Source organism: Phaenicophaeus curvirostris, chromosome 5 (genome assembly GCF_032191515.1).
Source record: "Phaenicophaeus curvirostris isolate KB17595 chromosome 5, BPBGC_Pcur_1.0, whole genome shotgun sequence".
In the NCBI taxonomy this organism is placed as follows: domain Eukaryota; kingdom Metazoa; phylum Chordata; class Aves; order Cuculiformes; family Cuculidae; genus Phaenicophaeus; species Phaenicophaeus curvirostris.
Window position 1 is genome coordinate 45,623,764 of NC_091396.1, and position 107,374 is coordinate 45,731,137.

The 107,374-nt window shown below is 43.1% G+C and overlaps 2 protein-coding genes across 2 annotated transcripts; both read right to left on the bottom strand.

Moving 5' to 3' along the window:
* Positions 1–1,278: 1,278 nt before the first annotated feature.
* ISM2 (isthmin 2) lies at positions 1,279–21,331 on the bottom strand. Its single transcript, XM_069858522.1, has 6 exons — positions 21,194–21,331; positions 6,875–7,135; positions 6,028–6,379; positions 5,076–5,216; positions 4,062–4,139; positions 1,279–3,566 (listed from the first exon to the last, which is right to left on the bottom strand). Exons 1-6 carry the CDS (start codon positions 21,329–21,331, stop codon positions 3,049–3,051), a joined length of 1,488 nt encoding a protein of 495 aa, XP_069714623.1. The 3' UTR covers positions 1,279–3,048.
* Positions 21,332–23,814: 2,483 nt separating this feature from the next.
* Positions 23,815–103,712, bottom strand: SPTLC2 (serine palmitoyltransferase long chain base subunit 2). The gene is made up of 12 exons (XM_069858596.1): positions 103,540–103,712; positions 91,714–91,908; positions 80,167–80,321; positions 79,010–79,158; positions 78,558–78,682; positions 73,804–73,897; positions 71,168–71,273; positions 70,106–70,325; positions 68,186–68,312; positions 35,788–35,923; positions 33,495–33,624; positions 23,815–28,690 (listed from the first exon to the last, which is right to left on the bottom strand). Exons 1-12 carry the CDS (start codon positions 103,651–103,653, stop codon positions 28,571–28,573), a joined length of 1,671 nt encoding a protein of 556 aa, XP_069714697.1. The 5' UTR covers positions 103,654–103,712; the 3' UTR covers positions 23,815–28,570.
* Positions 103,713–107,374: the final 3,662 nt, after the last annotated feature.

Below are 107,374 nucleotides of genomic sequence, written 5' to 3' on the forward strand. Positions count from 1 at the left end.
CTGGAAAGCTCTGCAAATCCCCTTGCTATCATTAGCTGTTGGCTCTGGAGGTGGTTTGCCAAACCAGTTCTCCAGCTAGGATGATGCTGGGTTTTATTTTTCACCCACTCCCATGCTCAGCACCTGCTTAAAGCAGCGTGCTGGTCTATGGTTGGCCAGTACCCAGCTCTGGCCAGGCTAAGCATGGAATAAAACCTGGGGTCATGGCTGAGGCACAGGAAAAGCATTTGTTTCCCAGCACTGACACTGAAAGTCTTCTCAGGAGGTTTCCTATACATACCCCATGGCAGTGGGCTCTGGATGGTCTCTGTTAGCTGTGATTCTTGCAGACAGAGACCAAATGCAAATACTAAAGGAAGGAAGCAAAGCCACCAGGGTCTCTGCAGTACAGCTGGGGGTGGGGACCCCAAAACATGTAGCATTCAAGGTAGCGTGAGCCCTCTCAACCAAAACAAATAGCAACATAGGCTTCAGTCCCAAATGAATGACCCCAGCAACACATACACATATAAAGTGCTTTATTGCAGCATCAGAATAAAGAATTCTTCTCTATGAAATTTTGTAGGAATAAAAAACTTTTTATATATATTATATGTAAAATCCAATAAAATTTAGGAGTGGAAGCTTAGAGATTCAACACTTAAATAGCAGTGGGCTGGGCAGAATCTTTGATGGGCTATAGATGCTTGCTAAATGTCCACTTTTCTCATGGTGCCCTGCAAAGCATTACAGTGTCTAAGGTGCTGGTGTAAGGAACTTCCTTGTTCTGCTTCTTGTTTCTCGTGCTCCAGTTCATGCCTACATTGTTCAAACCATAGAAACAGCAAACAGCCACTCAACTTTCAACCAGCTTTTCAGGGCAGGGGCCGGAACTGGATGCAAGAAATTTTTCTACTTGCCCTTGAATGAAAACTCCATTTAGTAGGTAAACTAGTTTCCTTTTTTGGGGTTAGACTGGTTGACATAGCCAGTATAAAGAGGAAAAGGGTGCAAATCCTGGGTAACAGTCCTTATTACAAGAACACTTCCTCAGAGAGAAGCCAGTCTTACAAATTAGCTGAGCTTTTGAAAGTCTCTTTCAAGAAAAGCTGTTTGCAGAGGTCCTGGTCCCACATGTGGGTCCAATACTGGATACTAGGTACATTTAACAGGAAGTTGTTTTAAAGAAGTCCATGCAGTGATGGTAAATAACCTCCTCTGAGTGCCTGCTGATATTAATGATGACATATGGACAGTGGCTGCCATAGCACCCATAACTGGAGTCTGGCGATATGAGTGTGGAATAATATCAGTGATAACTTAAATAATACTGTTTTTTTTTACCTGCAATGAAGTCTTAGGCACTGATGACCAAGGATGCAATGTTCTATCGCTAACCAAGGCAGAAAGATCAACATACACTCAATGTATGTAAATCAATCTCAGAAAGATTGCCTAAAGAGCTATCAGGCCACAGCTATTCACTGGCCCTGGAGAAAGCTCCTACAAGAAGGACAAGACCCAGCACAGGACAGTCAACAAACAGCCTCTGTACTCTGATATTTTTTTGTCCAACAGTGTCCTGCGGAAAAACACAGAGTAGCCAACAGCCTTAGGTGAAACCTCTAGTCTAAAAATGACTCCATTCTTCTTTATGTGTGCTTGACTAGTTCTTTTATTTTCTTTGATGTATAAAATTTTCTAAATAAAAGCTATGAAAAGTTTCTGCCAGGTTCAGCAAGTGAATGTCCAAGGATAAAGGTGCTCAGCCTAGTTTCTCTTCAGGAAACTTGGGAGCTCCCAAAATATGCTGGGAGAAACTGCCATGGACTTGTAAGAAGCTGAATAAAACCTAGGCATGACCAAAGTGCTAACAGAGCACATCATGATCTATGATCTGCAGACACCAGGTATTGACATTATTAGCACATGTGCATCTTCTTCCACATGTGCTCACCTGGCCAGGCATTGAGCCTGAGGAACACAGGGTGCACCCGTGACTCGCCTTCTCTGGGCTGCCTCTCGCTGTGGACTTGGGCAGACACAGCATGGAGCAGGGCCTCAGGCCAGCAGCAGACCAGAAAGGGACAACGCTGAGTTCTCCCAGTGGTGCCTGACTTGTTCCCATCTCCATGGAGAACTTGGCTTACTGATTTTTCTTGTCTCCAGCAACAGCACAAGCACTGGCTGATCTGCCTCCTGCCCCTGGGAGGGCTGTGGGTGGGAAATGCAGGACTTTCTGCTGGGCTGTGTCACGAGTGCTCCCGAGCACTGAAACCCACTGGAGGGCTGCTGGGGAGCTGAGGCATAGAGGTGGGCTGGTGGTGGGACTTGGATGGGTGCTGCCACCCTGCTTTCCCAAGCACTGAGGCAGAGGGGCTGAAATGCAGAGGTGGTGATCCCCTGGTACTGACCACCTCTGAGGTCTCCCCACACCTGGCTTTGGCACCCAGTGTTCCCTTTCACAGCCAAACCATGGAGACAATCTTGCCAAGGGAGCACAGGCGGCCAGTCTCCTCCTGCCCTACACACTCCTGGACCCATGAAACCCTACTAAGCCTCTCCCTGCCCCTTCCCAACCATGCATGTAAAACCCCAAGGAGAGGGGAGGTCCCACTCTGCACCATGGCTGGGACAGCCCTGTCCCTCCCTAGGAGGACTCACTCCCAGATTCAGAAGCAAACCAGCATGTGCCGGGGCAAGTGTACAGGCAAGAGCAGCAGCTCTGCCTGCAGCAGGCCAGCTCCTCAGACACGGCATGAAGCCAGCAGGAGCTGAGGTCATTTCACCCTACAGACGCTCAGCTTTCAGGTTGCATTGAAAGATCGTAGAGAATAAAAGCAGACAGGAGCATCTCCCTGTTCCCTTTATGCCTCCCATCCCCTGTGACTCCCCACGCGCCAGCCCAGGCATCCCAGAGTGCAGACTGCCCTGGGTGGCACGGCAGGGATTGCACCGCAACAACCTCCAGCGCCCTTGGAAATTCCCATGAGCAGGGTGAGGGCTCCCAGCAGGCTGGGCCAGGGTGGGAGCCAGCGGTGGCCATGGCTCCGCTGAGTGTGGCTGCGGCTAGTACTCCTTGGCCTCCTGCAGCTGGGATTGGTACTCCTCCTCAGCGGGGTTGTCAGCGCACCGGCGCCCGTTGTTCGGGGGCCGGATGGCATGGTAACGGCTCCAGTCGCCCTTGCAGAGGATCCAGGGCAGCATGTCCACCTTGTAGTGCAGCTCTGGGGAGAACTCAGTGCTGATGAGGTTGGGGACGCCGGCTCCCTTGCCACGGGTGATGAGGCGGGTGTGCTCGTCGTAACAGCAGTGCTGGGCTGCCAGGGTGGTGCTGTCGAGGGAGAGCATGGAGCGCAGGCAGAAACGTGCTGTTGGCTTGTAGATGTCCAGGCGCTCCTTGGGGCCACTGGCATCCCGCCATCGGAAGCTCTTGCCCTGTAACTCATCCCGCAGGTTGACGGCACTGTAGACAGCCTCCAGCGGGTAGGAGCAGGGGCAGCTGGGCAGGTCTGTCAGCACCTTGCTCAGGTACTTGGTGAGGAAGTCGCTCTTGCAGTTCAGCCACTTCTCACAGCTGTCCACCTCTAGGGGGGGAGGCACACACACGCTATACCCAGCTGGCATTTGCCTGCGGCCTTGCCAGCATCACTAGCAGAGCCTGCAACAGCCAGGCAGGAGCAGCCAGGCTCCTGGGATGAGCTGGAGCCAAGCTGCACCCCTGAGGCAGTGACAGAAAGAAGGGGTTTTGTGCTGGGGCAGAGCTGCCCCTCGCAAGGGTCTGCCTGGGGCACCCATCGCTGCAAGGGCTGGGCTGGCAGCTTACCCCCATGGGAGAGGGCATATGGCTGGCTGGCTTCAGCCACTGCACCATAAAGCAGGACTGTGTTGTACCAGGGCCGTGGGAGGAAAAGGGTTTCCCAGGATGACTGCTGAAGCCGGCACTTGGCAGTCGCTCGGATGACTTAGGTGCGGACAGCAGAGGTGGGAGCCCTTGGCAGAGCCCTCCCCATCAGCCAGCTACACCCCCCCGTGGGGCTCGGCGCTAAAGCCCCCAGTGCAAGGCAGAGGCAGAGGCTGACCTGAGTTGAACAGCTCTGTGGTGTTGTAACTTTTGAAAGGTGTCTCCTCTGTAGGGAAGACCATTTCCCTCTCTGCTCCTTGAGGGGGGAAAGAGAAAACAAAGAGCCAAGATGAACACCAGGAGGAGTGATGTGTTTTTTACCTCCATAAGGGCACCAGACACCACCCATCTTCCACCCACAATCCCAACAGTGCTTTGGCAACACAGCCCTGTGCCTGGAAGGAAGGGCCAGCAGCAAGACATGCAGGACAAACTTGCCCAAGGCTATGGGTTATGCAAATACCAGTGCATGAAGCCAACTCCCAACATGCCTCAGGAGAGAATTTCAAGGTCCCAGCGTGAGAGAGGTACAAGGAGTCACACACTGAGCTGGACACCAGCTCTACCACCCTTTGGCACCACATAACTGCCTGGAGAGCCATAAAGCCACATCAGAGCTTCTTCGTGTAAACAAACCCCTCATGATCATTAGCCCAGATCACATGAAACATATGAAGAATGTTTGAGGGAACTGAGGTTGTTTAGTCTGGAGAAAAGGAGGCTGAGGGGAGACCTTCTCCTCTTTACAACTAACTGAAAGGAGGTTGTAGCAAGACAAGTTGTTGGAATCTTCTTTCAAGTAACAAGTGATAGGATGAGGAAATGGCCTCAAGTTGCATTAGGGGAGGTTTTACACTGGACATTAGGAAAAATTTCTTCAACAAAAGGGTTGTCAAGCACTGGAACGGGCTGCCCAGGGAAGTGGTGAAGTCACCATCCCTGGAGCTGTTTAACAGATGCATAGATGTGGTGCTTAGGGACATGGTTTAGTGGTAAAGTTGGAGTGTTACATTTACATTTGGACTTCATGATCTTAAAGGTCTTTTCCAACCTAAATGGTTCGGTTCGGTTCGGTTCTGTTCTATTCTAATCTAGTCTAGTCTATGCCTTGAAGAACAAGCAACACCTAGCCAGCAGCAACGGGGGATCAGCCCACATCGGGTCAATGTCCAAGCAGTGGCTGAGGGCTCACCAGGGCAGTGTGGCAGGTCACAAGTCCTTGACTCTGTTGCTGTGCAGGCATAGCCACAGGACCGGGTCCTCTTCTGGTTGCCACTGCCACAAGTGATGCTGCAAGGAGACCAAGGGCTCCACTCTTCCTCATCTTCATAGTCTGTGCACGACAGGAGAGAGACAGAAAGTGGTGGACCTCAGCAAAGCCTCAGCAGAAGGGGAGCAAGAAGCCACCCAGGACCTCTGCCTTGTCCTTGGGATGTCCTTTACAGGGATACAGGGCCAGTGCTGCCCAGGGCACACAAAGGTGCCTAACCACGTGATGTCAAAGGCCAACCCTGTCCTCACTGGCAACTCCAGAAAGCAGCCCCTGAGCAAAGGCTCTCATTCTCACAGCCGTGCGCATGGTCATACCAACCCTGAGAGGTACCACTGCCCACCCTCACCAAACCTGCCCGATGCACTGGCCATGAAGCATCATGTGTTAGCAAAGGTTGACTGGTTTTGGGCTGCAGGAGGGAGTTGCTGCGGTGCCCCAGCCTGTCTGCTTACTGGCACCTGCAATCCAGCTCTCTACCTCTCCCCTCCTGGGGTGTATCCTGGGCTGTGGCAAAGGATTTTGGCATTGGTGTCACTACAGAGACCTGAGTCAGTGGCAGCAGCACTTGCCATTTAACTTCTACACTGTATTTCTTATCCAAGCCATGCCTTCACTACAGTCCATACTCCAGTGTGACAACATGCAAGGGTAATTCCCACTGGGGTGCTGGCATGTCTGGCTGCTGGCAACCCCAGCCAGTTGTGGGCCTTGCTCCTTGGCATGCTCCCTTATTTTGAAGTTGGAGCTGAGCACCAGTGCATGCTGTGATCCTTGGTGCTCTGCAAGCAGCAAGACAGAGCTCTGGGTCAGGCAGGGCAGGGGAGGGCAGGACCACTCTACAGGGCAGCTGCATGCACCCAGTAAAACTCACCATAATTATATTTTTCCTTAAAGATCCAGTTCTTCTGCGCTGGCCACTGCTGGTCCCAGTCACCTCCCACTCCACTGAGCATGGCCTCCTCCTCCTCATACTCTGCTGTGTAATCTTCCTCCTCTTCCTCTTCCCCATCTCCTACATCTAGGTTGTCATCTTCCTCTTCCTCCTCCTCCTCTTCCTCTTCCTCCTCCTCCTCAGCGGGGTCAGTGTATTCCCAGAAGAGGGGCCAGAAGAGGTCCTTGTGGGACAACCACTCAGAGGATGTCACGGACCAATCATTGCTTGTCTCTTTCAACAAGTCCATTTCCATCTCGGCCTGAGGATCATCCACCACTTCAATAGTCACCTGTAGGCCAGATATGAGGCAGGGCAGTGAGCTGGGGCAAAGTCCTGGGACAAACTTACCAACCCCTCACACCAGTTCCCAGCCTGAGAGGTCAGAGATGCTATGGGCTACAGAACCAGAAGTGCAAGAGGTCTCGCCTCATCCCAAGGGACTGAGATGGGGCAGAGTGGGAGACACACGAGGTCTGGTGGTCACCTACAGGGACCAACACCACCCTCAGAAACTGAGAGGTCACCTCTGTAGGAGCATTTGCTCCTGCACTATGGAGAGGGGCTGGGGGGAGGTGTGTGAGGAAAAGGCCATAAGCAAATTTCTCTCGCAAGGAGCTTGTCTGTGCCAGATATTTGCATCTGGTAGTTACCAAGAAGATAGACAGCAAGGGCCACACAGACCCCGCTCATGAGATCTTTCCTCTTAGGGAACCAAGTAAGGCTGGGGAGCACGTGCAGCGCTCACCCGCATCCCCTCCACTGCCTGCCCAGACCTGCTTCCCACCTGGATGTTGGGGTTCTGGGCGCTCAGGTCCACGTTGGCCAGCCCCGGCAAGCTCTGCAGGTCCAGCACAAAGGGCAGGCTCTCCTCACGGCTAGTGCTACTGCGGTGGGGCACCACTGGGTTCCTGGTAGCCTGCTGAGCCACCCCACGGCGCCTGTGCCGCCGTAGGCCAGCCTGCCCAGTTCGCCTCAGCCCCCGTGCCTTGCCTGATGGTGGCAGCTCTTCATCCCCTGCCGAATGGGGGCTGGATGAGGCAGAGACCTGGAGAAGGAAAAGGCAGTGAAGACATTTCCCAAGGGTGGTTGTGCAGGGAGCAAACCACTGTCCAGCAAAGAGGACTCTGGACTCCTGCACCTAATATAGCTCCTCCATCTCATTTTATTGCAGCATCAAGGCAGCCATTAACATGTTAATTAATCAAGTTAATAGCCAGTGACCTGAGCTGTCTCAGGACTTGGCCCCACAGCACCTGAACAACCTACAGGTCTATTCAGGCTTCCCATCCCCGCGACCACCCTCTCTGCACCCCGCTGCTGTCCTATTGCCCATTTTGCCTGGCTTTCTGCTTCTCATTCTCCCATTTTGGCTACCACTTGGTCCTTGGAGTTGGGTAATGGCAAGGGCTGCTTCTGGTCACAGAGTCACCAGAGCTCACATTTAATAATTTTATGGATTTTTATATAAAAGTTTATAACACGGGCTTCATGACAAGAGAGAAAACCTCATCTAAACAAATTATTCTGTGGTGTCAGTATTGAGGAGATGACTTCATGCAACACAGATTTAATTAAGATTTCAGATGCTGCCAAAAGGCTAACACAAGGAGGGAAAGAAACTGCTGGTAGATATAACTGATTGATAGGAATGGTTAGACTTGATGATCTGGTAGGTCTTTTCCAACCTGGTGATTCTATGATTCTATAACCCAGCTACGTTTATCTGTTTGGGAAAGGGAAGATGCCCAGCTGAGCAGGACAACAAAATTTACTTGCCAGTGCTGCCAGTGGCTCTAACCACTGTTGCTGCGGCGGCGGCATGTGGTGCTTGGCCAGGCCTGCCCAGGAGGTGCAGGGGGAGCAGGCAGGAAGCCTCGCCGGGGCGGCAGTGCCAGCTGGCTGAGGGCATGAGGAGGCAGCCAACAAACCCTGCCAAACTGCTGGGCTCGCATCAAGTTCCCACGTTCCTCATCCCCGTGCCTGGTGCACGCTGGCATGAAAAAGCGCAAGTCAAAGGGCCAGCAGGCTCCAGTGCACCCAAGAAACCGGAGATGGGGAACAACTGGCAACTGCCCCGCAGCATGGGCTGTCCCTAGGAAGTTCTGGGGGGCCCCGCAGCTCGAGCAGAGGTGTCCGAACCCCCAGCATCTCCACCAGTGGCTGCTTATTTCTGGCTGCCCAGCTGAAACCTGCTTTTGTTCCCATGCTTTTGCCCTTCACATCAGCCCAGCGGAGAGCTGCAGGATTAACGAAAAGAGCGGCGTGCCCCCTCCCCACGGGGATGGGATGCAGAGAGGCATTTCTACCTGCAATTAGAGCCAGATGGTTTGGGGAAGGACTCCCCTCCCTTTCATCCTGATCACTGGAGCACTTCAAAGGCAGCTGAAGCCCGGCCAGGCTCTCATGAGCGCACACAGCCTGTCCCCAGCCCTGTGCCCGCACATCAAAGCCCCCGCGTCCCCCTCCCGGTCCCCGGGGGGAGGGAAAAGAGCAGCAGGGACGCTGCTGGTCCCTTGTCTGCTGCCCAGAGCAGGCTGGACACAGGGAATAGCTGGTGACAGACTTCACCAGATGGGCCCAGGGAAAAGGGGGCTGCGGGAATGAGGGAGCCTGTGCTGCCCAGCGAGAACACTGGGGGCTCACTCCTCTCCCTGGCTGGAGGGCTCTCATGAGAGCAAACTCGAGCACAGACAGACCCCTTTTGCCTGCACCTTCCCCTTCCAGCTCCCTTTGCCCCTGTAAAAACCACAACGGTTCTGGGAAGGCTGCCGGGCTCTGCCCCAGGCATCCCAGTGCTCTTCACCAGGTCTCCTCTTGTGCCCTGGGACTCCATGGCAGGGAACAAGGAGGAGCCCAGGCAGGGTAGAAGCACCAAGGGGGATCGCACCCGCAAACCTGACTGTGTCCCGGTGCTGGCTGCATGCCGCTGCCCGCTGGTAACTCGGTTTGCTGCCAGCTGCGCGTGCCCAACACAACCCCTGCACAAGGGGCTGCCAACAGCCCTGCCAGGCTGGCGCTCCTGCCTAATTTGTAATGAGCTTATTGGGGCTGGGTAAGCTTGTTTCACAGACAATTCAAATTTAATACACATGGAAAGTGAGGTCTCCTCTAGGAAAAAGATCTGAGCTCATCCAAGGACATCAGAGCAAGCAAGCCAGGGACAGACTCCAAGCCTCCAAACTTACACCCAGTGCCTAATTCAGATTTTACGCCCAAACAAGCTCAAGAAATTCACAGTACTGTTCCCACAGGGAAAATGTAAAACTGCCCCTGGGTAGCTGGCTGCAAGAGTGTAATAGGGTGGACAGAGCGTCACAGGGTGGACAGAGCTCCCAAATCTTACAGAAGCACAAAGACCCCAGGGGTGTCCAGCCTGGATGGCCCAGATTTCTTCAGCGACAAGTCACAGCACCGTACCACCCAATCCTTCCCTCCTGCTAGCATCTGCATTGCTTCAAGGCTTTGCTGGTTAAAATTTGTTCCTGCATCTGAAGATGTCCCTCCTGAGCAAGGTCCTGCTCAGGGCCCTGACTCAGCTGATCAAGCCATGGATTTTAGCAAGGTCCTATGAGGCCTGGTGCTCCCTCTGGGTTCGAGCATCCGTGGACCATGACCCTGATGGGCAGATGTGTCCTCTCCTTGTCACCAACGGGCTCCTGCCAGCCATGCAGGCAACTGCCCTAGAGGCTTGCACTCCTGCCACTCAACACCCACCCTCTCTTCTGCCCTGCCTAGGGAACAGCTCGATAAAGCCACCAAGCCTGGAACTAAGCCACTGCAGCACATCAGCAAAGCGAAGAGGAGAGCTGGCCTGTCTAGAGCGAAAATTCTACTCTCTCACTTTCCATGGAATGCTGCAAACCATCACAGAGCTAGCTGGTCACCAGCAGCTCCCTTGCGCTTCTGCTGCCAAGGAAGGATACTTGCCACCATGCCACAGAAGCAGAGAGCGCAGTGCCGGGAAGCCATCAATATCTTGCAGCTGAGCTCCAGCCTTCTCCTGCGACCACCCAGCACCAGGCAACGGAAAAAGCCGAAGGGGGATTTGCTACATCTCTTCCTGCATACACTTGGGATATCCCGCCTGGCTGGGAATAAGGGTTTCCAGGGCAAGAACACAAGAGAAATTCTGGGGCAGCACTCAGGAAAGAGCATGCACTTTCCATTGTCAAGACCATGTTTAGACTGAAGGCTACAAACAGGGTCAGGCCCACCTCCCTGCAGCCCAGGAACCCTTCCTACATAGTCCAGGCTCTCCCACATGTAGAACTGACCACCTAAACACCTTGGGGCACAAACTCAGCAAAGATGTCATGAAGAGCAAGGAACTCATCATCGATTCACCCCAGTGCTGTGCCTACTTTTTAAATAACACAGGTGACAGGGTGCATGGGAGAGGTGTGGGGAAAGGCCACACATCATTTCTTTAGAGACTAAAGGCTGTTATTTTCCCTTTTCTAGCCCATACACCTCTATTAAAATTGTTCAGAAATCTGAAGACGGTGAAGAGAGCAGCTGCAAAACCATTTCAAGGGATGGAAAGATTTTTCTAGTGAAAAACTTCTACAATTCAATTAATCTGTCATGTTAAAAAGTGAAAGCAACGACTTGATTTCCCAGTTCTTTAAAGCAATAATCCATCAGGCACCACAGACCCTAATCCAGAACAGAAACACACAGTAGGAACCAATGTATGTTGAGTCAAAGCCAGATAAATTCAACTGAGGAATAAGGATCATGGTCTTAACGCTGTAGATGATTAACCACGTGCTGCAGTTCTGACACAGAAAGTATTAGAGATGTGACACGTCAGATTCCACGGCAGTTTAAAACCTGAGAACATCAACAGACTAGTCCACGCATGATACTGCCCTTTGGGACACTGCGTTGCTGCCACCACAACCACAGGTACTTGTCCCTCCAACGTGTTCCTCAACATCTCCGTAGTCAAGTTGCCAGTGAACCCACTGTCAGTGCTCTTTGTAACTACACACATTGCTGAGCAGAGCTGCTTTTACTTACAGGGTCAAACCCAAGCCAAGTACATCTGAGGTAACCCCCCAGGCAGCAAAGCACTGCTGCAGCCTGGGCATCAGCCTGTGCATCAGTGCTGTGGAGAGTCTCTGGTATAGGATGAGTTCAGAGGATGCAGCTTCCATCCACGACTATCCTGAGCCAATTAGTGAGCACATAATCTTGTTCAGCCTGAACCAAAGAAACCTGTGCACACAGGAGTCAGATCAGAGGCAACCTTCAGGATGTGCTTTGGCCTTGTTAACATTGCAATGAAGAAAATGACACATTTGCTAAAGGCAGGCATCACACTGGGTTATAATTATAAGGAATGGGAGGGTTTTGTTACTTAAGCATTACTGCTTGTGTTAGGTTTCCTTTGAAAGTTTTACCACGCTCTACTGAAACAAGAACCCACCAGAACTACTGATCTGTTTCTGAATAGAGCTGAGTCTACAAAGCATCTTCCTATTCTTTCCCCCAAGCTCTCTCCAACCCTATTTTAAAATCTGTCCTGCCATTAGTTGCAAACTTGTCCAATTATGAATTAGCCAAGTACAAAATAGAAATCAGAACGCTTTTTTCTCTTTTTACTATAAAACTTTTTCTTCCATATTCACCTAATTGAGAAAGCTTTCAAAAAAAATTATGTTTGGACTGAAACCAGGCAGGAACAACTCAAGAGCAAGGTTTTATTAGAAAGCTATGGAAGCAGAGGGACGCTAGTTGATTGCTTCAGGAGGGAGGCCAGCCTGTCTAGGGGCAGCTTGGGGCTGTAGTTTGCAGGAGGGCTAAGGACAAGTTTTCACTGGTGGGACTAGAAAAAAGTGGAGGTTTTCCCAGTGCTGAAAAGCAGCACTGTTAGCACTCTTTACAATAAAGAAAGGTCGAACAGCAAGGTAATCAACAGGAACAAATGTAGCATCTCACCGCTGCCTCCCTCTGATAACCCTGGGCATTGATGACCCCACCACAGACACTGCTCAAATAGAAGGCTTTCTTTGCCCAGCTGGCTTAGACTGCTTTAGCCTCCTGAGGGCTGTATTTTGATCCTCCTGGCATATAATCCATCTAGCGGCACAGGCTTTCAGCCAGATGGAAAATCCACTGGATGCACATCAGGCAAGCGACTCCTGCTACTCATCAGAAACAGAAGCTCATCACCTGCTTAACGGATTTCCCAGGACTGTGACAAAACACAGTGTCCTTCTAGAGGTGTCAAGAGCTGTGTGGATACCTATGAGAAAACAGGGAAGGCAAAGATGCCACCCAGTCCCTGTTACTGTCTTTAACACCTCCCAAGCCACAATCCCAATGATCAGATACAACACCTTTAGATTTATAGGCAGGTGGTGTAGTGGAAGCCATCGCTCAGGGTTTTGATGGGTGAGCTCTGGAAGATCTGCCAGTAGACACCTCCAGCTGCCTCTCTCTCCTTCTGCCGTGGGTTACACTCCAGCCTGCAAAGGCACAAGTAACGAGCAGGATCACGATCTCCCAACTGCTCTACTCACTGGTCCACTTCAGGATAAACGAGCCCTTGAGTGCTGGTTTTGCTGGATTTGGTTTTGGTTTGTTTTTTTAAATAAAGACTCAAGACTCTCCCATTATGTTTTGGGAGGGCTCTGCAAGTGCCCATGGAACAGAGAAGGCACTTGGTCATCATTTGTGTGTGGGCAGATCCTGTTTATGACAGACCAGCAGGAGCCGGCACCAAGCTGTGGGCTGTGTAGATAATTATTATGCCCTCATGATTATAATTTCCATGCAGCTATCAAAATACTTCAGATTATATGGAATCATTCTCTTTCCTAACTAGCTTCATCCCAACTCTCTTTGGTCAGGAGCTGCAGGAGGCAGCATCAAAGGCTTTCCTCATTTATTTTCATGTCTCACATTTATTTACACATCCCACAATTGCGACAACCAATCTCAAAACTCTTTCCAAGGTTGATGACTCAGTTGCCTTCGAGGCAGAGCCAGCACTGGAGCAGAAGACACTGCAGCATGGAAAAGCAGCACCATGCAGCACCGCAAGGAGCAAGGACATGGCACAGATGACTTTGTGCAGGACTGTAAACAGGGTGGTTGGCCAGGCTGCTGTCAGTTCTCATCACCACGCATCCCTGTCAGCACAGCCCCTCTCATAGCAGCTGGCTCTCTTGCAGGTGCACCAAAGAGTAACGTGCCCATGGCATCCTCAGCCAACTCCTCAGGTCACTTGTGACATGAGGAGGACAAGTAAGAGCTCAGTGGCTTCACCTCTCACCATGCCTGGCTGTTGCCCTCCTCAGTGTTACATACAGGTGCTTATCTAACACAAATATCTTCTCCCTCTTTAACACTGAGATAAAAGATGTAAACCCCCCATTTTGCAGACAATTACTTGCCCCAGGTCTCTCAGGTAGCCTGTGGCATGGTGAGAGATAACGCAGGTCGCCCATGCTATACTTGAAGAAGGCTCTCAGGAAGGTCCCCCACAGCTCAGCTTTTCCTCCCCACTTGCTCCCCACACAGATGAACTGCACAAGCCTTGCAATGGAGGGGCTGGGGCATCTCGTTAGTATCAGTGACAAATTCCAGCACAGCAGCTGGGGCTATCCTCGCACTGTAGACTCTGCCCAAGCACACAGATCCAAGGGCTGACTCTTGCCAGGTGATGCCTGCCACAAGGAGCCCAGACAGTGGCAAGGCAGCTTCACCTCAGGAGGAAGGTACCCCGACACCTCTGCTGCAGCGAGGCCAGCAGGGAGCTGCTCAGACAGCTCAGACAGAGCAGCTGTACCAGTAGCGGGTATGGGAGCAGGGCCCCCGCAGGGACTGCACAGAGAGGTCTCCCAGAGAAGTGAACAGACACAGTTCCATACCCTTTGGTGCTCTCTGGCAAGTGCTCCTGCTAGAGCATATGTTTTCTGTTAACATAGTTGAGCTGTAATACACATAAGCTCTTAATGCACCAGACTGAGTTGCTGTTAACTTGTTCCAGCTCTAAACCCCATGTGCTTCAGTAACCATTAACTTGTTCCAGCTAATGATCCACATTTGTTAGCCTGCACACCGTAACCCTCCAATGGCTCCAGCTGCTGCTTCCTTCCCTGCCACAGCCCAGGCAAAACTGGAAAAGGAAAAATATAAATATAGCAAAGCAAGTGCAGGAATCTGGGGAACCAGAGCAATGGCAGCATTCCCCTGCCCTCCCAGCCTGCTAGAAGAGGTTGCAGTGGGAGGGGACAGGACAGGCAGGAGCACAGAGGCACCTGCTCCCTGTGTCCCATGCAACCCCCTGCGCAGGTAGAGGGGCAGGGAAGGCAGCCAACTGAACAGACGCGCATCCATCAGGGATCCTCTGAACAGCAGACTAAGCTAGACTTGGAGCATCTCTACGCTCTGCATGGGAAATGATCCAGACAGGAGTGCTGCATCTCAGCTTCCCAAAGGGGCACAACTCACAGCCAGCAGCCCCTGCTCCAAGTGTTTGGCTGCAGATCCCCAGCCTGGAGGCGAGCGTGTGTCCCGTCCCTAGCCCAGTGGCAGGATTTAATGACACCTGCACCTCGGTATGGGGTGGAGAAAGGGTCTGAGGGTAGGGATATCTTCCTCTCTGGCTCCAGTCTGTGTTGTTCATAAGCTTTTCTAAGACAGTCCCTGCTATTTCTAAGTGCCTCACCAAAAAACTACCACTTTTCTCCCCCCCGCTACCAGACGGAAGCCTAAGGCCTGCAGGGCTACAAAGGCAAGTCTGAAGTCAGAGAAGGGTAGGGCACATACAAACAGGGAGCCCCACTTCCCCATCATCTTATCCCCCAAATAACCCCTCCTCTTCCCTCTGGCGAGTCACTTCCCAGCAGGACCTCAGCTGTCACTGAAGAACCAGCCCTGAGGGTGGGCTCAGAGGTAGCTGAGATGCAATCCTGAGCGTGGGCAAAGCCAAGTTGACCCCAAGATGTTCACAGCACTTCTGGACAGCCCCACATCTCCTCCACTGGGGGCATGAGGGGGGCCACCCTGCCGATGCTCCCCAGGAGAGAAGAACTAGATGCTCCTTTAAGTGGGATCTCTGATTTTTAAGGAACAGCCAGTTTAACCATGTAATACCACTGCAGTGTTCCCTGTGAGGGGAAAGGGTGGGAGGGAAGAGTGGATTTGAAGACATCTGTACAACACTTTGTCTCGCTGAAGGTGCTGCATGGCACAGCATAGCTGGCCTCCCCTGGGATTCTGGTTGCGGTGGAAGCAGCTACAGGTAAAGGGAGAGCAGAAGGGGCAGCAGGAGGGAGCACCAAAGTGGTGGGGATGAGAGGACATCACAGCGAGGTAAAGACATGCCAACTCTGTGCTGGTGGGGCACCTCCTGCAACACCTCCCAGCCATCCCACAAATACTGTCTGCTTGCCCGGCAAACACCTTGGGGCTCTGCTGCCAGGGAAGAGCCAGGGCTGAGCCCCCAGGCTCACACTGCCAGGGTTGGGACGGAGGATGGATCAGATGAAGGGTACTGTACCCATGCCATGTGCCAGCCTCCTGATGTGATGGAAGCTTCCTTCGCTGCAGACACGTTCCCAGCCCTGCCTCACACCCCAAGTCCTGCACACTAGATAAGGTCTTGGCAGATCTAATCAATCAACAGCTCCTAATCCACAGAAACCCACCCCTCACCATCTCTTCCCAGCACACACAGGTGGCTCCTGGCTGTCTGCAGCTGGGTTCCCACCTTGCACCCACCCAGCAGTGCCAGACCAAAGTAAGGCAGAAATTTACTGTGTTTTGTGCCCTTTGAAGCCTTTGAAGGGGTGTACTTCCCTCCGGAGACTAAAACAACCTGCAGCCCAGGAAGAACTGGTGCCTTTCAGGCCAGTTCCACTTGGGACTAACAGGCAAGCAGGCCACCATCTTTTTGGTGTCTTCATCTCATAAATAATAAAATGAAATAATCTCATGACAGCTTCTCATACAAGCCCTAGGTGCCCCTCCCCACACTGGAACATGCAGAAACTGAATTGCTTGGATGTAGTACCACACGGGCTGACTTCTATGGCTGGGCATGTAAAAGCATCTGACAGCCCAGTGAAGGTTTCCTGTAAAAACGGTCTACTAGGAAAAAAAATGAAACACAAACCCCCCCAACAAATTCCTTGCGCTTTTGCAAGCTTTTGTCTTAAATGGAAACATTTTCACACTGAAACATAGCTGCTTCTTGGCTACAGGCTCTGGCGTTTCACACAAACCCCAAGCCTCTGGCTGACGACATTTGCTTTGGAGGAGCTGGACAGCAGAAGCCACCTTGCTGTCACGACTGTAGCTCAGATGCTCCTCAGGCTTCCCTGTGGGAAGCGTGCGGGCATCTTGTTCCAGGGGTTATTCTGAGTGGAAGGCTATTTATTGATACAATGGAAGACTGAAGGTCCCTGGTTTGCGCTCCCTACCTCTAAGGCACTGACAAGAGGAAAGCACACTGCCTCCATCAACTCCCTCTGCTCGCAGGGATCACAGCAAGAGGCAGGATCAGTCCTCAGCCTGCCTGTCTTTAGGGGCCAGATCTGTAAACGCTGCCGGACTCTTTTGGAAACCTAGAGAGAGGGTTGGGCAATGCCCCGTGGAGCGATTTATACCTAATCTTTTCCCCTTACATGTGCCTTTTACAGGAATCCCTTTGATTGTGACAATGGGAAGGCAGCAGACCTATTTGTGCAGTGAAAAGGGAAGAAGCCCCCTCGTCGGGCAGCTTCCCTACACCCGGCTCCCCTTTGTTTCTGTTCCTGCCTCAGCCCCAGGGCGGGAGGGTTTTCAACTGTGTTGACTAAGATAATTTGGCACATCTCAAAAGGAAATTCGCTACAAAGGGCGAAGTCCCTCCCTGCGCACAAAGAGCCCCTTTCAGAGCGGAAGGATGCTTCAGTGCACGTTTTGTAGCCACAAATCCGACCTCAGCCAAGGACAAAGCCAGGGACAAGAACGCTTAATTGCTGAAGAAATGAAAAGGTAAAAAGCACATCCGCAAGCCAAATGACTCTGCTACTGACACAGCCCGCAGTGGGGGCTCTGGCTGGGCAGGCAGCCGGCCCCGAGTCCGAGGGGTCCCCGGGCAGGGCAGACGCGGGTGACACTGCAAAGCGCTGGGGAGATGAGAGCCTCCTCTTAGCCACACAGACCCGGGGGAGCCCAGAGGGACCAGGAGCTGGCGGGAGGCACCCAGGCGGCTCCCGCAGACCCGCAGAGGCAGGAGCCGAGCCGGGGCTCCCCCCAGCCCATCACCCCGGTGCTCTCCCCGGGCGCTGTGCCTAGGCTCTATTAGGGCTCCCAAATGATGGGAGTAGCCTGACTTACAGTCTCCTGACAAACTCCGCTCAAGCCCAGCCGATGTTTCCTTTTCACGCTTTTTATTCAGCACAGCCACGCCACACGTCGCCTCGGAGCTCCTTTACCGGTGTCCCCAGCCAGGCATCACGCCACTGTTGTGCATTTAATTCTTAAACATCCCTCTGCACTCAGACTCCCCCCCCCACAGGGCAGGTCGATGTAAATCAAGACTGCCACCAATAATTTTTAATCGGCAAGTAAAACATCTTGGTGTAGACCTTCACTTTTAAATGTATTTTGCCACTGCTACTCTCGCTGCCTGATGTAACCACTAAATAATAAGTAGTGTTGTTCTTAATTTCCTTAACTCTTAGGGCCTTGGAGCCAGTCCTACCAGGCGCAGTACAAGGCACCGATCTGCAGCCACCTACAGCCCTTACGCTACACTCCTCGGTTATCTCTTATCGCAGATGCCAGATTTGCTTTGCTCGCAGCCTCAGACCAGGGGAACCCCAACAGCAAGCTCCAGCCTGGATCTTCACACCCTGCCCCAGCCCCACAGGAACCCCCCCAGGTGTCTCAGGGAGCTCTTGCCCTGCTCTCTCTAAGCGGCTCCCTCCTGCGAAGAAGCACCTGCCGAGCCCCCACCAAGCCCACTGGAGCTGGGCTGGGTAGTTTGGACCCTTCATGGAACCCTGCTGCCTTGCTTTGCTTTGCCATAGCCACCCCATCACCATTACTGCTGGTACTACTATTTCTATATGCAGCTATTGCAGTGGTTCTGTCAGTTCACACAGATCTAATAACTTCTAATGTTTACATTTCTGCCATGTTAGAACATTAGCTATTTTCTATTTACTAGAAGACAACTGGAACCCATTGGTATCAGACAGAAAGAATCTAAACATTTACTAAAAATGCACAAAGTCAGTATTTTGAAATCTAGTGAGTTTATCAAAACATATTTTGCATTTAACCCCCCTGACTTCATAAATAAACAAAGCATTAAGCAATGTGATGAGCTGTCCCTTGACTCCACAAGGGACACGAGCTTTTCCAAGTATTCAGTTACCCAAACCTGAGGAGCCGCTGGCGGTGGTCAGCGCTTGGACCTGCCAAATTCGTGCCCATGTCAGATGTGATGTCAAATGTGATGCATTTAACCTGAAAAAGGGTTTTGAAAACCCTGCTGTACACCTGCCTGCTGCTTTAGAGCCTGCCTGCCTTCCCAAACGTACCCCAGAAGCCTCACAACTATCAGATACTGCCTCTTGGTAGTATTTCAGTCGCAGTTTGTAAAGAAAACATTCTGCCTTTTCAACTTATAGTCAAACAGACTGAAGAAATATAAAATGTTCTCACTACATCTGTTGCTTATGCTGGGCTCAAAGTAACTCAGGCAGAACTTTTCTGCACAGTATGACAGCTGAAAATATGTAAACTCAAGTGCTTGTTCCTTTGGTAACATCTGGAAGTAACAGATCCTAACTGAACTATAGGGGTTAGAGACATAGCAATAGGCTATTGCCCGAATAATCTGTTCCCTTTATCCTTTCTGCAATTAAAAGGGTTTCTAACTAAACAATCTGCTGAAAACCTTAAAGTTTTTAGTTTTTCTCAATTAGTCATTACAGCAGTGCAACTCTGAGGCTCAGCACCGATTCCCATTCAATTCTAAACCAAGGAAAAATGTTTGCTTTAAATAAAGATGCTAAATTAAAATAAGTCAAAGTTATGCAATTGCTTAATGGTTTTTATTGTCCATCTGTTATGCTCCATCATTTCCATTTTTCTCCTCCTGGCCCCCTTCATTCTACCCACATCTGTAGGGCATTACCCATACTGTAACCAATACTCCAGCTGTGGCTGCTCCGCTGCCATAGAGACAGGACCTATCAGTGCAGCAACAGGAACCATCTGTGTGTATGACCCAAAATCACTGCTGGGGTTTTTTTGTTGTTTTTTTTTTTTTAACCACCATACTGCTACGCTTGTGCTGTCTCTCTGCTTTACTTCAAACAGCCGGGCATGACTACTCCAAATTCTCCCCCACACACACCAGAAACAGAGGATTTCCTCCCAAAATGCAGCTAGAAGACACGTGCCAACACCTACCGCTCTCCCCCTGCCACATGCACTGTGCAGCCGGTGCCCCAGGAGGCAGGGTGTGCACAGCAGCACAAACAGACCCCCAGAGGAATCCATTCTCTGTCTTCTGCCTCGGTCCTAACCTCCACCCTCCAATCTTTGCCTACGTACTTCTTGTACGTTTGCATTTCCGCGAGAAGCAAAGGTCCCAGGGACAGAGGCTGTGCTGTCTAAGTGACGTATGTGATCCTTGGCTGGCTACACAACGCTCCCCATTCACAACCCTTCACAACTCGGGACTGACAGCAGCTTGCTCCACTTCCCAGCTTCCCGATGTATTTTAGAAGTCAGATAAAAAGGAGCCTGAGATTGTGTCGCAGGGTCCTGTGGTGGGGACCTGCACGGCTTCCCAACATGCAGTTTGCCCCTATCCTATGCTCCCTGCCACAGGGCTGCAACTTTCCTGGATTTCAAGCATAAATCCCTACTCCCTCTGCAGCCAGAGCCTGAGCGCACTCTGCCTGGCATTTGTCTGGTGAGCAAAGCGGCATCTATGTCTATGCTTGAAGTTTCACAAGCAACGTACAGCACCAACATGGTGTGACCAGTGCTACAGCAAGTAACAGCCCCAGCAGTCCTGTTTGCATCTGCTGAGCCCCCATCCCAGTCAAAACCATTACCAGGCTCGACTGGTGGTACCTGCCCAGATGCAGCCCGTGCCCTCTCCCGCCCATTGGCCAGGCTTTCCGTGCAGCAGATTGCTTCTTCACACTTGTTCCCTGGATTTCATGCTGAAATGGAGTTTAGCGCATCCAACAGGAGCAGTCAGTGTGATTTCTCCACAGAGAGCACCGCGTTTTGGCAATAACTAGCAGCACAGCACATCCCCATCGCTCATGACCTCCTCCGCCAACCTGACCGACCCCGCAGACCAAACCTGCTGCTTCCCACACCTGCAAGGGCTGAGCCGCTCTCACCCCCTCCTGCTCAACCTCCTCCCATCGCTGCTTCTTCCACTTTTCCCTTTCACCCACTTTTAGCAGCAGCGTTCTTTACAAAGGTATTTTTTTCAAACACAGGTCTACTGCCTGAACCGCTTTTTCTCCAGGGAACAGTTTCAAGATGGAAACAGCTCGTTTGAACCGTTCAGTCTTTCTTATTCAAACCCTTCTTCCCGTCACCTCCATCAGGTCCCACCAGTTGGTTCCCAGTCCGACCAGTCCCCGGGGCAGTTTCCCCTTCCAGGACCCAGCTCTGCTGCTCAGGCACCTGTCCGGGGGACGCGGGGAGCAGAGAGCGGGACGGCTCGGGAATCTGCCCCGGGCTCGTCCCAGCGGGAAGGAGGGACGGTGGCTGAAATCCCTCCCGCCTTCTGTTGGTGGCAGCGGAGCTTCGGAGCCTCCGGCAAAGCCACCGACCCCGCCGGTCCCGCGGCGGCACCGGCCTCTCCGGGCGCTGGGATCCCCCCGCGGCCCCCGCGACGCCAACACCCGGGGCCGCCCGAAAAACCCCGGAGGCCGGGAACGGGCTCTGCCCCTCAGCGGGCGAGGAATCAGCCCCGAGGAGCCACGGAACGGCGCTTCTCCCGCCCCCTCGGGGACGCGCGGCCGCCTCAGCCTTCCCGGGCACGGGACGGGGCTCCGGGGCCGAGGGGGGCTCGCCCCGGCGCCCTCCCGGCCCCCCGAGCCCGCCGAGCCCGCCTCACCTCCGCCGCCTTGGGGCTCCTGTCCCGGGGGCCGCCGCCGCGCCGCGTCCTCGCGGGCAGCGCCCTCCCCGCCGCCAGGAGCGTCGTCAGGAGGACGAAGCCGAGGAGAAGCGCGACTTTCCCCCTCGTCAGAGGCATCGCGCTCCCTCCCTCTCGCCCCACCTCGGGCAGGCGGCCCGGCAGCGCCCGCCCGCCGCGCCGCGGCAGCCGCCGGTCCCCGAGAAACCGCGGGGAGCGGGGAAAAATAACGAGAGCGGGAATAATACGGAAAATCTGGCGTCGGGGCGCGGGCGGGGATGCCGCAGGGTAACTCCCGGCGTGTGCGGGGAGAGGGCTTCGCCTCCCCACCCCCTCCCTAATCCTCCCGGCACTCCGATTTCTCGCCCTCCTCCTCCTCCTCCCCCCGAGCCGCCGCGCGGGGCTGCGGGCGCTGCCGGCCCCGGGGCCGCCGCCCGCTCCTCCCTCCCCGCCCCTCGCGGCCGCCGCATCGCCCGGCCCGGGGGCTCTTTGTTCGCCGCCGGGGGCGCCTCGACTCGCCTCGGCGGCGCCGGCCCCGCACCGGCCCCGGAGGAGGCTGCCGAGCCGCGGGAGGGAAGCTCCCGGCGCTCGGAATGAGTCTGCACGCTTTGATCTGCTCTCTCCCGCCCGGCGGCGCCTCCTCCGGCCCCCGCAGCCCGGCGGGGCTGTTCGCCGGGGGCTCGGGAGCATCTTTCCCGCGATCTCCGCAGGCGTTCGGCGGCCCGTGAAGGAATGATGAGGGAAAGGCGCCGAGAGCGGGATTTGCTGTGCGGCGCGGGCACGGACCTCGGCTGCCCGGCAGGGAAAGACCAAGTCTCGCGGTTCCAGGGCAGCCGGAGCGCAGCCCCCAGCTCACCGGGGCCCCTCGGCGCACCCGCAGCCGCCACCGGCCCCGAGCCTCCTTCTCCAGCACCGACATCTGGTTTGTGCAAACTTAGGCCTGAAATGAATGGGAGGAAACGTTTAGAACAAGCCCCAGACTGCAAGACAGATGTGAGGTCAAGAATCCCATGTGAGAGGGATCAAGAAGCCCTTTCAAACATCTTATTAGCAGCGTGACAGCCGGTGGGAATCCCAGCAGCCCGACTCCCGAGCGGAGCTAGAGCTACGGAGCCAGCGGGGCGCACCGCGCAGCAACAGCAGCCCCGCTGCATACCTGTCCCTCCACAACAGAACCAGCCTCTCCACGCTCTGCAGCTCCCCTACAAAGGACCCGAGGCTGGTAAGAGTCCAACTCACACACGAGGTTTCTTGGCACGGAGTCCAAGGCCTGAGGATGACACCGGCCTGAAGGAAAGGGAAGATGGTTTAGTCCCCCTAAGAGGGCAAAAGAAAAAAATCAAACTATAGCTTTTTTTTTTTAAAGTCTTTATTATGCAGAACATAGAATATATTTGAATGGATTCTTTTTCCCGAGCAGTTTTTTTTTCTCCAGTGTTTTTTTTTTAAACATGCATTATAACCTTCTTAAAGCCAATATACCATCTATTTATCTTTTCCCTGCCCACAGAGCATCCAACTTCATGTTAATCCCCAGTGTAAAAAAAATTAGACATCTGGCATAAAATATTGGGGGAAGCCCATTTAAAAATTTTATCTAAAATGTCTTATCTACAAAAAAATCCAATATATATGTACATTATAGCAAGACAGAGGCATAAGAATACAGTGCAATTTCAGATGAAGTGCTGTAACTTGGTAATTCCGCCCAGGGCTTGTGGAAATGTGGGCCACCATTGGCTTTGGGCTGCTAGCCTAAAGCCTCAGGCTCCAGTGTTCCTCTGATCTCTCTCAAACCGGTCTGAAGTTAATATTGCAAGGCTAGCGATGCATTTAGCTTAATATACCATTAGGGGGTAGCAGAAATACTGTCTGAACAGGATGAGAGTTGGAGAAAAACCCCGAATGCTCTACAGCAGTCAAATGATTTGGTATACGTTTCACTTCGCCATGGGTATTTCTGGAACAGCACCAACCCGTGGCATATTCAAGTGAGACCTGTTCACCTGTTGTTGAGGAAATTGATTTGCTAGCTGCCGCTGCTTCTGACATCCCTGACCCTCTCAGTAATTCTCTCACTTTCAGCAGCCCAGGAACAGCAGTGCAAAGAACTGCACTACTTCTGGCCTTTGCATACAGGCACCTCTTCTGCTCCTTAAATAGCTGCTGCTGCTCACCAGGGTCAAACACAAATTGAGCTGAAACTCTCCCTCCCAAGTAAACAGCAGTACATATTGCTTAACTAAGGGCAGAGTATTCTTCCATGGGTTAAAATCCACTGCATTCTTCAAGATCAGTTTTAATTTCAATTCTTCATACCAAGAGTCACAGCTTAAGGCCTTCAACACACCACAGTTGCCATCTCCTTCATCCAGCCCCTTCTAGCGATATAAACGCCACAGCCCAATGTCTGCACCAAACACTTCTCTTTCTAGTGGAAGATAAAGCACAATACTTCACACAAACATCTTATGGTTGTGCTCGAGCTTCACGTCCACATCCCTGAAAAGACGAACAACTGCAAAGGTGGCAATGCTTACAAGAATCAAACCATCACAATGGCATCAGAGTCGGCTTTGTTTGTTTGTTATTTGTTTCTCTCTTCTTTTAAAACCATACTCAAATTGCTCAATGACTGCTGCTTTTCCCAAACAGTGGTCCAATACCACTTGGTTTTCAGGTCCAGCGCCAAAGCCAGCGATGCACCTGCTGAGGGGTCATACTGGGCTCTCCTAGACAGCTCAGTGCTTCACTAGTGTTAAAACAGAACAGACCACACGTACCTCAGATCTCTATGCAGAAGGTGCCACCCACACACATCCCAATATGCTTGACACTTTCACAGGCTGAGTATAAACTGTAAAAAACAGATATGTATAAACTGTACGTATAAACTGTAAAAATTTTGATTGGGCATTGTATACTGGGATAAATCTCCCCCGCTTTCCTTTTCTGCAATGCAGCAAGGGAGCTCATGCATGGCACTCTAGATCCAACGCTGCAAGGTGTTCTTTTAGATGAAATGGAGAGCTCATGCTCACAGCTTTCCTCCAACCTTTTTTACGATCTGTCTCAATGGATAACATGGCTTCTGGACGAGCAAACAGCTGTAAGCCAAATACTTTTCAGAGGCAAAGAAATTAAAATTTGCACAGAAGGAGAGGAAGTGTTCATTTGGTGTGGAAAAGTTTTAGAGGAGTGTCCCTATGCTTGTTCAAGTAGATATGGAAGATCCCTTTACAGCTTAGAATATGATGATTGCCCCTTTTCTCCATTTCTGCTGAGTTGGTACTTGACCCACAGCACAGGGCTGGGTCACTGATTTCAAAGCCACACTCCTCTTTCCTGCTTTGCCTGACAGTGGGTACCACGTCTACGGTCTTAGAGGAAACAGCAAGAGGAGGATGGATGACACAACTCCTTGACTGAATGGCTTCATCATCATAAGATGTTCAGTCAATTCACTCTTGAGTCTTTGCCTAAAGCAGAAGTGTGCTACACCAGTAACCCAAGAACCAGAACAGCTCTTTAAGGATGCTTCTTACAAGGGAAGAAATAGAAAAACTAAAAGTCAAATATACTATATACACAGATACTATACAAAACTTTGTGTCTGGTGAAAAAACAAAAAGCCCTGGATATTTTGACACAAAAAATATGTAGTTTCTTCTCTGCCAAAGAACTAAATAAAAATTATGAATCAGGCTCCTTAAGACAAAGGTCTGCTTGAGAAGGGCAGTTTCTAACGAGAAGCAGATCTCTCACTCTCTGCTGATGCTTGGTAATAGGAGCTTCTCGGTTTTCTTAAGAATAAAAGAATATGGCCATCAGCCTTGAAAACGATAATGGTTTTAAACTCTTTACTCTGCTCAGCAGAGAGAAAATCTTTCTTGCTAAGTTCTTCAGAGAGGTACCGGGAAGGTAACTATTGTAAAATTAAGAGTAAGTTTAGCCAATGTACAGTACAGGGCAAAATCCTTTGTTCAAAAGCAGCCTTCATTTTCTTTTGAATTTTGCATCTCTTAAGAAATACCAGGAGTCATTTTCAATTAGAATGTCTCGGAAAAGTTGGCAAGGACTGAAGTCTATTTCTTAAGCAGCTTTTCTTCCTTTGTGATCTCTCGAAATTGGTTCTTTCATGCACTTCTACTGCCAGGACAAAAAGGAGACAGATTTCTGGTCAGTACATAAATATCAAAGCAGCAATCCATCCTACACATACTGTGACAGCATACATGCTGTAGGTTTGCCTCATATAAACCAGTAGTGGTCTGCTCCTTTGGTTGTGGCAGTGGATTTTTTTAGTAGATGTGAAAAGATTTTCCTGGCTTTCATGCTCAGTGAATTACTAACTTAGAAGTGCAAAGTCCTGGACTTGTAACTTTTTACTTTTTCAGAAGCAGCTTCAACAGGTATCAGACTTTGGCAACATAGGTTGCCCAGAATAAAAACCTCCAGGGGAAGGGGGAGAGGAGTTGCTTCCCCAAAAGGATATGGCAAGGCTGAAATGTAACCGAGCAGTCTGCAAATGCTACTGCCTGAATGATTTCTGAAATGTCTTTGCAACCCAGAATTCAAAGTCATATCCAGACAACATGACAGCAGAAAGATACTAAATGGCAGAAGTTTAGAATGAAACACTTTCTTCAACAAGTGCAAATGGAATCCCAATGGGGACCAGCAATTTTAAAACACTGACCATTTCAGATGTGTTATACAGGAGTTACCTAAATTGCTGAGACTTATCCAGATGTTTTTCTCCCTTCTAAAGACAAGCTGCCCTAAAACTGAAACCCAGAGACAAGATAAAACTTAAGACTTGTAGAACCTATGTTAATCCACTTCTAACTTAATACAACACAGTTTTCAAACTGACTTCACTATGCAGCAGACAAAAGCATGCCGTACATTTAGGAATGCTCAAAACTGCTCCCTACTCATCCAAGCTTATGCCTTCAAGTTGGTCGGTTTTGTCCAAACTTAAAGTCAACAGGACCAGGGCTGTCAACCAAGATCAAGTTAAGAGGACCACAGCTGGAGTCGGGGATTCCTGCACTAACCTCGTCATATTTCCTACTGCAATCCCAGAAGAAAAAAAAAAGCAATAATTCTTTGAGGTAAAGCTTCTTGAAGTCAGAAAGCTAGTCGTCTGCTGGAATGTTAAAGCTAGTCCTGGGCAGAACACAGGCAAGGAAGTAAGCTCATGTAATTTCAGTTTACTCACTCCATGGCCGAACAAGCAAGACTACTCCATAGCTATCACGGCTGCACATACAGGTTACAGACTTCTTGGACCATGCACCCACTTAGCTCTAGAAGGTGAGCAAATCAACATTAGTGGACTAAGACAGGAACAATTATCTGGACCTATTTTGAAACAGTTTTAGTTCTTCTCATCCAATTACATTTCTGAGATGCAATGGTAGAAAGAACAAATGAATGTTTTGAAGCTCCATTATGTTAAAATTGAATTAAGATTTGTAAACACATGAAGACGGATATACGATAAAATAGAAGCCAATTCTGCTTTAATTCACCAGATGTATTTGCAGAAGTGCTTGGTTCTAATGGCCAAAGCATTTCTTTCCTGTTAACTGCAAAATGAACATAAAAGAACTTTAAAAACATCATGGTTTTGCAGCATCAGACAAATCACTTTGGGTTCCATTCAGCTTTAGCATTACGATGAAGAATCTGCTTTAAAAAGCTCTGGTCACCTGCAAACAGCATTGTGTTAACCCAAGCTGAAGAGCAGTCCCAAATCAAATGACACAATGTTAAAGATCTATCTTTGCAGAAACCCTACATGTCTGAAGTATAAAATATAGAAACAAACTACACTGCAACTGACTCCTGTTATAAAGTTTTCCGTACCTCTTCAATGATCCATTCTGTTCACTGAAAGAGTTCAAGATGCAATGACTAAGTAGCAGAAAACCTCCAACGTGTGCTGAAGCAAAAGTGTCTACCTTAAACTTTGATAAGGGTAAGATAGTGTGGAACTTGCAAATAAAGATTCCAGACAGCAACTGGCTCAGTGAACATTAATTTGATCTCACAGTAACAGAAACACAAAAGAATAAAGATGTCAAACTAAGTGCAATTGTGAGGACATTCTCTGTTCAGGGAAGGCTACACAGACATGGAACTGCCAACTGAGACTGTTGGCTAGTTGAAATGTAATGTATGATACAAGATCCAAGCTGCCTACACTCTTTGCATAAAAGTCTTGCACAACAAGGCCAGCGAAGAACAACTCATATGACAAGAAACAATGAATTGGACTGGCAAAGGGTAGCAATCAGTCTTTTATAGGTCTGCATGAAGTAAGTGGTTCTCCTAACAGTCATCCATTTTACAGGCCTGCTCATTGACGGACTCTGATCCCAAAAAGCAGAAGGCTTGCTATGGTTTACTTAATACCAAGAACACCCTTCTAGAACTTAGTAGTCACTTGTTCATAGTTTTATGGTATTTCTAAAGCAAGAGCAATTAACCTGCAGATGAGAAAGCAACAAACACTAATCCCACCCTTTTTTTTTTAAAACAGAAGTACGTCAGAAGGAAGACAAAACACAGACCATTTTGAAAAAAACCCCCTAAAACCAAAACAACAAAACCCCTCTCCATCACTCACCCTATATCAAGAGGACAATTAGTGTCAAAACCAGGAGACAATCTGGTATTCATACTGGGAAGGAAAAGAGGCTAGAGTCCCAGAAGTCCTTCTGCCTGTGGTTTACAAAACTAAATAATGTTTGGGAACAATGGTCCTGTCAGTGACATGTCAACAACACATTTATTTTAAAAAGGCTAAATTCAAGTTTTAAACACAAGTAACTGCAAAAGAAAAAAACCAAAAACCCCTTTGGTTGATTATCCATCTTGTTAAATATGTCAAAGTTAGCAATCAACAGTTTCTCTAGGAAGTCTCCAATAACAGACAGGTCAGCTCATTCCTTACTGGGAAGGTCAGACACCTAGCAGTGACACTGGAAATGCTCATATGCCAGCGTCACACATGCTCACAACATCTCAGCCAGCATTTGCAAGGCTAATGGTGCATACACAGTCTGAGCTGATCAGCCACAGCCAATTTGGGTTGCTGTGAACTCATTGAGACAAATAAATAAAAAAGCAACAAGAAAAAATAAAGCCAAGCACCTCTAGGGCCAGACCCTGAAGACACAGGAATCAAAGCTTTTTTTTCTCTCCTCTCCCTATTTACAAAATGCCATGTAGAGCTGATGTGCCCACTTCAGTACTGTGAGGAAATGTCTTATGCTAAGCAGTCATAAGTGTGTTCATGGACGCTGAATGCCATGGAGTGTCCCTCCCACCAGAGCACACAGAAGGAGTTCAGTCTTCCGTTTCTTCATACGTTGTCTCATCAAACGGCCGGTCCAAGAGAGGTACCAAACGGTGACGGGAATATTTCACTTGCAAAAGGTCCCCAACTTCATTGATTTCTTTTAAAGCCTGAGGAATAAACCACAGTAGATCAGCAGGGGAAAGATGCAAACAAGCTACTAGCACATCTTCTTTTTTGCATGCCTGCAGACCACTACGACAGCCATTTTACTTAAGTGAGATTTTAATGCACTAGAAGTCTGTTGCTTCAGAGATGCACAGGATTTGGTTTTGATTTCAGTGTTTAGAAGTCTTGAGACCAAGTGAGCAGCACTAGTCACTCAATCAAGATGACTCTGCACCCAACATGACTACTCCAAGTCCGAAAAACATGTTGAGGTTTGAATTCTCTTTATGTATCATTCAGTATGAGGACAACATGTGCGTTACTATACCACTTCTGACCTACTGTATTTTTTAAATTGCAAGATAGCAAAATGCAAACTGCAGTATTGTTCTAAGAAGTTTTATTGATGCATTTGTTATATCTACACTTGTTTGGTTTGCATTGTCCATACAAAGCTTGCATTTCTAGTTGTATAACATAAACAACATCACATGGGAGGTTTTTGCCAGCCAGTCTAAAGAATAAAAGCACTACAGGCTGCCCAGGAAAGTTGTAGTTGTAGAACACATCCCTGGATGGAGCCTTGGGCAGCCTGATCTAGTGGGAGGTGTCCCTGCCCATGGCAGGGGGGTTGGAATTTGATCATCTTCAAGGTCCCTTCCAACTCAAACCATTCTATGATTCTACTCTGCATAGGATCCCAAGCATTTTCTCCTAAGAAAGCCAATCCCACTGACTGAGGTTGCCACAAAGACAACACTGAGGCAACTGATGGCCTAGAGCACTGCTGGTGAGCTAACAAAATCTTTCACCAGTTCAACCTGAACGCAAACGTTATGAAGTCTACCAGAGATCAAACATCTGCTAGCGTAAGAAATGAGGAAAGTCCCAGCTCTGTTAATCTTACTTTCTTTATATTTCCATCTCTTGGATAAGACATTGGTTCACAATAGGTCTGTTAAAAGTCAAACCTTAAGCTTCACTTCATTTCTCTACCCAACACTCCTGGAGTAAGGTGTAAAATAAAACAGTTGCTGCAGACAAATCTGCAACAGTACCTGATGCCAATTATCTTACATAGGCAAGGGACAAAGAAATTAGTTCAGAAGAAGACTTTCAAGTCCAATGTAATTTTTGAACTCAAAGGCTGGCATTCTTCACTTTGAATTGTAAATTTACTCAGAGAGGTACATTCCTTCAGAATGCCACTAATTCAACATTAATGTTCCAATTTTAACATGTTCTGGGTCAAATGACTGTCTCTTGAGAATAGCTGGCAGACGGGGGTTAATATCCCTACATGCTTTTCCTTCCTGGATAGATAATTCAAGTTTTTGTTTCTTTAAACACCGGCCCCTCATGCTTGTTTTATCTGGCAGCAAGAACCTCTCCACTCTAAAATCTGGGGGAGCAACAAACCCAGAAGTTGGACCTGGGTAAAAACAAAACAAAAAAGCATGGGCACAGTTTGCCAGGGCTTTAAGTAAAGACTCCATATGGAAACAATTTAAGATTGAGTTTCTGTTGAAAGAGTCTGTTAACTGTTATTCTTGAATGCAGATTTAGGATTTTATTAATTTAAAACAAAAAGGACCACGTGACCAGCAAAGACTACAAAGGAAATGGCACTGGTGAACTCTGACTTCAGGAAAGTGTAATATATTTTTCATCACTGAAAAGAAAGCACCAGCCCACAGGGATGCAGGTTATGAGGGACCTCACTCTGATCCTGAGCCAAATATTTTCAGGCAAGGAAGTTTTATTTACATAAAACAGTTAAAACTGTAACTGAGAACTGTTCCCCATCATGTGGGTTTATTTAATAAGAACAAGGAAGCATTACAAATACCAGCATTTACAAGACAAGCTTCTCTTCCCTGTGCTCCAAACCCGGATAAATTTTGTTTAGAAAAATTGCCCTAACAGGCCTTGTTAGCACCCATGAAAATACAGACAGGGTACCAAGTTCACCCCTCTGTCACTGACTTGAAGAAGCTTTCTTCCAACTCTCTCCAAGTCTATTAATTCCTTTTTTTTTCCCCCTTCTGGATATTGTTGCCACAAGTCAGCAGAGGGATAAGATCTGAGGGTTGCCTTAATGATTAGCTGCCTGAAATCAAATCTTTTTTCACTATATCACAAGAAAACACAACACAGTCACTGACACAAAGACACTCCTTATGAACTCCTCTTGCCAATGTTCCGAGTTCAGAGTGTGCAGCTGTTTTGAACCTTAAAGCGGATTACACTAACTTGGACCAAAGCCTCCACATACTGAGCTAAATCAGGATTTCTTCACTCACTTCAAAATTCACACCTCATTTTGTCCTGGATTAATTTTCTTAGGCAGACAAGGCCTAATACATTAAACAAGCATTTCCTCAATTGAGCACATTTAGCACCTACAGAGGTACTCTAAAAATGAGTCCTTAGAGTTAAATGAACAAAACTTGAAACATTTTCTGGAAACCAGAAAGACTTGTAAGTGTATTGACAGGAAAAGAGCTTTTTTTTTAAGCAGAGTAATAAAAGTTAAAGATTGGTGTTGGAAGAGAGCAAGTCTAGTACTCATGTAGACCCTGCAAAAGCAGCTTGTAACAGTAAAGATTCCAGGTAGTCACTAAGAGAGGAGATCAAGAATCTAACTGGCAGCAAGATTGCACGATTGCTTAGTTAGGGCCAGCACATCAAGTCTGCAAACCAAGCTACAACTGAATTTGTGCAACAATATGATTTCAGAAACTTCATCTTTCTTTCTTTTCCTTTCTCCCACCTCCTTCCCATTCTTTCTCCCATGTCCACCTGGCCAAGCAGCTGGGAAGGGACTCTAAGCAGGCTGTTGTTGGAGTGTCAGGTCAGAATCTCTCAGATTTTACAGGGCAGAAACAACTTGGAAGCAGCAAATGCAACACCAAAGATACATAGCAGGTTATTTAACTGATACAGAACAACACTACATATACATTAACAAACTGCATATACCACTTCCTTACTATTTACACTGGACATGATTTCCCCTTCGTAACTCCATGATGACTACTCCCAATCACCTCCTTGTCCATGATATGTCTGGAAATAGTTTCAAGGATATTTTTTCTCCATCATCTTCCCAAGGATCAATGTAAGGCTTCTCAATCTGCAGTTCCTCAAATCACAATCTTGCCCTTCTGGAAGTCATCAGTGACATTTGCTTTCTTCCAAACCCCCGTCACCATTACCTTCCAAAAATGATAATCAAGAGTGGCCTTGCAGCGATAGCCAGCTCCGTCCCTGCACTTGGGCATGCATCCCATCAGGTCCCACAGAACTGTGTATATTCAGTTTAAGTGTTCTGTTATTTGATCCTCATTGACACCAACAGTGAATCTCCATCGCTACATATTTTTCCACTAACCTTGTGGGTCCAGGATTCCTGAGGGCAAGTCTCATCAGTAAAGACTGAGGCAACAAAGGCACTGAGTATCCTGGCCTCTTGCATGTGATCTGTCACCTGATCCCTATGCTATTCGGCAGCAGCCCCACATTTTGTCTATTCTCCCTTTTGCTACTAATAGCCACTTAAATGCCCTGACTGCTGCACTTCATGTCCTTTGACAGAATTAGCTCCAGGTGGACTTTGGCTTTCCTGACCCCATCCCTGCATGCTCAGGGCTCTCTCTATTCCCCTTTGTCACCTGTCCATCTTACATGGGGCTTATACATCTCTTTTACATGCAGCTCTTATACACTTTCATTTTATGCTTTTGTTGGTTTGTTCATCTGTGCAGGCTTTCCCACTGCATTCGCTCTCCCGTAAGTCAGTATGGACCATTTTTCAGGGGGGATGGAGTGTGAGAATCAACCATCTGTCCTTGACACCTCCTCTCTTCAGCACCAAATCCTATGGGATTCTTTCAAGCATGTCTCTGAACAGGACAGTCTACTCTTCTGAGTCTAATGTTGTGACTCAACCTAGCTTAGGTTCCAAGTCATAGAACAGCAAAGTGGGGAAGAAACCCACAATGCAGAACTCTGACAGAGCCAAAGACAGCCTGTGCACACGTTCATCAAAGAAGATGATTCAGAAGACTCAAAAGTGAATGTGGTTACCACATCAAAACATACTAAGGATAGTTGGGCTTGTTCATATAATCCCCTTTCAACTACTTTAGTCAGAGTGTAACTTCTATCTTGAATTCTTAAGGCAGCAGCTATGATGCAGGCCTCCTTAGAGGCCACTTCCATTCCTGATGGAACATGTTTAGTGCATGCATGAGTCAGCAAGGCATTACATGTGGCACAGACTCATTTAGGACAGGATCATTTAAGATATGTTGCTCTGAAGCTGTAAACAAGAACTGGAATAGTAATCTTTGGTTTAAATATATCTCACTGGTAATCATGTCTTGAGGTTTGCACTTGCTTTTGAGAAAAATACAGATGTTTTAGGGGTTCTCAGGCTTATTTTTTTTTTCTTACCTTCTGCATCTACAGTCTGAAGAAACAGATTTTTTTTCCTTCTAAACGTTTCACTGGGAGGTAGAGCCTCTTAAGAGGGGAGAAAGCATTATCTCAAAGGAATGAGACTTCCTCTCATATCATTTAAAACAGTTAAAGAAAGTCCCTGAGATTTACTGTAGGTAGCCATTCTGCATTGTGAATTAAGGAAAGAGAAGTGCAGTCATTGCCAGCTCTGCTACACAATGCTTTGAACATTAGGTTCAAGTCATTTGTGTACTAAACACTGAAACAGTCTACAAAATACAGACAACTGTTGTATCTGTTAATAGAAGGCATGAGCAAAGGAAGACAAGATGAGACACTTACTGTATCAAGCATCTCTTTGGTATGAGCTGCAGACAAACAGAATCTGGCTCTGGACTCGATGATGGGGGTGGCAGGGAAGCCCACAACCACAACACCAATGTTCCGTTTCAGCATCTCACGCCCAAATGCACTGCCAGGGAGAACAAGGAAAATTGTCAGAATGATATTCTTGGAGGCAAAGCAGCAGCAGTAGCATGAAGGTCTCAGTATGTTAACCCATACCACCTTTTGTTGAAGCAAGCCTGTTAGACCACAATTTGGAGCTTCCAGTGCTTTTAGAGGAAGAACGCCTGATCACAGTAGCTTTTTTAAATTCAATCCCAAGGTGGTCCTCCTCAAAAGGTTCCACTGTATTAAGTTCTAACAAAGCTGAAAGATTATATGTGGCAGAGGTAGGTCTTTTAGCAGAATGTTTCTGAATGGATTTGTAACCTAAGCTTAGAAATCTTTCAGACTGCAAAGAGGGATTTTGGCTCAGTAGTCTGACTACACAAGGAATCCCCCATGCTGTAACTCCCCAAAGTAGATGCTTCTGTAGTTTCAAGATGGTTTGGTTTTGCCAATTTAATTCAACTAAAGTGCATTATGGTGTCCCAGAAGGTACCACTTCTTAAGCGTCTGTCATAGGAACCACTGAGTCGCCATACTAAATTGAGATAATCTAATCTGACAGCAAATATTTTTAAGGAAGGTAAAAAACCCTTCATACAACTGAAACACAGTATCTTCAAGAAAATAATTTTTTATGAGGCTTAAAGAAATTAGCAGCTGTGACTTATGTGAGGAGACACATGAAGATCTAGATCTTTTCCATAATGGCAGTGCAATTGTGAATGTTCCTACATGCCACAGGAAATGGTTAGTGCTTTTTATGTGAGGAGACACATGAAGTTCTAGATCTTTTCCATAACGGCAGTGCAATTGTGAATGTTCCTACATGCCACAGGAAATGGTTAGCGCTTTTTGAATTCTCCTTAAGTTCATTATTACTTCTGAAGACAAGTGGCTTAAAGACACATAAAATTAACATCCTTTTACTAGGTTTACATTTTCTGCCTTCTACTTCTTCTAAAACTATTTTCCTTATAAACAGGTGCACCCTGATACACTTAATTTTGTACCCATTTAGCACTCAAATTATTTTAAGAACAGACTACAAGAGACAAAGAAAAGATGAAGTAGACCAAATGTAGATCCTAAGGACCAACTCATGTTACAGCTCTGTGTTCTTGCTTGTTTCTAAGTAAGTTACTGGCCCAACTGCTCAGGTAATAAACATTTCCAGGGAAAAGATTGTACTGACTGGTAAAGTATCTGTGCAGTAAAACCAGTACACCCCTGTGTGCTGGACTCACACTGCACACTACAGTACTCAAAGGCTACAGGCATTTTGCATTTGTTTATACTGAGAAGGGTGGAGGAAGACTATATACTAGCTTCACAAAGAGTGCTGGAAGATGTTTTCTCTCACAGAACCACAGTGCTTAGCCAGACTGAAGCCTAACTGAGCTAGAAGAGCACTACAGGTGTTCAGTATGACTTAAAATGAAGCTATGCTTTCCAAATTCAAAAGTGCTGGTTGAGTACTGCATTATACACACACATTGTAAAGCAGCTATCAAAGCCAAGTTGTCCTAGAAACCAGGCTTTTATGTTGCAAATTTAAAAACATATACATTATATCCCACTTGCAGACTCTTAGCCTTAATTATCCACACAGCAGCCCACAAGTTCATAACCATTTTTAAAGCTATATGTTACAGTTCTATTAGCACTTACAATAACAACACCTGAACTATTAAATCCAGACCTCTTAAAACTCTTGGAATTCATCAAATACAGGTGGTTGTGTCCCACTGTGTCCCATTGACCTGTTTTTTCCTTTGTTTAATTTTCAGAGTTCACCTGTGGAACTGTTCACTGCTTCTGATCCAGGAGCTGGTTGAAAGATTCCTCCAGTGACTTTTAATGTTATTTTCCGTTCAATTTCAGCTTCTTTTTGGCACATATATACACTTTACATATATATAAATTGGAAAAAAACCCACTAACTTTTAAAACATGGTATGTGGTGATAAAATTGCTTCCCTTAAGTGCTTTCTTGCTGCCTCAAGCTACAAGACCTGATTTTCTCAAGATCGCTTATAGGAAATTTCCATGTTTTATAAGACTCAGTAACGATCATAAAAGTAAAAATCAAACCAGACTTTTCTTACATTTAAACAAGCCTTAATATTCTTGTACCACTCTACCTTTAAAGATGATGGATGGAAAGTTTTTGTGTCAAACCTACCCAATTTTTGCTGGCATGTACAGCATCAGAGGCACAACAGGAGAATCTTCATTTCCATAGATGATAAAACCCATCTCTTTCAGTCGTCTCCTGAAATACCTTGTGTTTTCTGCTAGCTGCTGCACACGTGCTTTCCCTAGAAAAGAAATTTAAGATAAGACTGTGAACATAATAGTCCTAAATCACACTTGTAGCTGCAACAGAAGACCTCTAGCTATAGCATAGGTTATGAATGTAACCATTGTGCTTATGGAAGTGTTAAAATTAAATGCAAACCAGAATTCACAGTTTCTTCTCCCTCGTGTAATCAAGCTTAACTACTTATTTTCTGATAAGACTGTAGCTAAATGGACTAAGACAAGCATAACCATCAAGTCTAAACATTCCCTCAGTTTTCCGTATCAGGTTATCATCAGGAGGTACCTGGAAAAACAGGATAGTTACTTGCTTTTAAACAAGATGCAAAATTTGCTTGACATTCACTTTGAATAATTAATGGAAACATTAAATCAGCTGAAGCTGTTTTCCATGATTTATCCTGCTTGTCTGTATTGATGGAAATTACTATTTTCCTCCTTAGATTGGCTTGCTGAACTGATCATGTGGCTGCTCCCCAACTTCTTCAGCAGAAGTTAGCTGGGTTTCAACTAAAAAGGCGAATTCTCATAAGCCAGCTTACTTCAAACAAGCAACAGTAGCTAATTTATCATGTATTCAGCCAATTCTGTACTGATTTTTTTATCGACATTGTTCAAAACTAGCACACAGGACATTAGACAGCGCATATAATTTAAATATTCCAGCTATTCAGATACACATAGGACAACCTGTTTATCAGTTCATTAAATTCTAGTCTAGTAGTGTACTACATTTCTGTGTTGTCCAGAAAAAGATATACAACGTTCACCTAAGCAGATGATAATGCATTTCTGATCAACTAGTACTCTAATATGCTTAAGAGGTTAAACCCTATGTCACTGATGAGACTATGACAGGTAATATTTATAATTACTTGTCTCTGGTCCACAGAGTATATTTCTGAATAACTGATTAACCAAACATTGCCTTCATCAGATGGGTGATTCATATCCTGATGCATTAAATCTATAGCAGCACAGATCGATGCCACATAGTGAATGGCTGCTAGACATTATTCATCTTCCTTTAAAGTTGTAGATAATGTAAGGTGATTAACCAAAAGGAAGATCAGGCCTCAAAGAAACACCCACACAGCTATGCTCCAGGCCAGAACAAATGTAATTTTAAGAACTAATATAGTTTTCATTGCCAAGAGTATTAGACAATCCACCCACAACCATGCAATCAAAGGCAACAATCCCATCAAAGGCAAAGCATAAGAAAAAATGATGAAACCTGTTAAGTTTGCAAAACTTTGCCTATCATTAGTGGGCAGGAGCTGGTATTTTTAACAGCATTCACTGCCATTTAAGGCACCTCTCCTCTTCCTCCCTTAAGAACATTATTTCATAATCTTTTCTCCCCCAGAGTTTCTGCAGACGCCTAAATTCCTCTTCCTCAAAAAGCAGTAAGACTTCAGTAAAACACGAAGGCATCTTGTGCTTATGAAACTTATTTTTTAACTGGCTTACATCAGATCAGATCCTCTAGTGGAGACCCAGCTTTCTGTTATGCTTTCAGACCATTTACTTGGTTATTTTAAATACCACAGGCTGCAAAGTGAAGTTGAAAAAAATAAAACCTCCAACAAAATAAAAAGAAACAGGCCTACTGCAGGATACTACAGATAGTGGGCCAGATGCTACTACTTGCACTTGTAACACTGAGACAATCAAAACCACAAATGTCCACAGCCACCTATGTGTACAACAAAGCTACTATGGTCCCTTCTGAGAAAGTGGCATATGCATATCTGCTATACAGAAATGCACAACTTCTGACAACATTTCAAGCCAGTGATGTACGATCTTACCAAAATAAGCACAAGCTGTAAGGTAACATATACAGCTAGATACAACTGCTGTGAACAGCCCCTCTCCCACAAACAGGAATGCAGTTTCTCCCGTACATTCTCTCCATGCTTCCATAAAGCATGGAATTTACAGTGCTTCAGGCAGAAGGAACTTCAGCACACCTTTATAGTCTTCCCCTCTATAGTCACAACCCTACCCAAATTGTTGAGAGCCTTCCAGGCTAAAGATTAAAGAGCAACCTTAATTTGTAGTTGGCAATCACTTCAGTCTTCCTTAAACTCTTTCCCATAAAGAGGTATGATTCTAGATTTGTCCGTATAGACTGAAGAGAGCTTCGAGATGTAAACAAATTTCATGCACAAATCTTTCAGTTCTCCAGAAGTGTAATCATCTACAACAGCAACTAATAGATTTGGAAGACACTTGCCTTGTTCAGGTTTATGGGACTCAAAAGCCTCTCTGCTTTTGCTCCACCCCAGAACCATCAGTCAATTTAATGAAATTATTACCTCTCTAAAAATTCATCGCCATGGCTACAACAATATTACTAGGAACCTGAAAACTTATTTAGTGGTATCTTCTCACTACCCACCTGTCACTCCCTTCTAAAGGGAACTGTAGTCATAGTGAAGCAAAGCACCAGGAATTGAACAAGAGCTGGGCACTGGTTCCTTGTCCCTTGCTTTCCTTTTTCTCTGCATTCTGTGCAACTACTTTTCTCTGCACTTAAACTCAGTCTCTTATTCCACTACAAAATCCTGGACTTGAAGAATGATGCCACAAGCTAACTGGAAAAGGTTTGCAATATCATGCAAAAAGCATCCACCCAGTCTTCATCTCTGTTAACATCTGGTGTCTCAGCCCCACTGGTACACGCTAGCATAGCAGGTTAACTTCTACTACAGTTTTAACATGTTTTCTGTGACCACAAAGGCGAACCAAGCAGTGCCTGGAGACAGCAGTGACTGTGTACCAGTGCTAATGTCACTTGCACCCAAGCAGCGCTTGAGCATTCAGACAGGACCTCAAAATCCCTTCCCATCCCAAATGTCATCAGAAGCTCAGAGCTCTGTCCATGTCTGCTCAACCGTAGGCCTAGAAAGCCTGCCAGGACTACAGTGACCCTCCAAGCAGCTGGCTTTCTGGGCAGTATGCAGCTTCATTTTAAGACTACGCAAAGAAGGCCAGCTCAGACACCATCCTGCCAATTTTTCTCACACAGGAGTTGTGCAATGATTCTGGTAACATCCTTTCATCTAAGAAAATGGCATGTGATGACCTTCAGGGAGGAAAGGAAAGGGGAAAGAAAAGGAGGATTACTGGAACAGAGTTTTCAAAAGGCTAGAAAACTTGAACTCCTTATCAGACCAAATGATCTGAAGTTCCTTACGGGTCCTATAAATATCTTCAACTAGCTACTGACAGACCTATGCTGGAATTAAAAGATTGACTAACAGCAGCTTCTTTGCTTCTGTACTCACTTGCAAAATTACTGCAGTCATAACATTGCTTTTAGCAGTTTGGACATTCATTCTAAAGCCCACACTTATCCCCTGAAGAACATGCTGCCATAGTATCAGAAGTAGAAGTCACATGCCACCTAAAGGAAAGAAACACTTTCCTTTTATCATTCTTAACTCAGAGGTGTAGTTGAGTGGATTCAGCAGAGAAAGAAAAGAGAACAGAAAAGAAATGCAACAACTGCATCTGTTTGGATAGCTAAGATGGGATGAATATTTATAGCTGACAGTTTGAGACAAGAAACATGCTTTTACTTGACATAACCTTATACCAGTTCAAGATAACAGGCAGTTGCTTTAAATCGGCATTGCTCATTCTCATACCAACGTTTGTTTTACCGTACAACTTAAGTGCAGAATATATGGCACAGAGCTGCAGCCCTCCCACCCCAGGTAGTACTAACCACATGTGAACTCCTAGATCAGGAGCAGCTTTGCTGAAAGTCACTTGGAGCTCCTCTCACACCTTCACTCTAAGGCCTGCCTGTAACGTCATAGTTATCAGCTCTACGTGGCCAAGAACGCCAAACACATGCTTTTGCATTTATAAGCAACTTAACTCCATTTGGCAGAACAGACAAGTCAGTCAAGTTTTAGTTTCTGCAGGAGAAGGGTTCAGTGTCACCAGCTGAGCCCATACAACAAGTAATGACTGACCAATTCTTATTTCTATCATTCTTCCAATACTTAGCATGTATCTTCCAATACAAACAGAAAAATTCTGCCCGCTTCTAAACAAGCTTCAAAAGATGGTGCTTCTAGATTTCTGCTGAGGGAGAGCATTTCTCTTTTCTGACGTTTTACGATATATGAAGAGTGGCATATCAAGTCTTATAAATACGTAACAAGGGATGCAATAATCAAAAAATGCAGCTAGCGTCTTCCTGGAAACCCACTCCACCAAACACCCTAGAGAAAGTGCTTGATTATGAATCTAAAGGCACATGAGATGCTTATGCCTCTGCAACCCTGGTGGAAAGTAAATTCGTATCTCTGCCAGGACAGATTCCCACGGGCTAAGAGAATTATACTTCATCACTTGTGAAGGCCTCTGCTTTAGAGGTCATGTTGCTCAGACAGACAAACCTTACAGTGAAAACATTATCTAGGAGATATTTAAACTTCGTGGAGAAGAAATTAGGTTGATACTTTCCCTCAGTTATCTGCAGAATAAAAAAAGAGGATGCATACTCCACCAAATCAGATATAAAATCCACTCACAATACGTTTACCAGTGAGGCATATGAACACCTTTATTTAGTTTCACTGCTCTTCACATTACAGAATCTGATGCTTAAACCTACAGTCCAAATAGTGCAAGGATTCTCAGACAGCCCTTATTTGCAAAAGGCAATTCAATAAATGCACAGCAATTAAGAATTTTTGCAAGGCTAGGAAGAACAAAATCTTCGAAAAAAACAAAGAGAAAGCCAGACACTTTTTAGAGCGAAGATCCATGTAACATCTCTATCCCATGTTAAAACAACTCATCTCTACAAATAACAAAGAAGCCCTAGAATTTGTGGAAGTGACTCTAATATTTGTAATCTTCCTGTCATCTATTAAGGCTGATGAATAAGCTATCATAAATGGCATCAGGCTCAAAAGAAAATTTAGTTCGACCAGGATATATTTGTAATTGCCCCCCTCTTGTGATCTCTAGGCAGTAATTGGAGAGCAACCACAAATCTGTCCTCCTAAACAATGCAACACTTCATCAGCAAGGCTTCTTGAGAAATAAAACGCATGTTGCATTGTACACAGATCACTGACTGACATCAAACTCCAGAGGAGCATATCAACTTTTGACAGGCAAAAAAACACAAGCAGGATTTTATTTGCTTGTCACACTAGGGATCACTGTCACATGGATCTAAAACTAAAACACTTGGCACAACACAAAGGAAACAATATGTTTACATTTTGAATTGATTGTCATAAAGTCTTCAAAGCAACATAGCAGGACACATATTTTAAAATGGTTCCTGAGCAGTGAAACAATTAACTATGTGAGCAAGTCACAAAATGCTATTGTTGGTCAACAAATATCAGTTCAACGGAAAATATGTCACTACATATTCTCTCATTAACTAATCTTACAGTTGCTCAGCGCATTAGTTTTAATCTTCCAGTCTTAATTCCACATGTTTTATGTTGGCAACATGGACAACAAGGCTAAACCAAGCAATTTCATGCCTTTATCTGGCATACCAGTTGAAGGTTAAAATCTTTGGGTTTAATGATTAAGGATTTAGAATAAAGGAAATACTTGATATGAACATATTGCTATTCAGTACATGCAGAATCATTCCACCTGTGATATATTTATTGCCCCAATTACCCAGTCTTTCTATAAAAGCTCAAGCTGTAACATGGTATGGCATCCTTGGTTCCAGTGGTCATTATGCAATCAATGAAATTCAAATGTTTATTAGCAGAGATTTGAAAGAATTTTTTGCTAACTTGTGAAGATGTATGCTGATAATAGCACGCTACCTCTGATAAGACTCAGGATGTATCTAACAAGAGGTAGGTTTTGTTAAGATGACTGGCTGGGGCGTGTTAAAACATATTTTAAATCACTGCAAGAAGGAAAGATGATTAGGGTGAGTTAATCTTAATATCAAATCCATTAGATGAAAAAGCTATTAATTCTTTGCAAAAGAGTACTTTCAGTCTCTAGTGTAATTTGTTTTGCATTGTTTTTCAGGCTAGCACCATCTTACAAACAAACCCTTGCCAGTGCAGAGGTGTTGGAGGTGAGAAGCATTATATTGCCTGCTGACAGTTGTGCACATATCCCTAATTTGTGGCAGAATAATTTCTCTTGGTATAGCTTATTTCAGTCAAGGAAGTAATTTCTCCTGGAATAAGTTTACTCTGACAAAAATACCACAGTTTTACTATAGTAAGCATGAGTTCAGCAGGAATACTTTGCCACGTGAGCTGTTGATGTCATAGGACTGCTTACCTGGGCAGGTTTCTTGTTCTCTCCTGACAGCCGCAACCTAGAGAATTTCATAGGTGTATTTCCTCTCTTGTACAAACACTTTACCGAGACTAAAAAATTTATTTCTTTATTCTTTTTTAGAAGAAGGAAATAAAGAAATCAAGCTAACTAAAAGAAAGTATTTGGTCAACTAAGAGTGCTCACGTGGACTGCGGTAGCTCTGTGCACATGTATCTGTGCATATGCATGTGTGAAAAGACATCAGATCAGCAGATCTAGACCTGCTTTTTCAGGAAACAATGCTGAAAGGCATTTTATAACCTAAGCAGTAACGTTTACTGACTGTTGCTATTTACCTAAGTAACAATTAAGCCTCCATATCCTTGTGTGGAATGGAGAGAGCTTGTGGAAAGGGTACGTTCTGTAGTATCCACCATTGTTCCTAAATGACATGACCAGCCTATAATCCCATTTTATGGAAATCCCTGAACACACAACTTTTCAAGACTTTTATCAGACGTACGTAACTAAAAGATTACAAAAACAGTAGAATAGCCAACTCTTACTGAAAACAGAAGGAAAAAAAGAATCACAATCCACTATGAAGGCACAAGAGACCAGTGTTGCCATCATGTCCTGCTCCCCAAACAGAAGATAAGGTGGCTAAATACACCCTCCACAGAATGGATATGGACCAGGCTGCAACATTTCCTTGTTTCATTGACAGGGAAGATAAAGCACCGTCTCATTAGCAGATGGAGCTTTTTCTCCATATATTATGCTATCAATGGGCCAAATAGAGAAAACTAAGTGATAATTTCTACTTCAAAAAGCCTGTATTTTCAGTCATTTGAAAGCGTTTAAATCAAAGTAAGTTGGTGATGAAAACTTGGTTACATATATCATTCTCTAGAAGTTTGTTTCTTCAAGTCAGAGTGATACTATAATATATTCAAGCTTGTAAAATTTTTCCACATTAAAACTGCCTTGTTTTTGCAAAGGCTTACAGTTCTATTCTGTTTATTATTCCTACATTTCTGTCTTTTGGTTGGCTGTTTCAGCGGAAGACATAATTCAGCATTCTCTGTTTTGGAAACAAGCACTTTTCAAGTCTCAACCAGGAATTCAATATTCTTCTGCTGATTTAACAGATTCTCCACTAAGCTTTTGGAAGCTAAGTGGCCTCCCAGGAGCTTATGAAGATCTTTTGCAATGTTAACATAATAAGTCAAGTTGTTTACCAGACACTATACTTGTAAATACCTCATCACTGAAAAAATGCAACAGACAATTCCTTTTTTGAGAAGGCATAACAGCACTACTAGTCTTTTATTGCCATGAACATGTTCTCATGCAAGATACAGAAAATTCCCCTCTTTAATGCTACGCCTGAAAAGCACATGTTAAACATGACTTCTAACAAAACCTGCACAAAGAAAAATAGCAAAATGTTTTCAGATTTGCTAAGCAGCAGAAAGGACAAACTCAATTTAAGAATATCTGACTGGAAATAAGGATCAGGTTTGGAATAAAGTGGTATATACTTCAGGGCTGTAGCAAGTAAATGGAAAACTAGTTAACGGAAAGTCAAATTTTAAACTAAAGAACACTGGAAAAACTGAACAAAATTCCAGTTCAACATTAATTAGATGGCAACATTTTTACTTTTTAAAGAGACTTACACTAAGAGAGACAGGGAGAACACAAGGCTGTTAAAAATGCTGTAACAGATGCTGAAGGACGTGGACTGAAAATATCTGCCACAGCTGATTTTAAGAGGCTTGTAACATCATTTGTCAAAAAGTTAATAATATGAACTCACATCCTAAGGCAGAAAGAGGGATTAAGACCAATTTACATGCATAATCAGGCCAAAGGCAGCACTCGCCTACATGATAATGGAAAGGTCACTTCATACAGCAACCTTCTTTCAGCCTCAAAAAAACCACACCACATCCCACCTTAAAAATGTAATTAAAAGAAAAGTGATTTACAACAGCTCAAAACCAAGAGGTAGTTTAGAGCAAATTTTCACTGATTTATTTCTACTGAGAGATTATACTATAAAAGCAAACAAGGAATCAGAGTGAAAATTATTATAATTTCCATACAGTTTTCTTATCTTGTGGAATACAAGTTCTAGGGACAAGTTGACTCCACGTGTACTGATCTGCTTCCTCTAAGTTTGCACATTTGCGCACTGCACCACTGCCAGTATTTGCTGTAAGAATTTTACATCCTACCCTTCAGATGCCATCTACAGATTTTCATTACAGGTCTTCAGAAAAGTATTATATACAATTATACCACGTAACCTGAGATTGAAGAGACGTATTAAAATGTATTGGCCAGAATACTATATTATCCCAGTTTTAGTTAACAAAGCACCAGGTCTCACAGATGAACGCCAAAAGAGCCTGCCAAAACAATGAGAATCTTTTAAATAAAGTAATTGGAACAATTCCTTAACTCAGTGCTACTATACTACTGTTTAATAACTCGAACTCTAGTATTTAGCAAGCCAGTCGGAAGAGAGGAGCAACTCACTCGGTTTTTCTGCAGCACTGCTGGGGGAATCCAGAAGCCTGTCCCACATCCCAGTATGGCCACGCTTACATCATCCAGGACATGCTAAGGAACTGCTAACTGGACAGCTGAGTCAAGTTATTTATTCTTCTGACACACTTGCGTGCTTCCCAAGTTCACTGCTCAGGGGATAAACTACAAATAACATGGGAGGAGAAGCCCGGTTTAAGAGCCAGTGCACTTGAAAGCATGAACAAGGAAATCAAAAGACTGCTGAGAGCTCATGTTTGTTGTCCATATGGCAGCAGCATTAGCCATGATTTATTTTAGAAGAAGCAGTGAAGGGCTTGGCTTGTGGCCATTCCAAGTTAATCTCATGCCTATGGCTTTTTAACAAGGCTGTACACAGAGGATTTGCCTGGATTACGTAGGTACCGAGTATAGAGCCGCTGCACAGGTAATGGCAAAAACGCTCAGTGTTTTAAAGCAGAAAGGAAAACAGCTAAATTTGATTTAAAAACTGGCTATGGTAAAGTCAAGGAGATTCAGAAATGGAAAAAGGAGAAAAGACAAATTAAGGGTCAAGTTCTTGGCATTGAAAGATGTCTGAGAAAAAAAATTTATGCTAATACCAAGTATCTGTCAGTGCATTTGCCATCAAACTAAACAGTTCCAGTGGAATCTAAAGGCATGCCAAAAACCAGCTGGGTGCATGTATCGTGTACTCATTGAGTTTATATATACTGGTGAGATTGAAGCCTTTGGCATATTCCAAAGCCCAGAGGGGTATTTTTCTATTTGAACTTTCTGGTTTTGTCTGCAACTATCAGCTGCATTTAGAGAACTCCAAGGCAGCCTGCTTGCTCCATGAACTTCTTCATAAAGAGATGCAGCTCTCACCATGAAGAGACCACGTATCTTGATGTGACTGGAAAGATATAAACTATTAAAGAAGTACCACTTAAAATATACTGACTTAAAGCTTTTAAAAGGACTTTGGTTGAGTGTGCAGTCATAGAATGATTTGGGTTGGAAAGGACCTTTAAAGGTCATCTCATTCAATCCCCCTGCAAGGAGCAGGGATATCTTCAACTACACAGGTTGCTCAGATCCCCGTCCAACCTGACCTTGGAATGTTTCCAGGGAGATGCAGCATCTACCGCTTCTCTGGGCAACCTATTCCAGCATTTCACTGCCCTTATAGTAAAAAATTTCTTCCTTATATCTAGTGTGAATCTACCCTCTTTTACTTTAAAACCATTACCCCTTCTTCTATTGTAATAGGCCCTACGAAAAAATTTGTCCCCATCTTTCTTAGAAGCCCCCTTTATGTATTGAAATGGAAGCACTTTCACAGAAGATCTTACTGTTAAAAATAACACACATTCCAGGGTTTATTATTCTATTAATAGAAACTCCACATTGGTTGCCACAAAAGAACTTGACTGAATAGGCTGCACACGCACTCCAAACATCACAGAGGTAGCACTGCCCAACCCTGTAGCCAATAAAATAATATTTGTATTAACAGGATAAGCCTGATTTCTTCCACAGCCTCAATCTGTGTACTATTTGAACCATCAGTTTTCTAGAGCATTAATGATCTCTGTGCGGCAGTAAGCACAACCTTAGCTCATGTCAAAGGTTTTTTGTGATATGGTGCACAAAGATGTTACAAAATGACATGGTAATAAAATCGGCTAAAATGGCCGCTCATTTGTGCACAGCCATGACAGTATTCTAATTATTTGATTAGTCATCTTTTGCCCCAAACAGCAGGCTTCAATATCTGAGCAGAGAGACTTTGAAATAAGATACATGCGTAAAGGAGACCAGCAAGAATAAACATTTTAAGGCATTAGTTAAAGTAGTATTAAAACAAATTGATTTAAACTGAGCCAATGTTTACCAAACTACAGGACACGGCTTTTTTTTTTCTTTTCCTCTTCTTTTTTTTTTCTGCTAAACCAGTACAATGCTACTGACACCACAGAAAGAAATCCTAGATAACGGACTCTCCTGCCTCAAATCTGGTCAATGTTGGCTCCTAAAAACAGTGTAAACCAAACATTTAGGAATAGTTGCAAATACACAAAGCAAGTAAATGCCGTTAGAGGTGTTTAAAAATGCTGAAACTTAAAATATTAATCCTTAGTCATTAAAGCAAGATTACAGATGTAACTCCAGAACTGCTGAGCTAGGGACATGTAACAGCTCGTTCATGGCACAAAACAGCTTAGTTGACAAAAGAAGAACATCCCCTTGAGTCCTGGCTGCTTACCAATTAGCACATTCTTTACAAGTTTAAACAGAGCTGTTCTAGACATGAACATCACTCAGCTCCAAACAATGCTCTGATGAACAGCTCCTGAGCTCTGCACAAATGGATCTGGGAGTACCTAATGTGTCTACAATCTGCTCAAGAAATAAGGCTCCAGAATTATCTTTGCCAGCCCAGGTCTAGTAGGATGGCTACTGCCACGTTGTACTGGCTTATCAAAGACTATGAGAAGGAATTTCAGAGGACAAGTCAGCTTTCCCGGCTGAAAATGCACACAAGTGAACAGACATCAGCTATGAAGCAGCAGGAACTGATATCATTAAGAAACGTCAATGCAACAAGGCCCTTCTAGGAGGGATCTTGCATAGACAATGACTCTGGAAACATACTCTGCATTGTGGAATGTAAGAGATGCTCTACAGGTTTATTATTCTTTGTGTACAAATATAAATATCCCAAGATACTGAAAATAAGGTGTTACTGCTATGGGAGATACCACTTGCACTTTTCACAAAATCCTTAGGTTGGAAGAGATGTCCTGAAATAAGCCAGTCCAATTTGCCTGCTCAAGCAGGGCCAGCTGGGGTATGTTGCCTAGAACTGTGTCTAGGTTTTGATTGTCTGGGTTTTGACTGTCTCCACAGATGAAGACTCCACCACCTCTATGGGCAACCAGTTTCAATATTTGATCACCCTTACACAGGTGATTTTCAGAAAGTCCTTCCCTCTCCGATAAATCCTAAAATTATCAAAAAAGTTATCATTTACTAGATATAGAAGAAAGCTAAAATTACCCACAATAATTCAGTTCTACTTTATAATTTTAGCTGCCTCCCACAGTATTTCAAACCTATCTGTTTGAGAGGCTAATAATAATGAGCAACTTCGGCTCATCAACATGCTGCACATAACAGATTCAAGGCATCTAGTCTAAATGGCTTGAAGCTGCTGAGGTATTTTGCCTGCAAAAGGCGAAAGCCCAAGCTGCCAAACCCCAGAATAATACACATCCGCTTCTTATGTACCCTGGCAGCCAAAGAATGAGTCAAACTTGCCAGGGCACTTTGCTCATTACACATAAAATGCTTGACTGAATTTTAGTAACAACTCAACATGGCTTCAGAGTTATTTTAACCTGTGGCCAATCCCCACATGAATGTCCAAACTGCCTAGCCACAGAAATAACAAGCATAGCAAAGCCAGGTTCAAAGCATTTTCTCTTTACATCTAAATCTAAGATAAATGTTATTCATGCCACACTGTGCAAATATAACTGCAAGGATTCCAGCTCTAAAAATAGAAGTGGTAGGAAACTAAGAACTAGTAATGAGTGGTATTACTGCTACCTCTGCCTAAGAAAGACAGACTGAAATGCTTTGCAGAGTTACTTGATGACACTTTCTTCTGCAGCAATTCACCTCACAAAAGGCATCCCAAGAACTTGGCAAGTATATGCTTCATCATGGGGTTGCTCTGATTATTTTTTTTTAAAAGCAAATAAAAACAACAAAGCGAGGAAATTTCTACAGCAATGTGCAGTGAGAGAATTTAGAATTGTGTTGCAAAATAAATGAAACTCTGGAAGCAGAGACCAGCCATCACCCTCAACAAATCAGACTCAGTAAGTCACACTCAATATGATCTACTCACAAGCATTTAATCCTGTCTTAAGAGTGGAGTTATAATTTAGGTATTACGAGAACCAAAGCTGCCTTTCCACTCCAACAGCCTTGCAGACATTTCTGTTGAACGATCATCATTGGCTCATATAGAGGGTGTTCTGGTTTCTTTTTGCATCATATAATTAGCCAGGTTAGAAGAAGTAATAATAGTTTGGCTGGGACATCAAGAAAAAGTAGTAGTTGCCAGGAAGATCGATTAGCTAGCAAACTACCTAACACCACTCTGAACTTTTACTTATAGATGCAAGCTGACTACTTGGCAGGTTTTCAGAGAAAGAATGTACCTCCCTGAAGCTACAGCAACCAAGAAGTTTAAGTACAACCACTCCTTGAGAAAAACCCTCTAATCTGCACCGTTCTTACTGCCAGGCAAGAACTACAGTAACAGTCCTTGGGTGGTAGGGTACATGAAATGATGGCAATTACACCTCAATACTCCTACAGTCACTTTTTCAAGCTCTCCCCTTAACAGTTAGTGGAACTGGACTTGCAGCAAGAATTAGCTCATGAAAAATCTCACATAATCTTGCTTTCTGAAATTTTCCTTTAAAGTACATCTAACAGACATAAAGAAGCAAAAACTTAGTAACCAATGACAGGGAAATCTGCCATTTTCATAAACAACGTATATATCTTATTTTCTCCCAATCAAAGCCTAAGTCATTCACTGCAACCAAAAAGCTGCAGCCTTGCCACGGCCATGTAATGTACCACAACCAGATGGTGTGCTGTCAATAAAGGAGGGGCTGCTATCATTCCAGGGCAGAATAATTACTTTCCCTTTGAACCAAGGACAATGTTTTCAATAAAAACTCAAAGCTGTTTAATGCAACTTCCAGTCTGTCAGACTCCCACTGTGCAGCTCCAGATTTCATTAGACTCACACAAGTGAAGGAGACCATTTGTTAGAAACATAGCACATGTCTCTCAGAGAGGAGATTGAAAATAGTTAAAAAAATAAAGAGGCATTTTGAACCTTCTTTAAAAGCTTTATGGATAGACGTTTTCCACCACAAGTTTTATAGGGAAAGGAGATGTACTGCATTAAAATGCCACCTATCTTCTAGACCTTTAAAGTAAACTATGGTAGACTTTCACTGCTCTGGCATGCACCTCTTCTAGCTCTGCGTTTTTGCATCTCAAAAGCAGGAGCAGCAACTTCATGGTCTGGGAAGAAGACTAATAGGTAAGGGTTGTGAAGCACAGAGAATTAAAAGTTGGCTAGTAAGCAAACTAAGAACAGAGCTGTCTCTTCCATTCCAAAATACCACTAGGCTGACATTCCTCTGACACATCTGGGAACACATCCCAGTTATACAGGAGTAATTCAGTGAGCTGTACCTTGCTGTGTAATTAAACAAGTTACAATACAACCAAATGGTACCTTCACTTTGGGCAACGCAAGACACTGGATGAATTCACTACATACCAAATTTCCCCTAGAGCCTCAAACTCTGCCAAATACAAAGCAGTGATTATTTGAAGACTCAAAGCATTTTCTGAGTCTGCTTCCAAGCCAAGTTCTGACTTTCAGCTTCCCCTTCTTTCAACAGTACATATTTAATGAAGTGGTTAAGAAACACATCCTCTTTTCACAACCCCAGAACATTTTGTTCATCTTGGAAGGCTAGAATAACTATCAAGCCTGGGAAATTAAAGGTGAGCTGCAAGCCTAAGTGTGATCACTTCCAGGAATTACATGTAACAGAACAGAAAGGAAATGTTTAGTTTCAGAATGGTAACAAATGTTACTAAAAGAGGCCTTAGCCCAGTTCACTCTTGATTGACCCTCTCACCAAAATCAAACCAGCACATTATTTCTTCATGCAGCAGTTGCCTAAAAGACGCTACTCAGATTCTATTATATTTTACATGCAATATACAGCCTGAGAAGAAAAAGATATTCAAACGAAGCATGATAGAAAGGAAAACCCCCAAAAATTTAACAGCAGTTCAGATTTTGCACAAATGTCTGCTACGTACACTTCTGCTTATCACCTGCAGTAGCTGCAGTCAGCAGCTCATGGCTGACCAGCCAGAAGACCACAATTAATTAAAAAAGGGGTACAAGATAAAACACAAGATCTCCTGGTCTTCATAAGCAGCACAGTTATGTGCACGAACAAAAAGCTTCGCAGTAATACAATAAGTTGCCTCCACTGTATGAACAATCAAGGGTGGCTCTCACCATAGGATATTGGGGTCCATCCTCTCCAGAATACCAAACATCACTGGAAAATCTCTTCATTGTTTTTTCTTAACGAGTACACGCAGTGGGGACAACACAATGGAGACAGCAAATAAACTTCCATGGAGACAGAGATAGATGTATTTTTACTAACACTTAACACTCTTCTCAGAGGCGGAGCATTTCTTGCACCTATATAGTAGCCTTCAATGGAGATTTTGCAGGCTTTTCCTGAGCCCAGAGACAGGTGTGAGGCAACTCACACTGAGTGTGCAAAGGTGCACACATCTTTACAGGGTAGAGGCTGTTTGTTTTCCAACACATGCCAAATACTCTCATCTTGATAACGAACCATTTATACTGTTTTCTTTTTGTACAATACTGTTCCCTCCAACTCTGCTGTATTACACACAGTACACTACAAAATCATCTTTTTTGAGGTTCCCACCAGCTATAAGGCACTAGTGTTGCCACTGCTATTAAAGTACTTTAATGAGAAAGTAGTGAAAATCAAGTACGTATTGCGTAGTCAGAAACCAGTCAGTCCAATCAACTGAGCTAAAGGCAACTGAAGCCATTTGTCCTTACACAAAGAAAATACTTTCGGAGCTCCTAAATATTAATTACTGCACAGTACATGGAAAAATGAAGCCAAAGAACAGACTATGACACAGCACAGATGATATCAGCACTTATATGAGGGCACAGCCAGATCGTATCATGTTCAGAACCTTCCTCTTGATCAACCTCCTTCTCCAGTAAGTGACTGAAGAAGTGATGTCAGATTCTAATTAACGACATATCAAATCATATAATACACAAGTCTAAGGAAAAACATGTCAGAAGAGTCTAGCTGTAGGTTTTACCATGACTCTTCCTTTTAGTTTGCATTTTAGGTTTCCTAATTGATCGCAATTTTTTAAGGCCAGCAACTGAATTAACCTATTTTATTAATTGAAACACCTTACTCTCTTACACACAGATGGATGGGTATCTGCATTGAGATGTAATTAAATGAAACAAGGCAGGGGGAGCCTACAAAACACAAAAGACGTCAACAGTTAACTTTGATGAGCTCTAGGAAATAGAGATTTTTAAAGGCTCCATCAATACACATCATGGGTACACTAAGCAGCATTTTTAAAAATACCAGGTATTTTCAGCATTGTAATAAAAATACAACCAGAATTAATTAGGAATTCCATGTAAATAGTCGATGTATTCTTTCAAATCTCTCGTTTAAAATATTGCTCTGCAACAGCAGCACCAAAGAGTACCCAACTCTTCGGTACATCCAAAAGACAGGATTATTTGTAATTTAATATGGAAACATTTCAGCTGTCTTAATACCACTATAAATCCTATGCAAGTCCGGCATTTGAGACATGCTACATATTTGTCACTGAAGTGTATACATTTTTGTGTCCTCATGCACAACCCATCAGCTGAAGCACTGGCCATAACAGTACTCTGTTCCACAGATTCGCTTTCAGGTTGCTGAAAAAATTATTGGCCCTCTGAACCTGGAGCTTTTTTTGGACCATTCCTTTGTTCTATAATGCACCATACAGTCTTGAGGAGTTCACAGCTAAAGAAATACCAACAGATTAATCCGGCTGTAAGTAATTCTGCAGAACGCATGTGTTTACATTTGGAAGCCTTAAAAAGAGATACTAAGAACCACTGGGTTTGTAGCAATAACCTTCACAAGGTTTTTATGCCTTTCCCCCTCTGATTTGAAAAGCTGCCCTTTCCCTCTGTATAGATAAGGAAGTGACACAACAGGGATACAGAGCCATTAGCATCTCACAATCTGTGTGATAATTAGAGGAAATTATTTGCTGACTTCAAACAGTCTTTAAAGTCTGTACAAGCACTATGTAGAGATGAGAGAAGGATTATTCAGCAGGACATATGTCCCCTTAGGCACTTCTCTGCAAAGAGTTCTGCTGGACTGATTTTTCTCTCAAATCCTGGAGACACCTGGGCTGCCAAAAAACCTAGTGATTATAGACAATGTTCAAGGACTGCCACAAAACAGACTTTACAAGTCTGTTTTATTTAAGGCTAACATACAAAAACTGTCATGAGGCAAGCACTGCTTTGCAGAGGTCTGAATTACTAATCAGTTGCAGGAGAAGGAGAGGGGCAGGACTCAGACAAAAAAACCCAGCCCCAAAAACTTAGGTAGCTCTTCTATTTAGAAAGCTAATCACAATTCCCATCCACATGTACACAGGATTTTATCATGTAAGACAGCACACAAACTAAAATGAATAGCTCACATTGTGATTCTCTTGCATGGTTAACTCAAATAGATGATTTATGCAATATGGATCTACTATTTGGTAATTCCTGTATATTTAAAATCAAGGGAATGCTGAGAATAACCATTCTCAAAAGTGATGCCAACAACCTGGGATTTATTCCAAGAACTTAGTTTCAGAAGATGAGAAATCGTAATACAGCCTCTTGCCATTTCTCTGCATACTCAAAATGCACTGTATTTTACAGAAACCTTCTTTAAGACTTTCCCGAGTCTTAGAAACAACTGCTGGTTGACGATACCATGACAATCGTTAATGATTACTAGAATTACATTTAGCTAGTAACATGTTTCTGAACTGTTTTTCCAGTATTAATTACAATAGTATACCAGATCAACGTCAGACACTGTGAAAACATCAACTGTCTCTTTCACAACGGAAAACAAGAGATCCTATGCTTTCCATTTGTGTTCAGTGTGATGCTTCACAGGAAATCTACCTAGACAGAGAGAGAAGGATTTGATGTCTTTAGTGAAGAATGGATCTTTTGGAAGGCAAAACCAACCCAACAACAAAACCAAACCAAAACACTGCCTTCTGTAAACAGCTGTCAGAAACATACAAGCCCTTTCACATAAAGCAGAATTCAAGATAGTGCCGGCTGTCGTAGAGATGATAAATTATGCATAAACTCTATTTTACCATTTAAAGAGAGCAAAAAAGTGAGAGCACATGTCTGTGTATCTAAAAAATAGTAAGACTGAACACATTTCACATGCAAAAGATTGCACAGGAACAACTGCATTTCACAGATATGTAACACTTACCTCCTCTGCTATGTTCCAAGCCCTATCTAACAACACTGCAGTGAGAGACTAGGCTCACAAAGAGATCCAGAAGGGCACCCGAACTCCAACCCAACAAATCTTTGCTGTATTTTTCTACACAGAACTTTTCCAGAGGCTGAATTTTTAAAGAAAGCAACTAAAGTTCTCTGTAGAGTATCATGGCTACATAGAACAGCTATACAGACAGGATCAAGTAACTGTCCTGCGAGAGAAAGTGAGAACAAAAGCACACTACCAGTTCAACTCCACTCTGACACTAGCTGAAGGATCTGCTGAGAAACAGCAGTATTGCCTGCAACAAGTAATCCCCCCTTCACAAAATCCAGAATGCAATTTCTGATATATAATTCACAACAGCAATAATTTTAAATGATTGTTTACTTTTTATGTTTAGCTGTTCATGTTTGTTTATAACTTGTTCACTGTATGGTAAGTGGCTGAAATTCATTGCATCTTAACAATTATGATTTAGTCACCTTTATTTGAAGTTGAATGAAGCAAAATGCATTGGCTCAGATGAATCAATAATTTTAAAGATTGAGATTAGGGCTAATCCTCCAGAACAAAGAAATTAAGTTTGTGTTGCCTGGGTACACATATCAGCTTACTCTTCATATTAATTAATGGTAGGATTTGTGGGATTGATATTAACACCACTTAGACATTTGTACATCCGAATTGCGTATTACCACAAATGTGCAGTCATGATAATAACGTTCATAATAATTGCAAAGACAGCTGGACAGAGCCTGTTTGACAGCTATTCCTGTGCCTTGCTGAGAAGAAAGGGTAAAGAAATGTGTGCTGGTCAGACTACTCTTCTGAACTAGTAACAGTGTTTCCACCATGAATAAGTCAAAAACATGAAGAAAACCATTACACAGTTTCAATAAAACTTAACTTGCCAAGTTAATGGAATTTAAGAGGAAAAACAAGCAGTTTAAAACTTCATTTTTCTTTTTATTATGATATCGTGGACACTGGAACTTAAAGTACATCTTGGCCCTTAAAGATATCAAAAATAACACAAAGCATCAGCAAAGAGGAGGTAGAAGAAAACAGACTCAAACCTTTGTACAACACAAAGAGTTTGGCAGGCCTTTATGGCACACTGAAGCCACAAAGAGAAAAACATCAGGAACACATACAAACACCACATTTCTTTACAAGCTAAGGAATGTGCAAGCTTTGACAAAGCATATTATATAAAGGATATTTATAATCTACTTCCATGGAGACAGTTCAGTAGCTTTAAAACATAGCAACAAAGAATGGGAACTATATTATCCACGTGTTTTGTGCAGACTTTTTCTCCAACGGATGCCAGAATCAAAGTTCTTTGGGATTTTAAACAGCAAAACAAGAGGACAGAGAAATGCTCTTTGCCTTTGTAGTACAAGAGATGATGATCAAGGATATGTCCTCTTCACATATTTCAACCAGGAAGCTTTACAAATAACTTACTAGGCACCTAGTTTCGGCTAGCATTACTAACTGCCTTTACCAATTGTAAAATATCACACAGTTAATACCTTACAGAATCAGATAGATTATCACCTCCAGCTGAACATTTGCCATGAGAACAGCAAATCAGCCTACTTGCATATTTTAAGACAGTTACAGCCAAAAAAGAAGGATATGGCCAGTTTAAAACATGAATTCAGTTTTAGCACAAAACCACGACAAGAACAGAACTGTCATCACTGTAAGAACTCCTTGCATCTCTAAAGTTCATTTAGAGTGGTGGCATAAAATGTCTTTTGAAGCTGCCTACCTCAAAAGAGATAAAACAAATATCACTAGCATCTATCGTACCGCTATATGTCATTAGCGCAAGTTCTGCCATGCTGCTGCTGTTAATCTAGAGTTCAACGTACGTTATATGGCATAGACATTCTCTACATATATAGAATACTAGAAATAGTATAGTGAGACATTTCTTTTCCTGGAATACAAAAAAGCTATAGTGTACACCCTCTTTTCCAAGGAAGCACAATGCTTAAGTTCAATAGGTCTGATCCACACAGACAACACTTCGAAGAAAAAGGGACAAGAAACACACCACAAGACATTAATTCTAAAGAAAAAGAGAAGTGTGTGGACTTGTACAGCCCTTACGGCCACATTAGACTACCTTCAGATATGAAGGGAAGTCATTGAACATCTACAACCCGTACTAGGAAAAATATCGCTGTAGAAAAATCTTCCTGAAGTCCCCCATACAAGCCTTCAAACAGCCCTTCAAACTCACTGAATACATCAAGCCCAAAACTTAAGTAATCTTATTATGTACACCACCACATCGATTTAAGACTGTGCCTGAACTGCAGTAGTTTCTTCCAGCACACCAATAAATACCACTACAAAAGAGCAACCAGACTCCCTGGATCCTATGCACACACTTGTGAGAACACAATGTAATTCCCTCAGTTAACCAGGTGTCTACAGAGCTCTCATGAAGACACTGTCACGCTTCATGATGAGCCGTCAAGAGTTCATCCTGAACACCAGGAAAACAGTTGTAGAGTAATATTTTTCTACCTACATAGCACGTTCCAAAGGTTTCTCTTGGTACTAAAACTTCTAAGATAACTATATACCACAAAATCCATGGACTCAACCAAGATACCAGGACACAATTTCCACAATCATCAGGCTACAAGGTACTACACCTCCTTTGTGATACACAAAATCCTATAACAAAAAAATGGTTATGTAGCCTTCCTCTACTCCAAACTGGGCTACATTCTCTCAAAATACAGTGAAGGAAGCAGGTACATGTATGAGGCATTATAAAAATTAGAAGGATTAAAATCTATTAAATATTAGCATATACAAAGCAGGCAATAGCCAAAGCTGTGTTAGGAACAATAAAGAGTCTGACAGCCATATGCGTGTCACAATGCCCTGCATTAACAGAGCAGCAGCAAAATAACTAGTTTCCAAGTTGGTAAGGGTTTTTTTTAAGCCAACAGCTGCAATTTTCACTTATACTTAAATTAATGTATTTTTCATACTAGATGCAATATTCTGAAAAAACCAATCCTATGGTTTGAATTAAAGAAATCACCAAAAGTTAACTCCAGATGATCCAATAGCCTCAGGGTTGTGAAAATGAATTCTGCTTCAGTCCAAGTTTGCAGTGGTATGAAAAAGTAAAATTTTCCACAGGGAACGTACATATCTAAACTTGCAATAGTACCGCTACAGGTGCATTAATTATCTTTAACCATTTTTCCACGGCTAAATTAGAGAAAATCCGTTACATTAAAAAAAGTCATCACTAAGGAAAGGATAACTAATGCTTAAGTAAGATTTTTAATTACACTGAAGTATATACTCCGCAAAGGCATCCAAAGCCAATTTCTGAACTTTCAAAGTTCTAGTCATTATTTGCAGCTTTTGGTTTTGCTTGTGTGTTTCTGGTTGGGTTTTTTGTCATTTTTTTTTTAGGGTTTTGGGTTTGATTTTTTTTTTAATAAATAATCCAATTACCCACTGTATTAGTCTGTAACTTGTCAGGAAATGCACTGTATTTATATTTAAGTGAGAGACTGATTCTGATTTGCAGGGTCTGCAGTTTCCTGTGTATGTTGATTTAGAAAAAACCCCATTTCTTTTCTATACATTTCTCCCTCCTAATCTCCTACCTCGCAGCAGCTTCTGCTCTATCTGCTTCCCCTCTTAGACCCATTCCTCACAGTGCCTCTGTTGATGCTGGGACAGAAATCAGTTGTGCGTCAACTTCTGACCTTTTCAGGACCTGCAGGACAGAAACTGCAATTGTTGCATCATCTGAAAGAGCTGGCCACCATTCAATGCATTAACTTTGCTATTCCAGGCATACCTGTGTGAAACACCTAGAAGATAATTACAACTTCACACTAGGAAGGACTTACGTAACCGAAGTGGCTTATCTATATCCCTATGGATCCAGTTATAAATTCAATCCAAACTTACTTTTGCAAATAATTTCAGTACCTCCCAACTTTCAAACATTCTTGTTTTCCCCTCTGTTATCAGTATGACCGCTGCTGATACTGAGGGCATCTCAGGTGGTTTTGTTGAGCTAGGACTTAGCAATACTTATAAAAATGAAAAAAAAAACCCAAGAAGATATGCAGTGACAAAACAAAATGAACAACTGAATTACTTAAAGACTTTTTGTTTTGTACAACAGTGTAGGAGCAAAGGCACACAGTAAGCATTCCCTGTACCAAGCAGCCACTGAGGACTGTTTTCTTTGCCCAGATTTAACAGCAACAGACACACAATCCTGAATGCAGCTTTGACTTAAAAAAAAAAAATCTCCTTTCTAAAATCCCTTCTGTGGAGACACGTCTAGCTACACATTCATCAGAGTGGAAATCTTAGTAAGTCTGAGAGGATCCAAGAAATTTTTAGCCATGCAAGACCTACCTTTGACAACTCTAGGACTGAAAAAATCAAACTTGGAAAAGAATAACTAAGTTCTGTTGTATCCAGAAAAAAGCAAAGCAATTTTTCCCATAGTAAATCCTCAAATACAAGAATAGTCTTCAGGGAAGTACATGTAATGGAGTATAGCTTGTGCGGTTTTACAGAAAGGTTATTTATCAACAGTATTAGCATTCAGTCTGTTATTATCATTATCTTGCCATTAGGCATATATCTTGGGAGTATATGCTGCAATTCATAGATTGGACAAGACATTTAAGTACTCAACTTTTGAGTAGTTATTCAGTAACTCTGCTAACCATTCTTTGAAATACCAGCTTCCCTGTGGATCTCTCGTTAGCTGGTCATAAATAGGTCTTTTTTTTTTACTGTATTGTTTTTCAAATTTCACATCAAACCAGTACAGAAGCACGAGATTATACAATATCCACAGACCTTAAATCTATTCTTCTGAAACTCAAAGCCAGTTCAGCCAAGTAGAAGGATTTGTCTGACACAGAAATCACAGGCAACGAGGTAGCCCTAAGAAACAGCACAAATGAACTACAGACAACTAGCAACAACCTTCTCCCTTATTTCCTACAGCCCCATCACCGACTGAAGTGCTGCTCTTAACTATAAAATCAGATTGGAGGTGTGTAAGGGCAAGAACCAGTATGTGGCAAAAATGAGTTGATTGGTTACACTCAATGGCAATATCTTAGAAGTTTCTAACAGCATTATTCCCAAAGCAATTAAACTAATGCTCAACTACTAGCACAGCAAGGCTTGACATTTAGTGGATGAGATACGCCAGCCCGTTGTAAAATTTCCGACTTTGGTTAGAAATACTCAGTAATCATCTTAGACTCCAAATAGACAAACAGAGCTAGAGCATCCATTGTCTTAACTGGATAGTGAGCAAGGCTGAGGGGAGGGATGTGTTGGACTATTCTGCTCTTTGGCAAACTCCTTTGGGAGATGGCAGCCATAAACACACATCTTCTGGCCAAAGAGAACAGGACCAAGCTCTGTAAAGAAATGATGCCAGAAGCACCATGAAACAGATTCCATAAGCTTGAGATAATAATGAGATCCTACACAGAAGTAAACTTTGACTAACATCTGATACTGTAAGGTACTATGAGAAGTATTTCATCTTCGTGGTAGCACTTCCTGTGAACAGCCAGAAAAAAACCTGTCAGACAGACTACCTTCTGCTAGTAGTGTCTTATCCCTGAAGGGACAAGAAAAGTGACCAGAATAGTCCTAAATACCTACTTTTTCTCAGTAGTACTAAATTGTATCTTATGGAATGGACCATGGTAGTTTCCAACGGTCTTTTTGTCCCTCAACATGACTCTGATACATCTCCCAATATTCCTAGAGATTACACCTACCTAACGCAAGGAACTGTGGGAGAGAGAGGATGTGCTCTTTACTGATACGTCCTGAAATTGAGATTTTTTCCACTCTGGAGGAGGTTGGGCTTTTTTGTTGTTCTGTTTGTTTTAATTTTTTTTTTTAAGAAAGGAATTTATATATGAAGTCACTGAGAAAGCAGCATCTGAATTTTTCACAGAACACAGTCTTCATACATCATTTTGTGACAACCTTAATCCATTCCCATAAGAGGTCCTGTATAACATCTCAAGTTTCTCCTTTGACACAAAAGATGCTTAAGTTTAAGAAGTTCATCTCATGAAAAAAATCCAAAGCCTGCAAATTTGTCACCATGTCAGAGCTGCTCATGTCTGCCTGTACATCTGTTATAGCAATCATACTTCTCCTTCTCCAGCATGTTCCACATTTACCCTAAGACTCTGCAATAATTTCAACAGGAAGGGTGTTGAGCTTTCCCATGTTAGTAAGTTGTATTTGGCAAGAAGCTCCCGGTAGCCTGCCACCTGGAAATGCAGCAAGCTGGAAGAGTAGGCCTTGTGCCTGAAAAGGCCCAAAATCAGAACTTGCCTCCGCTGTGACTTTTATAGACTCATTTTTCCTGCACAGCTCTATTTTCCAAGGATCTTGGAAAGACTAAAGCTGTGCACAGAAAACATACAATCGTCTACAATGCCAGGACCTGAACAAAAAGTTACTTGTCAGGAATATAGCAATAACCCTGGAGAAGTATTTTCAGTAAAAGACTGGAGGTACTAAACATTCTGCTTCCAGCTCTTGGTAGTTATTCTGTAAGAGTGCCACAACTCTTTGCAAATAGCACTTAGTTTAGGAGATGATAACTGCAGGGCAGATGAATTCTCCAATGCGCATTTACAGCCCAAGTCTGGCAACACACTTCTGCAACACAATATTAAGCAGAACAGTAGGAAGACAAGCTTGAAAGTCTTAAGACATTTCAGATAAGTTTTACTGACTTTTTTTTTTTTCCCCCAAATCCCAGTGTCCATAGACAAACAGTTAAGAAATCTTAGAGGTTGCAAGCCAACATGAACATGAGAAGCATGCATACTCTTTAATATATTTTCCCTTGCACAGATAGCCTTGTAACCACAACTCTTCCACTGCGCCAACAATTAGGCAATAACCTGAGCATTAACAGAAGCTTACCCATGGCAGCAAGAAGCTCTACAGGATGATTTATCCTGTTCTTAACAAGACAATTTGTCTTGAGCTAAACCCCACTGTTGAAGCTAGACTGCAGCAGAACCTGCACAATCTCATTTAAAGTCATCTCAAATATCTTCACTGGCCTTATGCTCTCCAAACACTGGTATGGAGGTTTTTCAGACAGCTTCCTCCTTCAAAGATTAAATCTGTACTAGCTAAGGAAGTTTATTAATTCTGGGACATTAGCAAACATCTGCACACCAGTAGGATTGAAGTACACGTTGTGGATTGTCAAGATTGTCTACTTCGGGGAATCTGTGGTAGATAAACTGCACAGCTGTGAAATGGTATGGGTTGATCTGGTGCCAATCACATTTCACATCAAACTCACTAAAGCAGGCAAGGACAGTAGTTCAGCTGGTCCATCAGTTCCACATACATAGCCTAATATACCTGCACATAGTCCATAGAAAGGGCTTCGGTTACAGATTGTTGCTTGTTTCCAAAGAAGATAAAAACATTTACATTATATGCATTTCATAGAATGAAATTTTGACACATCAGCACACTGTAGACACTATTGTAGTACTAGTATTAATTTTCCTATGTAGAAAAATAGGTGCAGTTGGCAGGGTTGATAAGAGGAAGTGGTGCTTACGGGGGGTCATTCAGGTGATTTCAAAAAACTCTGCTCTAGTAAATCATGTATCACTCTGGGTACCATGAACTCGATTTCATACCAACCTAAAGATGGAGTGCACATGACCTCATTTGTGATCACTCCCGTTCAAATGCTCTACCTTAACATTCATACTGACTTACAAGCATTTTAATAACACTATTACTAACAATATATACTAGCGGGCTGCTACCCAGTATTCACTCCTTTCGCTGTATGAGCACAACACCAGCATTCTGCAGAAATATGGCACCGCAAGTGCTATTGAGAGTAAAAAGTGAGCCACACTTACACCAAATGCAGTGTAAGAAACAAAGAAAAATGAAATTACTTCAGCGAAGCCACATTCCTAGTTTTACTTCTGCTGCAACAAATCAGTGTTTAGACTATGAAGACATAGGATGACAGCTCACACCTGAACAGAAACAGCAAGAACCAGAATCTAATGAGAACAAAGCGGGTGTAGAGTTATAAAGGTTTAGGAGCTCTTGTACAAACACCACAATGCTGATTAAAGTCCAAAAGAAGAAGCGCTGAAGAATTCTCACATTCCAAGGCACAACACAAAGGGTACAGCTTTGCTAACATCTGTAAACACTCTTCAAAGCACCAAAGGCTGAAAGATGTCTCCTGCTCAGCCCAGGTTAAAGCAATTTTTCTGGAGACTTGGCATGCTCTGTGGGAGGGAGGTAGGGGTGCAGCAACAAGCTGGATTTAAAAGACCCCCAGCTGGAAGCACAAATGCAGAGCATGATGTTTAAAGCTGTCAGTCCCCCAGAGAGAAGCAGGAAACTGTCTTTATGACCCCCAGAGTATTTGTTTTTCCAACAGTTTCCCAGCTCAGCTTGAGATTCTCAAGGGCAGCAACAAAAAAAGTTTTCACTTTGCTCAAATTAGTTTTGACTGTTCCCTGGGTTCCCAAGGTGATAATTTAACACCTCATTAACAAGTGCATTATTGGAGGAAATTAAAATGAACTGATTTTAATGCTAATTGAATGTTTTCAACCTCAACCTGCAGAAGGAGTATTTATTTCCACTTTGGAGTACAACAGCAGCCACTGCTTCCATTTGTGGATCTTCTGCTAACAATGTCAAGGTAAAAACTTCATTTATAAATAGACTATAAGCTACTGAAAATTCAATTCCAAGAGATATAATGTGGGCTATTCCTTCATTACTGTTTGCACTTTATACTCACACATACTTGTGGCTTTTCTTTGGAAAGAAAAGGACAACTTTACAAGATGTCCAACCTAAAGCAACCTATTAATTATGCAGCTGATTGAACTACTGAGGTCATATTTTCACTTGAGGGCCTGATTAACTACATAGAGGTGAAAAAACTAATTACAGGGGTTTTTCCTGCTCTAGAATTTAAGCAGACAAGGCTTATTTTTGTTTCCAGTATGCTTCTGCCTGTGCATATTAGCTATATAGCAATGGTCCTGTCTTATTAACAGCTCAGTTCTCTGCCAACACAGCTAAACATTCTTATTCCCTTTGGCTATAATTTGTTTAACTATCTTTTCTGATTTAACTCCCACTCAAGTTTGTTGTATACAGCAATGGCAAGACTAGAAATCCATAATTTATTTTTTTAAAGGTTTCCTCTGACTAGGCTTAATCAACTACTATCCCTTCACAACTGAGGTGCTCAGATGAGACAAATACCAATCAGACTATGTGCAGCTAACTGATTAGCCTTCAAAGGCTAGTTATTAATTTCCAATTAGTTAGCAGCTGGGATAGCCTACATAACTGCAATCCCATTGCCTGCAACATTACGTCTATGTACGATAAAAATCCTTGGTTTCTATACAGTGCCCAAGTCCATGTTCATTCAGAATTTAAGTGCCATCTTGGGCAAAGTCTATCCACAACTTATTCTACATGTGTTACGTTTGGCACTGTCATTAGGTGTGCACAATTGCCTCCTGGAACTGAGATGGAAGACAGTAAAGTTGTTATAAACATCAACAAGTAAAATTACTGTTACAGAGTTAATGTCCATGGAAGGAAGCAGTTTACCTCTTTTGCAAGCCATTAACACTGCCAACTTTAGTTCAAAGTTAAAACACTCCTGGATTTAAAGCTTGCCTTCATTTTTTAATATACAGGACAGCAAACTAAGTTTCATCTCTGAAGGAGGTTAACCAGTTCCTAGACTGGTTTCACCTTGCATGTTTTGATTTGCTTACATCTCAGGAGGGTTACTTTATGATTTTCCTCCACGTTCCTCCAGCAACAAACAGGCTGGGTCCGAACATCAACAGTGCTAACGGACTCCAATTGCACAGGATATATCATTGGCTCCTATGTAAAAGGCAGAAAGGAGCTGACTGGGTTACAAGTCCTAGTGAGACTGTAATGGTTAAAATGTCCAGCCTTCAACTCAAACTGGACCATTGACACTGAAAAATTTACCAGGATAGGTCAAGTACTTAATACTATAAATCCGAACAATGTCTCATTTACCAAAACAAGCACCATGCTGTCTCATTTTCCCTACAGTCTATTAAAATAACCCAACCACCACATGAACAGGAAGAATCAAGTGGCTCTACTCTACAAGTTTCCAGAACTCCACTCCAGAAATCAGTTGTCTTTGTGTATGCCACAACCCCAAAAAGTCTGCTTATTGTGTGTTTTAATTATTACCATTTATAAAAGCCCCTTTATCTACAAAACTATATCTTAAGTTCGTTCATCTTTGTGGCCCAACAGAGAGAAAGAGCAGCACCCACCAAACTACTGACAAGCATCTGTAACACTTGATTTCACCACAGTGACTTCAAATTGAAAAAACAGCTAAAAAAAATTGCTTTTGTAGGAAGGTTTCTCCACCTCGTGCACGCAACCTGCTTTACCACCTATCAAAGCCAATTGTGATAATATGCAAGATATCCATGTACATTGTCATTGAAGTTCTCTGGCATTCTATGTGTGTTCACCACTCCGAGGACAAGTGTTCCTTTGAAGAAATTCTCAAAGTGATGACACATCAAGCTTGCTTCATTTAAAACCACAAGACGGTCTTCTAGCCAACTACATGCAAGACAAGTAACACAAAGTAAATCAGGGCAGACATACAGCATAGAGCTAGTAATGTAGAGGTGTTTCAGAAGCAGTACCAGAAGCACCACTATACCAAGACCCATAACAGGGTTCTGCCATTGCTTTGGCTGCTGGAGCACTTTTGCAGTCTGGATGAAGGAACAGGTAATACACTTGCATTCATATATAATTATACTCCCACAACTTTCTTTAGAAAGACTGAAGGTTGCTAGTCACTTACATGCATAAACAGTACAGAGAATTAACAGATTACTTTGAACACAAATCAAGACACAAGAAACTACTGTCCCAACTGAGGCAGCACATTTGCATGCCAACCAACTTATGTTCTCTATAAGCAGCATTTCAGCTTTTCATAGCATTTGTATTTTGTCTGTGCTGTCTCCTACTAATATCCTATTTGGTCACTGGCACCTTGCTGGAAAGATCTGAAAGGAAATTTTTTTTTTAAGTTATGTAAAGTTTTAGTAACTACAACACCTCATAATCTAAGTTCAGAGCCTCCAGATGTTTCATTAGTATCATAGAATAACCAGGTTGGAAGAGACCCACTGGATCATCAAGTCCAACCATTCCTATTATATTAGATTTATAAATAATCTGAAGTATAAGAGAGAACTAACTTTTTCTTGCATTTATCCTCAAAATGGAACTTTTTCCTACTACTTATTCCCCAGATACAGACCATTTCAATCTGACATCACAATTTCCACAAAGTTTTCATGCAGTGGATGACAACAGCTTTTACAAATGGTGTGTGGTAAACAGAAGCAGGCAGACAAAGAAGCCACAAACACTCTTTTCAAGAAAACATTCTTGAAGCCCTTAAAAGATTTAGCTGTGGTCCAAAACATGTTGTAGGGAGCTAGCTGTCTACTGTTCCACTCCTGTGCCCTTGTAAAACCATTGCCCTGTCTCAGTTTTCATTCATCCATTAGTTCATCTGGACTAATTTAAAAGCAGTGAGATTTTCATAATAAACAGTTGATTCGGAGGTGCTTACTAGTGACCCAGTCGAACACTATTTCTCTGCTTGCCTTCCACAGTTAACAGCTCTTACCAGCACCACTCTACTCCACATTTACTTGTAATAAAGCCAACTGCAGGCAGTGGTCCTCCAGAGCCCCACCCATTAATTCCACAGAATCCAAAGAAAATTTTTTCAGCCAAATCCCTTAAACAAGGAAAAACTTGGATATGCTACCACTAAGCAGCTGTTCAATTCACCCAATTAGAATTCTGCTAACTTCATCTACAGAAAATGCCCTCTCGAAGTAAAATTATCACTAAAGCCTTAAGACAACATAAAAAAATGCACAACTGGGAAACAGCACTGTGCCGGGAAAACAGAGCAGCACTTTCATGCAAGGATCATCCTCTGAGGTGCTTATCCTAGTTGAAGGCTGACTTAAGATACTTAGAAAGCCAGTAACACTTTCACGAGACCTGTAGCGGAGGAATCCTTTCTGAGTACGAGCAGACACGACTCCAACTATCCAGCTGTTATATCTAGCACTGCCAAAAAGTGCCACAGTTTGTATAGAAACTGGATGTACAGAGGCATCTTCAAAATGACACAGTTTTGAAACACCAAATCCACTTCTTTTCTCAACAGAAAGAGTGGCTAGGAATTATGGTACTCCTTAGCACCAGTTTAGCAGGATGTAGCTTGACATGCATTTTAAGCAACATGACAGCAAAAAAAGGCCTTTGGAGTTTAAGATGTATTTTTTTTTCCAAATTGGTGCCTTTCAGCTCTGATAGATCTTGCTGGCATAACAGCAGGAGAACGGTTTGGATTGGAAGTTGCTTCCATTCTTCTGGCTTGAACGAATATGGTTGGACTCGATGATCCAGTGGGTCCTTTTCAACCTAGTGATTCTATGAATATCACAACATACCCTCAGAAAGGGACAAAAACGCCTTAGTTTGAATACTGCAAGCAAATAAGGTACACGTTCCTTGCTTCCCATTTTATTAAGCAAAACAGACACTAGAAGGAACCCAAAATAGGCACTGCCTGAGCAGATCACAAACTGTTTGCAAATCATTAGCTAAGAAAGACCTCAAATACTCACTTTGAAGATGACTGCAACACCCCCAGCCCTTTTGCACAACTAGTAGTGCAAAAGTAGTAGCAGTAGTAGTGCAAAAATAGTTTCATGCAGTTTGAAGCTTGATTAATATCTGTTCTCAAGAGCAGCACTGGGGACAACTCTTGGCTGGTACAAGTATCTCACAGGGATCATTCAAACACTCTCTCCTAGCACAGATACAGGCTCCTGCCTGGCTACACTTGCCTCACTGGTGGCTTCTCTACTGAGCAATCACCAACACTGATTGCTGACATTAGCTCTGTTCTCAGGTAATGTAAGCAAACTTTGAAACACATTATAAGACAAAATTAAGTCATTTTTCCAGCGAGGTTTTTCACTGAAGGAGTTATCTGACAGGTTAGTCGGTGATTCACGTTCAAAAGCAAATAGTTTTTCAGTATACACCACCACCTTGTGGCCACATGCCTGAAACTCCCATAACTGAATATATTCTGTAGCTTGAATTCTAAGAGCCTCTGAACTGAATGCCACTGACAGACTCTCAGCAAACTCCACTGTCACACTATGTGAGCTGCTCACAACTTTTTAATTACCTGCGGAGAGGAAAAAGTATCCTACATGCAAACTGCTGTACCATTTCAGTTTCAAGGCAGCTTACATATCACAACTGCAGGCTATTTACCTCTTGCTGTAACTGAAGGAAGTTTCTGCCTACTAGGCAAATGAGACAAGAATTTGTATTTTTGACTTTGAATGCATTGAGACTAGTACAGGTTTGCCTTTTCTTACTTTCATAATGAAAAAGGAAAACTAAGACATTGAAGACGAACATGCAGAATTTCTTCTCCTGGTGCATTAAGTGCACTAATCTTGAAAACTGTCCCTAGCTCTCCAGTAAAAAGGAGTTTCAGAAACTTTCAGAAAGTGCAAGAAACATTTCCATATTTAATGGAGGTGCAAACATCAGTACATACTAGAGATGCAAAAACCATTGCCTCTGCAGTAACCAGCACACAAGACTGTAAAATCTAGGCAGCAAAATGCTCTAAAAGTAATCCAAAAAGTGGGGCAAGTAACAAAGGACAAACAATGGGGAAGAGAAAGAAGGATGCTAGAAAAATTAGACAGAAAAAAAAAATCAATACAAGGCAATACTGTGTCTTAGACAGGACTAATAACTTACCTCTAGCTGGAGATTCTTATTCTGTTATTAAGCTGATATGCCAAGCAGGATGGTGAATTGTTTTACTGCTTCACAAATTTCAAGTCTACATGTGCTAACAGGTACATATGAACACATCCACCGCATGAATTATCAGTTAAGGTGATAAAGAGGATCTGTTTGGCTTCCTCCTGCCACATGCTTACTATCAGAAAGACTTACCAACAGTTGTACCATCTTCACCCATAATGCACTTCATGGAGGTGATGATTTGCTCCACAACAGGAGGTGACATTGATGTTGCATACACAGCACTGTGCGAGTATGTCCTGAGGTAATCAATCAGTTCCTAGCAAAACACAAAAGTCATCAGACGTTGCCTTTCTAGCACTCGAAGAAACAACAATAAAGCATTTCTAAGTGGAACAATGAAGCAGGCCATCACAAGACAGCCCTTTCAGAACGTCCTGCAGGGGAACAGGTATCTCAAGGATTGATTTTACAGTACAAGTAATAAACAGCTGGAGAGTGAACAGCAGGGAAATAAGAACTCGTAGTGATGTCACAGGGCAAGACTATGTGTTGATTAAAGACAAATGCCTATGACAGACTGGTTTAGCTAACAGCACCAGCACTGGAGTGCAACAAGAAGTTTGCATTACCAAAGCTGTAAGCAGGCAGTGTTTCACTTATAACATTGGGAGCATAAAACAAATGCCGTAGCGGGAGCAGGATCCATAGGTGCTTATGTACCATGCTCAATATAATTGTTTCCCCACAAAAGTCACCAAACAGGAGAACAGGTCACAAAATATCTTCTCCCATTTATCAGCACAACACAAAGCAGCAGGTGTAATTTAAGAGTGCAAGAACTCAGCCTGTCCCTCCTGCATTTCCCCATTAAACACACTTGCTACATTTGCTAGAGGGCAAAAGCAGGTTATACAGGAACAAAGGACCAAGAAGCCACAGATCTAGGCTGCCTGTTGTTAACTAACAAAACCACTCTAACATACCCAGATCACTCCAGCAAAATATTATAAAGACCAGTGTGAATGCCAGGACAGATTGTTTTCTGCTACCATAAAATTAATAACCACGGCCCTGTAGATAGCACAAGCTGGGGACATAATCTAGAAATGCACAGAAATGTTCGATTTTTTGTTGCTGTCTGTCTGAAGTCAGAGTTAAATGAAAGGGAGTTGTAAAGGGATATTGAAATAAACTAGATAAGAAAGTTTTAAGGCTTCTTGCCTCTGAAGCAACCCCTCAAACAGAAGCTAAAAGACAGTTGTGAAGGACTCTTAGCTACTTCACCTTATGCCAAGGGAGTCAATTCCACTGGCTCACTATCTTTGGAAAAAGATTAATATGGTGCTCTCTTCTCAGAAAGATGTCAGAGTAATTTTAATCCAACTACAGTAAACATCCAAAGAGGAACATCTGCAAGCCCCATCTCCATTTGGATGGGCTGAAGTAATTGTCACTATTAGTATGTAAAAAATAATTGTCCTGGTGGGAAAATGGTAGAATTTTCCCTCAAATAAAGCTTAGAAGCCTAACCTGTGAGATATATTTAAGGATACGAGAAAGGGGACATGCAATAGTCTTCATCATCCCTCCCTAAAGGAGGGCTTTGGCAAGAACAACACTTTCTAGTAGTACTTTCCAACTGAAGAGAGTAAGTAGCAAAAAAAAAAAACCAAAAACCAAAACCCAAAGAAACAAAAAGGGAATAAGTGTCTTTTTAGAAAGCAAACTTTTCAAGTCCCGAGAGAATCAATTCTACTACAGTAACCTAAGAAGGGGATTTCCTCCAAACAGGCTGAAAATCTTCAGCTTTTGGCAGTTTTCCCTGCAGGCCTCATTGAAAGTAATAGTAAGAAATCCCTGCAGTTCTAAAAACACATTACACCACTACTGGGCATAAACAGAGATCATCGCTCACAATGTAAGAGCCATACAATTATGAGGTGTTTTACTAGACTTCCTGCATGCACTGACTTCCATTGTTTTAGACAGCATGTAAAATTATGAAGCAAATGGACAACCAAGATACTCGAGAAACAGATCAACTTTGAAATGCTTAGTTAAGGACTCCACCACCAGCCTGAAACAGCCATGAGATTTCCAGCTTTTTACCTTCTTGCCCCCAATGTATCCTCCAGCAGCTCCAAAGCTTTTGGTGAATGTTCCCATCATAACATCCACATCTTCAGGATTGAGTCCAAAATAGTCCACTACACCCCGGCCACCGGGACCCAGGGCACCTATACTATGAGCCTCATCAAGGTATAGATAGGATTTGTACTTCTTCTTAAGGGCAATCACTTCAGGCAAACGGACTATGGATCCCTCCATACTGTTGAAAAATAGAAATTCAGTGTAAGTTGATTAAATGGTTGGGGCCTCCTTATAGGGCCTAGGGAAACTACGCTTGCTTTTCTTCACGCTTTCAGTAATTATGAACACACAAATTGCTAAGCACATTATGTTCTGCAGAGATAGAAAAGATAACTCCTCCTTGCAACTGGGGCCCAGATATCTATTGTCTACCTTTTTAACATCTCTAGGATATTGACATGTAGACTAAATAGTAGCATCAACAATAAGTTAAGGCAAAGAAATGTGTTCAGTGACAATTTTATAGATCAATTGTCTTGTTTTAACTTCCGCCCTAAAGTCAGTATTCTGATCTGACATCCACTTACCTGGTGTTTTTAAGTTTAAGAATTGACTAGGCTCTAATTAGTAGCATTCCAAAACATCCCATTTTGTGCTGAAAGTCACTATGATTTAAATGCCTAAACACAGGTAAGCCTACTACATGCTCCGACTCACTCTCAGCAAAAACATTAAGTTTGCACAATTCCATTCACACTAGCATCATCTAGTGAACACAGAAAGAATGGAATGGACAAGCAATTTAAGACCTCAGCTCTGATGTAAATCAGTTTAGATTAAGTCATTTCTACAATCTAATCTGGATGTGGGAAGCATTCCGATAACACCAGTTGCAGATACAGTACTAGCAACAGAAAGTCCAGGATGTGAGACATATATAGCTCAATTTGATTTGCAGATGAGATTAATAAAATAATTATGAAGTGAAAATACTCATAGTTTGATTTGGCAAAGGAACCCAAATACTAAGCAGCTAGATCTCATGTGGAGGGTCTTAGGAATACAAAGAATAGTTTGTACCTGTATATTCCTTCCACCAAGATAAGAATTTTTTTCCAGGGCCTCCGTGTACGAGGTTGCCCATGCACAATAGCATCTTTGAGCAGCTTCTCCAGGCTTTGCATATCTGCACCAGAAATTACTGTTAAATGGTACCAAAACAGCTACTACCTTGAGCTTTGACATGACTAAAGACAACAATACTCCAGAAATGCACAAATTGCTCCAGTGTGGAGGACAGAAATTAAAGGGAATGTGTGACTGTATGAACTCCAAGGAAGAATTTCATGATCCTAAGCTAAAAGCACAAGTTAGACCATTAGGCACAAACATCAAAAAAGGAAGGAAAGGGAAAAATAAAGGAAGCTGTCTTATTATGAGGAAAAGGAGGAAAGCATTTTGGTAGTAAATGTATCATTGAGGATCAAAACAATGCAAAAAACCCCAAGCAAGCTCAAGGATAATTCACTAAAGTAGAAGACAGACCAGAGAACAGGACAAGGAGCAAGTGTACTTTTCATTGCTTTAGTTTTAGGTTGAAAGGACTGGAGGTATATAACAGAAGCTACTAAACTGAAAATGAAAGGAAGAAAAAAGAGCCAACGGTGTAGGAAAGAGAACAGTGCTCAGCACGTAACAGAAGCTAAACAGGTGAAGTTGTTAGTACCAATGTATTCTGAAACCTTACTAGATTTGGATACAAACACTTGATATGATCCTAAAAGATCTGATTAATGTAAGCAAATAAATACGCATGGAATCAGTCCTAAAAAAACCTGAAGAAAGGAGTGGGAATAGGAGTAATCAAGCTGTAAAAGCTGAAGTGCTGAGCAAGAGACAGATAGAAACACTAAGACATGAAAAAAAAAAAAAAGCATCAACAGTCATGAAAAAAGGACTGGTAGGCCAGGGCAGTTGTAGCAGTGAGAAGAGCTTGTGAACTAGACTAGAGATTACAAAGCAAAACAGATCAGTTGGATTGTTAGAAGGCAGCTAATGTTCAGAAAAAGACAAGGATGAAGAAGTCAGCAGTGGAGTTCCTGCCTCCAATAAATCTCTCAAAGAAAAAAGGACAAATTCAATGGAGTTAGGGAGAATAATAGAATATAAACTTCTGGTCTGATTGCTCAAAGAGGGAAAGAGTGGGAACAAAGTCTGACCTTAATAAAAATGAGAAACTGCAGAATGAAGTAGAAAAAAAAAGAAAACATTGAACAAGGATTTTAAGGGGGATTTTTCTCTCCCCCTCAATAATTTCTAAAAAGCAGAATGTGAATGAAGCCATTGTCATCTCAGGAAAATAGAGCTAACTAAGGCAGCATAGATTACAGTAAGAGTAGGTCTGAGAACACATACGTAACTATAAACTGAACATCACTGTAACAAGCCAAGATCTTTGCTTGTATTTTGCCTTCTGACACTGATGTACCACGCCATTCTCCTTCTCAGATCCCCACTACCTGTAAGGTTTCTATCATAGAAAATTCCCCAGTCTTCACCATTGGTAGTCTGTACCTCATTCTCACAGATCATGTATTCTTCCTCATCACACCAGAGCCTCCAAGGCATTCTCCTTGTACCCAGACCTATGTTTGTCACCAGTGTTCTTTGAAATTCTGGAATTGGATGTAATGTTCAGAAATATGCCTATACAAATGCAGAAGTTGAATGCAAAGCTTTTGCGAACTCACTCAGCAATCAAGATTTATGAAGAATTAAAAATAGTCACCATATGTTACAGTAAGGAAAGTTATTCAAACAATAGAGAACAAGAGAGAACACAAAAGAGACAATAAACACAGCAGAGGATCCCCCTATCAAGTAGGACGAAGTCACCCAAGCTTTGCCATCACCATCATATGCTTCAAAGAGAGCGAGAGTCACGGTCTCACAGACTATTACCATGAAGAGTACTAGGAGCAGGTGAAGAATGAAGGTAGCATCATTACTAAAGAAGGACAACCAGGTACCTCTTTCACTGAGAATAAGAGAAGGAAACATTTAAGTATATTTGATCTGAAAGCAAATATGTCCTTTGGAGGAAGCTGAAAGTAGCAAAGTGAAAATTCTGTGCATTTTGCAAACAAATAATTTAAGCAAGTAACTCAATGAAATTAATCTACGCTTCACATCCCAAAAATTCCTTTTGTACTACTTCGTACCAATGCATGGCCGTTTAGCTTAGCTAGGATATCTGCATTTGTAAACTCTTATTGCTGCTGGATTATGTCAGCATCTGGTCCTAAAATTAAACTTTATCCTCTAAATTATAACCCAGACCTCTACAAGACTGCGTTACTATGTGACACAAACTGTTAGAATAGTCTAACCATGCTGAGCTACCCAAGTAACAATCAGCAATGTAATACACTAGTACCCATAGACTTTCCAAAAGGCATCATGTTCCTCTTCATATGCAGAGGATGTAAGCCAGAACCAGCTTCAGGATTAAAATGTTACTAGTTGAGCCTGTACCTATCGAAAAATATCTAATCCAGGATGATTAAATTCTCAGTAGCAGCAGTCTTCTGACCTTTCAGGTAACCAGCAATTGATTTCCTTGCATGAAATTGGATTTCCAAGGTTTAGAAGACAGAAGAGATTGCATCTGATCTACAGGATCTGCAGAAAGGCAGAGTCCACCATCTGATACTTACTGTTGTGCTTAAAGATTCGAATAGTTGCTCCTGACAGTCTTGCTCCAAGCACAAGTGACGCATGATTCAGTTCATCACTCAAAATCAGACAGCCCTGAATTAGAAGGGGAAAGAGGAAGATATTGAAAAAGTTATGTTTCATAGCCAAGCATGTAACACCTTTCAGCTCTGAACTGCTAAGAGATCATTTAAGAAAAATTTCCAACATAAATGCAGCTAGCCCAGGCGAGACTTGCTAAGAAACAACTTGCAACCTTAATATAGCAAATAAAAATACATAACTGCCGTTAACTGAAAGAACCACTTAAGCTGCACTTTCCCCAGAAGTTCTACAGTTCAATCTGCCTGAATATCTCCTGCTGCTGATTATTACTCATCCCCCTTTGCAGCCAGGTAAACCAGAGAGCAGAGCAGCTTGCTACAGTTCACTCAGGGAGTCCACAGTGGTGACAGGAAACAGGCCACTCAGATTAAAGACCTTATCACAAAGCTGCACCACTTCTTACGGTAGGAGGTAACCACTGACTAAACCCACGTATGCTCAGTGGTACCATAAAGAATCATTTTCTTGAATGAATGTAACTATGAAGTACTTTATAGATGGAGGCAAGAAACAAGAGACAGGAAGTAGAAAACAAAATTGCAGAGTGAAACAGAAGCTTTCTGAGCCATTAAACACGACGTTGAATTTGTTTGCTTTTTCAAAAAAGGGAATATACATCCTTGAACAAATATCAGAACAGGATAATATCTGTTTTGGGAGCAGCAATGATTACAAGTCAATAGATGATAGGTTGAGCATTGAGTCACATTATTACTGTGTGCTACGGGAATGCATATTGGAGGACTAGTTTGTCAGAGTGCAATAATATTTCTAAATAACCTTAGCTCCCTCCAATTACTGTGCCAATCTGCTGCAACTCCAGAAGTGACTTTAAGTTAAAAAAATCTAGAAAGCAAGTCAAGATGCCAAAGAGCTGACACTAAACACATGCTCATTCTATTCTTCTCTGTTAACAGCTGGTGGAGGGAAGAGTCAAGAACAGATCACTCTGCAATGACCGTTACTAGAAGCGACTGAGAAAAGCATAGCCTACAGTAACTCAAGGAGGTGTCACAAACAAGAGGAATAACTTCTCCAAAACAAAGGAAATTCTGCACTAGAATTGCAACGTACCTAGAAATAGTCTACGTCCTAGGAAAGCCTGAGACTGGTTTTCCCCCAAAAAGCACTTAATCTCAAGTATTCAAGCTGCTGTTTCAAGGACTTGCCCAGCATATTACAGAGTTTGGCATAAGAAGCATGGAAATCAACTAGTGTATGCTCTTTGGAACTACTATACAAAACAAGAAGTATGTACACGACTTGAGAGAGTAGACGCTACTGCTAAACACTACTGTATAAGCAAATGAACAAAGAAATCACTATTCGTGATAGATTAAAAAAAGAGGAAGAAGCATTTAATAGTCTAGAATGAGCTTCTCCATAAAAACACATGAGTTTTTGGTAGAGAAGGAAAATGTCACAAATGGATAAGGAGCCTCTTCTTCCCCACTAGAGAGAGGGCAAAGTATCAAAGAAGCCGCTGGTAGAGTATAGCAATCGCTGGTGACCATATGTAAAACTGAGTGCTCCTACTACCATGATAAGACTTCAGTTGCATCTATCAGCAAACATATTTGAGAGAGTATCCAGAAGACTAACACTAACTGGAGATTACACTATTGGTAGCTGGAAAAAGCAGATACCAAAAATTTCAGACCTACCAATACATCCTACAAGGCAGACAGGATCTGAAGTAGATGTCACATTTTACCACAAAGTACTGCATACAAGAATTGCTTAATTTAGCCCTGAGCACTTAATCTCAAATACTAACATGGAAATTAATTTGTTTTCTTATAGGAAAAAAAAATTCTTCATATATCACCACTAACTCCATTATCTAGCTCCTGTTAGTCCAGAGCTATGAGGAGCTCTGTGCTAAATGCAGTGCAGAATGCTGTTACTAACTAGTTACAGTAACTACGTTAATGACGCTTACTCCAAAATAGGCAAGTTTCAGAGTCCAGCTTACCCTCAAATGGTCTAACAATTTCTGACTATGCAGTCCTCAAATCCCACATATCTGTGGTGTAGACTCAGCACACTTGGCAGTGACTGTCCTAGGCAGCCGATAACCTGGCTACCAACAGCAGGGGTCTCCTGCTGATAACTGCCGGGTACAGAAGGACCCATTTTTAGCAAAACTTTAACAGTGCGGAAATACAACTTCCAGTGTACACCAACTATGCTCATTTTCAGCATCTGCTTACTAGAAGCTGCTGCTTGCAAGGCATAGTGAATGAAGATCAATGAGGTAATGCTGATGAAGCCTTTGAATTCTTTTTGCTGACCAATGCTGATCAGATTATGGGATAGAGTTGGATCCTGCAATACTCAAATTATATTTGTTGCCATTACAAGACAATTCAGAAACAAAATAAACCAAGTGCTTAAGGTTTCTACAGAGCAAAACGAGAATAAGTGGTCTAATATTAAACATACACGAGTAACCTTATTACAATGGTTTGTGTTTTAAGCTAATTAAGTCGCAATACACATGCCCAGGTATGATGTAAATAATGATTAGCTTAAAATCATATCAGTGACTGTCAAAGAAACTCCTTCCTGACAAAGGCAAATGCCATTACTAATTATATTTGCCAAACCTCCAAAAACTTGTGTTCCAAGCAGCTTTGTACGTGAAAATGTATGTAGGACACACAGAAAGACACAAACAGCAGTTAAAAAAACAAAAATACCAAAAAAAAACCCCAAGAAAAACCACCCCAACACCAGAGCCCAAGACTTTCATCAATCATGGGAATCTCTGGGCTTTACTGAATACTCTATCAAAACACTGCAAAACATGCTCTGCACACACAGCCAATTGTGTACTGGGTGGTGCCAGAATTAAGGATTTACGTGAGTTATTCATAGACCATGAAGAAATCAAAAGTGCAGTGAGAAGCGACTTCAGGCACCCACCAAAGGCATTTAGTGAACGTCCTGAACTGTGAAATAGTTCATTAGAGAAGAACCCTCTTCTTCAGAAGAGAGAATTTTCTGTTTGGAGTATTCACATGAGTATAAGGGCACTTCTAGTGTAATGAAGCAGAAGCTTCTTACTATAGTTAAAGTACACAGAAATTAAATATACTCATTACTAACACAGTACAAACTGTTGCACCCATTTACAAAAAAAGCCAGTTTAGTAAATGTGCAAGTTATGTGTATGAAAACAGGTATATTTCATGCCTTGAAATTTACTCTTCAGATTTTCTGAACAAGCTGTAAACTATTTAAGTTCAAATGTGAAAACAAAGAAGCTGAGTAAGATGTCTCAAGGGTGTTCTCAAACTATTAAAGATAGACAGTGGGATCCACATACACAGAAAAAAAGTTTGAATAACTCTGCAGTAATGAGCAATTTGTACTGACGTGCAATAGGCAGAACTCTACGTCAATGTACCCCATTGAGTTCTCAATTCAAAAGGTCTCCTAGAAATCATGAAACATTTTTCTGTTGAAAAGGAAAAATCAAGGAGATGTGGGAAGACAAAAAGCAGAAGAATGCAAATAAAAGATATGTCAGGAGTAACATATGTTGTTCAAAATCACAGCACTGCAGAGGTATTTGACTCCAGAAAGACTAGATTTGAAGCACTGAATTTCTCTCTGGCATTGGACTCAAAAATGTCTTTCATTATGGAACACATCTAATATTTAAAACTTAGTAGACCAAAAGAAAAGAGGCATTATGTAGACAGCGATGCTTCATTGTTACAAATAAAGTAGCATGTGGGAAGACACTACAGCTAGTACAGAAGAGATTCACCAGGAGGAAAAGTTGCTGAGAAGGCGGCAGCAGTTTTATCATTTGTAGATATCACAAGTGGAAGAATTTACAAATTGATCTCAGGAAGCAGAAAAATAAACAGAATAAAAGGAACATAATTCACTACACAGGGACAGAGAACTCTGACAGGCTAGTAATACGAGGCTAACAGTGAACCATTTTCAAGACAGAGGAAACAGTTCCAGTACTTGCACTATTTTGCTTTAAGTAGGAGCTAAGAAAACATATTTTGCAACAGAGAAGCAAATAAAAAGCTCTCTTCCATTTCCATTTGCAATAACTAAAAAAACCCAACATAGTCTGAGATGCAGGATGCTCAGGCTGCATCATGTACTGTTTTATGGGGCACACAGCAAGCATCACCAGTCCTCCCATTTGACCTCGCTTCTCTCAAATAGTTTTTCTAGAATTTGCTCCTTCAAAGGAAGGATTTTTCAGCTATCACTCAAAGATAAATTCTGTATGTACCAACATGCAACTCAGCTTATCTGTGTGTCTCACTGACACAGTCACCTCTTAGTGTCTCAAGAGCATCAAAATACCTTCAGCCAATCAGCCTGTTAATCAGCCACCATTTCATACACTAATGCGTAGCCTGAGGAAGCAAGCCTTAATGTGCTAGGCACTCCCTCAGAAAGAGGGCAAAATCTGGACTGTTACTGGTCCCATGGATGCTGTTTCCCAAAAAGATTTTTGCAAAGGTTAGAGATGCATACCGTGACCTATGGTTTCCAAAGAGAATATCTGCAGGGGTTGCCACTGAAGAAAAACAAACCCAAACAAGTAGCTCTCAGAAAACACAACCAGCAAAATCTTTGTTAGATAAGCTTTTGCCAGTGACTTAAGCCATACCTTGCCAACTAAAGCAGGAATGTTCATAGAGTTCGTTGCAAACCCCATTCCATATGTCATTGCAGATTCCACACCTAGGAATCTAGCAACTAGCTTTTCCAGCTCCTCATGTTTGTCCAAGTTTCCTGCACAAAATACAAATGAGAAATTCAGTGACGAGAAGTTTTCACTATTGCTACATTCTACAAGAGTAACTTCCTCTAACCAGCCTGCTCTTTAAATAAAGGCCCATATAGGAACACCGAAAAAAATATATAGGAAAACATAAGTGAGCCAACTGCTGCACCATGCCAACTAAACTCAGCAAGTCAATTTGTCTTCACTAAGGTAAAACCTTCTTTACTGATTAGCCTAAAGTTCAAAAGCTGGAACAAGTAACATTTGAAAGACCTGCGATCAGACGACACTTGAAAACATACATTTGGGGAAAACCCTGTCTCGCTCCAACTTACCCATCTCCTGCCTAGTGCTGCACACCCCAGCTCCATACTGGGACAGAACTTTAGCTGCTGCTTCTTGGCAAGTTCCCTCCTTCTGTGCAAATCCGAGGTAGTTATAGGAACCCATATTAATAATGCCCTTTATCACTCTCCCCGTGTACCTGTGTTTTAAAAACACCACAAGTTAGGATACCCACAATTTAAAAAATAAATCACACCAGAAGATTCTTATTTCAGTTTCCTAGAGTATACACAGAAATGTTAAAAATAATAGAATTGATCCTTAAATTGTTTTGATACTGCCCCTCCTCACCAAACTGAAGCAACCAGTGAAAAAAGATGCTTTTACTAATCTTATAGTCTCAAACAAGTTCCCAGAGGAGTTGACATTAAAAGGTGCATTTGCTAAGATATTTAATATTGCTTGAGGCTTCTCAAACCCTTTTTCCTCTCTGGCATGTTCCTCCCTCTATTCCAGAAACATACAACTTTCTTTTCAATTACAAAAAAAGAGCTCTAGATCAACTAACTTGGCAGCCCCTCAAGCAGGATATCCTATATCCACAGAAAGGAAACACATCTGGCACTGCTGCGCTAACAACATGTGACAAGGAGATTAAGGATGAAGTTTAGCAGAAAATTTTAATTATTTTGCACTTGAACGCCATGGAGAGAAACGACTAGTTTCACCAAGCACTGCGCTGTAAACCTCTGCGCATCAAACTTGTGATATGCCATTTCCAATTTGTAAAAATCCTCGCCCTTGCACTTCTGGTTTTGTTTCTACAGACTACTTCAGTTCTGACTCAAAACAATCCTGTTAAATTCGGTGTCAGGCAGCAACATTTACTTTAAATGTCAGGACTAATTCTAAATCAGCATGAAGTCACAAGCAGTGGTGCAATCTGAAGTATTTTTTTATTATAGACATATGCCCATGAAATCTTAACACAGTCAGAAGCCTTAGCAAGTAGTAAAAAGATTGTACAAAAATAATCACCTTGGTGGCCAGATGTGTTCCAAAAGAGCAAAATTCATTGATTCAAGCCACTGGAAATCTCAAAACGAACATGTTTCACTGCTCCTTTAACCTCACAGCCTGCAACTTGTTCTTACTAGCCTCCACTTAAAGATAGTTGCTGGAAGCTTTTTCTTCAATTTTGACTCACGTGAATGTCCAGTTATAGTCATGGGAAACTCTCTCCATCATGTCCACTTTGGCCCCTGGCACACTGCAGATCGGACGATTCCAGCTGTCCCGAATGCGCATGTAGAGGTTTCTGTTGTAGAAATTTTCAAAGTCCTGGTACAACGGGACAAAGTCCTGAAACACATTAAAAGCACTCAAAGCAAAAGGAAAGTATATATGTTCAAACAAACTAGGAATAAGAGAAATAAGTTGTCTCTGTCATTCAAGTATAATTTATAAATGAAAAAAGCCAAGAAAACTCAAGAAACAGTTTAGAGCCCTTCATCACAAGTCCTGAAACTAACTTCACCCAAAGTGATTTTAATCCCAGAAAACTGTGCCAGTGCAAAATTATTTGGAGGTGAGACAGGAGCAAAACTGAAGAGATTTATCTGCTATTGCAAAAACCATCTGCTAGACATGATTTCCAAACTGTTTTAAGCTGCAATGCCCCCAAGGTTTCCTCATAAGTAGGTGCTTATTTCTATATAACTTAAGTAGCTCACAGAATCTAAAAGCCATCAACCACAACTAGAAAAAAACAGTCATGGCATTAGGTCACACTTCAAGTCAGAAAGCCTCAAAGAATTCTAACACATAGGAGGAGTGCTGAAAGCAACACAAACTGAATTGGGAGCTCTGAATAACACAACAAAGTCTTGTTCTCCTAATTCAGATGGAACTTGGGATACCTTGGCTCTCTTTCCAGCTCTTGCTGGGTAGTTAAGGAGAGGATCTCTCAAAACATGCAATAACTCCCTTTGTGAATCGCATGGACATATCTTTGCAAGAGACTTGTATTCATACTTCAGAGTTAAAGAGAGCAAGGGAGCATGTGATTGCTTTTTGGCAGCAAACAGTATGCATTTCTCTACTGAATTTGAAGAATTTGAAAACTAAGATACTCTGCTGTTTTATTCTGAATATAACAAATGCATTTAATATAGCAGCACTATCATTAAGGAGGTTATCGTTAGAACTTCCCACAGCTTTTTTCTTCTAATTCAAGCTAGTCAGCTACGTTATGGCACTTCTTTTCTGCACAGCTGATCAGCACTGAAGTCCCACAAGATTTCCTTGCATGAGCATTTCCTGAATTCTAGCTTCCCTTCCAATGTTTTACAGGATAAGTAAATGACTGTCTCAAACAGATAATACACAAGAATGGCCAACTGTGACAGCAAGAACATCTAAGCACTCAAAACATTTTTTTTCTGGCCTATTTAAAAATGGCCCAAAGTAATGAAATTTCTTTATTTCTATTCAATTAAAAGTATGTTTGACATTCAGTAGTGATAAGAATGCATAACTGATTTGACACTGTTGGGAAAAAAAGCCTTTGGAATAATCTAAAAAAAGCAGAATTTATGACAATGGTAAAAGCCAGCATAGCATTTCTTTCTGGTTTTCATAAAAGAAATGCAAATATGGTGAGGGTCATTTTATTTTTGGTGACAAGATAAGCAAGACAGAATATCTGTCTGAGCAATTAGTACAGTGCCTGTATCACTGAAGCAAAACTGGGAGCATTTATGCCAGCTTTTTAATAGCAACGCAAAACAAATGGGTACCAACAAGCTTTTATTTACAATGCTCAGCTGCAGGAATAGCACTTTTTTTCTTTACATTCCTGTTTTAATGATTTAATAGCTTTGTCCTTTCAGTTTGGAGTAAAGGAACCATCTAAGTCCACTCCTTTGCATCCTCCTACCAGAACCACACAGGAAAGACAGAGCACAGTGTCAACTTTTAAGCAGACATAATTGCACATAAGAACCCTTCCAATTTGCTTGGGCATAATGATAGGCCAAAAAGGCACAAAGATATTAATTTTCATCATTTTGACAATGGAAAATCAACCCAAATTTAGCCAGTGATCACTCCTCCAGAGAATCATACGTCTTTTATTTCTCAGCAAAGACAGACAACAGGAACAAGATAGCTACAAGCGAAGAAGCACAGAAGAGCAATTATTTCTTCTATGTTCCTCTACTTAAGTATATTTTTGCTTTATTTCACATGTGCCAGATAATCTCTGAAGGCCTTTTGTCAAGAGAGGTCAAACAGGTGTAGCAGCAAATGTAAATCACACTACAAAGTTGTAATCCCCTAAAACTGTTAGTTTTCTGAAGTAGGTACACAGCTCCATCCTTCCTCAACTTCGATGTCTTCAATGTTCCAGGCAGAAAGTGGGTTTCAGTGTTGAATCCCTAACAAACTGGCCACTTACAATTAAGAAAAACATCTTGGTATTGACAAATTCATTCACAGAATCATAGAATTACTGAGTTGAAAAAGACCTTTGAGGTCATTGAGTCCAACCATACCTGTCCACTACTAAATCATATCCCTGAGCACTTCATCCATCTGTCTTTTAAACACCTCCAGCAATTGTTACTCAACCACCAACCTGGGCAGCCTCTGCCAGTGCCCAATAACCCTTTTGGTAAAAAAAGTTTTCCTAATGTCTAATCTGAATGTTCCCTGGGGCAACCAGAAGCCATTCCCTCTTGTCCTATTGCCTATTATTTGGGAGAAGAGGCCAACACCCACCTCTATACAACATCCTCTCAAGTAGTTGTAGACAGTGAAAATGTTTCCCCTCAGCCTCCTTTTCTCTAGACTAAACAATCCCCAGCTGCCTCAGCCACTCCTCATAAGACTTGTTCTCCAGCCCCTTCACCAGCTCCGTTGCCCCTCTCTGGATACACTGCAGCACCTCAATGTCCTTCTTGTAGTGAGGGGCCCAAAAGTCAACACAGTATTCGAGGTGCAGCCTCATCAATGCCGAGTACAGGGGCAGAATCATTTCCTTGGTCCTGCTGGCCACACTGTTTCTGATACAAGCCAAGATGCCACTGGTCTTTTTGGCCACCTGGGCACACTGCTGGCTCATATTCAGCCAGCTGTCAACCAACACCCCCAGGGTCTTTCTCTGCCAGGCAGCTTTCCAGCCACTCTTCCCCAAGCCTGTAGCACTGCACGGGGTTGTTGTGTCTCAGGTGCGGGACTCTGTACTTGGCCTTGTTAAACCTCAGCCCACCGGCCTCAGCCCACCAATCCAGCCGGTTCAGATCTGTCTGTAGAGCCTCCTGACCCACCCGCAGATTGACACTTTCTCCCAGCTTAGTATTATCATCTGCGAACTTACTAAGGTTACATTTGATCCCCTCGTCCAGGTCATCAATAAAGATATTGAACGGAACTGGATCCACCACCGAGCCCTGGGGAACACCACTTGTGACCAGTTTCCAGCTGGATTTAACTCCATTTACCACAACTCTTTGGCCCCAGCCAGTTTTTAACCCAGCAGAGGGTGCGTCTGTCCAGGCCAGTGGAAGCCAGTTTCTCAAGCAGAAAATTGTGAGAAACCGCATCCAAGGCTTTAAAGTCCAGATACACTATATCCACAGTCTTTCCCTCATCCATCAGGAAGGTCACCTTGTCATAGAAGGCAATCAGGCTAGTTTGGCAGGACCTGCCTTTCATAAACCCATCCTGACAGTGCCTGATCTCCTGGTTTTCCTGTATGTGCTGTGTGATAGCACTCAAGCTGACTTGGTCCACTACCTTCCCTGGCACTGAGGTCAGACTGACAGGCCTGCAGTTCCCTGGATCCTCCCTCCAACCCTTCTTGTAAAAGGGTATAACACCTGCCAGCCTCCAGTCCAATGGAACTTCCCCAGTCAGCCAGGACTGCTGGTAGATAACGGAAAGGGGTTTGGTTAGCACATCCGCCAGCTCCCTTAACACCCTTGGGTGGATCCCCTCTGGCCCCATAGAATTGTGAATGTCTAATTTGCCAAGCAGGTCTCTAACCATTTCCTCTTGGATCACTGGAGCTTTGTTCTGCTTTTCCTCCCTGTCTACTGGCTCAGGAAACTGAGTACCCAGACAACATCTTACCTTACTAATAAAGACTGAGGCAAAAAAGATATTATCCTCCTTCCTTGCCACTATTATTCCCCCTGTGTCCAGTAAAGGATGGAGAGTCTCCTTAGCCCTCCTTTTGTTGTTGATATATTTGTAGAAACATTTTTTATTATCTTGCACAGAATTGGCCAATTTAAGTTCTAGTTGGGCTTTAGCCCTTCTGATTTTCTCTCTGCATGACCTCACTTCTTCCTTGTAGTCCTCCTGAGATGCTTGCCCGTTCTTCGAAAGCTCACATGCTTTGCTCTTTTTTCTGAGATCCACCCAGAGCTCTCTGCTCAGCCAAGCTGGTTTTCTTCCCTGCCAGCTCATTTTCTGGCACAAGGGTATGGTTTGCTCTTACACTGCCAAGATTTCCTTCTTGAAGAGCCTTCAGCCTCCTTGGACTCCTTTGCCATTAAGGACCGTCTCCCATGGAACCTGATTGAGCAGCCTTCTGAACAGACCGAAGTCTGCCCATCAGAAGTCCAAGGTGACTGCTCTACTGACCCCCGACCTTGCATCTCCTAGAACTAAGAACTCTATCATCTCATGATTGCTGTGCCCCAGGCATCCTCCAACTGTCACAACTCCCACAAGGCCTTATCTGTTCACAAACAACAGGTCCAGCGGGGCACCATCCCTAGTTTGCTCACTTACCAGTTGTGTCAGGAAGTTGCCTTCCACACAATCCTGGAGCCTCCTAGACTGTTTCCTTTTTGCTGTATTATAATTCCAGCGGACATCTGGTAAGTTGAAGTTTCTCAAAGGGACAAGGGCCAGCAATCATGAGACTTCTCCCAGTTGCTTGTAGAATATCTTACAAGCCCCTTCTTCCTGGCTGGGTGGTCTATAGCAGACTCCCACCACGATACCTGCCTTATTGGGTGTTCCACTGATTTTTACCCATAGACACTCAACCCTATCATCACCATCACTGAGCTCAATGCAATCAAAACACTCTCTAACATACAGGGCTGCTCTACCGCCTCTCCTTCCTTCCCTATCCCATCTGAGGAGTTTATAGCCAACCATGGCAGCACTCCAGTTATATGAGTAATTTCCACATTTCCATGATGGCAATTATATCATAGCTTTCTTGCCATACAATGACTTCTAGTTCCTCCTGTTTGTTGGCTGTGCTGCATGCATTGGTGTAGATGCACTTCATCTGGGCTACGGATTCCGCTATGCTCCTGAAAGGAATAGTCTTAATTCCTAACTGATTATTCACTGTAGTTTCTAACCAGTGAATAACCTTTGCATCTTTGCTGCCACTTGAAGTGTTATCCCCAACTTCCTCTGAGGTTGCAGACTAAAGGGCTTCGCTGGCACACCATCCCTCAGACTCTGAGGTACCATTCCCAGGCTTTTTTCTATCAAGTCTAGTTCTGTTCCCGTTCCCCACTCTGTCACATCTAGTTTAAAGCTCTGCTAATGAGCTCTGCTAGCTTCCAGGTAAGCACCCTTTTGCTCCTTGAGGACAAGTGTACCCTATCCTTTGTCAGCAAGCCTAGTGTTGTACAGACCAACCCATAGTCAAAAACCCCAAAGTTTTGCCCCTCACACCAGGTCCAGAGCAGGTATTTATTTCTTCCCTCATCATTCCTCGTAATAGGAATGACAGAGGAGAACACTACCTGTGCACCTGATCCACCCACCATTCATCCCAAGGCCCTAAAGTCCCTTTCAAGACCTTCCTTCATACATGAAAAGTTACATAGCTACTGTATGCTATTACAAAGTGCTGATGAGCATCAGAGTACTTGTGGCAATATATTGAGAAGACCCTGATTCATGACGCAAAATCAAAACAACCATCTACAAGTGTCTGAAAACCTCTCCTACATCATTTGTAGCAGTGAGGGAAGACAGAAGATCAAACAAACCGGCACATTAGAAAAATCAATACTTGAGGGACTTGTTATGTCTAATCATAATCTACTGAGATCCTTTTAAGCATTTTCAGCTCCTCTTAGCCATGTTTGCATGAGAATTCAGTTTTGCAGTAGTTGCTCAAGCACACTATGTGAACCAAGAAACAACTGGACTTGAGTCAAGGTTCCTAGCTAGGTGTGGAGGCTGGAAATGAATCATTACTCCGACTCAGGCAGGTATAGAGCCCAATCTCACTTCAGATTACTGATCAGGCAGAGCATGTTTTATTTTGAAACCTGAGCTGACAGAGCAGGAAGAGTAACAAGCTCAACTGGTGAGATAAAGACAATCACTTATAACAGGTTGATACAACCAAGAGATAACACGCAAGTATACTCTTACAAGCCAACAGCATAACTAAGTTTAAAGTGATTTAACTGGGAAGTAGAGAAGTTCTCTGAACCTAACAGATTATGATAACAACAACAAAAAAAGAAGTGTCTTAAGTTAACAAGTATTCAAGGAACAAATTATGAGTAGGGGAATTAAGGTCTAACACAGGACATGAGCCTTAGTTTTTGAGGGTACCTAAGATTATAGCAAAGGGCTCTAAGTGAGGCATTAGCTTGATGCCAGCCCCTTTGCTGTTCATTCCACCCTCCATAATAAACGATTTTTAGCTAGCTCTTATGAGGAAGTGCCTTGAGACAGGACAGGCTGCAAGTGTTACTTTGGCATAGATCAAAACTAGACTGTACTATTTCCCCAGTAATCCTAACTCGACCAAGAGGTTTTCATGAGCCATGCATTTGAGAACACAGAAAAGAGAAACAGTGCCTTCATAGGATATTGTGCCTTCATAAACTGGTACTGACTTCGGAGTGTGAGAGCCCTCTTTTGGAGCTAGCACACAGGACAAGATGCTTTGCTTGGTTGTTTTGGGTGGGTTGTTTTTTCGATCGTTCCACTCCACACAATCCCACAGTGTGACATTTCACTTCAAGAGTAAAGAGGACAATACACCCAAAGGACCACCTGAACTCCTCATGGAAATGAAACATATTCAGTCTTTGAACCCAGAAAAAACATCTGGGCATGGAGGAGGGACGAAATCTATCAATCCACACTACTACAAGTTTTTGGTTTGTGCAGCCACAGTGCTGTCCTGCAAGACTGTTCTGTTGCCAGCAGTAACTCCTGTCACCTTTAAATTGCCTTAAAAGCTTATTGTTATTTTTCCATCAAGTTCTCACCCTACTTCTGATTAAACATGCTTTCTAGCCATAACAGACCATAAGAATATCAACTTGAGACGGAACAGTTTCACTTGGAGAAACATTTTCTAGGAGTGGGTCAATGCTTTAAGCAATCTTCAGAGCAAGCACAGTGAAAACAACTCCAAAGATTATACTGTTTCTGAAGGATAGAACAAAGCAGCATGTTCTTTCATTTAAATGCACATGAACATGGAGTTAAGGAATCCTAAGCAACTCCATTCCTGTTGATTTAAGCCTAGATCATACCCCCTATTAGTAAGGTGATGCCTGATGAGGAAACCCAAGTACTAGTGGTCTCCCAGAAGCCTGAAAGGCATAGCAATTCTAAGAGTGAAACAAGGGAGGAATAAAATTAGCCCTTGGAGTGCAGCACCTTAGCACAGGTGATTTTGGAATCCAAGATTCTGTAAATTAATACTACAAGTGAAAGTCCTAATAGAGCTTTGTAGTCTTTAGGCCTGGGCACAGTGGCATTCAAATGCAGTGATCATGATGCTTTTAAAGCCACAATTTCAATGCTGCACCTAGGCTAACAAACGGTGCCATGAACACCAGCCAGGCTTATCTGCAATTCACATATTATGTTCCCTGATAATAGAAAATTGACTCTGAATGGAAATTCAGTTGGCAATTGCAACAATATTCAGGCTTCCAAAAGGAAGCAGAAAAACTAGTTTCATTTCACTGCTACATGAGTCATGAAAAAATGGAGCAATAACTGTGGGTAGCCCTTATACCATCAGGAGGCCTTTGATGAGCTACACGGATGCTAAGACAACATTGAGCAAAAGACTCCGGGGCACAGCGCCTGAGATACACCTACCGCTGGATTCCCGAGAACAAGCGTTTGGAAACCCCAAATGCTAGAAATGCATTCTAGCTGAGCAAGGTACTGAGCATGAAGAAGTATGTTAGAGAGTTACTGTCTCCAGCTGAACAGTTGCTCCTGTATACAAAACATAAGGGCAAATCAGATTGGAAGAAAGGTAAAAGAGGTTGTCATTCAACCTATAAAATCCAACAAGCATTTTGCAGATTTAAATACATTGTGTGACTAGATATTGTATTAAACTGGGTATGTATAAACTGATTTTATGGTAATAGAGAATTGTTAATCTTGTCGCTTACCCATGCCTAAAATAGACTATTAATGCTTCTGAAAGGATGTGCTACACAACGCTGGTTTCCAAGAAAAGCTCAGCTGGACGTATTTTAAACAAAGCCAATTTCCTGGAAATCACTACTACCAAAGCCTGCTCCTTTTCACCCTTTTGAGTTCCAGCATTGAGTGATAATTCCTTTTTCCTGGGATCATTAATTTCAACACAATGCTCTAAGAAATTCCAAGATTTACCCACTATCAGGGACAGTCCCAGTATAGACCTGCTGGAAAGTCTGCTCTTTAAATCAGTTTGGTAACTTTTGTTTTCTTGTTCTGATGCACAGACTAAGATTACAACGTTAAGTGGCAATTTAAGGAAGGATTTGCTCTACTGAAATAAACTGCCTCCAAAACACGCAAAAAATGAAGGTGATTTTTTTTCATGTTCATTTCTAATACTAAATTTTGGACCTAAGTTTACATTATGCTTTTAGCTGTGATCACCCTTATAGACACACCACAGAAAAACCACATACTTCAATTCCATGACTTTCAGGACAAGTTCATTCAGCCCTTTACAAAACACTTCCTTGCACTACACGATTTTGATTTTCTCACAAAGCAGGTTGTCACACACTGTTCAGCTACACAGCTACTCCCACAGCCTTTGCTTTGAGCTTTTCACTTAAGCAATTACTAACAATTCCAAAAAGCTAAAACTAACCCTCTTGCTTGATAATTCAGAAAATCGTAATCATCTAGCTGCCACTTTAGATTTTAAATAATAAAAATATTACTTTCACATAGAGGCTGCAAATCTGCCAGAAACTACCCCCAGGGCAACTGCAGGGCTCCTGCCATTTCCATGTATTAATAAAAAAACCTGTGTGTTTCAAGCCTTTTCCATGCACTGGCATCTGCATTCTCTTACCAAAAGATGACTGGGCTGTCAGCCAGCAGCTTGAGAAATTCAAATATTTGAAAATCATAAGAAATTGTTTCAAAACAAGTAACTGAGCCCCCCCCACAGCAAAACAAAACCTGGCTCCCACATTGGATATGCTACAACATGCTCTCAATTCATTTGCAGGCAAACAAAGCTTAAAGCAAAGTGTGAGGGTAAGTACTGTACGTTCCAGACCTCACATGATCCCATCTCTATTTGTCTGATACCAGAAACAGCTATTTCAACCTAAGCACTAGAAATGTGATTTAGGGAAGTACAATAGGCTGAGATTTCTTCAACATCAAGACTTTTTTAAACAGGATTTCCTATTTTTCACTCTTGCACAATATTCAGTGGCACTTCCATCCACAGATACGCTATGTACAAACCAAAACCAGAATATACATATCCTCTCCCTGCAAATCACCAACGCACAAACGCGAAGGGTTCCAAGTCACCTGTCCAGGAGGTACACTGCTTGAGCAAATGTCTGTCAGTGTAAGTTGCCATGCTAAGTTAAATTATACAAAATTTCAAGGCTAAGTTTTTTAGAACTAGCATAACCAGTTGCTCATGAACTCTGTGCTTCAGCATCCTCTGTGACAATCTTTACAGAGAGCCTGGTATCAATACCGTATTCCCATATTAGACCTACTGCCTGAGATCTTCCAGAGTCATGACTGCTTCCACAAATAAGAACTACCGTAAGCAGTTTTGCACCTCACATACTGGTAGAACAAGAGTTTCACAAAGCCTGTGCAACAGTAATACAAGAACTACGGTATTGAATAACTGCATCAACACTTCAGTTACCCTTTATTACCTTCAAGTAAAATGAGTACAGGCTAGCGTTTAAACCTTTATTCTAAGATCCTGGTAGATTTCTGCAACCGTTTCACTGTTGTCTTCTGTATCAACTTCTAGTTTACACACAGAAAAATACAAAGATGTCATGTTCTCAGGTGACAAACCAGGGCAGCTCAAATGACATTTGATGCATTCATTTGTCCAGTTGAACCTGCAATCCTTATTTGGATATTTTAACTGTAAAAAGGGATGAAAGATTTTTACTTCTAGATTCCAGAGTTCAGTTTTGGAAATAGTGTAAACTTAAACTCCTGTACTTTTAATCAATACGAAATACCTACTCCTCATTAAACTCCTAAGAGAATGTTTCTGTTTTGGAATTAAACACTTTACTATTAATCAGCTTAATTCTACCTCACAAAGAGCTACTGTGAAGCAAATTTAGACATTGGTTAGTTTACTGCATCTCAGCTAATCTATCTTAAGATGAGATGTACTTTACTACAGTCCTGCCTCCTAAAAAAGCCACCAATTAAGCCTTCCTTTTTTTTTCCTCCCCCCACTCAACACCTCACCACCCCCCTTTCCCACCCTCGGTTATTTGTTTGCATTAGTGAGATGTCCTTCCTGCCCCAATTATTTTCTGCTAGCCAACTGCTTGTGTGGCAGCACAGAGAACCAGAAATCAGCAACTGGAAAACAAACTCCTTTAACGTTTTATAAGCCAGACTGGGTCCCCAAAGTACTTGAGAAAAACAACTTCAACCGGCAAGAGTAAGCCAATTCGTTCCCCATTTGAAGCAAACCTCACTGGTATTCACACTCTGCCAAAAGGGCTTACACTGGGAGTCAGAAGGAAACAGCCTGCAAACTGCAAGTTTAAACAGTAGCTTTCTTAACAGTAATTAATTCCTGTGAGGCATCAAGGCCCCTGAAAACGTTCTACAACTACTCAAAATTAAGATTATCTATTCCAGACTAACTATTGAATCAAGCGAGATTTTTCACCTCGTCCCAGAAGCTTTTGTGAATAGGTCTTATCATAAATTCATTCTTTTTAAATGCTATCAGCGAGTCAGGAGTCAATACCCCAGATTACTCACCAGCTAGTGTTCTGGACTCCAGATAAATTTGAAGTCAGCCAGCTTATGTGCTGGTTCTCACTCAGAAGCTTTTATTTGCAACTGCTTAGGTTAAAGAGAATTAATAGCATGTTTCCAAATCAAAACACAGCCGCCAGAGCAGCATTAGTCTGCCGTCAGACTCAAACCAGATCCTTTGATAAGCACTTATTTAGCTGCTGATACTGGCATAAGCAGTCTCTTTACCCCCAAACCCTTGTTTCTGCAGCTGAGGCATCTCTCAGCATGTTGATATAACTGTTGATGCAGCTTGTTGATGCAGTGAACCGGATGAGTGAACTGCTCTACCAAAAAATAGCCCAACTAAAAGAAACATAATTTTGTTTAATGACACAGCAGTACTAGCATAATATCTGGGGCATTTAGAAGACAAGAAAAAATAGCAGAAAACTTTGAAAAGACACGCTCAAGCTATAGCCTCAGCCACATCATCTCCCGCTGACGAGTACTTTCCAGTGGTTACCTTTTGTTCATCTCTTTCTGTTGCATTTTGACACTTCTCAATCTTCCACTGACGCATGAAATCTCGCAAATATCCAAAAAGAGTGAGAACACCGTAGCCTACATAGGTCAGCACAGCAACCAGCATTGGTGTTTCTTCAAAAGCTTCATTGAAAGGCCTTTTGTATAATCCTCCATTGTGCACAATATGATTTATCTACAGTAAAAAGGAAAAAAAAAAAAAAGTATTGTGAGATATTCATTCAAAAAACAACAGGCATTTTGGAGTAATCCCTGGACCTCTGATCGGCTGTATACTCTGCATCCCCACTGCCCAACTCAGAGTGGTCTCAGCTATGTTCAGCCATTACTGAAAAATACTGTCAGTCTCCATAGGTGAGGTTGCTAAGTTGTTAACATAACTAAAGTCACAGACACCAATTTAATACAGTTTAATCTACAACTCATTACAGTTCTTTAGCTTGTGAAACTACACAGAGAACACTGTTAGCATCCAGCCCAACCAAAATAAAAAAAAAACCAACAGAAAAAAGCCCCTGCCTTCCCTGTTCACCAAGAACTAGGTAGGGACAAATAACAGCACAGCAAGGCTTCCCAGGCTCACTATAGGGAAACCAAAATAGAAATGATTACTTTTATTAAACTAAACAATATGTTCTCGGGATTATGAGAACGAAAAAAGTAACTGGAAAATATAAATATAGACTTGACTTGGGAGGCCTGTATTACTGTAACAGAACAAGCATAATCTGTGTCTCCACAGCCGTTAGCCTAAAGATGCTGACGTAAATACTGTACTCATCCATGAGGTGGACATGACACCACAGACAAAAAAGTCATTGTATACACAGCCTCAACTTTGCATATATGTCAGCACACAGAACAAAGCAAGGCTTTCTGTGTAAAATCCACACTAGAAGTCCAGACCATCTCCTGAAGATAAAAGCTTGACTAGTTGTATAATACATGTGCACATCCACCTCAAGTGAAATTACTGTAATACATAATATTTGTGACTTTTACAGAAAAACTTCACAGCTGCAAGGCAAGGGGTCACTCAACACTAACAATAGGGGGAAAAACATCATGGTTTTAACTAGACTGCTTGTTCAAAGAATTAAGTTAAAGATCAGATCTCAAAAGTCAATGTATTAAAACACAGAAACTCAGCTATCAGATGCAAATTGCTCTCTGAATTCCTACACATTATAGAATAGTTAACCCTACAATGGAAGAGCAACGTGTGCAAGAACACCCTCCAAGACATAAATCCCCTATCTATAGCATCCAAGGTGACAAGTCTTACTGCTTGCAGAACAGACTCATTTTTGCTAATACGCTTGGTCTCAGGAAAATTACAGCCCATTAGGTAATCTTAACAAGTTAAGACTGGCATACAAATCTAACTTTCTGGTATACAAATATATTATGGAGGATGTTGCCAGATGCGCACAGGAGCAGCTGAGGACAAGGAGGAAACCAAGACAATACACTTAAATAAGTATCTATATTAATAATAACACCACACTGAAGAGATGGCTATGACAAGGATGTTGCTCAAATTTCTCTGGACTGTATTCAAACTGCAGTTTACAGCCAGACATAATAAGAAATGTATCTCTAAAAGTATTCTAATTGAAGAAATAACAACATCTTGGAAAATGGCTGATTATAAGCACATGAGAAAAAAAGGAAAATGTCAAATAATTAATGAGGGGTGGGAGCCAGAAGACAGAATAAAACCAATTATTCACCTACAGCACTCATACTGCCACATGCAAAAGGACGCAAGAGTTGTGCTAATCTCTGTAACAGCTGATGAATCAATAGAAGCATACGTACTTTCTGACCTCACCAGACACTGTGTTATTCGGAAAGTGATATCTGCTGATCTCAGAACAAGTCTGTATTTCAAGCCTGGCATTAATATTTTGAAAGCAATTTTTCAGAAGCAAGGGTCTGCTTTTGGGATATAATTATGCTATAATATGCAGTCACTGAGTATAAACTGCACCACTACCTTCCTCCTGATACTCCTTTCTACCTCTCCTGCCTTTTGCCAACACAAACACCCAAAAAGCTGCAGTACAAAACACAGTTTCGACCAGAGCAATTCCTCAGTTTGGTAACTGTAGTTACAGGGACTTCAGAACTGCTGCAAGTGTGCAAACAAAACAGCAGAGACAGCAGGAGCCTCTCCTTTAGCAGCAGCAGCACATACGCCAGATGCAAATACATAACCTGCAGCACTTTGGGGCCACGTTTAATACTGAAGTAGTTTTAAAAACATAGTGCCTACAGCGATGGCTTAAGTTAGAAAATGACTATGCTTTGGAACAAGTATAGGAACGCTTGTTCACCATATTGCAGCTCAGATGACGGCAATTTAAATTTCTAACAAAGGCCACAGGATCATACAGCGTTTTCTTCAGGAATCAGACGAGCCACAAGAACCGTCCCTGCCTCACTCACTCCCACTGTGAGCCATCTGCATCACGCTCTGGCTTGCACAACCAAGGCTAATTTGATTTTCAGCACAGATAGCCTCCAACACTGATCCAGGTTGGAAATATAATGGTTTGCAGAAGGTTATTTATTAGACCCTAATAGCTTTACAGCACTGCTCCACAAACACATCTGATAGAACTCAACAAACAAGAGCCAGCAGCTGTTGGGGAGAGCAGAGGGGCAGCAGTACCACCACAATCAACCAACTCAGCAAGGCCGCAGAGGAAAAGCCATGAAAGGTTTCGCTCCTCTTTGCTACTACTCCCGAGATTGCTTAACTACGTCACTATGGCTCCAATTCACGAAACCATAGATATTATTGCATCCAGTTCCAAAACATCAGGCAACAAAGTTCCAATTACTACAGTTTCACAGCTTGATGAATTCAAGTTGAATCTTGTATCCTTACTCTGACAGACCAGGCTGTGAACAGCAGCTATACAGAAGCAAACACATGACACACTGGCTACCTGTGGTTGTCTACTAGCAGCCAATTCCTGAATAAGTAGACAGAAAACTGGTAGCGACTACTTCACAAATTACCTACCATCTAATAAAGACCACATCAACGTGATCGAAGTCTTTCCCAGGTAACTGGAAGAGATAAGAAGCTACATCCTCAGATCCAGACTTTTAAGTGACATACCACAAAAAAAAAAAGCTACTGAAAACCAAACAAACCCATATACAAGTTTAATCAGTAGAAAAGCATACCATTTTTTTCCCTAGATCTTTAGAGGTGCCTCTGCTTGTGACAAACACTAATTCATTTCACCTCCCAGTGTTCTTCCACCAGCGTGCTAATACAGCCTTACGCTCTCATGTCAGCTACCACGTCAGCCGAGAAGCTTCTGTGCTATCCTATCTCAATTCAACGTTAAAGAAATGTTCTGAATGCAATTCCACAGACTTTTTATGAAGCATACTATGACTATAAATACACTCTAGAATTGCCTATAGAGACATTTGTAGCCAAATTTTAGATACAAGCCTATTCTTTTTCCCAAGAATGCCTTATGAATCTGCACATTACCCTTTAAATGAAGGCTTACATGCTGCGAGCTCCAAGCCTGCTGCTGAAGAGCAGCAAGTTCAGTTCCAGAGACCAAGAAAGAAGATACAGTTTAGTGATTCATTTCCTTTTCTGGGGGATGAAGGGAAGGGTGTAAGATTAAGATTTTTATTGTTACAACAAGTCTTATGACAACAAAATGAGCCATGACCTTTGGACTACAATATACTGTGTATCCAAATGGAGATTACAAAGGAAATGCAGGGTTCACCAAGCACATGGTGCAAAAAAACCAGGTGGATGCTCACCTCTATCTGTCTTTCCTGTACTGCCCAGACTGTGCGTATGCAGAAGCACACCATCACATTCAGAAACGCAGCTGCAGGAGGAAAATCAGAGCGTACCACCCAGCTGATCACTGAAGACAGCAGAAAGATGGCATTCTGAATCAGCCACGGGTAATTCCTGTGTTGGACCAAGCTCTTGGTGAAACAAATCCCATAAAACAGTATTGCAACAGTTACTGAGCAGCAACATCTTACAGCTACAGATAGAAAGGACTGTATTGGCCTATGCAGAACACAGGGACTCTAGTTATAACCATCTCCCCAATCGGATAACAAACAGTTCCAATTCACAGGATGTTACATTACAAAACTGACTTTGGATTTAACTCATCCTGCAAATTAGGAACACTAAGTAGCATGACAGCATATGTAGTACAGGCAGAACATGAGATTATAGATGTACAAACACGCAGCACAAGCACACCCAGCCTGACGTTCTTGCCCAGCTACCACACAAAGTTACGCTTTAAAGACTAAGCTGGCCTCCAAACAGCATCAGATCTTGCAGTGCCTTAAGGTCAGCTACCATTATAGTAAGACTCAAACTCCACAGAGAGAAAAGGCATTATCTTGAGTTATTCAAATTATTTAATGACATACATAGAAAACATCTCATGTAATACCCCTTTTGCTGTTACATTAGCATGACTACAGGTTATCCGGCATTAGGCACAGACTAGTGTCAACTACACAAAAATAGTCCTCATTTAAGCCACCTACTGACCATAAATAGCAGAATGTATCCAATCACATGCTTTATTGATTTCAGCCTCTATTATCCTACTAGATGTGAACATAACTCCTTTATCAGAGCATTAAACAAACCTGCAGTTCACAAACTGCAGTTAGCAGCAAACCTGCTTCCCCAAGTACCCTGCACTATTTTCCTTTTCCTGAACTGGGACAGTAGGATCTCTACAGAAGAGCCACTATACCTCAACCTTGTCTTGGATTTACAAAGAAGGTAAAATGATATCAGCAAACAGGTACACATTTTAATGTTGTGTTATGCTTCCACTGCCAGCACCCAAAACAGGTCACATGAGACTGGCATTATGCTGAATCCCACCTTCTTTTCATTAAAACCTTATTTCTCAAAACTTACAGAGAAAAGGGTTTTCGGTGTATTTGCTACACCTGTGTCAGCAGACAAGAATCCTCCTAAACAAAGCCACCACGGTAGAAGTTGGTGCATACAAAGAAGTGCACAAGAAGCTAAACACTCTCAAACTGAAGAGTACCATGCCTAACTTTCAAAAGCATTAGAGAAGAAGTAGTTTTGTGAGAACACAAAAGCTGTGCTTAAACATAGGAACAACTGCAGAAACCACTGCAGACAACACGCAGGATTTATCACAGGAATCTGAGTACACACCTTGCATGGCAGGCACATACTTCAGGGAAAGAAGATGCTGCAAGTGCAACATGCACAGCACACATCTAGACTGAAGTACACAATAACTTGTCATGCTCCTACCCCGGGAAAACCCTAACGCTGTGCTGAAGAAGCTGTTTCATTTCACGATGCCAGGAAGAACAAAGTCAGATGAACCTGGTAGACTATGTGTAAGCACCTTAAAAGTATTATTTATGCTACTTATTAAAATTTAGTAGCTTCTCTTTGCCACATACCACAGAGACTGCAGAAATTTTATGAGCAGCTTTGTAGCTTCTTTTTTTTAGAAACATGGTGTGGAAGATTGCTTCCATGAGTTGCTGGCATTTTCGTCATTACCCTGCCAACCGTATGGAATAAAACAGAAAGATACAGGATGCACCTCTGTTCTAGGATGTGCCTCCACTCTCAAAAGCAGTCATGTTTATTATAAAGGAACAAGGGAATCGGCACTACAGAAACCACAGCAGTAAGCGAGAATCCCACACAGGCAGCTGATCTAAGCTGTTAGAGCGTTCTGTGGTGATTTTACTGTCGCTTCTAGCCCTCTTCCTTGCACTGCTTTCTTTTTAGACTTCATACCTGAGACTGTCACACAGCTAAGAAGACCAAGTATTTACCACCAAAAGTAGAATGAACTATTTTGAGCCAAATTTTAGGCTTTCAAAAAAAATCAGAGGAGGGAAACTTGTTCAACAAAACAGCCTTTAATGCTTCAGTGTATTCTCAACTAAATATTTGTTATTATTGGCAGGTATTATAAAATATTTTGATTTGCAACTAGTTACTCCCAACAAATCTGGCATTTCTTTGTTAATATGAACTTGACACATCTATAGAAACAGTGTAAATCTTCACAATGTTTACGTGTTGCTTGCAGTTCTTTTTCCCATTACCAAATGCACAATGCAATTAAGTTTGGGTTTTTTTGCTTGCTACGTATGACTGACAATTTGAATCTTACTAAGAACATACTGTTTTCTGACAGTTTACCTTAAGTTACCTTAAGCCTAATATATTACTTGACCTAGTGTGTTCAGTAGATTCTGGATGCATGGCATTTTGACAGAGAATTCAGTAACTGCATACTTAATTACTAAATGTGTATTAATAAAGACTTCCAAATACAGCACAAGCCTGTAGTGGCTCACTAACAAGTAAAGGTCTAGGCTCTCAGATACCTCTGAAAGCACTTCTAATGTACTTCAGAATTCAGTCTCTTACAGACGTTAAGCCCCACTCATTCATAAACTTTTCAGCTCTTGCTTTCTCAGCTCTAAGTATTCTTCAAGACCACACTTAAAATTGGCTCTTTTTCTAGGAGTGACTTCTTAATGAATGCAAAAAAGAAAGTTGGAAACCTCATTGAAACTGGGCCAGTGTTTTATGTTCTCCCTAGGGAAACTGAAGTCAATAGATAATTAAGATACAGCTTTTTTTAATTTTTTTTTTCCCAACAAATTGAAAGCATGACATTTAGGACAACAAAATTTCTGCTAAACAATTAAGAGAGGAAAATACAACATGACATATCATGCAAGTAGTTAAAATAACAAAAATTGAACTTGGATATATTGAAGTAATTTGTTATAGCATTTAAGGTATATCACCAGCTAAACTAGAAACGGAAGTCCCAATATAACTGAAATATTTTAACACTTTATCCAAACTAACTCCTTGGTAACACATTCAAATCTAAGAGAAGCCAGTCACGTCAACAGCTCCCCTAGGTGTTTGCTTACATACTAATACAGATACACAAGTGTCCAACAAGTACAGCACAGGCACTACATCTACTAATTTAATATGATGGCCTCAAATTCATTCAGCCGGATGAAAACACGTGCAGCTATTCCTTACACAAAGTCTTTTATAATTAAGTTTGGTATTAGAAAAGTATCCTCATGCACAGGTATGCTTTTTCAGAAATTGAATTCTGTCAGTTAAAATATCTGAAGAAAATTGCAGCCTTTTCTAGGTCAGCCAATTTTCTACTCTCTTCAGTTTTATGTTATCGATATAAGTCGATCAAAAAGGCAAGCAAGAAGCAAAAAGTAATAACTTCTTCCCTTGGGTGTGATGCAAGCCTCAGAGTACCTGCTTTTTACAAAGGCTTGCATTTTTACAGGCGTTCAAGGATTAAACGCTACATCTAGACCTGGGCCAAGTCTCCTGCAATCCACGAGTTAATCTCTATAACCATGGAACAGCCAAGATTGGAAGTGACCTACAGCGGTCACCTTACCCGAGCCCCAGCTCAAAGCAGGCTTAATTACAGCAGGTTGCCAAGGGCCATGTCTGATCTAGTCTTGAATACCTCCAAGGATGGAGGTTCCACAACCTCTCTGGGCAACTTCTTCCAGTATTTTACCACCCTCATGGGAAAACTATTTTCTTTGTATGTAATCAAAATTTCCCATTCTCATAAATTACATCCCTCCCTCTCATCCTATTGTCACACACTTCTAAGAGTCTGGCTCCATCTTCTCTATATTCCTCCAGCCAGCTAGTTGAGCCTTCTCCTTCTTAAAGTTGAGCAAACTCAGCTTGCTCAGCCTCACCTCATTCTTCATGTGCTCCAGCCTCTTTCACTTCCAAGGGACCCTCCACTGGATTCACAGATTCATGTGGCTGTGTCAGCATCATTCTGGGGAGCTCAAAACTGGATACAGTACTGAAGATGCAGTCTCACAAATACTGAGTAAGGGAGAATGATTACTTCCTTGTGAAGAACTTTGTGAGGTTTAGTTCTTTAGGATAATTTTTTAATCAGAAATACGTGTTTTAAATTTGCATACAGATGTGAAAAAAACCCACAATTCTGTATTCAAAATCGCCTTTATACCAGTGGATAAGGCAGCTATTCAAAACCTTCAGTTGAAACAAGGGCTTATTCATACTGCCGTTACCACTAACTCACGCAAAAAGAAAAACTTTCAGTATTTGTTGCACTCACCTTCATAAGCGTGCTCTCCCAAAGACGTTAAACTAGCCTGAATTCCAGCAAAAGCATTGATAAAATCAAGATGAAGCCTGTCGCTCCCTTGCAGCCTATAGCATGTCAGCAGATGAGTTTACGAGCAGTATTACTGATCCCTCTAAAAAAAACAGATGCAAATCACTGGACCACACAAGCTGGTTTTAGCACACCAAAGCTTTCAGAAATAAGAATGAATATCTACACTCTCCATTTTAACAGCTGTAAGAATTCAGGAGTTGTGACAGTCTTAAAAGGAATGCAAAATCCCCAGTCCTCCCACTTTTTTCAACCAAACTATTCCTCGTCTTCCTGAGGAAGTACCATGAGACCTTGTTTACAAAAGCCTGTGTGCAACCAGCTATCTGGAGCCTGCTATAGAACAGCATTTGAAAGCCTTCTAGAAACATAAAGGAAATTAAAATTTGTTTTGTTTATATCATTCCAGCTTCTATCTGACTTGGAGATACTGTGCACAACAGAAATTAAGAACTTGATAGCTAAAACTTATATTACAATTATTTTTCTAGTTTGAGATGATTTCAGCTTCTAGAAGCACAACAGAATCATTCTAAGGCAAGAGGCTCAATTAAGGATTCCAAAGAAACACATTACTGAAAGTCTGTTCATAATAATAGGTAGATTACAATAAGTTACCATGGAAAATAAGGGCATCTTGTCACATCAAATATGTCCAAATTGCTCTGTTTTACACAAGAAATTTTCTTCAGGTGAAGTATTAGAAAACCATTAGCTGTTTGCTTCAGAGCAAAACACTCCAATAGAAAAATACATTCCAGTATAACATTGCAGAAAGAAAGAAAAAGCAATTTTCCCTGCACTTTTTATTATTCCCACAAGCGTCTTGATAGATCCTAAACAGCACTTTTTCCTACTGAACTCACTTAACACTCCCTCCAACAGACCAGAAGGACATAAAAGCAGAATCACTCACAACCTGAAGAGGTAGCTTCACTGTTCTTTTACTTACATTTGCTTTCCTTCTCCTGGCTGTGTTCATTTCCTCATGCCATGACAATACCTTTTGAGATGCAAGACTTTCATCTTGCATAGTGCAGTATTACACTGAAGCACTAAATCAGTTTTGAATCCATTTGTACATTACTGTTCTTCCTACCAAACAGTCCTTTAACTGTATAGAGTCAGAAATTATTTACTTTTCTCCAATGTACCACCAATTTTTAACTGCTATATGGCTTTTCAATCTCTTTTAAATAAGGTGCTTTTAGCAAGATCGTTGCATTCACTGAATCTGAATTTCTAAACAGATTAAGTAGTTTGAGCACAGGACTTCCCAGGAAAAGAAAAGAAAGAGCTGCTATTTATCTTAGTACTTCAACATGCTGAAATCATAACTTCAAATTACTGCTTTCCTAGCCACTGATGATATTTCACTAAACTCCAAGGTAGCCAAAGTCAATGACAGCACAGTCATAGTGGACAGCAAATTGTCCTCTCCTCTCACCAAATGGAAGGATTAACAGTTCAGATCCCAGCAAGAGAAAAAGTAACACAACCTATTTAAAAACTGAGGTGAACAATTTAACCATCTTCTGTTCATGCTGTAATAAATGAAGAGCCCACCCTCCATTAAATACCAGTCTCTCTCTGTGGAAAGAGTTATGAGGAAAGCCTGAAGTCTGTGTCATACGAATCACATCCTTAAACCAAAATGTTTTAGGGTAAAAAAAAAACAACAAAAAAAAAGCCAAACAAAAATATCCCAAACTGACTCAGGTAACCGCAGCAGAGAAGTCCTAGGTAAGGGCAAGCTTTTTTGCCTTTTCTTTTTTTTAACACCATCCAAAAAAAATGGGTAAAGCTGCAAAGCTTTCCTGCACTACAAGCCCTACAGGCAGGCAGGGTGATTTACTACCCTGTCTCTAAGCTCTCCATTCACAAGCTCCAGGCTTTTCCAGATAAACTGTCAGTGACTGAAACACTTCTTTATACCAATGGCTTTTCTTCTCCCTCCTCTTCCCATCAACACATTCATTTTATCTAGAACTCTTCTTGCTTCTTACTTCTCCCAAGGATACCATCATAGGCTTTCTTGCAAAAACACTTGCTTTTCCTCCCCTTACCCTTACTTTTCTGGGTTTTATTTCCACTAAGCAGGAATTACACTTTCACAGATCTCTTCACTTGCATATCCTCAAGTGTTGTATGTGGTAGGTACATACTATAGATATGTTCATATACAAACAAATATAGTCAACACACAGTAAGCATTTACACGTTTCCCTTCTCACACTTAAAGGCCCAACAACCAAAAGCCAAAAGGCCAATCAAGCAGGCAGGAGAAAGTTGTAGGCGGCTATTACCGCTACACAGATACTTCTCCCAGTCAGGTCGCGAGATTTAGACTCTCATTTTGAAAGTCAACAATCTGTCCCACATAACATTATGGAGAAAAGAATGCAAGATTCCTAATTACAGATCTCTGCCTGATCAGCAAGCAGCTGCCAGAATGGTATAAAAACCTTCTTATGCTCTTCTTCCATCCTCTGACAATGCCACTACACTTCGGCTTTTTTGCCACTTCTCCAATGAGCATTCCCCCTCCGTTTAGAAATAGGTATCTTAAATGCCTTAGGCTTCCAAGAAATATTTCAGCACAGCATCAAACACAAGCTGAACTACTACCTGAACAGAATAAACCAGTAAAGTTTTTATGCTTTCTCAGTTTGACATTGATGGCTTTTCCATTCACATGCTGTCATGATTTCCAGATACGCTGCTGAACAAAATCCTCGAGGGGGAAAAAAGCTTCCTTTCCCCACCTCCCCGTTGTTCTGAAGCACATAACTGTACTCAGCCCATCTTTAAAAACAACAGAGGTGGAAAAAGACACTCACAGAACACTCACCACCACCACACTCGGTCTCAGTGCAAAGATTTACAGCCATGGTCGGCAGGTCTTGGCGTTTGCAAGACCACCAGGGCCAGAGCTCCCTGAACCACTTCAAGCTGCCAGACGAAGGTACTGTGCCTCCTGCCCCATTTGTTCACTCCCAACACCGCACTATGTCCCCTCAAAGCGCCGAGACAGGACTACGAGCGTCCATCTAGTGAAAGAAATACAGTGAGCATCCTGGGTTGAAGTTAACTCAGGAGAAACAAGAAGTTTAGTTTTGCCCTGCACGGATTCTCAGTTTGGTCCGGGCGGTGACTGCACAAGCCTCCACCGGAGAAAAAAAAGGGGCAACAGGACGAACAACAGCGGAGAAAGGCTCTTCTCGAGCAGCTCGAGGTGTCCGAGGAAATACGACCCGTTCCAGAACGCCGGGACCGCTCTCACGAGAGCCACCGAGCACCTCACGCCGCACCGCAGAAGCTCAGCGTTCCGCAGAGAAGCGGCTGGAAGCCCGAAAGCCCCAACACGCCCCGCGAAGGCGGCGAGACCAGAGGCGCCGCCTGGCCCCCCGGCCCCCTCTCCCGCGGAGGGCAGCCCCCGCCCCAGGCCCCTCGACCCCCGCCCCAGCGCGGAGCCGCCCGGCACGGGGAGGCCCCGCCGCTCGCGCAGCCCCCGGAGGCCGCTCCGCCCCGCCCCGCCCGCCGCGCACCTGGCCGGGGCCGCCGGGGAGGCCGCGCACGAGCCCGTTGCGGAGGGCGCCGCGCGCCGCGCCGCAGCCGTTGGCGCGGGGCTGGGCTCCGGGCGCCGCCGCGGCCCGCTCCATCCCGCCCGGCCGCGCTCGCTCCGCCGGCCGCACCGGAAGCGCCGGCCGCCGCGCCCGCCAATCGCCGGGGGCCGCGTCACGGGCGGGGCGGGGCGGGGCGAGGGGCGCGCCCGGTCGCAAAGCGGGACGGTGCGGGGGGAGGCGGTGAGAGGTGCTCGGCGGGGACGGGAGGCGAGCGCGCCAATGGGCGCGGGGCGGGGCCACCGGGCCCGGGGCTGTGGGGGCCAACGGAAGAGGGGCGGGGCCAATGGGGCGGGGGGGCAACGGGCGCGGGGCGGGGCGGGCGTGGCCAATGGCGGCGGCGGGAGCCCGCCCTGCCCGCGGGGCCCTCGGCGGGAGCTGAGACTGGGGAGTTCCTCCGGGCCCCGTCGGGGGACGCTCGGGGCAGCGGAAAGGGCGAAGGGGCTTTTGGCGAGTCTGACGGGAGAGCCCTCGGGGACGGCGCGGGCTGAGCTGCAGCGCCCGGCCCGCCCGGCCCCGGGCTGGGGTGCTTGGGCTCAGCTCCTCCTGGGTGACGAAAGACCCGAGAGAAGACCCTGCAGGCGAACTCTGGGCAGAGCTTAAGTCAATGGGATTTAAATTCGGCTTTAGAGACAGGTGTGGGCTTGGCTGCCTCGCCGGGCTGGCGTCCCGCAGCTGTAGGGGCCGAGCTGTTATTTCTGCCTGCGGCTGTGCTTAAAAATGATCCTATGTCTGATCTAAGATGATCCGAGGGCTGGAGCACCTCCTGTACGAGGACAGGCTGAGAGAGCTGGGCTTGTTCAGCCTGGAGAACAGAAGGCTTCGAGGAGACCTTATAGCAACCTTCCAGTACCTGAAGGGGCTGCAGGAAAGCTGGGGAGGGACTGTTCCCAAAGGCTTGTGGTGATAGGACTAGGGGGCATGGCCTTAAATTGGAGAGGGGCAGATTGAGACTAGGCATAAGAAGAAAATTCTTCGCTCTGAGGGTGTTGAGGCTCTGGCACAGGTTGCCCAGGGAGCTGTGGCTGCTCTGTCTCCAGCAGTGTTCAAGGCCAGGTTGGATGGGGCCTTGGGCAGCCCAATCTAGTAGGAGGTGTCCCTGCCCATGGCAGGCTGGTTGGAACTAGATAGGCTTGAAGGTCCCCTCCAACCCAGACAACTTTATGATTCTGTGATCTAGTTATGAATTTGAGTATTTTCTGTGAGGCTTTGGGAATTACAGAACCACTAGGTTGGAAAAGACCCACAGCATCGAGTCCAACCATTCCCATCAATAACTAAACCATGCCCCTCAGCACCTCATCCACCCGTCCCTTAAACACCTCCAGGGAAAGTGACTCAACCACCTCCCTGGGCAGCCTCTGCCAGTGCCCAATGACCCTTGCCGTGAAAATTTTTTTTCTGATGTCAAGCCTGAACCTCCTCTGGCGGAGCTTGAGGCCATTCCCTCTTGTCCTGTCCCCTGTCACTTGGGAGAAGAGGCCAGCACCCTCCTCTCCACAACCTCCTTGCACGTAGTTGTAGAGAGCAATGAGGTCTCCCCTCAGCCGCCTCTTCTCTGGGCTAAACAACCCCAGTTCCCTCAGCCACTCCTTATAAGGCCTGTTCTCCAGCCCCTTCACCAGCTTCGTTGTGCTTCTCTGGACTCGCTCCAGAGCCTCAACATCCTTCTTGTGGTGAGGGGCCCAGAACTGAACACAGGATTCGAGGTGCAGTCTCACCAGTGCCAAGTACAGAGGGAGAATAACCTCTGAGAATACACACTTTAATCAAAGACAAGATAAACTAAATGCTGTGCTTAGTTCAGGGACAGGTAAAACCGACCTTAGTAATGTCTGGGTTGCCAAATGTCCCACAGACAACACCAGAGGAAAGCTGCTCTGCAGACCACAAAGCATCTGTATTTGTGCCCTGTTATACAACCCATGTATGTCTTCGTGAGGGAGTGGGAAGGGGAAGGCATCCAGAATTTTCCATGTTGCAAGAGTGTTAATTGGTAGAAAGGAAAGAGCCTAACATGTTTAATCACATACTGAAGAGTTGGAAGAGTATGACCTTCGATTTCTCCAGCATGATTGACTGGGAAGGGCTGTGGTGTTTCTTACAATGTAACTTGAAACAATCAGAACAGATCTCAGTTAACACAATGGACAGTTAACTGATTTAAGCAGAGGAGTTTGAGAGAATGCTTTCATATTTTTCTTTGATTTGCTAATATTGATAGTAATTCTCCTCCATTATAGTCACATCATGGAGCCTCTGTCATGGATCTCATTGCAAATTTGATATGAATGTGGAGTTCCTAATAAAAGTGACTTAGCTTCTGTGAAAGACAGTAATTTTTCTTTCCTCAAGAAGGTTTGGGAGATTCTCACAGCCTGGTTTCACCCTATTTGTAGGCAACAGTATGTGTTCAGCATGCTTCATACCTTTGGGTCACCTTTGGACAAGAGGGCTTTTTTCATAATGAGGGTAACAAACACAGGCTCAGGGGTAACAAGTGCAGAGCTGGGTGTTGGACCATGTAGGGTTAGAGCTGTGTGAGACCTTGTTCTTTTTCTGGCTCTCTGCAGCCACTCCCATATCTCGACTGCCACTGAAGCAGGTATGGACTCGCCTGAAAAGCATTCTTTCTTCACCTGGTTTCGGTGTGCAGTGAGACAGAGCTGTCAGCTTAGATGGGATGGGCTTGTGTCCTTTCTTTCATGTTGCGGGACAGGAACATGGAGGCTGGTGCTGCTAGAAAGTACTTAGTGATCTAAGCAGCAAACACCCCTGTTCAGTATTTGAGTGTTTGTGCAAGCAGTCTTACTTCAGTGCAGGTGCAGTTAGGAGTGCTAGTGGGGAAGAGCCACATGGACCCCTCTTGTTGATGAGCTTTTTCTGGATAAGGAGAGGAGGGCTTTTGCAGAAGTGAAATGTTTTATGATGAAATTAGAAAATGATGATAGGATGATAATGAAAAAAGAAAATGAGGGAGCAAGTGAGAGAGAAGTGTCCTAGGGGACCATATACTATGGAACACTTTTTGTGGGATTTTCCTGCTGCTGTTGGCATTTTCCTGCTGTCTCCTCTGCCTTTGAACAGAACAGATTGATTTGTACTGACTAGTTTGTGCCATGGGGCTCAGATGGTCTTCCAGCCTACACGGTGCATGTGAGGCAGCATCCTGCACTCCCTGCATATGCAGGAGATTCGCCTGCTAATGGGTTACTTCGGTAAAGGATAAGCTGGGTCACTGAGTCTCACTGCCATGTCATCTGTTCGATTGAAGACCAAATGCCTTCTCCATGTAGGTACCTGTAGACAAATTATTTCATCTGTTCTTAAATCCAGCTGGCACAAACCTTTACAATACAATGGTTTGAGTTTTGGTTTAGGAAACATATGAAGGAAAAACATTAAGGTGCTCACTAATTGACTCGTGCAGGACTTGGCAGTCTCACACAGTAGCAGCGGTGCTCCCCTGCACCTGGGACCTCATTGTGTTGCTAGGACCCACCCTACCCTTGGCGTGGGACCAGCATAACCTGGTGTTTGAGGGGCATCTGCACAGAGGGCAGGGCAGGCTGTGCTCACCCTGGGCTGCAGTGACAGAAGAGTGCAGGATATCCATGGAGACAAGTCCCATGGGAGTGCCATCCCAGAGCACAGCTACTGTCACAGGCAGCACCGAGCACATCCCACAGAGCTTGTGGAGTCACACCTGCATGCAACTCTGGTATGGTTCTGTGTGATACATGAGATACTCATGTACATG

Coding starts and splice junctions, on each gene's coding strand:
- ISM2 (XM_069858522.1), bottom strand. CDS start 21,331: ATGCCTCTGACGAGGGGGAAAGTCGCGCTTCTCCTCGGCTTCGTCCTC. Junction 7,136..21,193: donor GGAGCCCCAAGGCGGCGGAG/GTGAGGCGGGCT, acceptor TTCCTTCTCCAG/GTCTCTGCCTCATCCAGCCC. Junction 5,217..6,027: donor TAAGGAAAAATATAATTATG/GTGAGTTTTACT, acceptor TGTCGTGCACAG/ACTATGAAGATGAGGAAGAG.
- SPTLC2 (XM_069858596.1), bottom strand. CDS start 103,653: ATGGAGCGGGCCGCGGCGGCGCCCGGAGCCCAGCCCCGCGCCAACGGC. Junction 91,909..103,539: donor TCCCCGGCGGCCCCGGCCAG/GTGCGCGGCGGG, acceptor TTTTTACTGTAG/ATAAATCATATTGTGCACAA. Junction 78,683..79,009: donor CAGCACTAGGCAGGAGATGG/GTAAGTTGGAGC, acceptor TATTTTGTGCAG/GAAACTTGGACAAACATGAG.